The 143,449-nt window shown below is 44.1% G+C and overlaps 4 protein-coding genes, 1 long non-coding RNA gene, 1 other non-coding gene and 2 pseudogenes across 10 annotated transcripts; 6 read left to right on the top strand and 2 right to left on the bottom strand.

Moving 5' to 3' along the window:
* Positions 1–23,837: 23,837 nt before the first annotated feature.
* On the bottom strand, positions 23,838–23,942 carry LOC132236211 (U6 spliceosomal RNA). The gene has a single exon (XR_009453177.1). It is a non-coding gene; the product is annotated as a U6 spliceosomal RNA (small nuclear RNA).
* A 13,119-nt stretch (positions 23,943–37,061) lies between these two features.
* LOC132234994 (histone H3.3A-like) lies at positions 37,062–40,455 on the top strand (annotated as a pseudogene).
* An 81-nt stretch (positions 40,456–40,536) lies between these two features.
* On the bottom strand, positions 40,537–41,611 carry LOC132234182 (ornithine decarboxylase antizyme 2-like). The gene has a single exon (XM_059695222.1). It carries the CDS (start codon positions 41,318–41,320, stop codon positions 40,964–40,966), a length of 357 nt encoding a protein of 118 aa, XP_059551205.1. The 5' UTR covers positions 41,321–41,611; the 3' UTR covers positions 40,537–40,963.
* Positions 41,612–43,972: 2,361 nt separating this feature from the next.
* On the top strand, positions 43,973–74,749 carry LOC132235006 (zinc finger protein 14-like). Of its 3 annotated transcripts, none has more exons than XM_059696698.1 (4): positions 43,973–44,077; positions 56,220–56,342; positions 57,394–57,466; positions 72,418–74,749. In XM_059696698.1, exons 3-4 carry the CDS (start codon positions 57,456–57,458, stop codon positions 73,589–73,591), a joined length of 1,185 nt encoding a protein of 394 aa, XP_059552681.1. In that variant the 5' UTR covers positions 43,973–44,077; positions 56,220–56,342; positions 57,394–57,455; the 3' UTR covers positions 73,592–74,749. The 3 variants fall into 3 exon arrangements, with proteins under 3 accessions (XP_059552681.1, XP_059552680.1, XP_059552683.1); XM_059696697.1 differs by having other exon boundaries at positions 56,220–56,346; XM_059696700.1 differs by lacking the exon at positions 57,394–57,466 and having other exon boundaries at positions 56,220–56,346.
* On the top strand, positions 58,454–60,758 carry LOC132235007 (zinc finger protein 709-like). The gene has a single exon (XM_059696701.1). The coding sequence runs from the start codon at positions 58,457–58,459 to the stop codon at positions 59,822–59,824; it is 1,368 nt and encodes a 455-aa protein (XP_059552684.1). The 5' UTR covers positions 58,454–58,456; the 3' UTR covers positions 59,825–60,758.
* Positions 74,750–87,627: 12,878 nt separating the features above from the next.
* On the top strand, positions 87,628–107,355 carry LOC132235000 (zinc finger protein 709-like). Of its 3 annotated transcripts, none has more exons than XM_059696680.1 (4): positions 87,628–87,745; positions 102,894–103,020; positions 103,426–103,498; positions 104,317–107,355. In XM_059696680.1, the coding sequence occupies exons 1-4, from the start codon at positions 87,743–87,745 to the stop codon at positions 106,193–106,195; spliced, it is 2,082 nt and encodes a 693-aa protein (XP_059552663.1). In that variant the 5' UTR covers positions 87,628–87,742; the 3' UTR covers positions 106,196–107,355. The 3 variants fall into 3 exon arrangements, with proteins under 3 accessions (XP_059552663.1, XP_059552666.1, XP_059552665.1); XM_059696682.1 differs by having other exon boundaries at positions 87,730–87,745; positions 102,894–103,016; XM_059696683.1 differs by lacking the exon at positions 102,894–103,020 and having other exon boundaries at positions 87,634–87,745.
* A 19,126-nt stretch (positions 107,356–126,481) lies between these two features.
* Positions 126,482–128,611, top strand: LOC132235013 (uncharacterized). The gene is made up of 3 exons (XR_009452966.1): positions 126,482–126,603; positions 127,010–127,082; positions 128,537–128,611. It is a non-coding gene; the product is annotated as an uncharacterized LOC132235013 (long non-coding RNA).
* A 64-nt stretch (positions 128,612–128,675) lies between these two features.
* Positions 128,676–130,868, top strand: LOC132234527 (zinc finger protein 14-like; annotated as a pseudogene).
* The last annotated feature ends 12,581 nt before the right edge of the window (positions 130,869–143,449 follow it).

Below are 143,449 nucleotides of genomic sequence, written 5' to 3'. Positions count from 1 at the left end.
CCCCCACTCAGGTTCACCCTTGGCTGTGCCAGTACAGCACATATATTATCACAATTGAAGTAAAATTTTTAGGGAAATAGAGTGAGAACACAATCCACAGAGTGGATGAAAATTTTGCAAATCCTATATCTGATAAAGAACTTGTATCTAAAATATCTAAAGACCTCTTGCAACCTAATTCTTTTTTTTTTTAAGTAACATATTTTGCTCAAGAGCTTTTATTTTATTTATTTACATTTTTATTCATTTCAGAGAGGAAAGGAGAGGGAGAGAGAGATGGAAACATCAATGATGAGGCAGAATCATTCTGGATGCCCCGTACTGGGGATTGAGCCTTCAACCCGGGCATGTGCCCTCTCTGGAATCAAACCCGGGGCCCTTCAGTCCACAGGCCGATACTCTATCCACTGAGCCAAACCAGCTAGGGCACAACCGAATTCTTAAAAGTGAAATAAATCAATCTAAATATGGTCAAGTATCCCCATACACATTTTGCCAAAGAAGTTATGCAAATGGTCAAGAGCATGTGAGAAAATGCTAGATAGCATTAGTCATCAAGGAAAGGGAAATCAAAACAGTGAGACAGCACTTGGAATTTTAACACATTGCACAATTTAGATAATTGCTGTCACTGCAATGGAAAATGGTCAGAGATTCCCTATGCCTAGGCCTTTTCACCCCCCAGTCTCCACCTTCTCTCTGTCAGTCCTGCTCTACCCATCAGATTCTTCCCCTTCACACAAAACATCATACCCCAAACACTTCTGATTCTGAATCTACTTTTGACCCAGAAGACCACCAACCTTCACCCCCTTACACATCCCATCCCTCACCTGCAGTAGATTCCTGTGGGGAATCACTGGACTTGGCTGGAAAGTCTATAAGGAGGAATCTCCAAAAGGCCTGGGGCCTCTAGGGACACTGCAGACATATCTGTCCTCCCAAGATTACTTACCCTACTGATTGCATATCAAAGATAAACTTTAGCTCATACCACTGTTACAAAAAAAAAAAAAAAAAGCCTACAGAGGAAGGTGATTGAGGCTGTCTGGTTCCTTTAGCCAGGCAGTCCCTTAGCCCTCTCTTTCACAGTGTCAGAGTAATCATTCATCTGTCACTCAGGGTCTGCTGGCCAGCCCCTGCAAAGTGGTGCCCCATGTGAGGTCCAAGGAAGGCAACAAGATGCAGTGGGAACCTCAAAAATGAAGAGTAAGAAAAAGTTACTGCACAGTAAGTCATTGGAGCCTTGGATTTCCAAGTTCAAGGGTATGCTTTTCAGCTAAGGTTTCACAATAGGACAGCAGCTGTCCACCGAGTAATAGATTTCTTTGTTACTTAAACAGTTATTAAAAGCAAATGGTGCCCTAGCTGGTTTAGCTCAGTGGATGGAGCATCGGCCTGTGGACCAAAGGGTCCCAGGTTCGATTCCGGTCAAGGGCACATGCCCAGGGTTGCGGGCTCAATCCCCAGTAGGGGGCGTGTAGGAGGCAGCCGATCAGTGATTCTCTCTCATCATTGATGTTTCTATCTCTCCCTCTCTCTTCCTCTCTGAAATCAATAACAATATATTAAAAAAAAAAGCAAATGGTGCCTCGGTTACAAAAGAACAATTAAAGGGCCTGTTGCAGCCCTAACCGGTTTGGCTCAGTGGATAGAGCATTGGCCTGTGGACTGAAGGGTCCCGGGTTTGATTCCAGTCAAGGGCATGTACCTTGGTTGTGGGCACATCCCCAGTAGGGCGTGTGTTGGGGGCAGCTGATTGATGTTTCTCTCTCATCAATGTTTCTAACTCTCTATCCCTCCCCCTTCCCCTCTGTAAAAATCAATAAAATATCTTTAAAAAAAATAATCTACACTAATAAAAGAGAAACACGGTAATTGGCGTACGACCGCTACCCTTTTCATTGGCTAATCAGCGAGATATGCAAATTAACTGTCAGCCAAGATGGCAGCCGGCAGCCAGGCAGCTTGAAACTAACATGAGGCTTGCTTGCCTCAGTGACAGAGGAAACCAACGTTCCCCGCCTGCCGCTGCAGGCCTCTGAGCGGGCAGTTTAAGAAACATTGTGCCAAGGCCAGTTTGGCTCAGTGGATAGAGTGTCGGCCTGCGGACTGAAGGGTCCCGGGTTCGGTTCCGGTCAGGGGCATGTACCTGGGTTGCGGGCACTTCCCCAGTGGGGGATGTGCAGGAGGCTGCTGATCGATGTTTCTCTCTCATCGATGTTTCTAACTCTCTATCTCTCTCCCTTCCTCTCTGTAAAAAATCAATTATATATATATATATATATATATATATATATATATATATGAAACATTGTAACAAATACCGGGGGACTTTAGCCAGCAGATTCGCAACATTCAGCCACGGAGGCCTAAGAGCTGGAGCCAAGCATCAAGGTAAAGCTGGCCCAGAATTAAAAAAAAAAAAGAAAAAAAGGAGCGGTTGGGAACTTCAGTCACGCCCAGCCTGAAAACAGCCCTCAGCCCCTCACCCAGACTGGCCAGGCACCCCAGTGGGGACCCCCACCCTGATCCAGGACACCCTTCAGGGCAAACCAGCTGGCCCCACCCATGCACCAGGCCTCTACCCTATATAGTAAAAGGGTAATATGCCTCCCGGCACCGGGATCAGTGTGACAGGGGGCAGCGCCCAAACCCCCTGATCGCCCTGCAGCTCTGTGTGTGACAGAGGGCGGGGCTCCAACCCCCTGAGCAGCCCTGCTCTGTGCCTGATAGGGGGGAGCTCCCCAACACACCCCCCCCAACGGGCCCTGCTCTGTGTGTGATGGGGTAGAGCCATAACCTCCCCATCGGCCCTGCCCTGAGTGTGAGAGTGGCGGCGCCCCAACCCCCTGATCGGCCCTGCTCTGTGTGTGACGGGGGCAGCGCCCCAACCCCCTGATTGGCCCTACCCTGAGCGTGACTGAGGGTGGCATCACAACCTCCCAATCTGCCCTGCTCTGTGCATGATGGGGCAGCGCCCCAACTCCCCAATTGGCCCTGCTCTGAGCCTGACCAGGGGCTGCACCTAGGGATTGGGCCTGCCCTCTGCCACCCGGGAGCAGGCCTAAGCCAGCAGGTCGTTATCTCCCGAGGGGTCCCAGACTGCGAGAGGGCACAGGCCGGACTGAGGGACCTCCCCCTCCCCCCCGAGTGCACAAATTTTTGTGCACCAGGCCTCTAGTAATAAAATAAAGGGCTTTTTACAGACTGTTATAATTTATAATCCTTGGTTTCCTGATGCTGGCACATTGGACTTTGACTTATGGGAACAAATAAGTAGAAATGTGTTTATTTATTTATTTTAATATTTTTATTGATTTCAGAGAGGAAGGGAGAGGGGGAGAGAGAGAGAGATAGAAACATCAATTATGAGAGAGAATGACTGATCAGCTGTGGCAGGCATTTTGGGTGGTAAACATGGGAGGCATAGGTGAATATTACTAAGGTGTGTGTAAAGAACCTTTCCCCAGAAATAATCTCATATCACCATCCCCAAGCAATGGATGCTGGACTCATACTTTTGGCCCTTCCCCTATAGGAGAGCGAAAGATTGGCATTTTTCTGGACTATGAGTTGGGCGAGGTTTCATTTTATAATTTGAATAACTGATCATACTTGTATGGAATCACTGATACATTTATAGAAAAACTTAAGCCTCATTTCTCCAGTGCATCTTCTTCAGAATCTCTTGTAATCAGTATCATCAGAGTCTAGTGATGAAAAATTTGGATGAAATTTTGCATGAGCTTAGTTTCTTCCCTTGTTATTGAAGGTAATAGTTATAATAAAGATACTGATTTCAGTTTTGATGTTTGAATGTTGAAAGCCTTTAGGATGCCCCCTTCTCTCCTCTCTGACCTTACACCTGGGAAAGCTTTTGAGCAAGTCCCGGTACTCCATCCTTGGGTGCAGGAGGAACGTTCCAATCAAGCAAGCTTCCACCAACAGCACCCAGTAACCGCCAGGAACGCCATAAGCTAGTCCTTTTCCCCTGTGCTCTCAGTCATTTTGGGACTTACACTAATATCCACCCTACTCCCCCCCCCCCCCCCCAAACTCATCATGTGAGTAATAAACTTTTTCATACTCTTCTGGTATGTGGTGGTCATCATCAGTGTGAACATTTGAAACCAGTTTTGGATGGCTTCCACCTGGCTCTGCAAGCTGGTCACCACCATTGGCATGTGAGCAGGATTTTCCAGACATGAAGCACCCCACCAGGGCTTCCTCCTCTGGGTTTGTGTGGTAACACGCCCTGGCTCCATGGGCCAGGGTGTCCTTGCAGCTTTGTTCTGCATTTGCTGAGTTCTGTAGAGGCTGTGGTGTAGATTTGACTGACCCAAGTCCGGAGTTTCAGTAAGAAACACATTCTAGGTCAGCCAGTGGTGCCAGTAGTTGAGCATTGACCTATGAAACAGGAGTCAAGGTTTGATTCCTGGTCAGGGCACATGCCCTGGTTGCTGGCTCAATGCCCAGTAGGGGTTATGCAGACGCAGTCAATGGATCATTCTCTCGCATCATTGATGTTTCTATCTCTCCCTTCCTTTCTGAAATCAATGAAATTTATATATTTTTGAAAAGAAACACATATTTATTTATTATTATTTTTTATATAATTTTGGGGCAATTCTAATTATCTTGTTTTTGTTTCATGTTTTATAAAATGTTCATGTACAGGACAGAGCAAAAGCAGGTTGACAGTAGTGATACAAATATATACAGTAATAAATAACAAATAATACAAGAATAAAATTTTGCTTATTAACCACTAGAAACATACTTTTGTTTTATTTTTTATTTTTTTAAATTTTATTGATTTTTTTACAGAGAGTAAGGGAAAGAGATAGTCAGAAACATTGATGAGAGAGAAACATCGATCAGCCGCCTCCTGCACATCCCCCACCGGGGATGTGCCCGCAACCCAGGTACATGCCCTTGACCGGACTCGAACCTGGGACCTTTCAGTCCGCAGGCCGATGCTCTATCCAGTGAGCTAAACCGGTTTCGGCCATACTTTTGTTTTAAATCCTCACCTGATGATATGTTTATTGATATAGAGAGGAAGGGAGAGAGGGAAAGAGAAACATCTATGTGAGAGAGAAGCACCAATCAGTTGCTTCCTGTACTTGCCCTGACCGGATTGAACCTGAAACCTATGTGCCCTGAAAGGGAACCCAATCTGCTAGTTTTTTGGTGTAGGACACCACATTCCAACAAAATGAGCCACCCAGCCAGGGCTGTAAACCTACCTTTTCCAATCCCTGTATGACTTCAAAATGTCACACACTCATGTTTGACATTATGTGCAATTTCCAACCTTTGAGAACATGCTTCTGTTTGTATGCCTGTATGTGTATTGTTTACAATATTTGGAAATAAAGTTTTACTTTGCATATCTCCGTACTCTTTGTCTATCTCCAGATCTTGAGAAGATGCTCAGCAGAGCTTCCATTGAGATACAAGGGACCACTGTACTGATCAGAGTAGCCACACTGTGCGGTGGTGATCTCAGTTGCTGACTCTTGTAAAGTGTCATGGAGGCCAGCAGGATGCTGCTTCATTACCCACCCAGGGATCTAACTCCCTCAGTCATGTGTTGTCACAGCACCCGTCATTACAACTAGAGAAAGAGGGAGCACTGAAGGGCCACCCTGAGCATTGAAAGCCAATACCACGAAGAGATACACGCTTTTCTCATATTCCATTTTCTAAAAGTAATTGCAAGGCCCTACTTCTCTGCAAGGGGTGAAGAAGAATACATGTATTATGAGGTGAAGAGCTACTGTTTGCCATAATTCCTGAATCCAATTAGACATTAGTGCAATATACATCAACGATGAGTGCTAGAATGGAAACTCATGAAAACTTGTAAATAGAGTAACATAGACATTTATAATAGCTTGATTTAACCCTATAGCAGTTGTTGGGTAATATCCCCCAACAAAGAAGACATTTCAGTTAAGTAAAATAAGCCTAAAACATTCATTATTTGGTAGCAATGTAAAACTATTATTTTGAAATTCTGGTGATTAATTAGAAAAGGAATCATTGAGACTAATCTATCCTATCTAATAAAGAGGGAATATGCTAATTGACCCTCATGCTGTTGCAAAGATGGCAGTGCTCACAGCCAAAAAGGAGGGAATATGGTAATTGACTGTCCTGCCCTCAAAGTTGGCTGCAATCACAGGCAATAAAAAGGGAATATGCTAATTGACTGCCCCACCCTCAAATATGGCGGTGCCCACAGCCACAAGATGGCCTGCAGGGGAGGGTAGTTGGGGGTGACCAGGCCTGCAGGGGAAGGCAGTTGAGGGGGGACCAGGCCTGCATGGGAGGGCCGTTAGGGGTGACCAGGCCATCAGGAATGGGTAGTTATGGGTGACTGGGCTTGCAGGGGAGGGCAGTTGGGGAGGACCAGGCCTGCAGGGGTAGGAAGTTTGGGGCAACCGGGCCAGCAGGGGAAGGCAGTTAGGGGCGACCAGGCCGGCAGGGGAGTGCAGTTGGGGGCGACTGGGCTGGCAGGGGAGGGCAATCAGGGGTGATCGGGCTGGCAGGGGAGCAGTTATGCATCCATCAGGCTGGCAGGGGAGAGGTTAGGGGGTGATCAGGCAGGCAGGCAGGTGAGCAGTTGGGAGCCAGCAGTCCCGGATTGTGAGAGGGATGTCCGACTGCTGGTTTAGGTCTGATCCCTGAGTGGTCCCAGATCAGAGAGGGTGCAGGCTGGGCTGAGGGATACCCCATTCCACAAAGCACAAATTTCGTGGACCAGGACTCTAGTATATATAAAAGGCTAATATGCAAAGTGTCCCCACAAAAGTTCAACCTGGAGACCAGGAGTTCTATCACTTGCTATGATGTGCGCTGACCACCAGGGGCAGTGAGCAATGAAGAAAGGCCCTGATGGCCGTGATGGATGGCAGAGCCCAGCACAGCACAGGCACCCTTAGAGCAGTGGTTCTCAACCTTCCGGCCCTTTAAATACAGCTCCTCATGTTGTGACCCAACCATAACATTATGTTCGTTGCTACTTCCTGACCATAATGTTGCTACTGTTATGAATCGTAATGTAAATATCTGAAAAGCAGGATGGCCTTAGGCGACCCCTGTGAAAGGGTTGTTTGACCACCAAAGGGGTGACGACCCACAGGTTGAGAACCGCTGCCTTAGATGAACTTCATGCACTGGGCCTCTAGTATCTAAATACAATGGGATGAATGAGGGGCCTGGGGACACGTGGAGAGGTCCAGCTGGCTGGGGCTTTGGTCTCAAGCCTCTGAAATGGCGGCAGAGGGTCAGGGGAAGGGGGAGGGTTGCTGGAGGATCTGAGTGCTCAAAAGCGAGGGGGTGGGTGTGGCTGGCCCCAAATGCACTGGGCAGAGACTGAGTGGGGAAGCCACTCTCACATCTAGTTTCTGGGGCTGGAGACAGGAGGAGGCACCAGGGTGGGGGGGGGTCCTCTACCATTCAGCTTCAGGCTTATGTTCCATGTGGGTCCCCGCCAGAGTGGGCTGCTTGGCGATGGATGCGCGGGGCAGTGGATGCAGGTGGGCAGCTCACCTGCAGTGTGCATCTGCTTCTGGAACTCAGCGCTTCACCTGACCTGCGTCTGGCTCCTTGCCTGTCCCGGGCTCCTCTCTATCCCGCTGGGGTGCATGGGGTGAATTCCCCTCCTTGCGGGTCTCCTGCCTTGGCTCTGAAGGGCTGTGGGACTTGGAGCGGCTGCAACAGGCAGACCAGCCACCAGCGTCCCTCAGGCAGACCTGTGGCTATCATCCCCAGGAAACCGACTTTGGAGAAAAACAGGCAGGAATGTAGTTTTTAATGGTGAAAATGAAGAAATTATTTGTATTCAGGAGGAATCTTTCCTTCCCCTTTCACTTGCAGATGTGAATTAGAGAATGATGGGTGCTGTTTGTATGGAATTACTATATTTCCTATTGGATCCATTGGAGAGTGTATTTGATATAGACATTATGTACTTATTGAACACCAAATGAGAGGCAGAGAGAAGACACTGAATTGTAGGCCCAACCCCTTCAATGTTGTAGTCATGGAAAATAATGCAAGGCAGCATGAGAAATAGTGCAACCAAATATTAAGAGTAGTATGTTCCGTAGGAGTTTTCAAGGAGAAAGAAAAGACTTGTCTGGACAAGTTTTAGAGAGAACAAGTTTTGTTTGGCTGGGATCTTGAAAGATGAGTTGGATTCTGAAAAGATAAAAGAGTTTATTTGTGGGGCATTCCAGAAAGCTCATTCAGGCTAGAGGGAAAGGAGCATGAAATGGAAGTTGTGGAAGATAGATAAACAGCCATTCCACTTCTGTCAGCGCAGTGCACTCTACTACCTTACTTAGTAGGTCTTTGGATGTGAAATTGTACTTTGAAAATGCAGTTATATTAGTGCTGAGTTTCTTTTCAATAGCCTTTTCTTCATCAGCTAATCTTGAGAACTATAATAACCATAAAGGATGGTCTGAAATTAAACCACTTTAATTAGAAGCAGTTTATGGCAGATAGTCATGTCCCAGGCTAGGATCTCCCTGACAAAACTCAATCTTTCGCTTACCTACCCTGTCCATTGTGTTTTGCATCTAAGATAGAATACCTTGGCAATGTCAGGATGACTCCCCCTATTTCAGACCCCTCAGTGCATCAGGGCTGTGACTATAAATCCTCTCATTGTTATTGTTATCATGCTAATCATTAACTATTAACTACCCTGTACCCAGCTATGTAAAATATATATGTATGTCTATCATTTTGCTTTTCATCCTATCCCAGGGTTTCCCTGTTTTGCTTCCTCCCAGCTTCCTAATATATCCCTAATGGATTTCATGTAACTCACTTGGATCTTCTCTTTTGATTGTAATGTATAAAATAAGGTACCAAACTGCCATACTCCGGACATTATCTCAATTCACTGAGATTTTGCCTCCTGGCAACGGACTCAAAAAAATTCTCTATAGGTTTGAATGGAACCCAGTTTTCTGATAAATCTTATTATTGCTGGATTAAACAGTGTAACTGTGGTGGCAGCAACAATGGCACCCTGTGTCTGACATGTAGGGTCAGACCCAACCTGGGTTCAGCAACCTTGGTTCTTGGTTCTGGCTGGGTAAGAATACAGGGCAAGACCCAAAGAGTAAGAGAACATTGAATGGGTAAATTACAGAGGAAGGAGAAGTAAGTCTTAGAGGAAATGGGCTTAGGAAAGGAGTTATGGAGGTAACAGAAGGGCCCTTGGAGCTTGGGGGAGGAGGAGAAGGAGGGGAAGGGAAAGGTACAGGAGGGGAAGGGAAAGGGAGGGAGAGCGCACTGGGTCCTCCTTCCTAAAGGTTTTAAGGGTGGATGGAGATTTCAGAGGAGGTCACAGGGGAAGAGCTGAACGGAATATTCTGTAGCTTCCAGGTGTGTCCATTCAGGGATGTGGCCTCCACTGATGGATTGGCCGGCACCAGGGCAGGGTTCATTATTCAGTGCAGCTGGTCCTGATGTCAGCCCTGGCATTTTGCTGCTTATCTGGGCCTGGGGATAGAGGAGGAAACATCACCCTGGGGACAAGGCCCCACCCTACAATTGGTTGCCCATTGCTGGACACCTGGGCTTTCCACCCTGATGACCTCTGTGCCTGGCCCATCTCCTTGCTCTGGGTAGGTCTGGGGAACTGCCCACAAGACAACCACAAGTAAGGGGTGGCTCATGGCCTCAGAGTAGTGTGACTGCATCACCAGTGGGAACATATTTTTTCACGTGAAAAACATTTTCTAAAGTTAACCATTCTAAATGCACAGAAGTCACTTTTCGCGCTGGAAATGATGACTTGTTTCTGGTTTCAATGCTCTTTTTGGGAATCTGGCTGTGGTATGGGAGGATAACACCTCAAAGCATCCCTGGTACCTGAGCCTGTGCACCTTTCTGGCAAATGCACAGGTTATACTCCCGTTGTCAACAAAGATGAAAATAGAGCCAGATTCATTAGGTGCCTTTTAAGTGTGTGTGTTTGCGAGGAAGGACCACTGTTCCCTGGGGACTCTTAGTGCAAACATCCCTGGACAGGAGTTGTGGCCGCACTGGACTCAGACCTGTGCACCTCAGGCGCTAGGGGGCGATGTCGTGCAAAGAGTGCGTCCTATGATTAGCGTGGGGGCGGGCGGGCGGCGGGGCTATGCTCTGCTTCCACCCTGTTGTTGTTCACTTTACTTGAGCTGCACTGGGGTCGCATCTCCCTTGTTCTGTCCCCATCTGTCCATCTGCGATCTGTAAGGTGGTGGGAGCTGCGGGCGGACTCGGGGGGCCCAGGAACCAGAAATGGTGAGTGTGCGGCCGGCGCGGGGACGGGAGGAGGGGCGGGTGGAGCCGCCGTGGCGGGACCGTCTCTCCACGGTCAGGTCCGGAGCCTGCGGACCCGAGGCCCCTCGGGCTCGCAGGGCGGGGCCCAGCCGGGACCCGGGCGTCCAGGGTGTCCCCGCGGCAGGGCCTTGGGCTGCGGAGCGCGTCTGGGCAGCTCTGCACCCGCATCCCCGCGGCTCCGCAGTCGGTGCGGGGACCACGGGGAGGGTCATGGGGACAATGGTGACTCGGCCCCCGCGGTTCGTGCACGGGAGGAGCTGTGGTCTGTGGGGACCCCGGTCCCTCCTTTCTCCCCAGAAGGACCCGTTTTCTCCTGAGTTTTGATGTTTGTGGAGCAGGCTCTCAAGTCCACCCACCGTCCCCCAGGCCTAGCTCTGCAGCAAATGCCTGCATTTCCAGTCTCTCCCCCGAATCCTAAGCGCCATCTTCCCTTCTCTGAGTCACAGCGTCTTTATCAGCCATTTGTTTTGTGCTGCTTTTCAAACTGTTAAACACAAAATTCAACTGAGTGAATTGGAAGGTCTGACTGGCTTGATTCCCCATTCACGTGTTAACGAAAAGAACCATTCAAACCTGTAAAGAATTTTTGTGAGTTTATTTGAGCCAAACTGTCAACAATATCAGGGAAGCAGTATCTCAACGGGTTGGGATAATGCTCCAGGGAATGGCCGTTTCTCTTATATTTTAATACTTTGAAATCAAAGGAAGGGACTTACTTGGGTTACATGAAATCCATTGGTGATTGATTAGAGAGGCGGGAGAAAGCAAAGGGGGGGGGGGAGAAACCTGGGCTTGGATAAAGTGTAAAATGATAGACACATACTTAGGTGGGTGATGGGACAATTAACATGATAACGATGAAGGAATTTGTGGTATCTGTCCTGTTGCCTAGGCACTTTAAGTTGTGCCCCAAGGGGTCTGGAAAAAGGGAGGTTACAAGTTACCCAGACATTTCAAGGGTTTCTATAATAATAAAAGTGTAATATGCTAATTAGACCAGACATCTTTCCTGAGGACATTCTGCACGAAGCTAGGGCTGCAAGGGAACCCTGGTCCCAGGTGCCAGAGGGAAGCTGGTGCCCACAGCCGTGGAAGGAAGCCCTACTCTTGCACGAATTTCTTGCATTCGACCTCTTGTGTTATTATAGATGCAAAAAGACAGATGGATTCAGTTAAGGTAAAGGTTTGCCTTGTCATCAGTGAAGATACAGGCCTAGGATGTAACTACCCACCATAACTTCTTTTAGTTAAAGTTTAATTTCAGACCATCCTTTCTGGTTACCTTAGGTCTCTGACTTTGCAAGACCGCCACTGAGGCCTTCCCTGAGCTTGTCAGGTTAGCATGTGGCCACTGTGGCCCACACATGAATCGTGCAACATCCCATCTAGTAAATGGAATCTCACAGAAGCTGTTCAAAATGGAAGGCGTTTAAATAGGCAGAAAGGAAGTGGCTTTTAGAGGTTTTTAGTAAAAGAAATTGAACAGCAAGTTGCAGAGTGACTGGGTTAAAATTTTACTCCTGGGAGAGGTGAAACTGCAGTTACATACAGTCCTGCACCCCTGAACCTGGGGAGGACATCCTGAGGCAGTTTTGTTGTTTTCAGTTCGCTTCCAAACCTGCATGGTGTAGCCTGCTACACACCTAGGCCATATGGTGTAGCCTGTGGGTTCTAGGCAACAAACCTGTACAACACGCTACTGTACTGAATACTGTAGGCAATTGTAATGGAATGGTAGTAACCATTTATCAGAAGGTGCAGTAAAAATGCTGCGTGCAAGATAAATGGTACATCCGTGTGGGGCACTGACCTTGAATGGGCTACAGGATTGGAGGCTGCTCTGCAGGAGTCAGTGATTGGTGAGTGAATATGAAGACCTAGGACATTACTGTACCTGGCTGTAGACTTTATTACACTGTACACTTAGGCCAGGAAATTTGCAAAAAACAGATTCATCAAGCTGAGGAGGCAATGATGCAATCAAAAGGCACAGTCAACACCAGACCTCTGAGGCTGCTGCCCGCATAAACAGCATACTGCTTCACAGCAAAGTTTTCTTTCACGAAGCAGAAAGCACACAAAGATAAAGAGGATAGTATAGCAAATATATAAACCAGTTTCTCATCAAGTATTCTTTTTTTTTAATTTTGTTTTATTGCTTAAAGTATTACAAAGAGTATTACATATGTCTCCTTTTTTTTTCCCCCTTGACATTCCCCCGGCCTCCCCTACCCCCCAGTGTTTTGTGTCCATTGGTTATGCTTATATGCATGCATACAAGTCCTTCAGTTGATCTCTTACCCCCCCACCCGGCCCCTCAACCCTCCCTAACCTTCCCACTGTAGTTTGACAGTCTGTTCGATGCTGCTCTGCCTCTGTATCTATTTTTGTTCATCAGTTTATAATGGTCTTAATTATCCATAAATGAGTGCGATCATGTGGTATTTTTCTTTCATTGACTGGCTATTTCACTTAGCATAATGCTCTCCAGTTCCATCCATGCTGTTGCAAATGGTAAGAGTTTCTTCTTTTTTACAGCAGCATAGTATTCCATCGTGTAGTCAGGGGTCCTCACACTTTTTAAACAGGGGGCCAGTTCACTGTCCCTCAGACAGTTGGAGGGCCGGACTATAGTTTTTTAAAAAAACTATGAACAAATTCCTATGCACACTGCACATATCTTATTTTGAAGTAAAAAAAACAAATGTTTTCGGCAGGCCGCATGTGGCCTGCGGGCCGTAGTCTGAGGACCCCGGACTGTAGATGTACCACAGTTTTCTAATCCATTCATCTTCTGATGGGCACTTAGGCTGTTTCCAAATCTTAGCTATGTAAATTGTGCTGCTATGAACATAGGGGTGCATATGTCCTTTCTGATTGGTGTTTCTGGTTTCTTGGGATATATTCCTAGAAGTGGGATCACTGGGTCAAATGGGAGTTCCATTTTTAACTTTTTGAGGAAACTCCATACTGTCTTCCATAGTGGCTGCACCAGTCTGCATTCCCACCAGCAGTGCACGAGTGTCCCCTTTTCTCTGCATCCTCTCCAGCACTTGTCGTTTGTTGATTTGTTGATGATAGCCATTCTGACAGGTGTGAGATGATACCTCATTGTTGTTTTGATTTGCATCTCTCGGATGGTTAGTGACTTAGAGCATGTTTTCATATGTCTCTTGGCTTTCTGAATGTCCTCTTTTGAAAAGTGTCTATTTAGGTCCTTTGCCCATTTTTTGATTGGATTGTTTATCTTCCTTTTGTTAAGTTGTATGAGTTCCTTATAAATGTTGGAGATTAAACCCTTATCGGTGATAACTTTGCAAATATGTTCTCTCATGCAGTGGGCTTTCTTGTTGTTTTGTTGATGGTTTCTTTTTTTTTTAAAATATATTTTATTGATTTTTTTACAGAGAGGAAGGGAGAGAGATAGAGAGTTAGAAACATCGATGAGAGAGAAACATCGATCAGCTGCCTCCTGTACACCTTCTACTGGGGATGTGCCAGCAACCAAGGTACATGCCCTTAGCCGGAATTGAACCTGGGACCCTTCAGTCCGCAGGCCGATGCTCTATCCACTGAGCCAAACCGGTTAGGGCTGATGGTTTCTTTTGCTGTGCAGAAGCTTTTTATTTTGATGTAGTCCCATTTGTTTATTTTCTCTTTAGTTTCCAATGTCCTAGGACAGTGGTCGGCAAACTCATTAGTTAACAGAGCCAAATATCAACAGTACAACGATTGAAATTTCTTTTGAGAGCCAAATTTTTTAAACTTAAACTATATAGGTAGGTACATTGTTATTAACTTAATTAGGGTACTCCTAAGGCGTAGGAAGAGCCACACTCAAGGGGCCAAAGAGCCGAATGTGGCTCGCGAGCCACAGTTTGCCAACCATGGTTTTATGAGATGTATCGGTGAAGACATTGCTTCAGCATATGTCTGAGACTTTGTTGCCTTTGGATTCTTCTAGAATTTTTATGGTTTCTCGTCTTACATTTAAGTCCTTTATCCATTTTGAGTTTATTTTCGTGTATGGTGTAAGTTGGTGGTCTACTTTCATTTTTTTGCATGTATCTGTTCAGTTTTCCCAGCACCATTTATTGAAGAGACTGTCTTGACTCCATTGCATGTTCTTGCCTCCTTTGTCAAATAGTAATTGAGCATATTGGTTCGGGTCAATTTCTGGGTTCTCTATTCTATTCCATTGATCTATATGTCTGTTCTTGTGCCAGTACCAGGCAGTTTTGAGAACAGTAGCTTTGTAATACAGCTTGATATCTGGTATTGAGATCCCACCTACTTTTTCTTTCTCAGGATCACTGCAGCTATTTGGGGTCTTTTTTTATTCCAGATGAATTTTTTGGAACGTTCATTCTAGATCTGTGAAATATGCCATTGGTATTTTAATGGGAAGTGCGTTGAATTTCTAGATTGCTTTGGGTAGTATGGACATTTAATGATGTCGATTCTACCAATCCATGAACATGGGATGTTCTTCCATCTGTTTATGTCTTCCTCTAGCTCTTTTTTCAACATCCTATAGTTTTCTGAGTAGAGGTCTTTTACCTCTTTAGATAAGTTTATTCCTAGGTATCTTAATTTTTTGGTGTGATGGTAAATGGGACTACTTTTTTAGTCTCTCTTTCTGTAAGTTCATTATTGGTGTATAGAAATGCCATAGATTTCTTGGCATTAATTTTTTATCCTGCTACATTGCCGAATTCATTTATTAAGTCTAATCCTTTTTTGATGATGTCTTTAGGGTTTTTTACGTACAATATCATATCATCTGAGAATAAGGACAGTTTTACTTCTTCATTTCCAATTTGGATGCCTTTTATTTCTTCTTCTTGTCTAATTGCAATGGCTAATACTTCCAGTACTATGTTGAACAGGAGTGGTGAGAGTGGGCATCCCTGTCTTGTTCCTGTTCTTAGGGGAAATGGTTTTAGTTTTTGCCCATTGAGTATGATGTTGGCTGTGGGTTTGTCATATATGGCTTTTATTTATTTATTTTTTTAAATATATTTTATTGATTTTTCACAGAGAGGAAGGGAGAGAGATAGAGAGCCAGAAACATCGATGAGAGAGAAACATCGATCAGCTGCCTCCTGCACATCTCCCACTGGGGATGTACCCGCAACCCAGGTACATGCCCTTGACCGGAATCGAACCCGGGACCCTTCAGTCCGCAGGCCGACGCTCTATCCACTGAGCCAAACCGGTTTCGGCATATATGGCTTTTATTATGTTGAGGTATGATCCTTCTATTCCAACTTTGCTGAGAGTTTTTATCAAAAATGGGTGTTGGATTTTGTCAAATGCTTTTTCTGCATCAATTGATATGACTATGTGGTTTTTATCTCTCAGTTTGTTTATGTGATGTATTATGTTTACTGATTTGCGGATATTGTACCATCCTTGCATCCCTGGGATAAATCCTACTTGGTCATGGTGTATGATCTTTCTGATGTACTGCTGGATCCGATTTGCTAGGATTTTGTTGAGGATTTTGGCATCTATGTTCATGAGGGATATTGGCCTATAATTGTCTTTCATTGTGTTGTCTTTATCTGGTTTTGGTATTAGGGTGATGCTGGCTTCATAGAATGAGCTTGGAAGTGTTCCTTTCTCTTGAATTTTTTGTAGTAGTCTGAGGAGGATAGGTTTTAGTTCTTCCTTGAATGTTTGGTAAAACTCCCCTGTGAAGCCGTCTGGTCCTGGGCTTTTGTTTGCTGGAAGCTTTTTGATGACTTCTTCAATTTCTTCCATAGTTATTGTCCTAATGTAGATTCTTCCTGATTGAGTTTTGGAAGGTTGTATTTTTCTAGGAATATGTCCATTTCCTCCAGGTTGTCTAGTTTGTTGGAGTAGAGTTGTTCATAGTATTTTTTAACAATCCTTTGTATTTCTGAGTGGTCTGTTGTTATTTCTCCTCTTTCATTTCTGATTTTGTTTATTTGGGTTCTCTTTGCTTCTTGGTGAGCCTGGCTAGAGGTTCATCAATCTTGTTTATCCTTTCAAAGAACTAGCTCTTGGTTTTGTTGATCTTTTGTATTTTTTTTTGGTCTCTATGTTGTTTATCTCCGCTCTGATCTTTATTATTTCCTTCCTTCTGCTCACTCTGGACTTTTCTTGTTGCTCTCTTTCTAACTCTTTGAGTTGTAGGGTTAGGTAATTTATTATCATTGTTTCTTGTTTTTTGCAGTAGGCTTGTAGAGCTATGAACTTCCCTCTCAAGACTGCTTTCACTGTGTCCCATAGGTTTTGAATTGTTGTATTTTCATTGTCGTTTGTTGCCATGATGTTTTTTATTTCTTCATTGTTCTCTCTGGTAACCCAGTCATTGTTTAATAGCAGGCTATTTAGTCTCCATGTGTTTGATTTGTTTGGATTGTTTGTATTGTAGTTGATTTCTAGTTTTATGCCATTGTGATCTGAGAAGATGCTTGATATGATTTCTATCTTCTTGAATTTGAAGAGACTTTGCCTGTGACCCAATATATGGTCTATTTTTGAAAATGACCATGTGCACTTGAGAAGAATGTAAATTCTGTGGCTTTGGGGTGAAATGTTCTGAAGATGTCAATTAATTCCATCTGATCTAGTGAGTCATTTAGGATTGATGTTTCTTTTCTGATTTTTTGTTTAGAGGATTTGTCCAACGGTGATAGTGGTGTATTAAAGTCCCCTACTATGATTGTATTGCTGTCAATCTCTCCCTTGATCTCCTCCAGAAGTTCTTTTTATGTATTTGGGTGCTCCTATATTGGGTGCGTATATGTTTACCAGAGTTCTTTCTTTCTTTCTTTTTTTAAAAAATATATTTTATTGATCTTTTACAGAGAGGAAGGGAGAGGGACAGAGAGTCAGAAACCTCGATGAGAGAAACATCGATCAGCTGCCTCCGGCACTCCCCACAACTGGGGATGTGCCCGCAACCAAGGTACATGCCCTTGACCAGAATCGAACCAGGGACCCTTCAGTCTGCAGGCCAATGCTCTATCCACTGAGCCAAACCAGTTAGGGCTTCAGAGTTATTTCTTCTTGTTGGATTGCTCCCTTTAGTATTATGAAGTGGCCATCCTTATCTCTTTTTATGTCCTTCACTTTGAGATCTAATTTGTCAGATAAAAGTATTGCTACCCCAGCTTTTTTTTTTTCCATTCGCCTGAAAAACCTTTTTCCATTCCTTCACCATCAGTCTGTGTGTGTCTTTTTTCCCGAGGTGGGTTTCCTGTAGACAGCAGATATATCAGTCATGTTTTCTTATCCACTCAGTTACCCTATGTCTTTTAATTGGGGCATTTAATCCATTTACATTTAAATTTATTATTGATAGATACTTGTTTGTCGCTATTTTTATTCTTTACCCCCTGTGTTCCTTCTTCATTTCCTATATTTTCTTTTTACAGCAGACCCTTTAGCATTTCTTGCATTGCTGGTTTGGTGGTAGTAAACTTCCATAGTCCTTTTTTGTCTGTGAAGCTCCTGATTTCACCCTCAGTTTTGATTGATTGCCTTGCTGGGTACAGTATTCTTGGATTTAGCCCCTTCCTTTGCAGGACTTTGTATACCATTCCCTTCTTGCCTGAAGTGTTTCTGTTGATAAATCAGTCACTAGTCTGATGGGGGATCCTTTGTAGGTAACTTTCTGTCTCTCTCTGGCCGCTTTTAAGATTTTTGCTGCCAAAACCGGTTTGGCTCAGTGGATAGAGCGTCGGCCTGCGGACTGAAAGATCCCAGGTTCGATTCCGGTCAAGGGCTTGTACCTGGGTTGCGGGCATATCCCCAGTGGGAGATGTGCAGGAGGCAGCTGATTGATGTTTCTCTCTCATCGATGTTTCTAACTCTCTATCTCTCTCCCTTCCTCTCTGCAAAAAATCAATAAAATATATTTTTTAAAAAAAGATTTTTGCTTTGTCATTGGTGTTTGCCAATTTAATTATAATGTGCCTTGGCGTCGGTCTTTTGGGGTTCATTTTGTTTGGGACTCTGTGAGCTTCTTGGATTTGTGTGAGTTTTTTTCAACCTATATCAGGGAAGTTTTCTGTCATTATTTCTTCAAACAGGTTTTCTATTCCTTGCTCAGTTTCCTCTCCCTCTGGCACCCCTATTATGCAGATGTTGTTTTATTTTTTGTTGTCCCAAAGTTCTCTTAGGCTCTCCTCCTGCTTTTTAATTCTTTTTTCTAGAAGCTGCTCTGCTTGTGTATTTTTTCCTAGCTTGTCTTCTAGCTCACTGATGCGGTCCTCTGCTTCTTCTAGTCTACTGTTGATGCTTTCTATTGAGTTCTTTATAGCAGTGATGTCATTTTTCATTTCTTCTTGGTTCTTCTTCATTTCCTCTTGGTTCTTACACATATTGTTGAATTTGTCTTCCATTCTTTTCATCCACCTTATGACCATTTCTCTGAATTCTTTCTCTGACAGGTTGCTTGCCTCCATTGCCTCCATTTTGTTTACTTCCTTTTCTGGTGATGCCTGTTTTTCTTTCATATGCGGGCTGTTTCTTTGTCTCCCCATGATCTTTCTTTTCCAGGTGTTTGGTTATGTAGTTCTCTCTCTGCTGTGTTGATTTAATACAACACAAGAAGGCACAACGCACAAGGCAATGAACACAAATGTATTCACGATACTAATAACCCCAAATATAGGTGACTACCAGAGAAAAGAGAATTAGGGGTTAAGGGAGAAAGAAGAAGAGAAAAAGAAAAAATAGAAAAAGAAAAAAAAAGAGTGCAAAAATGAAATTGGGAAAAGGAAAAATAAGTAAGAGAGAAAAGAAAGAGAGTGAAATAGAAGAGGGGAAGGAACTATCTATATGGGGAGAAAACTCCAATAGAACAGCCACTAATTCCAACAAATTCCAGCAACAGATACCTAGAGGTGATTGCAAACTACAAACAACTAATATCAAGTGAGGCAAGGGAAAACAGAAGCAAAAAATAACCAAAAAAACCCCAACAAAATATAAAGAAAAAGCAAAACAATCTCACAATCAAGCATAAAAAACCCTCAATATAATCAACAACCAAGCAAACAACAACAAAACGACAGAGAGAGAAAAAATTTGGATAGTGAAGAAAGAGAAGAGAGAGGTGTATATGTACTTAGAGCAGGGGATTGGAAATTAGATATACAAGTAGGGTGAAATTTTAACCAGGTAAAAAGAAGGAATAGGGAAAATCTAAAGCAGGAATAGGGTAAGAGAAACAGGACAACAGAAGGGGAACAGTGAGGAAGGGAGTTGTGGCATAAAGGTAAAGTTGAGATAGAGTAAAATGATGCTAAAGGAAAGATGCAAATAGATTGTATAATACTAATCCAAAAATAAAATAAAGAGAAAATTGCCAGGGTCCAACCCCAGCGGGTCCAGGGGTCCCCAAAGGTGTGGACGGAGTCGGCGAAGAAGGAACGATACAGAGATAGCGTTCAGTTGATCATCATAGCCGGGTTCACTTGTCAGGGTCTCCAGCCAGGTTCTGTACAGGTACTCCAGTCAGGTTCAGTGTCCAGGTTCCAGTCAGGTTCTCCTGCCAATCTCTGTAGTCAGGTTCAGTCCAGGATCCCTTGCCATGTTCTCCCGCTAGGCTCTGTCTCTAGGCTCCAAGGCCAGTCCCTCTCCAGGATCCTCCAGCATGCTCTCTCCAGCGAAGTTCTTCTGTCTCTAGGCTCCGTGTAGGCTCTGTCTTCTTGACTCTGTTCTAAGTTCTGAGTTCTGAATTCTGTCTCATGATTTCTGTGTTCTGAGTTCTGAGTGTTTCTGTCTTGTTACAACTGTATTTATACCAGTTGATTCAATCCTATCAATCTCTATTACAAAGGTTAGGGCGTTTCTTATCTCCATTCCAGGGAGAAAAGATTATGTAGTTTAAGCATGATTGCTCGTAGTTAAAGGGATTAATTACCCGCCTGGCACTTAGTTGAGGGGTTTTATTCCCTCCCTAACTTCAGGGGAAAATCCCTACCTGTGGATTCAACCTTTCTCGGAGAGGTGACCTTGGTTAAAACACAGCGCCAAGAAGGTGAGCAAACATATTAAGAACCATATGCCATATATGCCAGGTCCCTTGAACAGCAAGGATGGACCGGCTCCCGGCAGAAAATAAAATGACACTTAAAAAAAAAAAAGGTAAAATGGTAGCAGTAATAATACTGGTTAAAAATGAAAATGTAGTAATTAAAAAGGTAAAATCACTTGAAAAAAGAAAAAAAATAGTTTCTTAAGTAAAAGCTGAAAAAAAAAATGTGCAGTAGTGAAGGTCCTTCATTTCCTCTACTCTTCTGTTTGGCACGCCTTAGTCCTGTCAGTTATTCAGGAGAGTGTTGAAGTTCCCTGTGATACACTGTTCCTCCGTGTTGTAAACCACAGTCCTGATTTTAAAGTAGGCTGTATTTGTTTCCCAGGCTGCCTTTATTTGTATTTATAGAAGAGTCTGTTTGTGGTTCAGCCCCTGGGCGGCAGTGTTTCTGGATTGACCTCCAAGGCTACAAGTCCTCTCTAGCCAGTATTTAGTTTTTGTTTTCTCTATTGCACTTAATACTGGTTTGGGAGAGTTGACTGCCCTTGAGCTGGTTCCTTGGTCGTTACTCCATGCTCTGATTCCCAGGTTCCACAAAAACAACTTTCCCCTGCAGTCTCTGTGAGTGACCCCAAATGGGTGATCCTATGTACTGGATTTAATAATCAAAAGCAAAGATTTAAGGAGAAAAAAACCACACACACAAAAACAAAAAGAGCCAGAGTGTGCAATTCTCCCAAAGTCTCTTCTGCACGTCCTCTCTCCCCTGGCACTAAGCAGCCAGCACATTGGCAAAATCTGAGGCTGCCTTTTTGCACCCAGTCCAGCTATGGGCTGATTTTTAGAGTTCCCTTCTGCCAGAAGCCCTGCGGAACCCCTTTCACACTCACGGATCATGCTGGTCCCAACTGCCGCGGACTTCCCCCGCACATGTGCGCACGTTCCTCTCTCTGATCTGAATTACAAACCACACTTTTATCTAGGCGAAATCTGACCTTTCCGTGAGGAGGAGCAGGGCTTGTCTGAGTCCAAGTATTCGTGCTGCTTGAGATCCAGTGTTCCTAGGTTCGTAGCTGGACCCTGGGTGCCGTGGTTGCAGGGTTTCTGGATATATACGCTTCCGATATCAGCCACTCAAGATGGCACAGTCTCCCCGGCTGAGCCGGCTGCTCCAGGAGAAATTTCAGCAGCAGTGGGGGCTGCCCGGTTAGAGGAGCTTGATCTGGCAGTCTCCAAAAGTCCTCTGGAGTATAGCTATTGCTCACCCACAAATTTACACTCTCGGTACGTCCACACACTCTCCTTTCGTTCTCTCACTCTTACACTGTGTTACAGTCTGCCTTCCCTTCATTAGCCATCTTCTCTCCTCATCAAGTATTCTATGTAGTTAACGGAACTGTATGTGCTGGACTTTCATAGAACTGGCAGCACAGGAAGCTTTTTTACACCAGTGTCATCATAAACATCTGAGTAATGCATTTCCCTATGACATTGTGATAGGTATGATATCCCTAGGTGATTTTAATATTTCAAATCCACAGTAATCTTTTCTTTTATAGAAAGGATTTTATTTTTCATTAAGTTCTAATTGACATTAGTTTAAGGTGTACCTGACATGATATTTGTCTATATTGTGAAATGATCATCACAATAAGTCTCATTAGCATCTCCTTTCCCCCCATTGACCTCTCTGCCGGGGCCCAGCCCCAGCGGTCCAGGGGTTCCCAAAGGTGTGGACAGAGTCAGCGAAGAATGAAGGACATGGAGACAGTGTTCAGATGATCAGCATAGTTGGGTTCTCTCTTTATTCTCCTGTTATATCTGTATACCATTTGATCCTATAAGCATGCCTCTATAGTTACATCATCATATGTTTTGGGTCCTCCCTTGATCTTCTACAGTTCCTCGTTTCATGTCTATAGTTTCTTATCTGACCTTTGCCAAAAATCCCATGTCCATTTAGTTCTGTTGATTTTAATCCTGTCCATTCTATTCCAAAGGATAGGGCTAGTTTATTATCTCCATTCCAAGGTCACTACTCTACTGTTCTGTTAAGCTACAAGGAAGTAACTGAAGGAGATTATCCTAAGTAAAGATTATGTAGCTTAAGGGTGATTGTTCGTAGTTAAGGTGATTAACTACCCGCCTGGCACTTAGTTAAGGGGTTTTACTGATTTATTTCCTTCCTTAGTCCTGTTAATCCCTAACTCCAAGGAAAAATCCCCACCCGGGGAAACAATCTTTCTTGGGGAGGTGGCCCTGGTTAGAACACATAGCGCTAAGAAGGGGAGCAAACATATTAAGAACAGTATGCCAGGTCCTTTGAAACATATGCTGTGCAGATGTTTCTTCCCTGCAGCGACTGTGTCAAGCAGCAAGGGTGGACTAGCTTCTGGCACCTCTCCCTGACTGCTCCTATCCCCAGCACATGCCCTCACCCCCTCCTGTCTGTGTCCATTGGTTATGCTTATATGCATGCATACAAGTCCTTCGGTTGATGTCTTATCTATCCACCACCCCTGCCATCTTGCTGAGGTTTGACGGTCTGTTTGATGCTTTTATGTCTAGAGATCTATTTTTGAGAGCTTGTTTGGAGGTTCTAGCAGGGGAGCGCAGCTACTCGTATACCCTTGACTGAAGACTGGTCCTCTCCTCGGGGGGTGGGGGGACCGGTTAGTCAAAGGTTGTCCTCTTTGACTAAGCGTGCAGCTTCGGGAGGGACGCACATGGATCGGTGAGGGAGGAGGGGGACACCCGCCTAGCCAGCCAGATCAGCCGAATCAACCCTGGCGATCAATGGGGTGACAGATGTTGCAGCCAGATCGCCCTCACATCCTAGAGATCTATTTTTGTTCATCAGTTTAAGTTGTTCATTATATTGCACAAATGAGTGAGCTCATGTGATATTTCTCTTTCTCTTATTGGCTTATTTGGCTTAGCATAATGCTCTTCAGGTTTATCCATTCTGATGCAAATGGTAAGAGTTCTATTTTTACAACAGCATAGTATTCCATTGTGTAGATGTACAACAGCTTTTTATTTATCATTTTTTTAAATTAATTTCAGAGAAGAAGGGAGAGGGAGAGAGAGATGGAAACATCAATGATGATAATCACTGATGGACTGGGCTGTGGGCTGCTTTGTGCGCCGTGGGGTCTCAGCAGTGTTGGCTATGATTCAGTGGGCTGTTGCTCCAGGGTGGTGGCAGGGCCTGTGTCCCACTTGGGGGAAGCTGAATGTTGCTTTGTTGGTGCCAGGTTTGTGGTGCCGCTTCTTTGTAAATAGCCAGTGTGTGTCACAGCACCTGCTACTTGGAGCGTCTGCCCGTGGGTGGTCAGTACGTGTCAAAGCGACTGGTCGGATGGTCCTAGGGACACTTAGCGTAGTGCCCTTTTATATGTATAGGTAGATTATGTGTGTTTACATGTCCTAAAAATCATGAGTAGAGGACTTTTTTCTTTTTTTTAATATGGAACGCTTCACGAATTTGCATGTCATCCTTGTGCAGGGGCCATGATAATCTTCTCTGTATCGTTCCAATTTTAGTATATTGCTGCCAAAGCGAGCACAATGAATAGAGGACTTTTGTAGAGGGCTAAGTTGCCCTATCCTGCTCATGCCTGAGCTCTAACTCTATCTTCTTATCTCCATGAAATGAGAGAGGAAAAAGAAGGTCAAACTGAGTTACTAACCAATATTATAAAAACAGCCCTAACTGGTTTGGCTCAGTGAATAGAGCATTGGCCTGTGGACTGAAAGGTCCCAGGTTCAATTCCGGTCAAGGGCATGTACCTTGGTTGCGGGCACATCCCCAGTAGGAGGTATGCAAGAGACAGCTGATCGATGTTTCTCTCTCATCAATGTTTTTTCTATTCCTCTCCCTTCCTCTCTGTAAAAAATCAATAAAATATATTTTAAAAAATATTATAAAAACAAATGATCATCCATATTACTCCATAAGAATGCTTTCATTCATTCAGGTGTATCTGACTCCTTATAATAATCTGGAGTACTTCAGGACAATATGGCCAATTACATTTTGTTCCAAGTTGAATTTCCACACACCTCCTGGTCTCTCCTGTTTGGTGATGAGAATAGAAAAGAAAGCTATCAAGCCTTTATTCCATTCATGGTCATTCAAACTTTATGCAGCTATGACAGTGTGTGTCATGTAGTGCTGCATCAAATGGTGGTTATAAAGGAGTTGAGTTTTCTCACAAGGAATCAATAAGCTTAAAATAGAAGTATTTTAATTTATTAAATTGAAGTTGTTCAGGGTGCTCTTTACTCTGATATTAGAGAGCAGTGAAGACTTGAAGTGATCACAATAAAATAATATCAATAAATTCCATGTGCTCATGAGGAAGTGAGTGTGGCAAATAGTCTTGCTAGTGTTACAATCAAGTTATAGACCCAACGTTGGGGACCACGTGTCTCCTGTGAACTACTTATGAAGTATGTATAGATAACTAATGCTGTCTATCTCACCCATGCCTATGTGGGATGTTTTAGGACTCAGTGGCCTTTGAGGATGTTAATGTGAAGTTCACCAAGGAGGAGTGGGCCTTCCTGGATCCGACCCAGAAGAAAATCTACACAGATGTGATGCTGGAAACCTTCTGGAACCTAGCATCAGTAGGTAGTTATCACAAATTCTATTTTTTCTTGTAATATATTTTTATTGATTTCAGAGAGGAAGGGAAAGGGAGATAGCAAAATCAATGATAAAAGAGAATCACTGATTTGCTAACTCCTGTATGCCTCACACTGGGGATCTAGCCATCAAACCAGGTCTACTGGGAAGTTGATCCCTGACTTCCTGGTTCATAGGTTGACCATCAACCATATAGCGACTCTGGCTGGCAACAATTTGTTACTTACTTAGTCAATTGGAAAACTAGTGTTGCTTGCTCATCAGTGCTGTTTCAAGAACTGAAATGTGGAAAGGGAAAACATTGGTAATTAAACTAGGAATGTTCACAGCTTATTGTGTACCTAAAATCTAATCATTTTCATATTCTTTAATACTTTATAATGTTTTTTTCTAGCATGTATTTTAGAAGAAAAATGTGAAGACCATGACAGTGAAGATCAGTATGAAAATGATGGGATGAATCTTAGGTAAGTCGCATTGCCATGAGAAAGCAATGTCCTGTAATAGCATCTTTTTTTTTTTTAATACAATCTTACAAATATTTATTTTACTTATTCATTTATTTAATATGTATTTATTTATTTCAGAGAAGTAGGGAGAGAGAGAGAGAAAGAGAGACAAACATCAATGATGAGAGAAAATTATTGATCGTCTGCCTCCTGCACGCCCCACACTTGGAATCAAGCCCACCACATCGGCATGTGCCCGGACCATGAGTCGAAATATAACATCTTGGTTCATATGTCAGTGTTCAACCACTGAGCCATGCCGGTGGTGCGAAATTATGTTTTTATTATTTTACAGTGTGGAGGTGAGAGGGAGAGATTGAAACATTGATTCGCTGCCTCCTGCACGCCCTGTACAGGGGATAATAAGTCTGCAACCTGGCCATATTCTCTTTTGGAGAGTAGAACTGGCAACTGCCCTGGCGGGTGGGTCCATGCTGAACCACTGAGCCACATGGACCCAGTCCACAAAACAATCTTAAAACCAGGTAATCCAATTATATCAGCCCAGTTTTAAATGTATTGATTCTTAGAATTATTTTTTTAAAAAAATACAGGCCCAAACCGGTTTTGCTCAGTAGATAGAGGTTCGGCCTGCAAACTAAAAGGTCCCAGGTTCGATTCCGGTCGAGGGCATGTGCCTTGGTTGTGGGCACATCCCCAGTTTGGGGTGTGCAGGAAGCAGCTGGCCAATGTTTCTCTCTCATAGATGTTTCTGACTCTCTGTCCCTCTCCCTTCCTCTCTGTAAAAAATCAATAAAATACATTTAAAAAAAATATGCAACTACCATTAATGAATATAAGTGTTTTTATAATATTTATGATCCATCCTACTTCAGAGGTTTTTGGGATATCCACTTTTAAAAATTGAAATGTACAGAAATGCCCCACATTCCTTGAAAATGGTAAAGATGTCATTATCATACTATCAATAAATATTAAATCATTAAGAGAGTATTAATAATATGCTTCTGATTTTTACAGCAGTCATATGGTAGAGAGACTCTGTAAAAGAAAAGATGGTACTCAATGCAGAGAAAACTTCAGCCAGATTCCAAATCTTAATGAAAAGAAAGAAACTCCTACTGAAATAAAGCAACCTAAATCCAGGTTGTGTAGGCAAATCTTCATGGGTTATTTATCCTTGAATAACCACCTGAGCTCTCACATTGTACCCAAACTATACCTCTGTCAGGAATATGAAGAAAGCCCTTATAAATGTAAGGAACCTACGAAAGCTTTCAAGCATCACCGATATATTCGGAGACATGAAGGCAGTACCAGTGGGAAAGCTTTCCACTATTCAACTTTCCTTAGAAATCATGAAAGAACGCATATTCCTCGGAAACTGTATGAATGTAAGCAATGTGGGAAAACCTTCAGTTATCGATACTCTCTTGTAAAACATAAAATAAGTCATGATGGAAAGAAGCCTCATGAATGTAAGGAATGTGGTAAAACATTCCTTTTTCGACATATTCTGCAATGTCATGAAAGAACTCATACTGGGGAAAAACCTTATGAATGTAACCATTGTGGTAAAGCTTTCGCTAGGCCAGCTTCCCTCCGATGTCATGAAAGAACTCATATTAAGGAAAAACCCTATGAATGTAAGCAATGTGGCAAAGCCTTCAGTTATCGCACCTCTCTTCGAAGACATAAAAAAAGTCGTGATGGAAAGAAGCTGCATGAATGTAAAGAATGTGGTAAAACATTCTGTGATCTATGTGCCCTCCGCGTTCATGAAAGTATTCATACTGGGGAAAAACCTTATGAATGTAACCATTGTGGTAAAACTTTTTCTTATCCAACTTACCTCCGACATTATGAAAGAACTCATAAGGAAAAACCCTATGAATGTAAGCAATGTGGAAAAACCTTCTGCAGTCTCAACTCTCTTGAAAGACATAAAAGAAGTCATGATGGAAAGAAGCCTCATGAATGTAAGGAATGTGGTAAAACATTCCTTTATCGATATTCTCTGCAAAGTCATGAAAGAATTCATACTGGGGAAAAACCTTATGAATGTAAGCAATGTGGGAAAGCCTTCAGTTATCTCAGCTCTCTTACAATACATAAAATAAGTCATGATGGAAAGAAGCACCATAAATGTAAGCAATGTGATAAAACATTCCTTTATCAATATTATCTCCAACGTCATGAAATAACTCATACTGCGGGAAAACCTTATGAATGTAAGCAATGTGGGAAAGCCTTCAGTTATCTCAGCTCTCTTCGAAGACATAAAAAAAGTCATGATTGAAAGAAGCCTCGTGAATGTAAAGAATGTGGTAAAACATTCCGTGATGGATGTGCCCTCCAAGCTCATGAAAGTATTCATACGGGGGAAAAACCTTACGAATGTAACCATTGTGGTAAAGCTTTCTCTCATCCAACTTTCCTGTGATATCATGAAAGAACTCATAGTAAGGAAAAACACTATGAATGATAGCAATGTGGGAAACTCTTTATTCATCCTCATTCCCTTCAAATTCACCTAAATTCTCAGTAGAGAGTAAGCATAATGAATGAAAGAATTCACACGGAAAATAAGCCTTATTGTGTAAAGATTGTACAAAAGCCTTTGACCATCCCAATTCTTTTTCTTTTTTTTATACTCACCTGAGGGTATTTTTCCCTTAAGAGAGTGGAAATTTCAGACAAAGAAAGAGCAATATTGATGTGAAAGAAACGCATTAATTGGTTGCCTCCTGTACACACCTAGAAATGAAAGCACACACAATGGAGAAAAGCTCTATGAATGTAAGGAATGTGTTAAAGCTGTCAATTCCTCCAATTCTCTTAGGAAGCATGGAAGAACACGTACTGGGGGAAAACCTTATGCAAGTAAACAATGTGGGAAAAGCTTCCGTTGTCTCACACATCTTGGATGACAAAAGTAGTCATGATAGAATCCTCATGACTAAGGAATGAAGTAAATCTCTTTGCCATGCGTTTTCTCTTAGATATGTGAAATGTATACTGGGAAGAAACCCTATGGATGCAAGCGATGTGGGATAACCTATAGTCATCCCAGATCCTTTCAAATTCACAAAAATGCTCATAGTGGAGAGAAATCATATGAATGCAAGGAATGTGGTAAAGCCTTTAGGTTCCCAACTAATTTTTACACACATTTGAAAACAAAATGTATTGATAAACACTGTTAATGTAAAGAGTAGCAAAAAGCCTTCATTTATCTCTCAGGTGTGCAATCATGAACTAGTATGATTATCCTTCTTGGGGATGGACCCTAGAAATGTAAGAGGGTTAGAAATCATTCATTTCTTCCAGTTTATTGTGAAGGATGAAGAAACTCTCTGAACAGAAGCCCTGTCATGTAAAGATTGTAGAAGTGCCTTTGGCCATCCTAGTTCTTTACAGAACCATGAAGGGCCTCAAGAGTAAGTGTATGAATGTGGGAGAGCCTTTCTTGGACAAGTGAAAATGCAACTGGAGAAATAGTGTGTATATATATATATATATATATATATATATATATATATATATAGACACACACACACACACATACATACATACACAGAAGGTGGGAAAGCCTTCAGCTGTCCCTTTTCCTTGGAAAGGTCATGAAGGAACTCAAAGTGGAAAATTGTATTGAATGTAAAAATGTAGGGAAACCTTCATGTTGCCTCATAGCCCTACAACACCATGTGACAATATACACCGTATAATCGACAACTAAAATAACTTACAATTGTTTTCTAAATTTTATTTTGTCCATCACCATTCATTCCCTCTATGCCCTTTTCCACCCTCCTTCATCCTCCACCACCCATGCAGTCACCACACTTGTCATGTCCATGAGTTTTCTTTTTTCCTTTTTGCTCAATCCCTCTACCTCCCCAGCCTCTGAGCTGAATTCCATTTTTCGCCCATGTCTTCTTTGCGAGACTAGGTTGGCAGAGTCTGTTCCCATGTTGGCTTGTGCTTAGCGTCAGACTTTTTTGCTTTGCTTATATTTTATCACATTTTTCTTGATTGCTATGAAAGGTCAAAATACAGTGAACCCCCCATCTTAAGAAAAGGCATGTAAGCAAAACCTCCCCTGATTGTAAAGACAAATTCTTGGCCTGCAGTCGAGTGAGTTAATTACACATTAAATGCCAGTTTGGGGAAAGGCAAAACCACTACTCGAGTGAATTGAGAGAATGCACTTTGTTATATTTTTATTAAGTGTTCCTTTCTTCACAGAAAAATAAAATTCTTTGCTGAAGCTCGGAAAGCAGACAGCCCTGTGATCTGTGAAGTCTGATGTTTCCAGTAATTCAGACGGGATGGGCTGGAGCCAAGAACAGCATTCTATGGGCCTGAGCATCCTTGGGGCTCCTGGGTTATTGGGACTCCTGCGTGCGTCAGGGAATGATGCTCTCACAGGGATGATTGGGTGGTGCTCTCACAGGGTGGTGCTCTCACTCTCACTGCAGTGTGCTGGCCCTGTTCTGGGCGCTTGGCTCTGCCCACTCAGATGCCACTGCAGCTCTGACCTCACCAGAGGAAGGGTGCTGAGCTCTCCTTTTCTGCTTAAAGCCACTGTCCTAGGCCCTCCTTCCTCTCTTGCTTCCCCATCCCTGACCGTCTGTTTGGGCTGACACATTCCTCTATCCCTCCTGCTGGTGAATCATGGAGCTCCCCAGAACTCTTCTTGTCCTCACCCCAAACCTCTGCATGGTGGTCAATAAGTTCTCACCTCCTTCCATGAGGTATTGGTAGGGAGGCCTGGAGACACAAGTCCTGACCCAAAGCCGAGCGCTGTCTATGGGGCCCTAAAGTCGGGAGTAAATATTGTCATGGAAGAAATGTGTGGGTGACAGCCACTGACCCTGTCTTTAACACACTATATCTGGAAGAGGAAAAAATGAATCAAAACAACTCTTTTAAAAAATATATATATTTTATTGATTTTTTTACAGAGAGTAAGGGAGAAGGAGAGGGATAGAGAGTTAGAAACATCGATGAAAGAGAAACATCGATTCAGCTGCTTCCTGCACACTCCCCACTGGGGATGTGCCCACAGCCAAGGTACATGCCCTTGACCAGAATTGAACTGGGACCCTTCAGTCCACAGGCCAATGCTTTATCCACTGAGCCAAACTGGTCAGGGCCAAAACAACCCTTTAGCTTGAATGTGGTTGAGCCTCAGACCCCAGTGCTGAGTGGAGGGCACTGGATTTCTTGCTGCAGGTCTGACTACCCTCATCTCTGAGTCCTGGGACCATCCCCCATTTCCCTCAGGGTCCACAACCATCCCAGTGGTACAAGCATGAAGGACGGACCTGGAAGAGCCCAGTGTTGCCAAGACTTAGGACAGACGCAGGGATAGCCTTGTTCTGTATGAGCCTCCCTGTCCAGCCTCCCCTTGTCTCTCCGTCCACACCCACCATGCCATCACAAGGAAGAAGAGAAAGAGAAAAAGTCAGGGTCTCAGGGCCATCCCAAGTGCAGCTATAGTTTTTGAAGGAAGGAACAGAGAAGACCCTCTGGCCTGTTCTGTGCCTATGATTCCAGATCCCCAGGAAGGGCAAGACAGGCTCACCCCACCGTGAACCAAGTGTGTTGCTGCCAAGAGGGATGTGCCAAGATCCTGTCCCAGGGGGTGCACCCTGTGCCCTGCTCTCACCACCCCAAGAGGAGAGAAACCAGTGAAGTCTTACTGGCTCCTTCCATTGGCAGTTTCTGCTCATTCTGTTTACATTTCACACAGAGAAAGACTATAATACAAGACTACAATCATATGCTTGAAATTCATTGTTAAATTTAAAGGGAGTTCATTTTTATGGAGACATGTAGTTGCAGTTATTCACTTACTAGAGGCCCGGTGCATAAAATTCGTTCACTGGGGTCGGGGGGGGGGGCAGGTGTCCCTCAGCCCAGCCTGCACCCTCTACAATCTGGGACCCCTTGGGGGATGTACAACTGCCCTACGGGATTAGGCCTAAACTGGCAGTCGGACATCCCTCTCACAATCTTGGACTGCTGGCTTCTAACCACTCACCTGCCTGCTTGCCCCTATCTGCTTCTGCCTGCCAGCCTCATCGCCCCCTAACCACTCCCCTGGCAGCCTGATTGACACTTAACTGCTCCCCTGCCTGCCCAACTGCCCTCCCCTGCCAGCCCTATCGTCCCTACTGCCCCCCCCTGCATGCCTGGTTGCCCCCAACTGCCCTCCGCTGCTGTCCATCTTGTGATGCCCTGGGAATGGCCATCATGTGGCAGCTATCTTTTGATGATGTAGGGGTGGCCATACTGTGAGGGCATGTCAATTTGCATATTACCGCTTTATTATATAGTATGTAAATGCCTTTTATTATGCAGTAATAGCTAAGTATTATTTTGAAACTAACAGGAATATCGTAAAATTCTGACTCCCTCCAATCCATATGATTCATGTTGCTTATCCACTTGCAACCATTTCTCATTTAGTGGACGCAGAGTCAAATACAAGGCACTGATTTCAAGTTTCGTTTCATTTCAACAGAATGCAGAGTCTTGGTTCAAAGGAAAGGACTTCCAAAAAGTTCTGGTCGTAAGCATTGCTTACAAAGAGCTTTCTTAGAGCCTTAATGGTGACCTGATCAAGTGCACACGGTTCCACATTGCTCTGCAAATCCAGCTACTGAGGGAAAACATTGTGCAAGGGCCCTTGCCAGAGCCTTTCAGGCCAACACACATGCTGAAGGGGAGTGGGGCGCTGGGCCAGGCCCGTCCCAGGTGCTGTTGGGAGCAGGAGGTGCAGCCACAATGCCTGACGCGGGAACCAGTGGTGGGTCCCACACAGGAGGATCTTCATGGTGCCCCAGGAATGGCAGCAGCTATGGGCGCCATCAGGTGGGTGTGTGGCTGCCACATGCGCCCGCCTCGGGGAAAGGCTCGGTGGCTCCACACCTGGTCCCGGGGCGTTCCTTCCTCTCTCTGGACAATCCGGATCCCCTTCCATTTCATCTGCTTCATGCTTCACTGCGTGTGCAGTCACTTCAGGCTCTGGCTGGAAGGTCACGGATGCAGGGGCAGGTCTGGAGGACACAGACCCTCCCCAAAGAAAGGGCCTAGCACCTGGAGCATCGCAGCAGCTCTGCAAAGGGCAATGGGGTGAGTGGGACACCTGGGGCAGGTGGTGGGTGAGCGCCCGCCAGAAGCTCTGGTCCTGGCCCGGCTGCTCCTGGCGCTGGCCTGGACTTAGAAACGTGGACCAGCACTGACTATGTCCACGCAGGACCGCAGCCCCTCAGCATTTGAGGCTGATTCCAACCCCACCGGGTGCTCAGGACAGAGGACCATGCGGGTCAGGTAACCGCCCAGCTGAGAGCACATTTTGGAAGTTTGCCAAAACTTACAAATTTTAACAAATACTTTCAGAGTAGCTTGAACACTGCACTGGAAGGAAATCCTATTAGTGTAACTAACGTACACGTAAGCCTGCTGCAAATGAAGTCATACACTCACAAAACTCACAGTATTAAAGAAGTTCTATAAGCGTTTGACATATTTGTTCATCATCAATACTCATTCTTTTTTTTGTCAGTTTCTTTAAATTGATGCTTTAGAGTGAGGAAGGCAGAGAGAAGAAGAGGGAAACATTGATGTGAGAGAGAAACACTGAAGGGTTGTCTTCCCTGTGCCCTGACTAGCAATGTACCCTGATAGGTATTGAATGAATAGGCTCTACACGCCTGTATATTCTTTTTTAAAATATATTTTATTGATTTTTTTACGGAGAGGAAGGGAGAAGGATAGAGAGTTAGAAACGTCGATGAGAGAGAAACATCGATCAGCTGCCTCCTGCACACTCCTACTGGGGATGTGCCCGCAACCAAGGTACATGCCCTTGACCGGAATCAAACCTCGGACCCTTGAGTCCGCAGGCTGACGCTCTATCTACTGAGCCAAACCGGTTAGGACCTTTTTTAATTTTTCAATTGCACTTGACATTCACTTATATTCACTATAATTTTAGTCAATAAGTATTTGCCATGTATTTGTACATAGTTACTGTTCACTAAAGAGTCCCCTTGTGTGTTATATTCATGTTTGTGTGTGTGTTGCTTTTGGCTGGGAATTGTGCTATAGAGTTCACATTAAGAAGAGAATATTTTAGTTTGTTTTTCTCCTATTTTGTCCTGCCAGTCAAGAATTTTCTCAAAACAGCCAGCCACTGCTTTAATTCCATTGATGTTGGGTGTAAGCTTTACAGATGTTCACAATTCAACATTAAAGATCCAGCATAGGTTGGCTTTTCCTGCAAGCCCATAGGTGTCCACCAGGCAACAAACGTAGACTGTCATGGTTGAGGCTGTTTTCTGAAGGGTACGCAATGTTCTCTAGATTGCATTTGCGTGAGGTCTAATTTGACTAGTAATCATCTTGTCCTGTTGGTTCTACTACTGACTGTGATTCAGATGCCACTGTGACAGCTGCAATGGTGCAGTGCCAAGGAGCCATGTGCCAGTTTGCTCTTGTACCACCCTCTGCAGTGAGGGCTCTGAGCCAGTCCTTCCATGTGAGAATCGGCACTTCCCTCATTGCAGGCAGACTCTGATGTGGGCTGTCGCTCAGAGCTGAGCCTAATCTCTCAACGTTTTCAGTTATCTTGGGTTGTATGTGATTAAAATTATGTGCATTTTTTCCAATAAATGCTTCTGTAACTTTAAAAATTTTTTTTTATTGATTTCAGAGAGCAAGGGTGAGGGAGAGAGAGATAGAAACATCAATGATGAGAATCACAGATCAGCTGCCTCCCCTGCTGGGGATCAAGTCTGGGACCCGGGCATGTGCCCTTGACCGGAATCAACTCGGGATCCTTCAGTTTGCAGGCTTACGCTCTATCCACTGAGCCCAACCATCTAGGACAATGCTTCTGTAATTTTTAATGAAATAGGAACTGTTTCTCAACCACTCTTATGCTAAGACATGTTATGGGTGTTTTTTTTTTATTTCCTGAGGATGTATTTAATTATCCCATAGTAATTATGTATTTTCAGATCAATTTGTCATTTTATCCATTTTATCATTATACATTCTGAGTCATAAGTGTTAAGTGTGTACAAATTTGGATATGGTTTCCTCATAGAAAACATATTTTTTATTATCGTTATACTTATATTGTCTGGCACAGACTAGTTTCTTATTCTTTCAAAGTATTAAAAACTTTCGTCATGTATTTTTTAGTCCCCTCCAGCCAAAGACCAACACAATCACATCTGTAGTAAAAGTGAAATGAGATGGAATGAATTGAAATAATAAGCATGATCAGAAACCATAAGTGTCTGGAATGTAACAGTAACAGCAGCCTTTAAATGATTTCTTGTTATATTTTGCCTTGTGAGAGACAATTTGATTTCCATCCAAGGAAGCAATACATTTTTCTGCATTGAATTCTGTGGCGGAATGAACTTCATCCTATCTTGCATAATGATAATCATTTTTCTTTAGAATGCAGAAAAAAATCATGCTAAACCAAAATTGTAAGAAGCACAAATCATATTAGTGAGAAAAGCAATGTTCGTTATTTTTAATCCTTTGAAACCCGTTTTTCTTGATCACATGTGCAAGCATGAATGCCTTTGCTTTTGTCTTGATTCATTGTGGTCATGGAGTAGCTCTGTGTGATGATGGATGTGTGACATTTTCTTTTCCACAGGGAGTATAAGGCCAGGAACCAGTTGTCGAACAGCATTTGCCTTTCTTGTTACCTAATATATATGAAATATTTACTTTGCTGTATTGGGTACATTTCCAAAAAGTACCTCAGTTAAGTATCTATATTACATATATATTAATTTAAAATCACGTACTTCCTAACAAGATATGTAACTGGTTAACTCCTTTATGGGTCAACTGAGGTTTATAAATTTGGGAATATTGTCAAAGAACACAAGCCTAGCAAGAAAACAAAGTTAGGATCTCTCTTCCAAGAAGCTGTTCTTGCTGACAGAATTTCACTGTATTCCCCCCCCCACACACACACACTTTTAAAAGAAAGTTGATTTGAGAGAGAAAGAGAGAAGCATCAATCTGTTGTTCCAGTTACTTATGTAATTATTGGTTGATTCTTGTGTGTGACCTGTGAACGAACCCACAAACTTGGCATATTGGGACAATGTTCTAATCAACTGAGTTGCCTGGCCAAGGAGAAAGTATGATCATGATGATAATGTCAACATCCTGCACGTGCCAGGCAATTTACATAGAAAACATGCCCAATTTAGCAAACCTGTCCAAGTCATGATATACAGGCATGAAAGAAAAAAGTTCTTGCATTGCTGGTGCTTAGTTTTTGTGGGAAAGGAGATAATCCTAATATATAAAAAGCCAGGGGCCGTCATGATGAAATAACCGGATGGACAACTGAACAGCACACTGCGTGGGGTGACCAGGCTGGCAGGGGTGGCTATTGGGGGTGACCAGGCCGGCAGGGGTGGCTGTTGGAGGCCACCAGGTCGGCAGGGGTGCAGTTAGGGGTGACCAGGCTGGCAGAGGGGGAAGTTATGGGCGATCAGGCCAGCAGGCAGAGGTGGTTAGGGGTGGTCAGGCTGTCGGGGCAGTCAGGGGCAATCAGGCAGGTGAGCAGTTAGGAGCCAGCAGTTCCAGATTGTGAGAGGGATGTCCTAGTGCTGGTGTAGGCCCAATCCGACATCCTTTGAGAGGTCCTGGATTGAAGAGCGTGCTGGCTGGAAAGAGGGGATCCCCCCTCCTGTGCACTAATTTCATGCACCAGTCCTCTAGTGGTTAAATAAAAAAGCTTTGATTTCTTAGAAAATGAAGTTGTTGCCAGGTGAGTGTGGCTCTATAGTTGAGCATGGTTTGATTGGTGGTCGGGCCACATGCCCAGGTTTGGGGCTCAATCCCCAGTAGGAAGTATGCAGGATGCAGCTGATGTATGTTCATTCTCATTGATGTTTCTATCTCACTCTGCCTCTCAAAAAAACAAAAAATAAATATCTTGAAAATAAAAGAAAAATGTTGATAATAAATGCAAACACTGACGAGAGTTAATTGGGAATGAGGGTGGATTACATATCTTCATTATGGATGGCAGGGGCCTCAGTAAATGGGGGTGTCATCATTGATCATCTTTCCTCCATGTAATACTTCTTAAAGAGTTGTGGATCTACTAGAGCAGTGATGGCGAACCTATGACACGCGTGTCAGAGGTGACACACGAACTCATTTTTTTGGTTGATTTTTCTTTTTAAAAAAAAATATATTTTATTGATTTTTTACAGAGAGGAAGGGAGAGAGATAGAGAATCAGAAACATCGATCAGCCGCCTCCTGCACACCTCTTACTGGGGATGTGCCTGCAACCCAGGTACATGCCCTTGACGGGGATCGAACCCGGGACCCTTCAGTCCGCAGGCCGACGCTCTATCCACTGAGCCAAACCGGCTTTGGCAAAATGGCATATTATTTTGCTGCTATTCAAATGGAGTGACACTTTTTTTGAGTTCCTCCCAGTTGAAGAAAGTTCTGGTCACCTGCACATCATGGGTTTTCTGTAATTAGAGTGATTCCTGTGCATGTCTAAAGTGATTCTGATTAAAACACCAGGAAGCCATTGCTGTTCAGAGGATAATGATGTAAAGAAAGTTTAAGGTGACCTGCAGGCAGAGTATCAGCAAAGCAAGTATATTTGATACCCTCAATGAGGGACATTTTCTGTGCCTTTGATAGGAGGAGTAGCAGAAAGTTCTTTGTTTCAGGAGAAGGCACCAAGCCGTCCGTGCTCATTTTTGCTGTTTCCAGGGATCATTTCCATGTTTACATTTCCAGGAGATGTTATGAAACGTAGGGGAAAAAGTGTTGCTTTATTTCTTTAAAGAGCAAAGGACGTCCAGACATGGTCCCTCTTCTGTCTTTCGGTGCTAATTTATGTTTTCTTAGCGGTGTACATATTTTATGATTTTGTGATCATTGGTATCTCCTATGATCCCCTGTCCCCATCATCCGCCCCCATGCAAATGAAGACAGGCAAGCAGAAATCTTGTCCCGATTTACATAACTCATAATGGTAGAATCTCCATTTTGAAGTCCTAATGTGTGCCGCATTGTCCAAAGTCAAAAACTTTCACTCAGAAGAGCGCTGCCAGCCTTGTATAATTCTGTGCCCTAGCAAATGCAGTGTCAGAGTTTCTAAACAGGATTTAAAAGACCACATGGCGACCCACTGCGTGCCATTCCGGAAAAGGTCCAGGGCTGGAGGAACCTGTAACAAATCCGTGTTCAGAGGGGATACAGTATAAACCGCCACCACAACTGTGTTCCTTTGGGTTGATGGAGTGTTTTCCGTCTTGATGGTGGTGTAACTGCATTCATGAAAACTCATAACTGCTCTTGAAACAGTATGTGCACATATTAAAAACAATATGAAACAATAAAAGTGTTAAACTTGTTCTGCATGTGTAACACTTTCTTCCACCACCTTGGCGTCCATCTGATAAAGAACTGAGAACACAGTCTGGAGAAGAACACAGGCCACAACAGGACATTGTTTGTTTAACTTTAAATCAGTTTATTGACACTGTAACACAGCACACTTGCCTTCCTAACACCCCCACCCCCTCACCCAGATTAGATCTCTCGCCCTTCGTCTCCCTTTAGAACAAGATGTACCTTGAAAACAGAAAAGGGCGGGCCACCTCTACAACCCCAGGCCCTGAGTCACCATTCCTCTTCCTCTCCGCTCTTTGTGACCCTAGGAAGGAGATGCTGGGGCCTAGGCCGTGCAGCCAGTAGCAAGAACTGGCCATGATCTGAGAATTGGACTTGAGTAGTGTTTTATAGGGGCCCAGGCACCCCAAAGAAAGCCCTGGTGGTGGGAGTGAACTTGAATGTCCCTCTGCAAAATGCACTGATAACATTTCACAGCTGAAGCCAGGTTAACCAAATGCCAGAATAACTCTAAGCTGTAAAGAAAGAGGGTCACGTGTTCGAGCCTCCATCGCTCTCCAACGCCTGCACCGCCTCCAGCTCGCCGAGCTCCAGCTGAAGGAGAAGGGGGGTAAGTGAAGAGGTCTCTGTACCATGGCTCCTTCCAAACAGACTGCCCTGAAGTCAACAGGGGACAAAGTGCCAAGGATGCAGCTGGTTACCAAAGCCGCTCAGAAGAGTGTGCCCTCCACCAGAGGGGTGAAGAAGCCTCATTGTTACAGGTCTGGTACTGTGGCACTTTGTGAAATTAGACGTTATCAGAAGTCCGCTGAGCTTCTGATTCGCAAACTTCCCTTCCAGCGTCTGCTGTGAGGACTTCAAGACAGACCTGCGCTTCCAAAGTGCAGCAATCGGTGCTTTGCAGGAGGCAAGTGAGGCCTATCTGGTTGGCCTCTTTGAAGACACCAACCTGTGCCAAACGTGTAACAATTATGCCGAAAGACATCCAGCTAGCACGCCACATACACGGAGAACGTGCTTAAGAATCCACTATGATGGAAAACATTTCATTCTTTAAAAAAATTTTTTTCCTTTTATTTGTAGTTCTAAACATTCGGTTGTTGTTTTTTTCCATGGGGTCAAAAGGTACCTAAGTATATGATTGCAAGTTGAAAATAGAGGACAGAAATCAGGTATTGGCAGTTTTTCCACTTTCATTTGTGTGTGAATTTTGTAAATATAAATGCGGGGACATGAAGCATTAATGCAAGTCAAATGTTTCAGTGAACAAGTTTCAGCAGTTCAACTTTATCACAATACTAGTGGCCCGGTGCATGAAATTTGTGCTCAGAGGGGGTGGGGTTCCCTCAGCCCAGCCTGCACCCTATCCGATTGGGGACCCCTTGGGGATGTCCAACTGCCGGTTTAGGCCCACAGGGATCGGGTCTAAACTGGAGGTCGGACATCCCTCTCGCAATCTGAGACCGCTGGCTCCTAACCATTCACCTGCCTGCCTGCCTGGTCACCCCTAACTGCCTCTGTCTGCCTGCCTGATCACCCCCAACTGCTCACCCCTGCCCGCCTGATCGCACCCCCAACTGCCCTTCCCTGCTGACCTGATCACCCCTAACTGCCTGCCTGATCACCCCTAACTGCCCTCCCCTGACAACCTGATTGCCCCCAACTGCTCACCCCTGCCTGCCTGATCACCCCCCCAACAGCCCTCCTCTGCTGACCTGATCTTGTTCCCAACTGCCCTCCCCTGCTGGCCTGATCTCCCCGCAACTGACCTCCTCTGCCACCAATTTTGGTTCTGATTGGTCGGTTTCTATACCAGTCAGCATCAAAAACTCCACCTCCTAGGCAGCCATTGGCTCCTCACAGTTGCCCCAGATTTGGTTCTGATTGCTCGGTTTCTATGTCACTAAGCGTCTCTGGGCCTATCAATGGGGCCTGATCAGAAAGGTGGGGCGGATCAGCAGCCCAGGTGGAGGCCTGGAGAGAAACGGAGGCAAGGCTGCTGGCCAGGACCAGAGAGAAAGAGAGAGGCAAGTGCTGACCAACAGCTGCCACAGAGGCTACAGATCAGACCCTACTTCTCTCTTCAGGCCTCTCTCTGGGCCTGATTCGCAGCCCCATCAGGAGTCAGTGCTGGGTCACCTCGCCTGCAGCCACAGCTGACTGCAGGACTGACTTCTGGTTAGTGGAGCCTCTGGTCTTTGTGGATGTGACCAACCAGGGTTTTTATATATTAGGAGAAATAAGCCTGTTAAATTTTTCTGGACAATGCCAGCATTTGGATGTTTTTAAAAACAAGTAAATTTCTTATTGATGGCAAATAAATGGTGTTTGTAGCATTTTTATCATACAGTAGATTCCACCCATTTACTATACGTTTCTAACTTAGTTGTCCTACATGCAAGTACATGTTTTTAATGTTGTCTGTTTTCTGTGCTGTTCCTGTAAGTTTGCTATTAAAATACATTAAACTGAAAAAAAATGAAAAGAAAAGAAAGGGGGTCAGACATACTTTCTCCAGGCAGGTGGGCGTCAAAACACAACACGGCTGCCCATGGGGATGCCCAGCCTGTACTCAGGAGCTCCTGGGGTGACAGGAAGCGAGGAAAGGAAATACACAAGTCTTAAAAACCAGAGAGAAAGCCCAGTAGCTGGGGGGCCTGAGCCTGACAGTGCTACCCACCAACCCTCCAGGTCTTGGCCCAGACCCAGGTAGTCCCTCCCCCTCTAGGCAATGTCCTCCCCGTAGGCTAGATAGAGCACATCGCACAACGCAGTTTAGAAAGCTTCGAAGGCCACTTCATAAACATCTTCATTTACTACTGGTGGTCACATGGGAATAATAGGTTTATACTGTTCCTTATGGAAAACAATTTCAACGAGTCAACACCAAGAATACAATAGGCAGCCCTCACCCTGAGCCCCTCAGCGCCCTTCCCTAGTCAGCGAGGAGCCCCCTCCTCAGTCCCAGGGCTGCCTAACCCCCTCTGTCCCCACTGTGGCTCTTGGGCACAGCATCCTCTGACCGTTAGTGCTCATGGGACAAGTTCCGGTCCAGCGGGTAAACCCTGAGCATCACATCTGGCTGAGAGGGTACACAGGGCTGGCCTGGCCGTACAACCTCAAAGCCCAAGAAGCTGAAGGTCTTCAGGAGTGGAGCTCTGTCTTCCCAGCCTTTCCGGATGCAGATGGAGACATAGTTCACTTTCATCTTCTCTTCCGCAAACTCCAGCTGTGCTGACAACCCGCCTTTGCTCCCATCAGCTAACACTCCACCTGGGATTTTTATAAACTGGCTCTGGCTGCACAGGACTGGTCCGCAGCCCAGGGAGAGACCTTCCCCTCGTGACCTCGTACTGGAAGTGGACGATGTGAGGTTGTCCATCGTTCGCGGGAGGTCCTGGTCACAGGGAGCTTCTGGTCCTTAGTTATTGGAGCTGAGAGAGAAGGATCCCTCCCGCCCCTCGCCCGGCGGGGATCTTCCTCAGTGGGTGACGGGCACCAGGAGCAGCATAAGGCCCCGGAACAATGTGCCTGCAGCACTGGAGCTGGGTAAGAATATGGGGCAAGACCCAAAGTGTAAAAGAACATTTAATGGTTAATTACAGAGGTAGGAGAAGTATGTCTTAGAGGAAATGGGCTTAGGAAAGGAGTTAAGGAGGTAAAGGAAAGCCCCCTTGGAGCTTGGGAGCACAAGCTAATGGTAACCTGCCTGGGGGAGGAGGAGAAGGAGGGTAAGGGAAAGGTATAGCTGTGCTCCAGGGAGGGAGAGCGCATGGGTCCTCCTTCCTAAAGGTTTTAAGGGTGGAGATTTCAGGGGAGGTCCCAGGGAAAGAGCTGAATGGAATATTCTGTAGCTTCCAGGTGTGTCCATTCAGGGATGTGACCTCCACTGATGGACAGGCCGGCACCAGGCCAGGGGTCACTATTCAATGCAGCGGGTCCTGATGTCAGCCCTGGCATTTTGCTGCTTATCTGGGCCTGGAGCCAGAGGAGGAAACGTCACCCTGGGGACAAGGCCCCACCCTACAATTGGTTGCCCATTGCTGGACACCTGGGCTTTCCACCCTGATGACCTCTGTACCTGGCCCATCTCCTTGCTCTGGGTAGGTCTGTGGAACTGCCCACAAGATAACCACAAGTAAGGGGTGGCTCATGGCCTCAGAGGAGTGTGACTGAATCACCTGTGGGAACATATTTTTTCATGTGAAAAACATTTTCTTAAAGTTAACCTTTCTAAAAAAAAAATAAATAAAGTTAACCTTTCTGAATATGCAGAAGTCACTTTTCACGCTGAAAATGATGGCTTGTTTCTGGTTTCAATGCTCTTGTTGGAAATCTGACTGTAGTTCTGGGAGGATAACACCCTAAGGCAGGGGTGGGCAACCCCTGGCACGCGTGCCAAACATGGCATGTTAGTAACTTTTGCTGGCACGCGAAACCTTCTCTTATAATCTTCCATTTACAATTTTTGTGAACATTTGAATGACTTAAATGTTAAATTTCAAGGAACTGGCAAGACACTTGATGTTATATTTGGTTACATAAAGGCTTTTGAAAAGAAACTGGAAGTCTTTAAGAGGGATGTGGATGGTGAGAGATTTAGATATTTCCCAAACCTCAAGAGGCACATCAAAGACCTCCCAAAAGATGACAGAACAGACTGTCAAAGCCTTCAAAAGCTGTTTTTAAACATCATCGAGTCAACTATTGAGCAGTTCTTCTCAAGATTTGCAAAATTCAGAGAACTGGAAGAGACAGCAAAATTCATGAGGTTTCCAGACAGCATGAAACTGAAGGAACTTAACCTCCAAATGTTTTCATGGATAGACATGGCTGACTTTGAAATGCAGTTGATTTAATTTCAGAGTAGCTCAATTTGGAAGCAGAAATTTATTGACCTTAGAGTTGACTTGGAAAACATTGGGGGAAAAAAGCGATTAGAGATAGGAGTACCAGAGAGAAATGTCAAAAACGAACCACTGAGGACTTGGAATGCCATTCCAGAAAATTTTTTCTGTTTAAAAAACTTTGCAACAGCGTTACTCCCCATGTTTTCATCCACATACGCTTGTGAATCTCTGTTCTCAGTGATGAATTTTGTTAAGTCTCATAATAGGAGTAGCCTGACGGATGAAAGTAGTAGCTCGTGCATATCTCTGAAGGGCACGAAATATAAACCTGATGTAAAATCTCTGTCATCAGTGATGCAGCGGCAAAAGTCCCACTGATAATACCAAACGGAGTCATAAAGTTTTCTGTCGGACTATCAGTGTACATGTATACATTAAAGAATAAATGTATTTTTCATCATCATATACTGTGTTTTAGTCGCTCGAATGAATTTTATTATTTCTTCAAGGTTCTTCACATACGTACACCTTAAGAGATATCAAGTAGGCGTAACATGTTCTCAAAAAATTAGGGTTGGCACGCAGAAGAATTTTGAGTCAGAGATTTTGCTGGTTTTGGCAGGCACTCACAAAAAGGTTGCCCACCCCTGCCCTAAGGCATCCCTGATCCCTCAGCCTGTGCGCCTTTTTGCAAATCCGCACATCAGACTCCCGGTGTCAACAAAGATGAAAATGGAGCCAGATTCATTAGGTGCCTTTTCAGTGTGTGTGTTTGCAAGGAAGGACCACTGTTCCCTGGGGACTCTCAGCGCTGCCTCTCAGTGCAAACGTCCCTGGACAGGAGATCTGGCTGCTTTGGGCTCAGGCCTGTGCACCTCAGGCGCTAGGGGGCGATGTCGTGCGAAGTGTCTGTCCTTTTGGGAGCCGCGCGCCAGGTGGGTGGGGCTATTGGGGGTCAGGTGGGCGGGGCTATTGGGGGTCAGGTGGGTGGGGCTATTGGGGGTCAGGTGGGCGGGGCTATTGGGGGTCAGGTGGGTGGGGCTATTGGGGGTCAGGTGGGCGGGGCCATTGGGGGTCAGGTGGGTGGGGCTATTGGGGGTCAGGTGGGTGGGGCTATTGGGGTCAGGTGGGTGGGGCTATTGGGGGTCAGGTGGGTGGGGCTACCCTCTGCTACTAGGCGGAAGTTCCCTCACATCGCTTCTTCCTTGCACTTCCGCCATTGGTCTATCTGCGATCTGTGAGGTGGTGGGAGCTGCAGGCGGACTCGGGAGGCCCAGGAACCAGAAATGGTGAGTGTGCGGCCGGGCGCGGGGACGGGAGGAGGGGCGGGTGGAGCCGCCGTGGCGGGGCCTTCTCTCCACGGTCAGGTCCGGAGCCTGCGGACCCGAGGCCTCTCGGGCTCGCAGGGCGGGGGCCCAGCCGGGACCCGGGCGTCCAGTGTGTCCTCGCGGCTCCGCAGTCGGTGCGGTGACCACGTGGAGGGTCATTGGAGGCAATGGGGACTCGGTCTCCGCGGTTCGTTCATGGGAGTGTTATAATGTACCCCGCGAATCACAGAAGGACGCCTCAAGAAGTCTAATTAAAGAGTCACATTTATTGCAATCCGGGACTCCTAAGAGGCATTTTGCTCTCCCAAATCTCTAAGTGATAAGATGGCCGCAACACCAGATTTATATAGGCAAAAATCACAAAGGTATTGATTACTTCCCAGGGTTTGCAATGAGGAACCTAGTTCGCAAAAAAGCAGTTTACAGAAGCAGAATTAATCATGTTAATTATAGTTTTGGGTCTCCGGATCAGTGAATTGACAGGAACACATTATCTAGAGCCCTGGGGTCTTGAGACCACTGAGTTACCAGGAACACATTATCGAGTCTGGAGCCATCCAGGCAATTTAGAGTAATTGTGCTGTCCTGGTCTTGGGACCACTGAGTTGACAGGGAAACATTATCTGGAACCCTCAGGTCTTGGGATAATTGTGCTGTCCTGGTTCCCAGGTACAGAGGAATGTGCTTTCTAAAACCAGTAAGATCACAATCAATGGGATATTCACATTACAGTCAATAAGGTATTCAATCGAATGGGATGATTTATACAATTCAGAAAATCAAAATAACTTTTCTATTGTTAAGCCAAACAGCAGGGTTAGAGTTAAACTACAGTTTCTACCTGAGATGATTGCTACCATACTTCAGGAGGAGCTGTGGTCTGTGGGGTCCCCGGTCCCTCCTTTCTCCCCAGAAGGACCCCGTTTTCTCCTGAGTTTTGATGTTTGTGGAGCAGGCTCTCAAGTCCACCCCCAGCCCCCCAGGCCTAGCTCTGCAGCAAATGCCTGCATTTCCAGGCTCTCCCCTGAATCCTAACCGCCATCTTCCTTCTCTGAGTCACAGCGTCTTTATCAGCTATTTGTTTTGTGGTGCTTTTCAAACCGTTAAAAACAAAATTCAGCTGAGTAAGTTGGAAGGTTAACTGGCTTGATTCCCATTCACGAATTGGGCCTCATCCCATCTAGGAAATAGAATCTCAGAGCAGCTGTTCACGATGGAAGGCTTTTACAACTGGCAGAAAGGAAGTGGCTTTGAGAGGTAGAGGGGATTGCTTCAGGCAGGGTCACCCTTGCTTAGGGGAAGGAACAGCAGGAGTCTTTTAGACCAGTGGTCGGCAAACTTAGGCTCACGAGCCACATGCGGCTTTTGGCCCCTTGAGTGTGGCTCTTCCACAAAATGCCACATGTGGGTTCGCAGGTACAGTGTGATTGAAACTTGGTGGCCCACGTGCAGAAATCGGTTTTCGGCCTGGGCGAGTCTATTTTGAAGAAGTGGCGTTAGAAGAAGTGGGGGATGTTGGTCGGTGGGGTGACGGGAGACGCGTGCGATCCATGCACGCGTTGAGTGAGTGAGTCAGTCAGCAGTCTCATTGTGCAGTGGTCAGTGCTAGTGATAGACGAAACAAGTATACAAGACGAGTGTGGATGGGAGAGTTGGAAGGGGTCAACCTCAGCGAGCGTACCTCAATCAGATTGAGGACGTTTTTAGCAAAGGCCAGTTTAGGAGTACCCTAATTAAGTTAATGACAATATACCTACCTATATAGTTTAAGTTTAAAAAATTTGGCTCTCAAAAGAAATTTCAGTTTTTGTACTGTTGATATTTGGCTCTGTTGACTAATGAGTTTGCCAACCACTGATGTAGGGCATGTGAGGCCTGTGTGATTTAATCAGTTTCTTTTTAACATTTCTTTCTACCGACTTCTAATAACTTCCACGGACATTCTTACAACTTTCAGAAACATTCTTATAACTTTCAGAAATAACCACCTTTAGAAACCACCTTTTTCATTCAAAATGCATAACCATGCCTCATAACTTTCATTAAGTATTTCTACTCTTAATATTCTTTCTTTTTTAAAATTTTTTTTCAATCTTTAATGTCTTTATTGGTTAAGGTATTACATATGTGTCCTCATCCCCCCATTAAACACCCCCCCCCACACACACACACTCATGCTCTCATCCCCTTGTTGTCTGTGTCCATTGGTTGGGCTTATGTGCATGCATACCAGTCCTTTGATTGATCTCTCCCCTTACCCCCACCCTCCTTTATTTTTTTTCCGAGGTTTGACAGTCTGATCTCTGCTTCTCTGTCTCTGGATCTGTCCTATTCATCAGTTTATGTTGTTCATTATATTCCACATATGAGTGAGATCATGTGGTATTTATCTTTCTCTGACTGGCTTATTTCACTTAGCATAATGCTCTCCAGTTCTATCCATGCTGTTGCAAATGGCAAGAATTTATTCTTTTTTACCACAGCGTAGTATTCCATTGTGTAGATCAGTGATGGCGAACCTATGACACGCGTGCTCATTTTTTTGTTTGATTTTTCTTTGTTAAATGGCATTTAAATATATAAAATAAATATCAAAAATATAAATCTTTGTTTTACTATGGTTGCAAATATCAAAACATTTCTATATGTGACATGGCACCAGAGTTAAGTTAGGGTTTTTTAAAATGCTAACATGCCGAGCTCAAAAGGTTAGCCATCACTGGTGTAGATGTACCACAGTTTTTTAAAAAAAAACTCAGTTTATTTATTTTTATTTTTATATATTTTATTGGTTTTTTACAGAGAGGAAGGGAGAGGGCTAGAGAGTTAGAAACATCAATGAGAGAGAAACATCGATCAGCTGCCTCTTGCACATCCCCCAGTGGGGATGTGCCCGCAACCAAGGTACATGCCCTTGACCGGAATTAAACCTGGGACCCTTCAGTCCTCAGGCCGATGCTCTATCCATTGAGCCAAATCGGTTAGGGCTGTACCACAGTTTTTATTTTTTATTTTATCTATTTTTTAAATATATTTTATTGATTTTTTACAGAGAAGAAGGGAGAGGGATAGAGAATTAGAAACATCGATGAGAGAGAAACATCGATCAGCTGCCTTCTGCACGCCCCCCAGTGGGGATGTGCCTGCAACCAAAGTACATGCCCTTGACCGGAATCGAACCTGGGACCCTTGAGTTCGCAGGCCGACGCTCTGTCCACTGAACCAAACCGGTTCGGCTGTACCACAGTTTTTAAATCCACTCATCTGCTGATGGGCGCTTAGGCTGTTTCCAAATCTTAGCTATGGTGAATTGTGCTGCTATGAACATAGGGGTGCATATATCCTTTCTGATTGGTGTTTCTAACTTCTTGGGATATATTCCTAGAAGTGGGATAACTGGGTCAAATGGGAGTTCCATTTTTAAGTTTTTTGAGGAAACTCCATACTGTTCTCCACAGTGGCTGCACCAGTCTGCATTCCCACCAGCAGTGCAAAAGGGTTCCTTTTTCTCCGCATCCTCTCCAACACTTGCTTGTTGATTTGTTGATGATAGCCATTCTGACAGGTGTGAGATGATACGGCATTGTTGTTTTGATTTGCATCCTTTGTCGAATATTAATTGAGCATAGTGGTTTGGGTCAATTTCTGGGTTCTCTATTCTATTCCATTGATCCATATGTCTATTCTTGTGCCAGTACCAAGCTGTTTTAAGAACTGGCTTTGTAATACAGCTTGATATCTGGTATTGAGATCCCACCTACTTTGTTCTTCTTTCTCAGGATTGCTGCAGCTATTTGAGGTCTTTTTTTATTCCAGATGAATTTTTGGAACGTTCATTCTAGATCTGTGAAATATGCCATTGGTATTTTAATGGGGATTGCATTGAATCTATAGATTGCTTTGGATAGTATGGACATTTCGATGATGTTGATTCTACCAATCCATGAACACGGTATGTTCTTCCATCTGTTTATGTCTCCCTCTATTTCTTTTTCCAGTGTCCTGTAGTTTTTCACTTATAGGTCTTTTACCTCCTTAGTTAAGTTTATTCCTCATTAGTTAATTTTTTTGGTGCGATGGTAAATGGGATTGCTTTTTTAGTTTCTCTTTCTGTAAGTTCACTGTTGGTGTAAAGAAATGCCATAGATTTCTTGGCATTAATTTTGTATTTTGCTACATTTCCAAATTCATTTATTAAGTCTAATAATTTTTTGATGGAGTCTTTAGGGTTTTCTATGTATAGTATCATGTCATCTGCGAATAAGGACAGTTTTACTTCTTCATTTCCAATTTGGATGCCTTTTATTTCTTCTTCTTGTCTGATCGCAGTGGCTAGTACTTCCAGTACTATGTTGAACAGGAGTGGTGAGAGTGGGCATCCCTGTCTTGTTCCTGTTCTTAGCGGAAATGGTGTTAGTTTTTGTCCATTGGGTATGATGTTGACTGTGGCTTTGTCATATATGGCTTTTATTATGTTGAGGTATGATCCTTCTATTCCTACCTTGCTGAGAGTTTTTATCAAAAAAGGGTGTTGGATTTTGTCAAATGCTTTTTCTGTGTCAATTGATATGACTATGATTTTTAAATTTTATTATTTTTTTATTTTTTTTTTATTTTTTGACTGTGATTTTTATCTCTCAATTTGTTTATGTGATGTATCACGTTTATTGATTTGCAGATATTATACCATCCTTGCATCCCTGGGATAAATCCTACTTGGTCATGGTGTATGATCTTTTTGATGTATTGCTGGATCCAATTTGCTAGAATTTTTTTGTTGAGTATTTTGGCATCTATGTTCATGAGGGATATTGGCCTATAATTCTCTTTCATTGTGTTGTCTTTATCTGGTTTTGGTATTAGGGTGATGCTGGCTTCATAGAATGAGCTTGGAAGTGTTCCTTACTCTTGAATTTTTTGTAGTAGTCTGAGGAGGATAGGTTTTAGTTCTTCCTTGAATGTTTGGTAAAACTCCCCTGTGAAGCCGTCTGGTCCTGGGCTTTTGTTTGCTGGAAGCTTTTTGATGACTGCTTCAATTTCTTGCATAGTTATTGGCTTATTGAGATTTTTAGAATCTTCCTGATTGAGTTTTGGAAGGTTGTATTTTTCTAGGAATGTGTCCATTTCCTCTAGGTTGTCTAGTTTGTTGGAGTAGAGTTGTCCATAGAATTTTTTAATACTCCTTTGAATTTCTGTGGGGTCTGTTATCTCTCCTCTTTCATTTCTGATTTTGTTTATTTGGGTCCTCTCTCTTTGCTTCTTGGTGAGCCTGGCTAGAGGTTCACCAATCTTGTTTATTTTTTCAAAGAAACAGCTCTTGGTTTCATTGATCTTTTTTTTGGTCCCTATGTCATTTATTTCTGCTCTGATCTTTATTATCTCCTTCCTTCTGCTTATGCTGGGCTTTTCTTGTTGCTCTCTTTCTAATTCTTTGAGTTGTAGAGTTAGATGATTTACTGTCATTTTTAAAAATATATATATTTTATTGATTTTTTACAGATAGGAAGGGAGAGAGATAGAGTTAGAAACATCGATGAGAGAGAAACATCGATCAGCTGCCTCCTGCACATCTCCTACTGGGTACATGCCCTTGACCGGAATCGAACCTGGGACCCTTGAGTTCGCAGGCCGATGCTCTAGCCACTGAGCAAAACCTGTTTCGGCCATTTTTTCTTGTTTTTTGAGGTAGGCCAGTAGAGCTATAAACTTCCCTCTCAGGACTGTTTTCATTGTGTCCCATAGATTTTGGATTGTTGTGTTTTCATTATCATTAGTTCCCAGAATGTTTTTAATTTCTTCTTTGATCTCATTGGTAACCTAATCATTATTTAGTAGCATGCTATTCAGCTTCCAAATGTTTGAATTTTTTGGATTGTTTTTATTGTAGTTTATTTCTAATATTATGCCATTGCGGTCTGAGAAGATGCTTGGTATGATTTCAGTCTTCTTGAATTTGGGGAGACTTTGCTTGTAACCCAATATGTGGTCTATTTTTGAAAATGTCCCATGCGCACTTGAGAAGAACGTATATTCCGTGGCTTTTGGGTGAAATGTTCTGAAGATGTCAATTAAGTCCATCTGATCTAGTGAGTCATTTAAGATTGCTGTTTCTTTGCTGATTTTTTGTCTAGAGCAGTGGTTCTCAACCTTGGCTGCACATTAGAATCACCTGGGAATCTTTTTAAAATCCTGATTTCTAGGCCTCATCCTCCAGAAATTCTGTTTCTTTGTTATGGGGTGAGGCCACAACATTAGTAACAAAGAAACAGAATTTCCAGAGGATGAGGCCCTGAAATCAGGATTTTAAAAAGGTTCCCAGGTGATTCTAATGTGCAGCCAAGATTGAGAAACACTGGTCTAGAGGATTTATCCAGTGATGCCAGTGGTGTTTTTAAGTCCCCTACTATGATTGTATTGTTGTTGATCTCTCCCTCAATATCTTCCAGGAGTGTTTTTTATGAATTTGGGTGCTCCTGCTTTGGGTCCATATATGTTTATCTGGGTTATATCCTCTTGTTGTATCGATCCCTTTAGTATTAAGAAGTGGCCTTCCTTATCTCTTGTTATGGCCTTCACTTTGAGGTCTATTTTGTCAGATATAAGTATTGCTACCCCAGCTTTTTTTTTTCCTTTCCATTTGCGTGAAAGATCTTTTTCCATCCCTTCACTTTCAGTCTGTGTGAGTCCCTTGTTCTGAGGTGGGTCTCTTGTAGACAACATATATATGGGTAATGTCTTTTTATCCATTGAGCCACTCGATGTCTTTTGATTAGAGCATTTAGTTCATTTATGTTTAAAGTTATTATTGAAAGGTTCTTGTTTGTAGTCATTTCTATTTTTGTGCCTGTGTTCTTTCTTATCTTTTTATTTCTTCTTTTTACAGCATTCCCTTTAGCATTTCTTGCATTGCTGGCTTGGTAGTGATAAACTCCCTTAACCTTTTTTTGTCTGCGAAGCTCCTGATTTCCCCTTCAATTTTGATTGATAGGTCTTGCTGGATAGAGTATTCTTGGATTCAGTCCTTTGCTTTGCAACACTTTGTATACCTCCTTTCATTCCCTTCTAGCTTGATGTGTTTCTGTTGAGAAATCATTTGATAATCTGATGGGGGATCCTTTGTAGGTAACTCTCTGTCTCTCTCTTGCAGCCTTTAAGACTCTCTCTTTGTTGTGAACATTTGCCATTATTGTTTTGACGTGTCTTAGTGTGGGTCTTTTGGGATTCATCTTGTTTGAGACTCTGTACTTGTGTAACTTTTTTCTTCCCCATATCTGGGAAGTTTTCTGTCATTATTTCTTCAAATAGATTTTCTAATCCTTGCTGCTCTTCTTGTCCTTCTGGCAGCCCTATTATGCGTATGTTACTTTGTTTCATGCTGTCCCAAAGCTCCCTTAGGCTCTCTTCCTGCTTTTTAATTTTTTTCTCCAGTTGCTGTTCAGATTGAGCTTGTTTCTCTACCTTATCTTCTAACTCAATAATTCGGTCCTCTACTGTTGAAACCTTCCATGGTGTTTTTGATTGTAGCTATATCACTTTTCATTTCTTCCTGATTCTTCCATAGGTTGTTGATTTTCCATCCATCCAGTGAATGAATAGTACAACCATTACTCTGAATTCTTTATCTGTCATATTGTATGCTTCAATTTCACTAATTTCCTTTCTTGGCGACTCCTCATTTTCTTTCCTCTGGGGATTGTGTCGTCTCGCCATTCTGACTGTCACCAGAAAGTTCAAACGTCGAGTTACGTGGGCCTGGGCCGTGTGCAGTGGGAGCTTCGCACCACCCTAGTGTCACTGAAGAGTTCCGACACTAAGATGTGTGGTTGTCGTGGGTTAGTGGGAACCAGGCTCACTCAGAGTCAGTGTTACCAGCGCTCAGTGTGGCCTCGTGTGTGCACCTAGAATCAGGGACCCTGCCTGCACCGCGCTGAAACAGAGACACCCCCTGGCATGTGTTGAAAATCAGAGCCCCCTAGCGTTGCCAGGAGTCAGAGTTCCCCAAGAATCCAGTATCAGAGTCTCTGTTGCTTCTCGCGGCCTCATGCTGAGAATCAGGGTCCCTGTGTATGCAGGCACCAAGAATTGGAATCACTGGCTCTTAGTGTGAATGCACTAAGAATCAGGGATCCCAGGCACACGTGATAAGAAACAGAGTCAAGTCACTGGTGCTTAGTGCTGCCTCCCGCCCAGAGAATCGGGGTCCTGGTCAGCTTGGGGGACTGGGTTGCACAGTAGCACTGTGTTGGCAGGAGGTTCACTCCTGTGCTGCAGAAAGCAGACTTCAGTGTGCACTTGCCCAGAATTGAAGTCAGGTGGCACTGCCACCTTGCATGGGCTTCGGGTTTTGTCACCCAATTGCATTGTGGGGAACAGAATCCCAGTGTCCGCAGGCTCCCAGGCTTAAATTCCTGTAGCGGCACTGCGCCCCTGTGAGGGGCCAGACTATCTGTTACTATGGTGCTGCCCCTGAGCCTGCGGGGAGGGGCATGGGCTCTGTTACTCACAGAAATCTGCCGTCGGAATGTCTGGATTCTTGGTGTCTGTGGGTCTGTAGCTGTGGTCGCAGGTCTCTGAACCCAGTGGCTGCAGGGTCCTGGTTTGCATCTGAGACCAGACTGGGTGGTGCTGAGGCCAGGATCCTAGTCTCAAGCAGCTCTGTTTCTCAAGATGGCGTGGTCTCTGTGCTTGCACTGGCTGCCCAAGAGTGTCCGTGCTAAGAGTGGGGCTCCGCCATCTAAGACTGCCCAGTTTGGCAGTCCCTTGGAAGACCTGCGGAATCTAACTGTCCCTAGCTCATACACACACACCACACACGTCCACACACTCCTCTATCGCTCCCTTGCTCTCTCACACTCCCTCCCTACCTTCCTGCCGGTCGCCATCTTCTCCACATTACATCTAATATTCTTTCTTTCTGTCACACCTTCAGCAACTTGTACAGACCTTTTCTTTCTTGTTTTTTTCTTTAAAATGCACGACCATGCCTATGCCTTCTCTTAGGAACCTTAATTTTCCAATGATAACCAAAAAGTAAACAGCCAGCATTTGTTAGATTAACATTTATGAACACACTTTAAGTGCACTTTTACCTTCAAGAAAATATACCTTCAACAAAGTACAAGAAACTTTGTGTAATAAAAGCTAAGAGCATGTGAATAAAACATGTCTAGCAATCAATGTTTCAGTTTTTTATGTTATTTTAAAATATTTAGATATTTATCATTTAACCCAGCAATACTTCAAAGTCTTTAAGTATGACTACTGGGGATGTGCCTGCAACCCAGGTACATGCCCTTGACCGGAATCGAACCTGGGACCCTTCAGTCCGCAGGCCGACACTCCATCCGCTGAGCCAAACCGGTTAGGGCAACATTTTAAAATATTATATTTTAAAGTTACCCTACTAAATATTCTGATGTAGTTTAAGAAGCACTCAGCAACCTCATTCTGCCAGGCTCAGGGACATTCTCCCCGCTTAAAAATAAAAGCCTCCACTCCTTCCTTCCTTCCTTCCTTTCTTCTTTCTTTTCTTTCTTCTTCTTTCCTTCCTTCCTTCCTTCCTTCCTCCCTCCCTCCCTCCCTCCCTCCCTCCCTCCCTCCCTCCCTCCCTTCCTTCCTTCCTTCCCTCCCTCCCTCCCTCCCTCCCTCCCTCCCTCCCTCCCTCCCTCCCTCCCTCCCTCCCTTTTTACCTCAGGTGGGAAAGATAATGGTTTGTTAATCATAGGCCGGCTTGGATTTAGCTGGCCTTTGTTTAAACTTCCCTGGGTTGTAACCTTCATACATTTTACATTTTCAAATTAGTTTTAGAATCTTAACATTTTAGCACAGCACAGGAAAATCATGAATCAGAGAAAGGCAAATTAAAATTACAATACAGACATGTAGACAGAAATCTCACTAACTAAGAGTTTCTGGTGGCCTGGGAAGAAGAGAAAGAATTCTTGGCAGCTGCTTGGAAATTCCTTCAATTCATTCTATAAGGTTTTTCCCACTACAAGTAGCTTGAGCCTCCAGTAAAGTGAAATATGAAGTCGCTTTCACTTTTGGCCATAATAGCAGGCGGCTTCAAGCAAAACATTTCTCATTATCTGAGTCATCCCGCTCACGGTGACGCTTGTCCCTCTCCACCTCAAACTCTATCTCCTGCTCATAATTAGGAGGTAAAACTTTATCAGGTGGCTCTTGACTGTGGTCACAGGAGCAATGGGAAGAGGAAGAGGTGGTGCAGAAGTGGCAGGTGGTGTTTTTAGAGATTCACACTCTACTATAGGCTGTAAAATCATGGCCACACCCTGTTTAGACATCCTTAAATTCTTCTGCGCTGGATCAAGGCAATCATGAATTAGAGACCATAGTGTGAATGTAGGAATAGGAATCTTCTCTGTACCTTCTGCTGTGTATTGGTCACGCAACTGCTTTCCAGCATTTTTCCAGGTTTGAAAGTTGATGGTTCCCTCAGCAGGAACCCAAGGACAAGTTTCATTAACAAAATTTAAGAAGTCAAGAATTTGACTATGCTTACCAGAGCATCCTTGAGCTTTGACCATAGTTTGAAGCATTTGAGAGTAGAGATCCCTTTCCTGAGACCCTGAATTTCCCATGTTTTACACCCAGCTATTTCAATCTGTTACTTACCTTACTTCTTGAGTTTGTTGCGTGTCCACTCCTCGGAGCCATCCCCTCACCTGACGTTTAAGAGTTTCCCTGTATTCAGGTCCCTGTTCAGGCACCACATATGAGTGTTCTCTCATAGCTGCAGCCAGTACGGCTAGAGAGTGGACGAGTCCTGAGTAGGGGTGACTGGGAATTGAGAAAAAGAGACAAACACAGGGGTAGTAGGGAAAGCTGAGACCAGGTGGGACACTGTTCTCGGATGGAGAGACAGTGACCCAGAGCTAGTGCAGTGTGTTTGTTATATACAGCATGATACCAGAAAGTTTTACTACAGTGTAAAACAAAGGAAATTATGTGAAATCATGCTTAAAGATCAAGCTGCAATATTCATTCTTGTGGAGTCTCATAATCGTCAGGCCTGACTGGACCCTGATAATTGCATCTGCACCTGGCACCTGGCACCTGGCTGAACCTAGATAATTACACCTGCCCCCTGGCACCTGAGCTAAAGGTCAGGACTGATGACATCCCTGCCTTTGGCAAGGTATGTCTGTAGGACAGTGATGGCGAACCTATGACACGCGTGTCAGAGGTGACATGCGAACTCATTTTTTTGGTTGATTTTTCTTTGTTAAATGGCATTTAAATATATAAAATAAATATAAAAAATATAAGTCTTTGTTTTACTATGGTTGCAAATATAAAAAAACTTCTATATGTGACACGGCACTAGAGTTAAGTTAGGGTTTTTCAAAATGCTGACATGCCGAGCTCAAAAGGTTCGCCATCACTGCTCTAGGACATGGCTTTGCTGATGCTGCTGGACTCAGACGTCCACCCACAGCTCAGGCACTCTGTACAATAGTCATTAAAACTTTATGCAGATATGACAGTATGCTTCATGGACTGCTATATCAAATGGTGGTTATAATGGAGATGAGTCTTCTCACAAGGAATCGATAGGCTTAAAATAGGAGTATTTTTTTTTAAATATATTTTATTGATTTTTTACAGAGAGGGAGGGAGAGAGAGAGAGAGAGTTAGAAACATCGATGGGAGAGAAACATCGATCAGCTGCCTCCTGCACATCTCCCACTGGGGATGTGCCTGCAACCCAGGTACATGCCCTTGACCAGAATCGAACCTGGGACCCCTCAGTCCGCAGGCTGATGCTCTATTCACTGAGCCAAACCGGTTTCGGCAAAATAGGAGTATTTTAATTTATGAATATAGAAGTTGTTCAAGGTGCTCTTTACCCTGACACTAGAGAACAATGAAGACTTGAAGTGATCACAATAAAATCATATCAATAAATTCCATGTGTTCATGAGGAAGTGAGTGTGGCAAATAAATAATAGTCTTATAATCAAGTCATAGATTGAATGTTGGGCGCCACGTGTCCTATGTGAACGTCTTATGAATTATGTATAGATTCCCCAGTGCTGTCTGTCTCACCCATGGTCCTATATGCGTATGTGGGATGCTTTAGGACTTGGTGGCCTTTGAGGATGTTAATGTGGAGTTCACCATGGAGGAGTGGGCTTTCCTGGATCCGACCCAGAAGAAACTCTACGCAGATGTGATGCTGGAAACCTTCTGGAACCTGGCATCAGTAGGTAGTTATCACAAATTCTTTTTTTAAATAATATTTTTATTTATTTTAGAGAGGAAGGAGAGGGAGAGAATGAGAGAAATATCAGTGATGAAAGAGAATAATGATTGGCTACCTCTTGTGCCCCTCACACTGGGGATCTAGCCTGAAAACTAGTCCTACTGGGATTTGACCTGTGACCCCCCATTTCATAGGTTGACCATCAACCACAGTGTGACTCTGCCCTGCAACAATTTATTACTTATTTAGTCAATTAGAAAACTAGTGTTGCTTGCTCATCAATGCTGTTTCAAGAACTAAAATATGGGAAGGGAATATATCCTATATAATAAAGAGGTAATATGCAAATTGGCCATCACTCCAACACAGAAGATGGCCGCCTCCATGTGGTCAAAGGTGGCCGCCCCTATGTGGACATAAGATGGCCACCACCAGATGGCTGGCAGGGGAGTGCAGTTTGGGCTGATCAGGCCTGCAGGGGAGGTCAGTTGGGGGAGACCAGGACAGCAGGGGTATGCAGTTGGGAGTAATTAGGCCTGCAGGGGAGGGCAGTTAGGGGTGACCAGGCCATTGGGAAGGCACTTAGGGGCAATCAGGCTCATAGGGGATGGCAGTCAGGGGCGACCAGGCTGACAAGGGAGGGAAGTTAGGGGTGACTAGGCCAGCAGGGGATAGCAGTTGGGGGTGACCAGGTCTGCAGGGGAGGGCAGTTGGGGGCAACCAGGCTGGCAGAGGAGCAGTTAGGTATCGATCAGGCTGGCAGGGGAGTGGTTAGGCGGTGATTAGGCTGGCAGGCAGAAGCGGTTAGGGGTTATCAGGCAGGAAGGCTGGTGAGCAGTTGGGAGCCAGCAGTCCTGGATTGTGAGACAGATGTCCCAGATTGGAGAGGGTGCAGGCTGGGCTGTGGGACACAACCCCACCACCCCCCGTGCACGAATTTGATGCACTGGGCCTCTAGTTGGTAAATAAATTAGGAATGATCACAGCTCATTGTGTACCTACAACTTAACCATTTCTTATATTCTTTAATACTTTATAATGCTTTTTCTAGCATGTATTTTAGAAGAAAAATGTGAAGGTCCTGACAGTGAAGATCAGTATGAAAATCATGGTATGAGTCTTAGGTGAGTCGCATTGACATGAGAAAGCATTAAGAGCATCTTTTTTTAAATAGGTTTTTATATACAGTGGGGCCTTGACTTACGAGTTTAATTCATTCCAAGACAGAGCTCGTTAAGGAGCTCATTAACTCAAATTACTCTATCAACTCAATGCAAAAAATCGGCCAAGAGACAGCTGGTATCTCAAAAAACTTGTTAGTCGGGACACTCGTAAGTCAAGGCCCCACTGTATTTATTTATATATTTAATATGTTTTTATTTATTTCAGAGATGTAGTTAGAGGGAGAAAGAGAGACAAACATCAATGACGAGAGATAATTATTCATGGCTGCCTCCTGTACACCCCACATTCAAAATTAAGCCCAGAACCTGGGCATGTGCCCTGACCGGAAATCCAACTGTGACCTCCTGGTTCAGAGGTCAGTGCTCAACCCCTGAACCACACCAGTGGTTCGAAAATATGTTTTTATTAATTTTAATGTATGGAGGTGAGGGGGAGAGATAGAAAGATTGAATGGCTGCCTCCTGCATGCCCTGTACTGGGGTTAATAAGTCTGCAGTCTAGCCTTGGTTTCTTTTGGGGAATTGAACTTGTAACCCCCTGGTGGGTGGGTTCATGCTCTACCACTTAGCCACAAAACAATCTTAAAAACAGGTAATCCAATTATATCATCCTAGTTTGAAATTTATTGAATCTTAGAATAATCTCATCAAAATGTTTTTTTCTGAAGTATGACCTAATGTTTATTGTATAAAAAATAATTACACTTGGAAACAATATACAGAAGTACCATCAATGAATATAAGTGTTTTCATAATATCTATGACCTAGACTATTTCAGAGGTTTTAGGATATCCACTTTTAAAAATCAGAATGTACAGAAACCTGGCACTTTCCTTAAAAACAGTAAAAATGTCATTGTCATACTACTAATAAATATTAAATTGTTAAGAGAGTATTAATAATATGTTTCTAATTTTTACAGCAGTCATATGGAAGAGAGACGTTGTACAAGGAAGGATGAAAGTCAATACAGAGAAAACTTAAGACAGGTACCAAATCATAATGAGAAGAAGGCAACTCCTACTGAGATAAAGCAACCTAAATCCAGGTTGTGTAGGCAAATCTTCATGCGTTATTTATCCTTGAATAACCACCTGAGCTCTCACATTGGACTCAAACTACACCTGTGTCAGGAATATGAAGAAAACCCTTTTAATTGTAAGGAATCTACGAAAGCTTTCAAGCATCACCAACATATTCAAAGCCATGAAGGCAGACCCAGTGGGAAAGCTTTCCACTATTCAGATTCCCTTAGAAATCATGAAAAAATGCATATTCCTAGGAAACCGAATCAGTGTAAGCAATATGGGAAAGTCTTTATTTGTCTCAGTTACTTTAAACTTCACAAAAACACTCATAGCAGAGAGAAACCATATCAAAGTAAGCAACGTGGCAAAGTTTTCAGTTCGCCTAAGTACTCTGGAGAAAATGAGAGAGCACACACTGCAGAAAAGCCCTATCAATGTCAGAAATCTGGGAAAGCTTTCAGTTCCACTTGTCTAAGAAATCATGAAAGAACACATACAGGCGAGAAACCTTATGAATATAAGGAATGTGAGGAAGCCTTCATTTCTCCCAGCTCTCTTGGAACACATAAAAGAATTCATGACAGAAAGAAGCCTCATGAATGTAAGGAATGTGGTAAAATTTTCTCTTATCCAAGTGACCTCCGATATCATGAAAGAACTCATACTAAGGAAAAACCCTATCAATGTGACCATTGTGATAAAGCTTTCTCTTATCGAAGTTCCCTCCGACATCATGAAAGAACTCATGAGGAAAAACCCTATGAATGTAAGCAATGTGGGAAATCTTTCAGACATTCCACTTTTCTTAGATATCATGAAAGAATGCACACTGGGGAGAAACCCTATGAATGTAAGCAGTGTGGGAAAGCCTTCAGTTCTCTCAGCTCTCTTGCAAAACATGAAAAAAATCATGATGGAAATAAGCCTCATGAATGTAAGGAATGTGGTAAAACTTTCTCTTATCCAAGTGACCTCCGATATCATGAAAGAATTCATAATAAGGAAAAACCATATAAATGTGACCATTGTGATAAAGCTTTCTCTTATCGAAGTTCCCTCCGACATCATGAAAGAACTCATAATAAGGAAAAACCCTATGAATGTAAGCAATGTGGGAAAGCCTTCAGTTTTCTCACCTCTCTTGGAAAACATGAAAAAAATCATGATGGAAAGAAACCTCATGAATGTAAGGAATGTGGTAAAACTTTCTCTTATCCAAGTGACCTCCGATATCATGAAAGAATTCATAATAAGGAAAAAACCCTATGAATCTAAGGAATGTGGTAAAGCTTTATCTTATCCAAGTTCCGTCCAATATCATGAAAGAACTCATAATAAGGAAAAACCCTATTAATGTAAGCCATAGGGGAAACCCTTTATTCATCCGAGTTACCTTAAAATCCACAAAAACACTTATAGTGGGGAGAAGTCATAATGAATGAAAGAACTCATAAGTGCTATATGTAAAGATTGTAGAAAAGCCTTTGATCATCCTATTTTTTTTTCTTTTTTTAACCCTCACCTGAGGACATTTTTCCTTTGAGAGTGGAAATTAGAGAAAAAGAGCAATATTGATGTGAGAGAAACACATCAATTGGTTGCCTCCTGCACACACTTAGACATGAAAGCACACACAGTGGAGAAAAGCTCTATGAATGTAAGGGATGCGGTAAAGCTTTTCGTTTATCCAAAACTCTTAGAAAGCATGGAAGAACACATACTGTGGAAAAACCTTATGATGTAAGCAATGTGGGAGAACCTTCAGCTTTGTTACACATCTTGGAAGACATTATTGAAGACATGATGGAAAGAAGCCTAATGAGCTGGCCTCGCCTGGAGCACGGCATTGCAGGAGGAGGCACTAGGGTGGGGGGGTGTCCTGTCCAGCCGGCTTCTGCCTTATTTTCTCAGGTGTGCTCCAGGGTGGGCTGCTGGGTGGTGGCTACTGAGGTGCCAGAGCCCATAGAGGTGCCCAGCCCACATGCAGAGCACATCTGCTCCCGGAACTGAGTGCTTCACCTGACGTGCACCTGGCTTCACAGTCCTGGCTCTGTGTGCATCCAGCTGGGGCACATGGGGCAAATCTCCCCTTCTTGCAGGTCTCCTGCCTCAGCTCTGAAGGGCTGTGGTACCTGGAGCACTGCAACAGGCAGGCCAGCCGCCAGCATCCCATTGACAGACCTGTGGCTATCATCACCGGGAAACCGACTTTTTTTGTGTTGTTAATGTTATTTTTTTATTAAATCTTTATTGTTCAGATTATTACATTTGTTCCTTCCCCCCCCCCGCGCCATAACTCCCCTCCAACCAGTTCCCACCCCACCCTCCGCCCTCACTCCCCACCCACTGTCCTCTTCCATAGGTGCACGATTTTAGTCCAGTCTCTTCCTGCATCCCCCTCACCCCTTTCCCCCCCAAGAATAGCCAGTCCACTCCCTTTCTATGCCCCTGATTCTATTATAATCACCAGTTCATTCTGTTCATAAGATTATTTATTCACTTGATTTTCAGATTCTCTTATTGATAGCTGTGTATTTGTTGTTCATAATTTGTATCTTTATCTTTTTCTTCTTCTTCCTCTTCTTAAAGGATACCTTTCAGCATTTCATATAATACTGGTTTGGTGGTGATGAACTCCTTTAGCTTTATCTTATCTGTGAAGCTCTTCATCTGACCTTCAGTTCTGAATGATAGCTTTGCTGGATAAAGTAATCTTGGTTGTAGGTTCTTGGCATTCATCACTTTGAATATTTCTTGCCATTCCCTTCTGGCCTGCAAAGTTTCTGTTGAGAAATCAGCTGACAGTCATATGGGTACTCCCTTGTAGGTAACTGACTGTCTTTCTCTTGCTGTTTTTAAGATTCTCTCTTTGTCTTTTGCTCTTGGCATTTTAATTATAATGTGTCTTGGTGTGGTCCTCTTTGGATTCCTTTTGTTTGGGGTTCTCTGCGTTTCCTGGACTTGTAAGTCTATTTCTTTCACCAGGTGGGGGAAGTTTTCTGTCATTTCTTCAAATAGGTTTTCAATGTCTTGCTCTCTCTCTTCTTCTGGCACCCCTATAATTCAGATGTTGGTACGCTTGAGGCCCTCCCAGAGGCTCCTTACACTATCTTCGTATTTTTGGATTCTTTTTTCATTTTGCTTTTCTGGTTGGGTGTTTTTTGCTTCTTCGTATTTCAAATCGTTGACTTGATTCTTGCAATTCTCTAGTCTGTTGTTGGGAGTCGGTATAATATTCTTTATTTCAGTCAGTGTATGCTTAATTTCTAGTTGGTCCTTTATCACAGAGGGTCTCATTAGATTTCTTGTAGATCTCATTAAGTTTATCGGCAGTTTCTAGAAAATTCTTGAAAAACCTTAAAAGTGTGGTTTTGAACTCTATATCCAGTAGTTTGCTTTCCTCCATTTCTGTCATTTGTGACCTGTTTCTTTGTCTCCGCATTTTATATGCTTCCCTGTGTTGATAAAGTCGTTTTCTGTGCTAAGTGTCCTCTAGGGCCCAGTGGCTCAGCCTCCCCAATTACCTGAGGAGGACACTCTTGGTGCACCCCCTTGTGGTCTTTGTGCACAGTCTTGTTGTAGTTAAGCCTTGATTGTTGTAGGTATCACTGGGAGGAATTGACCTCCAGGCCAATTGGCTGTGAGAATCAGCTGTGTCTGCAGTGGGAGAACTTCTGTGCTGGACACACCCCTCTGGGGCAAGACTTGCTTCAATGGGGCTTTGGTGCTCACTGAGTCTGCCCCCTGAGTGTGTCCTTTATGGTTCCACGGAGCTGCAAACTGGATGGTCCCACTCTGACCTCTGGGTTTCCTGGCTCCTGGATCTCTAGGGAGGTGCTAATCTAGCCTTTGCCTGAGGCTACCCAGCAAAAGCCTCCCTGCAGGGCTTGGGCAGGGCGGGTCCCACGGGATCAACAGGGCGGGGCTAGCAGTTATGGCTGCTCTCAGTCCTACCCTCAGAGGCTCTGCTTCTCAATGTCCCGGTAATCTATGCAACCCCCTCGGAGAGAAAGCTGCCCTCGAGTTCCTGTTGTGCCCAGATTTCAAAGTTCCCACGACCCCCAGGGAGCCAGTCAGTCCGATGCAAAAGCAAAGAGTCCTTTATTATGCAAGCCGGCCTGCGCTCCCCGTTCACCAGACCCACCGACACAGCGGAAAGTCCAGTGGCCAAGAGAGAGAGGCCTGATGGGACAGGGGGTTTTAAAGGGGGGTGGAGTGAGGGCACTGTGGGCCCCGCCGATTGGCCAGGCGCGAGTCGGTACAGGATGTGGTCATAGTGATGGCGTGCACTTCCCTTGATCATCATTGGTTAATCCAGAGAAATCCTGGGTGTGGCTAGCAGCGGCTTCTTCCCGTGAGGAAGCACATGGCACCATCCCAAAATGGAGGACCCAAGGCAAGATGGAGGGCGTACATGGCTCTGTCCCAAGATGGAGGACCCAAGGCAAGATGGAGGGCGCAGTCCTTGTCCGGCTCCTGCTGCTGCCGCTCGAACTCGCCACAAGGCAGGATGGCCCTCCCGCACAGCACCCGCAGCTGGCCTGCGGGCAGACCGGGACTCCAGCGCGTCTGGGCGGCACAGGCCCAGCAAACGGGGTGCGGCCGGTGGAGCGGCCCAGCTCTGGAGGAGCGGCATCCGCTCGGAGCAGGCCAGGCCCATGGGGCCGGTGCACCTCAGCATGGCGGCCTCCCCGAGCCAGGGCACGCGCCCCACTCCGCTGCCGCCGCCGCTGCCGCACTGGGCCCGGTCCGGAGGGCAGCGGGCGGGTGGCAGCCCGCGCCGGGCTCCTGCCATGGGCCGGGGAGCCAATGCCCCCCCCCCATGGGGCCTGGCGGCCGGCCCACGCAGGCCCCGGCCCCCCCGACCGGGCCCCGAGGGCCGCATGGACCCCCGGCCCCAGCGCAGGCAAGCGGGGAGCCGACCACGGGGGAAGGGAGGAAAGAGCCAGGCGGTGAGGCCTTCCGCTCCTATGACCTCCCCCGTGGTCGGTCGCCGCCCGGCCCCACCCCTCGGCCCGCCGCCGGCCACCACGCAGCTGGTCCGGACACTCGCTCCGGGGAGGCCAGGCCCTACGGCGGGCGCGGAGGGATCTCAGAGCCGGGCGGTCAGACTCCTCCCCCCGCACCGCCCGGAGAGGTGGGTGGTGCACCTTTCATTCCGACCGATGCTAGACAGTCCGGCTTCTCCCGTATGAGTCTGGGTCCCTAGAGACTCACCCGGAACTGGAGCTCAGAGCCTGAGACTCCCTCCTGATTGAAAACGACAACCTCGCCCTCAGCCACCAGCCCTCTCCGCATGCACCTCCGCACCTTAGCATTTTACTTTCGTGCTGCACCTCCTCTGAGTCTCGGCATGCTTTTCTCTTTCCTTCTAATTGTAGATTTTCCCCTCAGCCAGCCTTCCTGTGGTTCTGCATGATGTCCGTTCCGTCTTTTAGTGTATTTTTGAAGTGGTTGTTCAAGGCAGCAAACTCTGGTGTTTACCTATGCCTCCATCTTGGTTTCTAGGAAACCAACTTTGGAGAAAAACAATGGGTTGTTTTAAATTTAGGCAGGCATGGTAGGAATGAAAGAATTTTTGAGTCTCCTTCCTTAGATGGTTCCAAAGCAGATTACTAGAATACAGTGCCCTATTTTACAGTGTATGGAGCAATAGCATAATTGCAAAAAATCTTTTCTTAAAAATATTGCAACATTTTTAGTGGATTTAACTGAGTTACCCTGATGGCACAAAATAAAATGAGTGACCATGAAAAATGCAAAGTTGAGAGATATTAAAAACTCATTTTGATTAATAAATTAACGGAAATATTGTGATTTTATCACTGAATGAGGTCCATCAGGCAAGACTTGAAACACAATTCCAGCCCTGTGAGGGCTTAGATGGTAAATAGTTACCATGGAGCCCTAGCTGGTTTGGCTCTGGATGGAGCATTGGCATGTGGACTAAAGGATCCCAGGTCCAATTCCAGCCAAGAGCACATGCCTGCGTTGCAGGCTTGATCCCCTGCCTAGTAGTGGACTTGCAGGAGGCAGCCCATGAATGATTCTCTCTCATCATTGATGTTCCTATCTCTCTCCCTCTCTGAAATCAATTAAAAAATATATTTAAAAAATTACCATTGTTCAGTTAATCTTGAGTAAATAATGATGAAACAATTCCTAATATGACTAAAAATTTCTCCTTTTTTACCTGGAAGTAAATTTGAGACTCATATTTAAAGACAATGTGGCCCTGGCCAGGTTGGCTCAGAGGGTACCAGGTTTAATTCTGGTCAAGGGCACATGCCTGGGTTGTGGGCTCCAGTTGGGGTCGTGCAGAAGGCAGCAAATCACTAATTCTCATTATTGATTTTCTATCTGTCCCTCTCCCTTCATCTCTGAAATCAGTAAACATATTTTTTAAAAGCATATCTCTGAGAGAACGAAATATGCTTTAGACAATTTGATTGTTTCTAAATTTTTAAGTGTGGCATTCATCAACTGACAATATATGGAAATAAAATGAATAAGTAAATTGAGAGACAAAAATGCATGCAGTAAATTGTTCTTTTTTTATTATTTTTTTTCTTAAAACCTACTTCATTGATGCTAAGCTATCCCATAGTTCTTGGATCTGTAGCAACAGTTACATAGCTAAATCACTTTCAATCTGAGCAAGTTGCCTGCTTTGGTATTTTATGGATATGAATTCTACCATTCAGTAAAAAACTAAAAATGATCTGCCATGCCATAGGCCCAGACACTTCAATGACTTCAAAAATGTGAAGGCTTTTTAGTGGAGGTTAATAGTTTGCAAGCAGTGAAACCAACTCTGGCTAATGTAAGGAAGGCAGGCATTTCTTTGAAATGGGACAGATGAACACAGGCCTCTGAAAGGACCCAGTAGGGGCAGCTCAAGTCCTGTCAGGGTTGGCCCTGGAATTGATCTGCATTAACCAGGGTCTCCCTTGGCTTTACTGCCCACAGAGTTGAATTGCCCAGATCCCTTTAGTTCCATGACCAACCCAAGGCCCGAGGAGGGTGCAGAGTGTTGAAAGATGTTCCCATTGAGACTTAATGCAGAGGTAGATGGTGGGTCCCCAACGAAAATAGAGTTATTGTCACAAAAGAAGAGAGGAGATATGGTGTGGGCAAAAACAGGAGATATGTTCTACAGGTAGGAAATGGAATTATTTGTATTTGGAAGGCATCTGCCCTTTCACTTGCAGATGTGAATTAGAAAATGATGGGGTTCTATTCATATGAATTTATTATATTTCCTGTCAGATCCCTTAGATAGTGTATTTGATACAGACATTATGTATTTATTGAACATCAAATGGGAGATAGAAGACAGTATATTGTAGGCCCAAGCCCTTCAATGTAGTCATACAAAATAAGACAAGGTAGCATGAGAAATATTGCAACTAAATATTAAGGGTATTATGTTTCATAGGAGTTTTAAAGTAGAAAGAAAACACTTTTCTGGATAAGTTTTACAGAGAACAAGTTTTGTTTGGCTGGGATCCTGAAAGATGAGTTGAATTCTAAAAAGAAATGAGTCTATTTGTGGGGCACTCCAGAAAACTCATTCAGGCCAGAAGAAGAGCATGAAAGGGAAGTCGTGGAAGATAGATAAACAGCCATTCCACGTCAGTCAGCCCAGTGCACTATACTGCCTTACTTAGTAGGTCTTTGAATGTGGAATTGTACTTGGAAAATGCGGTTATATTAGCACTGAGTTTCTTTTCAAGAGCCTTTTCTTCATCAGCTAATCTTGAAAGGTCTGCTTCTTGATCATGTTCTAAAAACTGCCTCAGGTGCTCAAATTCAGAGAGCAATTCCAGCCTTTGGTTTTCCACCTTCTCTCTCAGTTCTAAGAGTTTTGTTTATTTTTTGCTTTGAATGCTTATTAATTTCTGAACATCTGCCACCTCTGCTTCTTCAGGGGCTCAATGTAACTGCTGAGCCTTTGCCTATGATGAGAGGCAGCCCCCTCCATGGGCCTCTCCTGGTGTCAGGGGGCTGAGTGCACAGGTGACACAACAGCTCTAGGTATTTCTCTCAGAAGCGGGTCAGGACCTTGTTGTACTTGTCCCACAAGCACTTCTCTTCCTGCCTCTTCTTGCCCCTGGTGGTCTGAAGGAGCTTGTTGATGTCCACCATCCTTCCAACCTGGCTGCTCCTCACATGCCTCTCTTCGCGTGGATGATGGCACACAGGGCAAGGGACCTGTCCTGTAGATCAGCCCAGGGCAGCTGGATGCAGGAGTGATAGACATTTTGCCCACTTTCAATGGTGACAGGGCCTCTCAGGTCATCCAGTCAGATGGGATAGTTGATTTCTTCTAGGAGTCCTGCCAGAGCTTCTTCAACTGCCAGTGGGCCCTGAATGAGGGGCTGGACTGAGGTGGGTTTCTTCAGGAAGCTGGGCTCTGCACTGAGAAGTTGATGCCCTGGAAATCTCAGTCCTCACTTTTCTGGTGGCCTATGAGTCCTGCTAGTCTCCTGACCTTTGAATTCCAGCTGCCAAGAGAAGCCCATTTCCCTACCTGCAGCCAGTCACAGCTCAGCTGGACAACTGCTCCTCCAGATTTGGAAGGTCAAAGAAAATGAAGGCAGCTAAGCAGCTTCTTGGTCAGAAAAACAGTCCTTACCTGAAATCATTAGTTGCTGTTTCTGAGAAAATATTTCTTCCTTCAATCCCTGAGTTTACTTCAAACAGATTTCTCTCTCCTAACCCCAATCTTCCATTCTCATGCTTTTGTCATCAAGCCCATCTACTTCCACCCACTGGGCACCACCATCCATGAAACCCAACTACTATCCATTCACCCACCTGGGGCTATGGAAAGGGCACCGGTTCTGGGACAGAGGGATGGACCACACCCATATTACAATGCAGCCTTGGTCACCTATGCATGTAGCCTGAAATAATTTATTTTACATCCTGAAGGGGTTCAGAACGTGCCACCTCACAATATTCCATTGAAACTCGAACGTTGGACTGGAATGTGTGGTGTTTTTCTGGACAGCATGATTCCCAGGTCCTTGTCCAGGTGGAGTCCAAAAATGAAACCATGGACAACAGATGGGATAGTAAAGGATGGAAATTTATTGAGCAACAAGCACAGACTCCCATGTGGGGAGGGGAGAGAATCCCACTATGTCCTTTTTTTCTACGGCTTATAAAGGCTGTATTTCTTTGTGCCTTGATATCCCCTCTGATTGGTCACTATCCCCTCTGACTTGTCACTGTAGCCACCCCAGAGCTCAAACCGCATGTGAGGTACCTGAGGTTCTCCTTTTCTCCCTTATTGTTTTCCTAGTCCCTTTGGGCTTTCCTCTCCCCTCTCTGAAGGAGGGGCTCCCTTCCCTTTATTCTGTAAGTGTATTTCTTCTGCAGCTCTGGGCTCCCTTATACTATGGCAATGTGTTCCTTCTGGCAGCTCCCTTATTCTGTGAATGTATACTTATTGCAGCCCAGTGCTTTCCCTATGGAACCCTTCATTTTAAAAAATTTCCTAAACCTGTATCATTTAATATCATCAACAACACGGTGACCCAGGTTTTCTGCCAGGAAGGGTGGTGGAGAGTCCGGAGGACCAGCAGGAATGGCGCGCCGATTCTAAATACTCAGCGACCTAACAGAACCAGGACCCGACACATAATTCCCGCTCATGAATCCCACCAGCACAGCCTTCCAGGGAGGGAGGGTCTGCTGTGATTCCCAGAAATGTAACTATGGGCGCAGGTTGATGAAACCGGCCCTCCCGTTTGCCCCCCCCCCCCGCCCCCTCAGGCACCTGAGTAGTTGCTCAGGAAGGGAAACGTGCCCACTCTCCGCAGGAGCCTTCCGTCTGGGGGCGCGGGAGACATCCTGAGCCAAAACCTGCTGCCGTGAGGAGAGATGCACTGGACGTGGGGTTAACGCTGTTGAAAGTGACCGGACTGCGAGAGCGCACATTAAAAAGCAGAAGAGCGATTAAATAATAAATAAAAGTGTCTCCAAACTTACCCAGACGTGGGGGGTGGGTGGGGGGTGGAGCACAGGCCTCCAGGGTGGGGGGTGATGGAGGGGGCCGTCTGAGGTGGGGCTGGCCAGGTGCTGAGCTGGAGAAAACAGCAGCTGCAGGCTGCCCTAGGGAACTGCTGAGCCCCAGGGGAGGAAACAGGGCTCAGGGAGGGATGGAGGGACTCTGAGCCCTGACAGGGATGCCTGTGGTCCAAGCCCTTCCCTGGGTCCGAGGGAACCAGGGCCCCTGTCACTGACCGAGGTCTGTCCCTCATGCGGGCTTTGGTGGGCAGAGCTGAGAAGACAGGCATCGCTGCCCAGGGTGGGACCTCCGCTTCTCACCCTCTGCTCCTCCAGCAATGCCTGCCGCTTCCTGGGGTCCCGGTCTCCCTGGCTGTGCTGAGAGCTGGACATGGAGGGTCTGGGGGTGATGCGATGGGCAGTGCAACTGGTCCTGGCATCTTGGGTCCAGGTGTTTTAGTTGGTGCACAGTAAGCCCTCTATTTATTGGACTCGATTTAATGGACATTGGTTTTTTTAAATAATATGTAATTTTTAAATTGATTTCAGAGAGGGAGAGAGAGATAGAAACATCAAAAATGAGAATCATTGATCAGCTGCTTCCTGCAGTCCCCCTACTGGGGATCGAGCTGCAATACTGGCGTGTGCCCTTGACCGGAATCAAACCCAGGACCTTTCAATCTGCAGGCTGATGCTCTATCCACTGAGCCAAATCGGCTAGGTCTGGACTTCAGATTTAACAGTCAAAATTTCTGGTCCTTTGTCATATGCGAAAATTAACACCCTGTTAATTTTAAAATGCTCTCAACCAAGATTTGTTTATAATTAAATCAACTGGCTATTTTTTTTTATTATTTCCCTGGGCGCCAGTGGATGCCATCAGGGCGAGCCGCTGGTGGTTACTGAAAATTCTTTGCCCTCACAGGCTGAGGTCCTGCCCAGTGCTTGCACCTGCTGCCAGCACCAGCCCCACTTGCACCTGCTGCCGGTGCCAGAGTTGCTGCATGCACTCACTGCCGGTGCCCAGCGCCAGCCCCAATTGCTCAGTGCCATCAGTGGGTGTGACAGGCAGTGCCGGCCCTGATTGCCCCTCAGGGCTTCTCCACCTCTCCCTGCTCCCGAGGGGCAATTGGGGCAGCAGCTGCCTCTTGCATCTCCTGGTGGTGCTGGCCCCACTCACACCCGCTGCTGGAGTTGGCCCCAATCACTCCGCGCCTTCATTGGGTGTGAGCCTGGCCAGCACCTTCAGTGCATTGGAGCAGTGGCAGCAGGAGTGGAGGTGCTGGCACACAGGGGGCCCCGGGGGCCAGGGGGTCGCAGCGGGAGGGGCCAGACAGGGGCGAGGAGGATGGGCTGAGACCCGCCTCTGTGCCTACCACAGCCTCACGGCCCGTAGTTCCTTTCAAGGTGCACGAATTTGTGCACTGGGCCCCTAGTATTGTAATAACTATGTATGGACTATATGTCCGACGCCCCCTCCCCTCCTTCACACCCTCTTCTATACATGTGTCCCCGAGAACCTTGAACAAACCCCCTGTCTCCATGTCTTCCTGACACCAAATCTCTCTGTTAGAACTGAAGGCGAGCTAGAATCATCTCTCGCCCCAGCCTCCCCTCATTCCAGGCAAGAGAGAGCAGCGCTTGTTCCCCTTCTTGTGGGGACAGGGGTCCTAACAGCCGTGGGAACTGGGGTTGGAGGGATTTCTTCCTCAGTACACTTCTATCACAAGCTCTCCACAGAATTCTCTGAAGACATAGCTCTCATAAGTGACTCCATTGAATCCTTACAAAGGCAGATAGACTCACTGGCAGCTGTGGCTCTGCAAAACCGCAGGGCCCTTGATCTCCTCACCGCCGAGAAGGGAGGTACATGTATTTTCCTCGGGGAAGAATGCTGTTATTTTGTCAATGAATCAGGAATAATAAAGGACCATATAAAAACACTAAGGGACAGAATTAGTCAGAGGCAGAGGGAGGAAGCTGGAGGGATGGCATTCTTCAGCTCCCTAGCTCCCTGGCTCCTCCCTCTCCTGGGGCCGCTAACATCCCTACTCCTAATCCTTCTCTTTGGCCCATGCCTCATAAAATGTCTTACTAGCTTCCTCCAAAACAGAATACAAGCCCTCACGAATGCGAAGGTTGGAGAACTGTACCTAGCCCTCAACACGGAGGCTCTCTCAACCGGCCCTTATGCTGAAACACCCATGTCTGCAAGTAAACAGCCCCAGCCTACACATACATGCAGGAATGCTGTGTAATCTGTTTTCTTTTTTTTTCTTTACCCCCCCCCCCCCCCCCCGCGACATCTGCCTAGCAACACAGAACATTCAGAGCCTCTCTATTCCCCCGATGCCCCTAGCCAGCAGGAAGCAGCCAGATGATCACGCCGTCCTCTTATCCCATCATAGAGAGTCCGGAATGTCTGGTGTTCGCTGGCACCCTGCCCCGGGGGCGAAAGGACCCCCTCCCTTTCTTGGGCCGGTGAGACGCTGACCTGTCCACACTGACGTCTGGAAACCACCCCACCCTGGTGAAAAATTCCTGCCGGACAAACGGCTCTTGGACAATGGCTAAACCACAGGACAGACCGCAGGTTTCACCTGACCCTGGAAAGCCCCGACTTCCACCAGTTTCGGCCAGCAACAATTGCCTCAGAAAAGTATAAAACCTTGCCCCTGCCCAGGTTGGGCGCGGCTTCTCCGGCTCCCCTCTCTGAGCCGGTGAACCCGTCCGTGTGCTCCCAATAAAGCCTGTTTAATCTGGTCTCTGTTTGGACTCACGGTTTTTCCTTGCGGCAGCGTAAAACCTAAGAGTGGGTACTAGACTTATTAAGGGGATCACTCTTTTAATTATATGAATGTCTAACCACTATGTGATATACCTGAAACTATTATAAACTAATACTGAATTTTATATATATAATTATATATATTATATATAGTATATATAATATATAATATAATATATAATTATGTAAAATAGCTAAAAAGAACCTAAAGTGAATGTAAAAGGTATTGGGGAAGACAGAGCCCAAATAAGAAAGAATACAGTTTATAGGGGACATCTAAACATAAATAAGATAGACATCAGCAGAACACCATTTTGTAAATGTTAAAAGAACGCTAACACTCTAGCTGGTTTGGCTCTGTGGATAGAGGGCTGGTGTGCTGACTGAAGGGTCCGGGATTCGATTCCCATCAAGGACACATGCCAGCGTTGCAGGCTCGAACTCCAGTGTGGGGCATGCAGGAGGCCAATGATTCTCTTTCATCATTGATGTTTCTCTCTCTCTCTCCCTCTCCCTTCCTCTCTGAAATCAATAAAAACATGTATATATAAAAAAAAGAGCTGAGACCAGTTTGGCTCAGTGGATAGAGCGTCGGCCTGCGGATAGAAGGGTCCCGGGTTCGATTCCGGTCAAGGGCATGTACCTGGGTTGCAGGCACATCCCCAGTGGGAGATGTGCAAGAGGCAGCTGATGGATGTTTCTCTCTCATCGATGTTTCTAACTCTCTATCCCTCTCCCTTCCTCTCTGTAAAATAATCAATAAAAAATATTAAAAAAAAACATGTAACCTTTTCCATTCAATCCCATCAATTAATTTGGACCAGACTGTTTGAATTCCAAAAATAAAATTGGACCGCAAAGGGTTAATGACTGTAATTGTTATCATAATATCTATGATCCAGCCTATTTCAGAGGTTTTAGGATATCCACTTTCAAATAATAAGAATGTACAGAAACCCTGAACTTTCTTTGAAAACAGTAAAAATGTCATTGTCATACTATTAATAAATATGAAATCATTAACAAAGTATTAATAATATGCTTCTGACTTTTACAGCAGTCATATGGTAGAGAGACTGTGTAAATGGAAATATGGTTGTCAATTCAGAGAAAACCTCAGCCAGATTCCAAATCATAATGAGAAGAAGGCAACTCCTACTGAAATAAAACAACCTAAATCCAGGTTGTGTAGGCAAATCTTCATGCATTATTTATCCTTGAATAACCACCTGAGCTCTCACATTGGATCCAAACTACACCTGTGTCAGGAATATGAAGAAAACCCTTATAAATGTATGGAACCTGAGAAAGCTTTCAAGCCTCACCAACATATTCAAAGACTTGAAGGCAGCCCCAGTGAGAAATCTTTCCACTATTCAACTTCCCATAGAAATCATGAAAGAACGCATATTGCTGGGAAACCGTTTGAGTGTAAGCAATGTGGGAAAGGCTTTAGTCATCTCAGTTACTTTAAACTTCACAAAAATACTCATACTGGAGAGAAACCATATCAAAGTAAGCAACGTGGCAAAGCTTTCAGTTCTCCCAAGTACTCTCAAGAAAATGAAAGCACACACTCGGGAGAAAAGCCCAATCAGTGTAAGAAATCTGGAAAAGCTTTCGGTTCCACTTCTCTTAGAAATTCTGAGAGAACTCATACTGGTGAGAAACCTTATAAATGTATGCAATGTGGTAAAGTTTTCTCTCATTCAGCTACTCTCCAAAAGCATAAAATCATTCATACTGGGGGAAAATCCTATAAATGTCAGTATTGTTATAAAGATTTATCTAATCGAACTTCCCTCCTACGTCATGAAAGAATTCATAATGGGGAAAAACCCTATAAATGTCAGCATTGTGGCAAAGCTTACTGTGATCGAGGTGCCCTCTGTCGTCATGAAAGAACTCATACTGGGGTAAAACCCTATGAATGTAAGCATTGTGGTAAAGGTTTCAATTATCCATCTTCTCTCCAAGAACATGAAAGAATTCATTCTGGGGAAAAACCCTATGAATGTAAGTATTGTGGAAAAGCCTACAGTTATCCACAGTCCTGTCAAAGGCATGAAAGTACACACACTGGCAAAAAGCCCCATGTATGTCAGAAATGTGGTAAGGCTTTCAGTTTTTCTGCATATCTTAGAGATCATGAAGCAGTACATACTGGGGAGAAACCTTATGACTGTAAGCAATGTGGGAGAGCTTTCAGGTATACCAGTTCTCTTCGATAGCATAAAAGAATGCATAATCGGGAGAACCCCGACAAATGTAAGGAATATGGAAACCATGAAAAATTTCATCCTTGGGGAAAACCCTATGAATGTATCCATTGCGGTAAAACTCTCTCTTCTCTAAGATCCCTCCAATATCATGAAAGAACACACACTGGAAAAAAGCCCCATGTATGTCAGAAATGTGGTAAGGCTTACAGCCATTCTGCAACTCTTAAAGATCATAAAACAATACATACTGGGGAGAAACGCTATGACTGTAAGCAATGTGGGAGAGCTTTTAGATATTCCAGTTCTCTTAGAAATCATAAAAGAATGCATACTGGGGAGAAACTCTACAAATGTAAGGAATGTGAGAAAGCCTTCTATTCTGCCAGATGTCTCAGTGGCCATAAAGTATCTCATCATGGAAAAAAGCCTCATGAATGTAAGGAATGTGGTAAAACTTTCCTTTATCCCTATTTGCTTAGAAATCATGAAAAACGTCATGCTTAGGGAAAACCCTATGAATGTAACCATTGTGATAAAGCTTTCTCTTATCCAAGTTCCCTCTAACATCATGAAATAACTCATAATAAGGAAAAACCCTATGACTGTAAACCATGGGCCAAACTCTTTATTCATCCCAGTTCCCTTCAAAATCACAAAAACACTAATAGTGGAGAGATATCAAAATGCATGAAAGAACTCACACTGAAAATAAGCCCTATTGTTTAAAGATTGTAGAAAAGCCTCTGACCATCCTAGTTTATTTCCTTTTTTTTTTTTAATACTCACCTGAGGATATTTTTTCATTGAGAGAGTGGAAGTCAGAGAGAAAGACAGTTCCAGGATACACTCTGGTTACCCAGACTCATACAGGGAAAAACTGGACTGTCTGGCATTGGGTCAGAACGTGAGGGCTACTTTCTCTGAGTTGCTCCCAGTGATCATTGTTCCTGTGGGGGTGGGGAGGGGGCGGCGCGGGATGTGGAGATGCGGGGACCTCTCCGGTGTAGAGCTGACTGGCAGCTATTGCTGTTTGCTCCGCCCTTGTGATTCCCTGAGTACTCACGCCACCCAAGTTACAACCCCACCCAAGCTGTGCGCTGTGGCTTTTGCCTATGAATTGCCTGTCTTTTCTCAGCCTGGAACCTATCAAAGGGCAGCTGGGTGAGAGGGAACCTATCAAAGGGCAGCTGGGTCAGAGGGCACCTATCAAAGGGCAGCTGGGTCATAGGGAACCTATCAAAGGGCAGCTGGGTGAGAGGGAACCTATCAAAGGGCAGCTGGGTCAGAGGGCACCTATCAAAGGGCAGCTGGGTCAGAGAGCACCGAAGCTTACAAAGGAAGGCCTAAGGCTCGTCAGCAGCCTGCATTGCCACAGCTGGGCCTCATCCAGGCACCTCCAGACCCCAAAGAGGGGGAGTCTGCAGAGGTCTCCAGCTCCTGCTGGGCGGCCTCAGGCAGTGGCTGACTGCACCTCCGTGAAGATCCAAGTCCCAGTGTACCCCATGGTCAGTGTGAGACCATACCAGATTACAACTATTCACATCCATAAGCGACACACTCAGGGGCAGCCTGAGTGAGCACCAAAGCCCCACTGAAGCAGTCCTGCCCCATTAGGGTGTCTGCTGCATAGCGGTTCTTCCATTGCAGATACAGCTGGTCCTCACAGCCAATTGGCCAGGAGGTCAATTGCTCCCAGTGATAGCAATAGCAATCAAGGCTTAACTACAACAAGACTGTGAACCCATCCCACAAAGGAGTGCACCAAGAGTGTCCACCTCAGGTCATTGGGGAGGCTGAGCCACTGGACCCTATAGGACACCTACCACACAAGGCCACTATCAACACAAGGAAGCAGCCAAAATGCAGAAAGAAAGAAATGTCACAAAATAATGGAGGAAGGTAAACTACTGGGTATATAGTTCAAAACCATGGTTATAAGATTACTCAAGAATCTTCTAGAAACCTCTGAGAAACTGTGTTCTATTATAGTTTCTATGCATTCTAGAGTCATTGTGTCTAGTTTCTCTACCATATTATAGATGAAGGAAATGATCCTCACTTGAGGTAGTAATAGCTATCATGTTCTCTCCAAGTTCCAGGCACTGTTTTTAAAAATTGGCATATATATATCTTAGTCAGTGTAGCTCAGTGGTTGAATGTCAACCTACATACCAGGAGGTCACAGTTGGACTCCTCCTCAGGGCATATGCCCTCTTTGGCGTCTTGATCCCCAGGATGCATCCGATCAATCATTCTCTCTTATCATTGATGTTTCTATGTCTCTCTTCCTCTCCCTATTTGAAATCTACAAAAATATATTTAAAAGATATAAGAGAGCCCTAGCCAGTTTAACAGAAAAGTGCCTTTCGGTGACCCAAAGAGGTTTACTCCATTTTCTTGTCAATAAATGTTTCTGTAATATTTCAATTGCAGTTAGCATTCAATATTATTTTAATCAATAAATATTTGTTTTCTATTTGTAAGTTTGTAAAGTGCACTGTAGAGTCCAATGTGAGTTATTTTCATCTACATCCTTGTCACTGCTTTTGGCTGGGTTTGGACTATGAAGTTTGCATTAAGAGGAGAATACCTGTGATAGGACAGTAAGATCTAGAATCAGAGATGACCCTTCCTGACTGTTAGGTCAATGTGAGGAATGTTGTGAACTACATTTTGCACAATCTGGTGCTTCTATGGTTCTGTGTTAGAAATCACCGAGGCCTCACTTCCATGAAACTTGAATGCAGAGGTGAAATAGGATTAGATTGGTTTTGAATCCTCTTGTATAAAGGAGATGGCCACAAGCATAGAGCTTTTGTGTACATTTGCTTTGAGTTTGTTTTCCTCAGTCTTTGCCCAGCCAGCCAAGAATATCCTCAAAACCACCAGCGACTGCTTCACTTCCCTTGATGTTGGGTGTAAGCTTTACAGATGTTCACAATTCAACATTAAAGACCCAGCATAGGTTGGCTTTTCCTGCAAGCCCATAGGTGTCCACCAGACAGCAAACATAGACTATCATGGTTGAGGCTGTTTTCTGAAAGGTATGCACTGTTCTCTAGATTGCATGTGCATGAGGTCTACTTTGACGAGTAATCATCCTATCCTGTTGGTTCTACTACTGACTGTGATTCAGATCCCACTGTGACAGCTGCAGTGGTGCAGTGCCACGGAGCCCCGTGACAGTTTGTTCTTGTACCACCCTCTGCAGTGAGGGCTCTGAGCCAGTCCTTCCATGTGAGAATCGGCACTTTCCTCATTGCAGGCGGACTCTTCATGGTGCTGTCACTCAGAGATGAGCCTAATCTCTCAGTGTTTTCAGTTATCTTGGGTCGTGTGTGATTAAGATTATGTGCACTTTTTCTCTCTAATCAATGCTTCTGTACATTTTAAAGAAATATGAACTGTTTTCCAATCACTCTTATGCTGGTAGCTACTGCATTTTAAGGTTTCCTGAGATATGTTTAAATGTCCCAATGTAATTATGTATTTTCGGATCAACATCTAATCTTTTTCATTTAATCATACAATCTGAGTTACAGTTATCACGTGTGTATAAATTCAGACATGTTTTCTCAGGGAAAATATTTTTTTATATTTATTTGATACAGACTGCTTTCTTATTCGTTCAAAATATTAAAAACTTCCATCCTGGTTTTTTGTTTGTTTGTTTTTACTTTGTTATTGTATTTTGCCTTGTGATAGATCATTTGTTTGCTATTCAGGGAAGCCAGACATTTTTCTGCATTGGATTCTGTGATATTCTTTAGAAACCTGTTCTCATCAGGAATACAGACATGAATGCCTTTTTTGTGTGTGTCTTGATTCATTGTGGTCATGGAGTAGCTCTGTGTGATGATGGACATGTGTGACCTTTTCTTTTCAACCATGTATGTCTAGGGCTGGCAGGGAGTGCAAGGCCTGCAACTCCTCTGGAACAGCTTTTGCCTTCCTTGTTATCTGAACACTGAAATATTTCCTAGAGTGTATTGGGTGCATTTCCAAAAAGTTTATATATATATTTTAATTATTTACTCCTTGAAAAGTTATCTCCTCTATGGGTCAACTGAAGTTCATAAATTTAGGAATATTGTCAAAGAATACAAACCAAGCAAGAAGACAAAGTCAGGGTCTCTTCCAAAGAAGCTGTTCTTAGTGATAGAGTATGACTTACTTTTACAGTTTATTTTATTTTATTTTTTTAATTTTTTTAATATATTTTATTGATTTTTTACAGAGAGGAAGAGAGAGAGAGATAGAGAGTTAGAAACATCAATGAGAGAGAAACATCGATCAGCTGCCTCCTGCACATCCCCCACTGGGGAAGTGCCCACAACCCAGGTACATGCCCTTGACTGGAATCGAACCCGGGACCTTTCAGTCCGCAAGCCGACGCTCTATCCACGGAGCCAAACCGGTTTCGGCTTTTACAGTTTATTTTTAAGTATATTTTTATTGATTTCAGAGAGGAAGGGAGAGAGTGAGAGAGATAGAAACATCAATGATGAGAGAGAATCATTGATTGGCTGCGAACTGCCCACCCCCTATTGGGGATCAAGCCTGCAACCAGGGCATTTGCCCTTAACTGGAATCTTACCCGGGACCCTTTAATTGGCAGGCCAACGCTCTCTCTACTGATCCAAACCAGCTAGAACTCTCTTACTTTTTTCTTTTTTAATATAATTGATTTGAGAAAGAGAGAGACAGAAATATCAATCCTATTTATTTATATTCATTGGTTTATTTTTGTATGTGATCTGGGATTTATCCTACTATCGGCATATTGGGATGATGCTCTAATCATTCGAGCTTCCCGGCCAGGTTGAAAAACAACATGGTGATCCACTACATGACATTTTGGAAAAGGCAAAGGATTGGTCTGGCTGGTGTTGCTCAATGGTTAGGTGTCAACCTATAAACCAGGAGGCCATGGTTCAATTTCCGGTCAGGACACACACCTGGGTTGCAGACTTGATTTCCAGTAGGGGGTGTGCAGGAGGCAGCTAATCAATGATTGTCATCATTGAGGTTTCTATATCTCCATTTCCCTTCTCTTAAGTCAAAAAAATGTTTCAATAAGAAAAGAATAGGTAAAGGTTTAGAGGGGCAGTTCTCAACCTGTGGGTCGCGACCCCTTTGGGGCTTGAATGACCCTTTCACAGGGGTCGCCTAACACTATTGGAAAACACATATACTTACATACTGTTTTTGTGATTAACCACTACGCTTTACTTGTGTTCAATTTGTAACAATGAAATTGGGGGTCACCACAACATGAGGAACTGTATTAAGGGGTCGTGGCATTAGGATTGTTGAGAACCACTGGTTTAGAGGAATCTCGAACAAATCCTGTATAAACAGCCACCATAATTGTGTTCCTTTGGGTTAATGGAGAGTTTTCTGTCTTGGTGGTGGTGTAACTGCATTCTGAAAACACATAACTACTCTAAAACTGTTTTCAAATATTAAGAACAATATAAAATACCAACAGTGGTCCTAGCTGGTTTGGCTCAGTGGTGAGAACATTGACCAGTGACTGAGGGGTCCTGGGTTTGATTTTGGTGAAGGGCACATGCCTGAAGTAGTCTCAATCCTCATAGTTGACATGCAGGAGGCAGTTAATCAGTGATTCTTATCATTGATGTTTCTGTCTGTCCCTCTCCCATCCTCTCTGAAATCAAAAAGTATCCTATATAATAAAGAGGTAATATTGAAATTAACCCTCATGCCTCCTAGGCAGAGCTTTTGATGCTGACTGGCATAGAAACCCATCAATCAGGATCAAATCTGGGTGAACTGCAAGGAGGCATTGGCTCCCTAGGAAGCAGAGCTTTTGATGCTGATTGATATAGAAACTGACCAATCATAACCTAATCTGGGTCAACTGGGAAGGCAGACCTAAGGTGGGGGCTGAGGAGGGGTTTCAAAGGGAACAGCTGTTTGGTGTAAGGTGTAAGAAATCATTTCAGTTTTTCAATGACCGGTTTGACAGTATAGTGCATATGGCTGGCTATCAGTCCAGATATAGGGATTATGTGTTTTTGTCTGCCAAGAGCATCTCCTCTGGCTGAAAAAGGCCCCCTACCCCCCATTTAAGCGTTCCTATCCTATATAACCTATCTATACTAATAAAAGGGTAATATTCTAATTACAATGGGTCAACCGACCATCTTCTGGAGATCCGACTTCCTTCCGGACAAAGCCATGGTGGTTGGGGCCGAGACAGAGTCAGTTAGGGGTGATCAGGCCGGCAGGGGAGGGCAGGTGGGCGTGACATCAGGCTCCCAGGGGAGGCCATTTGGGGGCAACCAGGCTGGCAGGAGAGGGCAATTAGGGGCGGTCAGGCAGGCAGGCAGAGAGGTTAAGGGTGATCAGGCAGGCTGACAGTGTGGTTAGGGGAAATCAGGCAGAGGCAGTTATAGCCAATCATGCAAACAGGCAGCTGAGTGATTAGGAGCGAGTGGTCCCAGATTGTGAGAGGGTGAAAGGTGGGCAGAGGGGAATACCCCCACCCCCACGCTTTTCATATACCAGGCCACTAGTCTGGGCTGAGGGAACCCACCTCCGTGCACAAATTTTGTACACCAGGCCACTAGTATATCTATAAATACATACATACAAACAAAAGTTTTCTGCTGGGAGAATGTTAAACAGTCCAAAACTTAGGGCAGTAATTGTGCAACACTTCCTTCCCCCACCTTGGGGTTCTTATAAAGAACAGAGGTCTGGGGGAGGACACAACAGGATACAATTTCAGGAAACACCCTCTGGGGCAACCTGTGCCCTCATTCACACAACTGCTGAGACAGTGATAGGACTCTTGGCAGCCACCTTTGAGGTGATGCCAGGGTTCTGGAGTGCTATTCAGGAAATGCTATGAACTGAAATGGGGAATCCACCTGGTCAACACAAGTGAGGTCAGCCTGGGAATGTCCTAATTCTATGGTCGGCAAATTGTGGCTCGGGAGCCACATGGGCTATTTGGCCCCTTGAGTGTGGCTCTTCCACAAAACACCGACTTCTGAGCATAGGCCACAAAGTTTCAATCACACTGTACATGCGCACCCACACGTATTTTGTGGAAGAGCCACACTCAAGGGGCCAGAGAGCCGCATGTGGCTCAGGAGCTGCAGTTTCTGACCACTGTCCTAATCTAATCCTGGGCATCAGCAGATCATGAGCCTGTTTCCAGTTATTAAGTTTCCCATAGTTAATTAAGCTTCTCAAGCCAACTCTGCCTGCTCTCTGGGAAACATGTTTAAATGCAACATCAGTCCGACTCTGGAAATTTTCTGTTGCCACCTCAGGTGACTGTGGTGAAACAGTGATAGAACCCAGAGTCCATGTCACGAGGAGCAGGCCCCTCACACACAGAGATCCCCACTGTTGCGTGACCATCACTCCTGTACCAAGAAGCATGTTGCACAGGAATCTCAAACCCCCAACAATGTGAAAAGGAGATGCCCTGCCTGTCCTAGCTCTAGGAGTCCCTCAGGAGCCGGGCCGTCCCTAGAGCGCCTTCCCTGATCCTGCGGGCCATCAACCCTGTGGTTTGAGAAGCGAAAAGGCTGACCACACCCGGCCCCCTCTCCTCAGTGCTGCCTCTAGAGTGAGCGTGGAGCCCATCCAAGTCTGGTGCCTACTCTTCTGGAACAGGACTCCCCCTGCAGAATGTCAGCCCCATGGACTGTGGGAAATAACATCCCAGACAGGAACTCAGCACCCCTGTGGGATCCCCCCTCACCTCACTTGGCTCCCAGAATGCAGTGCAGCACCACACCTAATAAGGGGCTGAGAATGCCGAGTATTTTGCCTCTTCCCTGAAGTGAGCAGGCACAGGAGGTGGCTCTTGGTCCCATTGTTTGAACCACGCCCCTGTTCTTGCAGGAAGAGTGAGAAATGAGCTCAAACTCCTCCATGGTCTTACAACAGCTTCCCGTGTTTTCCTGGGTCCCCAAGGCCACCTGTCTGTGGTTCAAGGCCCCCAGGCTACCACCCATCCCCATCAAGGGACATTCAGTGAGGGGCAGAGATGAAAGGCTGGGTGAGGACAGGCTCAGGGGGCTGACCCAGGGAGGCCTGTGCACAGGGGAGACCTCAGGGAGGTGGGGGGCACCTTGTCCAAGAACCTGCAGCTGAGGAGTTGGCAGCTGAGCGAGGACATGTGACTCTTTGTTATCCTCCCTGAGCTTCCAGTGGGGAAGCAAAGTGAGGAAGGGCCCGTGCTTTGTCTCAATTGAGATGATCCTGTAATCTTTAAGGTTTATTCTATTAACGGTATGTTACATTAATTCATTGTCAGATGCAAACCAACCCTTCTTTCCTGGGTTAAATCTCACTTGGTCATGGTGTATAGGTCATGTTATATATTGCTCAGTTCATTTTGTTCGTATTTTGGTAAGGCTTTTGCATGTATATAAAAAGTGTTCTCTGATCCTAGTTGGGTTGGCTCAGTAGTTAGTGTGTCTGCCTGTGGACTGAAGGGTCCCGGTTTCGATTATTTTTCTTTTTTTGAAGTATATTTTATTGATTTTAGAGAGGAAGGGAAAGGGAGATAGAATCATCAATGATGAGAGAGAATCATTGATTGGCTGCCTCCTGTACACCCCCCTACTGGGGATTGAGATTGCAACCCAGGCGTGTGCCCTGGGTCGGAATCAAACCTGGGACCTTTCAGTCCACAGGCCGACACTCTATCCATTGACCAAACCCAGCTAGGACCCAGGTTTGATTCTAATCAAGGACACATGTCTGGATTGTGGGCTCAGTTCCCAGTTGAGGGTGTACAAGAGATAGCCGATCAATTATTCTCTCTCATCATTGATGTTTCTATCTCTCTCTCCCTCTCCCTTCTTCTCTGAAATGAATTTAAAAAAACTGGTCTCTGTGTATTGTATTATAATGTACTAGAGGCCCAGTGCATGGAGTTCATGCAAGGGTCTTGACCCTTGCAGCCCCAGCTACGTCTGGAAGGTCGGTTTTCCACCCAGTCTAATTAGCTTATTATGCTTTTATTATAGATTATCTAGAGAAAAATTACTATGTACTAAAGGCCCGGTGCACAAAATTTGTGAACCCGGAGGGGGGGGGGTGTCCCTCAGCCCGACCTGCGCCCTCTCACAATCTGGGAGCCCTCAGGGGATGTCTCCCTGCTGTGGAGGTGGGAGAGGCTCCCGCCACCGCTGCTGGGCTCACCAGCCATGAGCCCAGCTTCTGGCTGAACAGCACTCTACCTGTGGGAGCACACTGACCACCAGGGAGCAGCTTCTGCATTGAGTGTCTCCCCCTGGTTATCAGTGCATGTCATAAAGACCGGCTGTTCCCCTGTTTGGTCGATTTGCATATTAGCCTTTTATTATATAGGATAGTGTATATCTATATGCATCTGTGTATGTATATATGATGTAGAATGTGGTGTATTTAGTATATTTTTATAATGTTGGTAATATATAGTACAGTAGTATATCTTAGCATATATTTTGGATCATTAGAAAAGTTATATAATTAACATATAATTTATTTTACAGGGTGTCGTATAGCGTAATTTTACAGAATAGTATTGCAGTCTTCTCAGCCTACAGTGTAGTGGGTGTCATTTCTATGTCTGTGCACAGAAATATTAACAACCCTATTACATCTTCCCATGAAGCACAGGGACACCTCGCTGTCTTGATACTACAACCTCGGGTTCCCTCACCCCCAGTTTTTCTCTCTATTCTGAGTGCACCTGAAGTGTCAGTGTGTTTCAGAAACTTGCACTAATTTTTCTGGCTATGATGGAAATGAAGCCCTGCGGTTTCATTTGTCCCCCGTGCAGAGATGTGTGGCATTCCCTTCTTTTTGAGTAATTATGAGTAAAGTTATTCCAGAGTGCTTTATCCCAAAGGGTGATCTTTGATTAGGAGTTGTTGCTCTTGGTGCCAGACAGCCAGACCATTGGCAATGGCCTAAAAGTTGTAAAAATGTACAGATGGGGTCCTGTGGCATGATTGCCTGGAGGTGACTAATCTTGCTGTTCATTGGGTCCCATTTCAGAGCAGGGATGGCCGGGTTAGGGTCAGTCACAGCAGCTCTCCAGGGATCTCTTCACCATCTCGTCTGCTGGTGGCACAGAATCATGGACATGATAATTAGAGCAGGATTTGTTTTTAAATGAACGAGAGAGGAAAAGCATATTTCAAAACATCTGTGGAGAGAGAACAGTATATTTTACATGGTGTCCTTTTGCATGAACACTGAAAAGATTGAAAAGAAATAAACTCTATTGCTCTCTATAAGGAAACTAGCCCCCTTTGTTCAAGGATAAGCTAGAAGTGTTTCCTCAGGCACACTTCTCCATCTCAGCTTTAGTTTTTGACACTTGATCTTAAAATAAACAATTGATGATGGAAAATGTTGTATTACCCATACTGTACTTCTGATTTATGGGTTAACACTCAACCACTGAGCCATGCCAGCTGGGCCACTCCTGAGTTTTAAGTGGCAGTTTTTTAAAAAATATATGCATATTTTATTCGTTTTTTACAGAGAGGAAAGGAGAGGGAGAGAGAGTTAGAAACATCCATGAGAGAGAAACATCGATCAGCTGCCTCCTGCACACCCCCCGCTTGGGATGTGCCCACAACCAAGGCACATGCCCTTGACCGGAATCGAACCTGGGACCCTTCAGTCCACAGGCTGACGCTCCATCCACTGAGCCTAACTGGTCAGGGTTAAGTGGCAGTTTTAATAAATAAAGGAACTCCCATACCAGGGTGGTCTTGGGTGGACAGAGAGGAGTAGACCTTCACCCTGCCCACCAGATAATTCAAAGTTTACCTAATCGCCTTCACTGGGTCATGTACACAGTTCAGGTGGGGTCAGCAACACATTGGTCTCTCAAAGCTGTGTCCTTTACATGGCTTTAGTTCTCCATCCGTGGGCAGAACATATATCCCAAGGACAGGGGTGGGAGGAAGGAATCTCATTGCCCAGCTCATGGGTTGACCAGCAGTCACGTTATCTCAGTGACCCTCCCACAGAGCAGCTGCTTGAACCTTGTGTAACTCTTTCCATTAGAGCCATATGCCAAGGCTACGGGGAAAATCTCTCTGTACATACAAGGAACTCCTTGTGCCTTTTCATGGAGCTCTTTGACTGAAAAGACCATCTTGTAAGGTGAATCTTGCGACCTCATGGTTTCCATGGTGCAGGTGGATGCAGCAACAGTAGTCTATTCTGGCCCTTGCGTTTGCCATGATGGAGATCACAGGAACCACCTCCTCTTACTAAACACAACCCAGTAATTCCAGCACCTTAGAGAGCAGCATGAAGTGGCCTCAGCAAAGCAACCAGCTTTGATGTGAGAAGTGGAGCATTCTCTACCCAGATGGGGCCACAGCTGGAACTATAAGATTCCCACAGGTGCAAGTACCAGCAGGGTGTGGAAGGGCAGGGATGGGATGTAATTTCTGCAGCAGCAGGTTCCTGAAGTTCAGCGGTGTGAGAGAAGAGACCAAACATGTGCATCTTCCCCAGTGAACTCGAATTCTTAGTAGGTAGTCATCTATTTGAGGTTGAGATGAGAGAGGAAAAACAAAACAAAAAACCAGAGGTATTCCAGACTAGCAAATCAGAATGATTTCTAGAAAAAATGCCCCGAGACTATTGTTTTTGAGATAGCTGTGAAAAGGAAGGTGTAAAAAGGTGATGAAATGCAAATACATTCTCCATCCCAGTTCTGCATGGTGAATGCCCACAGACCTTTCTTCCTGCTGTGTGTGGTGACTGATGCCGCTCCTCCCCGTGTGGGCCTCCTGGTAAGCTGAGTCCTGGGTGAAACGTGTGCCCTCCTTTCCTCTCTCCACTGAGGTCACCTGTGGTTCTGTGGCTCTGCCCTCAGGCTGCCTGTGTCAGGTGGCCTCCAGGTTCTTCTGTGTCCCAGGCTCGATGGGGTTATTGCTGCAGTTTGGGTGGAAATGTTTGAGCATTTCCTCAGGGACTGGAGAGAGGCAATGGTCAGAGCCAGGAAGCTGAGCATACTCTATGGAGAGGCTGCCTGGCAGGGAGTGCTTCCATCATGGTTAGAATGAATGTTATGCTAGTATCACAGACTCAGCAATCGGGGGGATTATTATTGAGATGTGGGGATGAAAAGAGTCCACATGCTCACCTGCCAAGTTCAGGGAAGGCCTGTGTGTGATGGCCTTGCAAATTAAAAGACCTAAAATAACCACAAGAGATGGTCTGAAATGAAAATATTTTAACTAGGGCAGTTTATGATAGGTAGTCATGTTCCAGAGTAGAATCTCCGTAACAAACGCAATCTTTCCTTTCCCTATGCTTGTCCATTGTCTTTCCCATATATGATTACATATCTTGGCATTGTCAGGGTAACTCCCCCTATTTCAGACCTTTCAGTGCTCAACCAATGCAGAAGAAACGAGACCATATCTCCTCGCATTGTTATTATGTTAATCATTAACTATTACCTACTTTGTACCCACCTATGTAAAATATATATGTATGTCTATCATTTTACTTTTCATCGTACCCCCCGGGTACCCTGCTTTACTTCCTCCCAGCTCCCTAATCTATCACCAGTGGATTTCATGTAACCCACTTGAGTCTTCTCTTTTGATTGTAATGTATAAAATAAAGCACCAAACTGCCATACTCCGGCCATTATCTCAATTCATTGACACTTTGCTTCCTGAATTGAACTCATAAAAATACTCTATAGTATTTACATTTATGGGAACCAATTTTCAGTTAAATTTCATTATTGCTGGATTAAACCGTGTAACTGTGGTGGCAGCAGGAATGGCACCAGGTGTCTGATTGCGCTCAGACCAAATGTGAGTTCAGCAGCCTGGGTATTTGGGTTTTGGTAGAAAAGAATTCAGAGCAAGACCCAAATTATAAGAGAACATTTACTGTTAAATTACAGGGGTGTGAGAAGTAATTCGTGGAAGAAATGGGCTTAGAAAATGAGTTAAGGAGGTAAGGAAGCGCCCTTGGAGCTTGGGAGTGCAAGCTAATGGTAACCTGCCTTGGGGAGGAGGAGAAGGGAGGGGGGGGAGGGAAAGGTACAGGTGTGCTCCAGGGAGGGAGAGCACACTGGATCCTCCTTCCTAAAGGCTTTAAGGGTGGAGATTTCAGGGGAGGTCCCAGGGGAAGAGCTGAATGGAATATTCTGTAGTTTCCAGGTGTGTCCATTCAGGGATGTGGCCTCCACTGATGGATTGGCCTGCACCAGGACAGGGGTCATTATTCAATGCAGCTGGTCCTGATGTCAGCCCTGGCATTTTGCTGCTTATCTGGGCCTGGGGCTAAATACAGTGAGACATAGATGTTTTCTCTAGGGAGGAAGATCAGGGGGTCCAAACCGCAGGGCCAGAGATCTGCTAGAGGAGGAAAAGTCACCCTGGGGACAAGCCCCCACCCTACAATTGGTTGCCCCTTGCTGGACACCTGACCTTCCCACCCTGGTGACCTCTGTGCCTGGCCCATCTCCTTGCTCTGGGTAGGTCTATGGAACTGCCCACAAAACAACCACAAGTAAGGGGTGGCTCATGGCCTCAGAGGAGCGTGACTGAATCACCAGTGGGAACACATTTTTTCATGTGAAACACATTTTCTAAAGTTAACCATTCTAAACGTGCAAAAGTCACTTTTCATGCTGGAAATGATGGTTTGTTTCTGGTTTCAATGCTCTTTATGGGAATTTGACTGTAGTTCTGGAACGATAACACTCTAAGGCATCCCTGCTACCTGAGCCTGTGCACCTTTTGGGAAAATCTACACGTCAGACTCCAGCTGTCAACAAAGATGAAAATGGAGCCAGAGTCATTAGGTGCCTTTTCAGTGTGTGTGTTTGCAAGGAAGGACCACTGTTCCCTGGGGACTCTCAGCGCTGCCTCTCAGTGCAAACATCCCTGGACAGGAGATCTTGCCGCTTTGGGCTCAGGCCTGTGCACCTCAGGGGCTAGGGGGCGAAGTCGTGCAAAGTGTGTGTCCTATGAGTAGAGGTGGGAGCGGGCAGGAAGGACTACGTTCTGCCACTACGGCTGTTCCTTTGCTTCAGCTGCATTGGGATCTCATCTCCCTTGTTCTGTCCTCATCTGCGATCTGTAAGGCGTTGGGAGCTGCAGGCGGACTCGGGAGGCCCAGGAACCAGAAATGGTGAGTGTGCGGCCGGCGCGGGGACGGGAGGAGGGGCGGGTGGAGCCGCCGTGGCGGGACCGTCTCCCCACGGTCAGGTCCGGAGCCTGCGGACCCGAGGCGCCGGGGGCTCCGCTGAAACTGCAGGCCCCTCGGGCTCGCAGGGCGGGGCCCAGCCGGGACCCGGGCGTCCAGGGTGTCCCCGCGGCAGGGCCTTGGGCTGCGGAGCGCGTCTGGGCAGCTCTGCACCCTCATCCCCGCGGCTCCGCAGTCGGTGCGGGGACCACGGGGAGGGTCATGGGGACAATGGTGACTCGGTCCCCGCGGTTCGTGCATGGGAGGAGCGTAATCTGTGGGGCCCCCTGTCCCTCCTTTCTCCCCAGAAGGACCCCGTTTTCTCCTGAGTTTTGATGTTTGTGGAGCAGGCTCTCAAGTCCACCCCCTGTCCCCCAGGCCTAGCTCTGCAGCAAATGCCTGCATTTCCAGTCTCTCCCCCGAATCCTAACCGCCATCTTCCCTTCTCTGAGTCACAGCATCTTTATCAGCTATTTGTTTTGTGGTGCTTTTGAAACGGTTAAAAACAAAATTCAGCTGAATAATTTGGAAGGTCTAACTGGCTTGATTCCCCATTCCCTAATTGGGCCGCATGCCATCTAGTAAATAGAATCTGAGGGTCTGTACAATAGGCATAAAAGAAGTGGCTTTGAGAGGTTATTAGTAAAAGAAAAGAGGGGATTGCTTCAGGCAGGGTCACCCTTCCTTAGGGGAAGGAACAGCAGGAGTCTGTTAGACAGATGAGTGTGGAACAGCAAGTTGCAGAGTGACTGGGTTAAAATTTTAGTCCTGGGAGAGGTGAAACTGCAGTTACCTACAGTCCTGCACCGCTGAACCTGGGGAGGACATCTTGAGGCAGTTTTGTTGTTTTCAGTTCTCTTACAAACCTGCATGGTGTACCCTGCTACACACCTAGGCCATATGGTGTAGCCTGTGGGTTCTAGGCAACAAACCTGTACAACATGCTACTGTACTGAATGCTGTAGGCAATTGTAATGCAATGGTAGGAAGCATTTATGAAAAGGTGCAGTAAAAATGTGGTGTGCAAGGTAGAAAATGGTACATCCGTGTGGGGCACTGACCCTGAATGGGCTGCAGGACTGGAGGCTGCTCTGCAGGCGTCAGTTATTGGTGAGTGAATATGAAGGCCTAGGCTGTTACTGTGCACGACTCTAGACTTTATTACACTGTACACTTAGGCCAGGAAATTTACAAAAAATCAGATTCAATCAAGCCCAGGAGGCAATGATGCAATCAAAAGGCACAGTCAACACAAGACCTGTGAGGCTGCTGCCCGCATAAACAGCATACTGCCTCACAGCAAAGTTTTCTTTAAGTAGAAAGCACACAAAGATAAAGAGGATAGCATAGCAAATGCATAAACCAGTTTCTCACCATCAAGTATTCTATGTAGTGACCCTAACTGTGTGTGCTGGACTTTCATAGGACTGGCAGCACAGGGAGCTTGTTTACACCAGTGTCATCATAAACATCTGAGTAATGCATTTCCCTATGACATTGTGATGGGTATGACATCACTAGGTGAGTGCAGTTTTTCAAATCCGCTGTAATCTTTTTTCTAGAAGGGATTTTATTATTATTTATTTCTTTTTAAAAAGTAGTTTATTGATTTTAGAATAGAAGGGAGAGGGAGAGCTAGATAGAAGTATCAATGATAAGAGAGAATCATGGATTGGCTGCCTCCTGCATGCCTCACATTGGGGATTGAGGCCACAACCCGGGCATGTGCCCTGACTGGGAATCGAATCCTGACCTCCTGATTAATAGGTTGACACTCAACCACTGAGCCACGTGGGCTGGGCTCCTTGTTAAATTTTTATATGGAAGATCTATCCAGTGAAGTCAGTGGGGTGTTGAAGTCTCATTCTATGACTGTATTATTGTCAATATCTTTTTTAAGTCCTCCAGAAGTATTTTTATGTTTTTAGGTGCTCCTATATTGGGTGCATATATGTTTAACAGGGTTATATGCCCTTTTCGGACCGATCCCTTTGGTATTGTGCAGTGACATTTGTTGTCTCTTGTGATGGCCTTCATTTTTAAGTATTTTGTCGGATAGGATTATTGCTACTCCAGCATTTTTCTTTTCCATTCGCATGGAAAAATTTATTCCATTCCTTCACTCTCATCCTGTGTGTGTCTTTTGTTCTGAGGTGGGTCTCTTGTAGATAGCATGTAGTTGTGTCATGTTTTTGTATCCATTCAGCTACCCTATGTCTTTTGATTGGGGCATTTAATCCATTTACCTTTGGGGTTATTATTGCTAGGTAGCTATTTATTGCCATTTTCATTCTGTATGCATAGGTTTCTCTCTCTGTTTCTTCTCATTTACAGGAGTCTCTTTAGCAATTTTTTAAAATTTAAATTCTTTATTGTTTAAAATATTATATATATCTCCTTTTCCCCTCATTGAACTTTTCCTCGCTACTCCCACCCCCAGCACATGCCCCCACCCTCCTCCTTTTTGTGTCCATTACCTATGCTTCTATGCATGCATACAAGCCCTTTGCTTGATCTTTTATGCCCCACCCACCTTTCCTCTGAGGTTTGCCGGTCTGTTTGATGCTTCTATGTCTATGGATCTATTTTTGTTCGTCAGTTTATGTTTTTCATTATATTCCACAAATGAGTGAGATCATGTGAAATTTATCTTTCTCCAAATGGCTTATTTTGCTTAGTATCATGCTCTCCAGGTCCATCCATGCTGTTGCAAATGGTAAGAATTCTTTCATTTTTACAGCAGCGTAGTATTTCATCATATAGATGTGCCACTTTTTTTAATCCACCCATTTGCTGATGGGCACTTAGGCTGTTTCAAATTCTTAGCTATTGTAAATTTTGCTGCTATGAACATAGAAGTGCATATATTCTTTCTGATTGGTGTTTCTGATTTTTTGGTACATATTCCTAGAAGTGCAATTACTGGGTCAAACAGTTCTATTTTTAATATTTTGAGGAAACTCCATCTTGTTTTCCACAGTCGTTGCACCAGTCTGCATTCCCACCAGCAGTGCCCCAGAGTTCCTTTTGTCTACATCCTAGCCAGCACTGTCATTTGTTGATTTGTTGATGATAGCCATTCTCACAGGTGTGAGATGGTACCTCATTGTCGTTTTGATTTTCATCTCTCAGATGATTAGTCACTTTGATCATGGTTTCATATGTTTCTGGGCCTTCTGTAGGTCTACTTTGGAAAAGTGTCTGTTTAGGCCTTTTGCCCTTTTAGCATTTCTAGTAATGCTGGCTTGATGGTGATGTACAACTTAGCCTTTTTTTTTTTTTTTTTTTTTTGGTCTGGTAATCTCTTTATTTGACCATCTGTTTTGAATGATAGCCTTGCTGGATATGGTATTCTTGGTTTTAGATCCTTGATTTTCATTACCTTGAGTACTTCATGCCATTCCCTTCTGAGGGGGTATAGTTTCTGATGAGAAATCAGGTGTCTGCTTCATGGGAACTGTTAACTCCTTTTTAGTTAACAGTTTACTTTTGCTGCCTTTAAGATTCTCTCTTTGTCTTTAATTTTTGGCATTTTAATTATGAGGTGTCTGTGTCACATCTGTTTGGGTTCTTTTTCTTTGGGGTGCCCGGTGCCTCTTGAACTTGTGTGACTTTTTCCTTTACCAGGTGAGGGAAGTTTTCTGCCATTATGTCTTCAAACAAGCTCCCTATCCATTTCTCCCTTTCTGCCCTTTTGGCACACCTGGTATTTTACTATTGTTACCTTTCATGTTGTACCACAGCTCCCTTAAGGTATTATTCTGTTTGTTTGTTTTTATTGGTTTTTCTTTTTGGTTCTCTGATTGAGTGATATTTTCAATTCTGTCTTCTAATTCACTGATTTGATCCTCAGTTTCTCCTAATCTGCAGTGTAGTCCTTCCAATGTGTAGTTTATTAGTGTTATGTAATTATTTATTTCCAACTGTTCTTTTTTCATAGTTGCTATATCTTTTTTCATGCTGTTGATCATCTTTAACATCATACTCTGAACTTTGTTACAGATAAATTTCTTATCTCTGCTTCACTTCTCTCTTTTTTCTTGAGAATTCACTTATTTCATTTGAGGGTTGTTTCTTTGTCTCCTCATTTTGGCTATCTGTTTGGGTTTGTGACTATGTACCAGGTAGATCAGTGGTCAGCAAACTGCAGTTCACAAGCCACATGCACTCTTTGGCCCCTTGAGTGTGGCTCTTCCATAAAATACCATGTGCAGGCGCGAATGTACAGTGCGATTGAAACTTCATTGCCCATGTGCAGAAGTCAGTATTTTGTGGAAGAGCCACACTCAAGGGGCCAAAGAGCTGCATGTGGCTTTCGAGCCACAGTTTGCCAACCACTGAGGTAGATCCTCTATGCCTCTGAAACTCTAGTGCAGGACAGTATCAAACACTGTTTCTAACTAATTAGATCAGGCAAAGACTCAAAGTCTCCAGAGACTGCCTCTACCTACACACTGATATGATTCTGACTTGAATTGTTCCCCCAGGCAATGGTCCTGAGTTGTGGGGAGAGTATTTTTCAACAGGGTGGGGCAATGTCTTCTGCCTGGAGGCAAATTGTTATTTTTTTTTAGTCTCCCAAGTGGCCTCAGGGCAAGGTGTTTTCCAATAAGGTCAACTGCCTTCCCCGCAGGCAAGGCAAATGTCTATGTGGGAAAGATGCCCTCTACTGTGTGAGGAAATGACTCAGCCCAGGAAACTGGGGGTGTATGCCTTGTGAGCTCTACCTTCTGAGTCCCCAGTCCTGGCTTCTGCTCACAGAGCGTCAGTGCACTGCACTCTCCGTCTGCCAGAGCACAAGGTGGATGGTTCCACTGAGAATTTTGTGTGTTACCACTTCAGAGTGTGGCTTAATTTTCAGCCACCACTCCCTGACAGACAGCAACTCTGTTGATTTTCACAGTCAGATATTATGTGGGTACCCTCCTCAGTTGTGCTCTCTGCTGGGGTGCCCAACTTGGGGATTAGATCCCAGAGTTCTCTGTGGCCCCCCCGCCTCCCCCTCCCCCTCCACAGCTGAGATATGTCTCCAGAACTTCAGTTGCTGTCTTTGAGTGCCTCGCCAGTCCTTTGCACTTCTGCCCCACCTACCAGTCTCTATGGGGTCTCCACTTTTGGTCCTCAGGTATCGGGGTTCTCTCCAGCAAATCTTCCATTGATTATTCAGGAAGTTTTTCTATATATTAGTTGCTCTTCAAGTTTGTCCTGGGACCATGTCTGTGCAACATCAACTTACTAGTACTCTGTCGCCATTTTTAATCTTACCAATTTGTATTTCTTAATTCCTTCTCCATTTCACCCATCCCCCAAACCTATTCCCTTCTGGCAACCATCAGTCTGATCTCTGAGTCTTTCTATTTTGTTTGTTCATTGATTTTTTCTTTAGATTTCACATATAATTGGAATCATATGGTAATTATCTTTCTGTCTGACTTATTTCACTGAGTTTAACCTCTAAGTCCATCCATGCTGTTGCAAAAGGTAAGGTTTCATTTTTTATTATGGCCAAGTAATATTCCATTGTATATATGTACCACTTCTTCTTTATCCACTTGTCTATTGATAGACTCTTGGGTTGCTTCCATATGTCGGCTATTATAAATAATGCTGCAATGAACATATATTCATTTGAATTAGTGTTTTGGGTTTCTTCAGATATACACCAAGAATTAGAATTGCTGGGTCATAAGGCAGTTCCATTTTTAATTTTTTGGGGAACCTCCATACTGTTTTTATATAGTAGTTGCAGCAATCTTCATTCTCACCAATAGTGCATAAAGTTTCCCTTTTCTCCACATCCTTACCAGCACTGGTTGTTTGTTGATTTATTGATGATAGCCATTCTGACAGGTGTGAGTTCATAGCTTATTGTGTTGCTTTCCTTGTATTCCTCAACCAAGGATTTGTTTATTGATGAGAGAGAAAGAGAGAGAAAGAAAGAGAGAAAGAGAGAAATTGGTTGACTACTGTACCATCAACTGGGGATCCAACCCACAACCAGGATATGTTCCCTGGCTAGAATTGAACCTGCACTCTTTGGGGAATTATGCTCCAACCAATGGAAAAAGTTGTCATTCCAATTTGTATTTTTCTGATGAATAGTGACACTGAACATCTTTTCATATGTCTGTTGGCCATCTGTAATGTACGTCCTCTTTGGAGATTCAGGTCCTCTGTCCATCTTTTTATTTTATTTTTAAAAAAATATATTTTATTGATTTTTTACAGAGAGGAAGGGAGAGGGATAAAGAGTTAGAAACATCGATGAAAGAGAAACATTGATCAGATGCTTCCTGCACACCTCCTACTGGGGATGTGCCCGCAACCAAGGTACATGCCCTTGACCGGAATCGAACCTGGGACCTTTCAGTTTGCAGGCCAATGCTCTAGCCACTGAGCCAAACCAGTTAGGGCTGCCCATCTTTTTAATTGGATTGTTTGTTTTGTTGGTGTTGACTTATATGAATTCTTTATAACTTTTGGATATTAACCCCTTGTCAGATTTACTAGAGGCCCGGTGCACAAAATGTGTGCATGGTGGGGGGGGGTCCCCTCGGCTCAGCCTGCACCCTCTCTAATCCGGGACCCCTCAGAGGATATCCTACTGCTGGTTTAGACCGGATCCTGGGTATCGGGCCTAAACCAGCAGTCATACATCCCTCTCATAATCCGGGACCACTGGCTCTGAAATGCTCTCCTTCCTGCCTGCCTGCCTCATCGCCCCTAACTGCCACCCTGCTGACTTCGTCACCCCAACAGCCCCCCCTATACCCCCAGTCAACCTGGTCGCCCCAAACTGCCCCTCCCTGATGGCCTGGCTGCCCCTTACTGTCCCCTCTGCCTGCTTGGTCGCCCCCAAGTGCCCCCTCCTGCGGGCCTGGTTTCCCCTAACTGCCCGCCACTGGCCTGTTCGCCCCTCACTGCCCCCCTCTGCCAACCTGGTCATCACTCACTGCCCCACCCCTACCACCGGGTTGCCCACAACTGCCCTCCCTGTGGACCTGGTCGCTCCGCACAGCCTGCTGCTCAGTTGTTTTGGTTGCCCCTCACTAACGCCCTGGCTGGCCTGATCACCCCACGCAGCCTGCTGCTCGGTCGTTTGGTCTCCCCTCACTAACCCCCTGCAGGTCTGGTTGCCCCACGCAGCCTGCTGCTCAGTTGTTTGGTCGCCCCTCACTAACCCCCCTGCCAGCCTGGTCGCCCCATGCAGTCTCAGGTTTTCAGTTAATAAAAATGTATGCAATCATTGCAACTTAAAACGAAGTATAAAAATATTTTCAAGTATCCCCAATACAAGTGCCTCTCAGAGAAATAACACATTTTATTGTTACATTGCATATATTAAATTATTGTTCGGCTTGTTTCTTCCCAGTGTGGGTAGGAATATTATAAGGTCTATTATTTTGAGTGAGTCAAATGGATTTTTAGAGCTTACACTTGAAGTGTTGAAGTATGATTAATAGTTTATAAAACAAATTCTTGCCATGGGAACAATAATTCATTAGCATCTTTTTTTGAAATGCAATAATAGATACTTGTGGATTTTCTTGTTGAGCTAGCAAAGTGCCTTACCATTTTAATCCCTTCTTTGCACATGAACACTGGGTTTAAGCCTGTTTGCTGATTGTTCCAACACAGTCTTTGTGTCGCCTGAAACATCAGTGGTGGCCCAGAGCAACCTCAGGGGGGAGCAGGGGTCCGAGGCCAGGCGCTTTAAGCTAAGGAAGCCGCCCACGCCCTTGAGCCTGCCGAGGGAAGTACTTGAAGGCCCACTGACCCTCCTGGGGAGCCTCTCCCTGCAGGTGTCCTACCTGCTCACACCCACCATGGAGGGAGTCTTTACAGTGAGAGAAGCTACCGCCCTGGAGAGCTGGGGAAGCAAGTGCACCTGCGGGAGGGGGTGATGCCCCTTCTTAGGTTTTAGCTGTGGTCCCCCTGGGCCTGATTCTAGGCATCGGTTGAAGTTTTGTATCCGGGGTGTGGGTGCAGATTGAGAAAATCTGGGAAAGTCAGGAGTGTGTGTCCTGGGTTAGGGACTGTGACATTGGGAGTGCATTTGGGTCAGAACCTTACACTGTATCCAGCTGAGCAACCCTCACTGTGAGCTGAAGCCTGAGAAAGGGAGCACGTCTGTTGGTGGAGGCATGGTGGGAACAACACCTCATGTTAGACCCATGGGGTTGAACCGGATCTGGGTTCAGCAACATAGGTGCTTGAATTCTGGCTGGGAATGAATTCAGAGCCAAGACTCAAACTATAAGAGAACATTTATTTGGGAAATCACAGAGGTAGAAGAAGTAATTTTTAGAAGGCATGGGTTTAGGAAACAAGTTACAGAGGTAATAGAAGGGCCCTTGGCTCTTAGAAGTGAGAAAGGTAGCTGTTACATGCCTGGGGGGATGGGTGGGTGAGGAGAGGTTGGGACATGCTCCCAGGAAGGAGAGCGAGCTGGGTTCTCTGTCCTAAGGTTTTAAGGCTGGAGATTTTAAGGGAAGTCCCGGGGAAAATCTCAGTAGAATATTCAGCAGCTTTCCAGATGTGTCCCTTCAGGGTCTGAGTCTTCACTGATTGATTGGTTGTAGCCTGGGCCTAGGTCATCATTCAATGCAGCTGGTCCTCAGGTCAGCCCTGGCATCGCTTTTCTGGTTTTGCTGCTTTTCTGGGCCTGCAGCTAAAATGGAAGTGTGGCCTAGGGGTTATTTGTAGGGGGAACAGGTCCAGGGTCCAAACTGCATGGCCAGCGATATGCTACGGGATGAAAGGTCTCCTGGGGATGAGGTCTCAGCCTTCAGTTGTCGGTTGCTGGGCATGACCCTCTGCCCTGGCCCATTCCCCTTGCTCTGCTCATGTCTGTCTAACTGCCCAGCACATTTCCATTATTCCCCAGGGAGAGGAGGCATTGGAGCTCCCAGACTTCATTCCTGGGGTGGCTGCCCAGGTGTCCCTCCTCTGCTTCCCCAGGGACTGTAACACTCCAGGGGTTCTGTCTCGGCCGGGAAAGTGAAGAATGTGGAACCTTCTGAAAGTGGCTTTCCTCTGTCCTGTGGGAAGCAGGCTGCTCATCTGAGCTGAATCCAATGGATGTGTTTCTTTCCTTCAGAGCCTTTATGCATCACCTGGGGAAGCCCTTTCACTCTCGTTTCCCTGAGAATGAAAATGTCAGTTGTTTGCAAGAGAGCCCTATCCGGTTTGGCTCAGTGGATGGAGCGTCGGCCTGCGGGCTGGGGGGTTCCAGGTTCGATTCCAGTCTGGGGCATGTGCCTTGGCTGCGGGTCGATGTTTCTCTCTCATCGGTGTCTCTGATTCTCTATCCCTCTCCCTTCCTCTCTGTAAAAAATGAATAAAATATATTTAAAAAAGAATTACAAGAGAGAAAGATACAAGATGAAAAAAGCAAGGACATTTGTGAAAGCAAATAATTTGTGTTTTTTTCCCCCTTTTATGCAAGACAAACTCTAGATGTAGAATGAATATATTTAGGATTTCAGGCACTTCTTCTTCTTCTTTTTTTTTAATCTTCATCCGAGGGATGAGGGATGTGACACACCAGCATCACTCTCATCCACACCTCTGCAGGTGAACATAACACTTGCACTTGCTGCCAGGAACAGCACATCCCAACATTACCAGCTGCGTGGGTCTGTCTTCTGTTTCTCAGCCTTGCTCACCTGTGGCTGCCAGGCAGATGGTGCTGGAACTGTGCTGCCCCATGTGGCATTGCTGAGCCTGTTGTGCCTCACTTCTATGTACCAGAGTGGGCAGTGTCATGCATCTCAAGGCAATTGGCAGGCAGAGTATGGTATTGGGACCTCTTGAAAGTGGTCCTGGAATCATTTGCTCTGGCTCTGCCAGTTAAATAAATGTGTGACCGTCAAGGGGAGAAAAAAATAGGAGACATATATAATACTCTTTGTAACACTTTAAGCAATAAAACAATTAAAAATAAATAAATAGATAGAGAGATAGATAGATAGATAAATGTGTGACCAACTATAGCAGGCTAATTTTTAAGTTGATGATATTGTATGGCCCATGAGTGATGTTATAACTATCCAGATGGCCCTTGGCAAAAAGAAGGCTCCCAACCCGAGCTCTGTAGAAAAAATAATGAGAGCTCAACCAGGAGCTCGTCTTATTCCTTCCTCTCCCTGGACCTAAGACAAGAGAGGTTTTTCTATTTTGTCATTGCTCTACTGCAGTGGTCGGCAAACCGCGACTCGCGAGCCACATGTGGCTCTTTGGCCCCTTGAGTGTGGCTTTTCCACAAAATACCACGTGCGGGCGTGCACGTACAGTGCGATTGAAACTTCGTGGCCTGTGCACAAAAGTCCATTTCGGCCTGGGCGAGTCTATTTTGAAGAAATGGCGGGTGTCGGTCGGTCGGGCGAGGGGAGACGCGGCGCAGGCGGGCCGTGGGATACGCAGCGTGGGGGAGGCGCACGCGATTCATGGACGAGGTGAGTGAGCCAGTCAGTCAGCAGTCTCATTGTGCAGTGGTTAGTGCTAGTCGTGTCAGCAAATCGCGCGCGGGTGGCAAAAGTACCTACTCGAAGCATAAAGTTACCTGTGTTTTTCCAACCAGCTGCAAATCCTACAGGTATTTTTGTCATCAATTTAAGAATTGTAATTCTTTTGTGTTGGCGGCTTTATTATTATAAAATGAAACATTTTTTTAGGTGCCCTGTTTGAGATGGCTACAAAGAAGAAGCAAAGAAAAACAGAAGACGAAAACCGTGAATTTAAAGTTGAATGTACCTACCTATATAGTTTAAGTTTAAAAAATGTGGCTCTCAAAAGAAATTTCAATCGTGTACTGTTGATATTTGGCTCTGTTGACTAATGAGTTTGCCGACCACTGCTTTACTGAATAGATCATTGGTTTTTCTGGCATTGCAAGTGGTGAGTGGGAACCTTTTCTCTGTCCCCTACACATAGACATCAGTGGGTATGATGTCTCTCTGGGAGCAGCATTAGGGGAATTATGCTGTTGGGCGGGTCCTATGCCTGGGATAGACTGTCCTGCTGCTGCTGGAACTCACAGGACAGCTCAGAAATGAGACCAGTTGGGAGAAGAGCCTCTAGAGTAGCATCAGGTTCTTGGAGAAAATCACTTTTGTAAGTTTTATATTTTCAGATTGAAAAATTTTTTAACCTATTGGGATGACATTGGCTAGGAAAATTATATAAGACTCAAGTGTACAATTTTATAACACCTCATGTGTACATTGTATTGTGTGTTCCCCACCCAAAGTCTCCTTCCATCACCATTTAATCCTCCCCTTTCCCCCCTTCTACCTCTGCACACCCCCTTTTCCCCTGGTAATCCCCATGCTGTTGTCAGAGTCTGTGTTGCTTAATCCCCCCCCCCCCCCGTTTTCATCCAGTCTCCCTTCTGACAGCTGTCAGTCTGTTCTCTATATCTGAGTCTTTTTATACTTTGTTAGCTTTTTTTCTTCCTTAGATTCCACAGGTAAATGAAATCAAGTGATATTTGTGTTTTTCTTGCTGGTTTATTCACTTCGCATAATGCTCTCCGGGTCCATCCGTGCTGTCACAGAGGGTAAGATTTCCTTCACCTTTATGGCTGAGTAATACTCAGTTGAGTTGGACCATGGCTTTTTTATCCACTCGCCTACTGATGGGCACTTGAGCTTCTTCCAAATCCGGGCTGTTGTAAATAATGCTGCAATGCACGCAGGGGGCCTATTTTCTTTTGAATTAGTGCTTTGAATTTCTTCAGTATAATCCCAGAAGTGAAGTCACTGGGTCAGGAGCCAGTTGTATTTTTAAGTTTAGAGGAAACTCCGTGGTGACACTTGTCATTTGGGCGTTTATTGATGATAGCCATTCTGACCGGTGTGAGGTGATTTTTCAGTGTGGTTTTAATTTGCATTTTTCATATGTGTATTGGCCATCTGTATGTTCTCTTTGGGGAAGTATTTATCCATGTCCTTTGCCCTTTTTTAAAAAAATACATAAGCTATTTTCTTTGTTGTTTTTTATTTCATGTTTTTAAATCCGCACCGGCAGGTACGTTTTTTACTGATTTTGGAGAGATAGCTAGGGTGGGAGAGAGCGAGAGAGAAAAAAAAAACATCTATTGGATGACTCCTATTCACACCTCAATTGGGAATCAAACACAAAACTGGGGCATGTACCCTAATCGGGAACTAAACCCACCACCTTTTTAAAATTATTTTTTTGGTGTTGGGTTGTATAAATTCTTTATAAATTTTGGGTAATAACCCCTTTACCAGGGGTGTCATTGGTGAATATGTTCTCCCACTGAGTTGTTTGCCTTTTTATTTTCTTGATGGTTTTCTTTTCGTTTGATGCAGTCTCATTTGTTTATTTTTTCTTTTTTTTCTTTTTCCCATGGAGACATATCAGAAGAAGTATTGCTAGGAGAAATGTCCACTATTTTATTGCCAGTTTTTTCGGCTAGGATTTTTATGGTTTTGAGTCTCACATTTAAGTCTTTTATTCTTGTGTATGGTGTAAGTTGCTGTTCTAGTTTCTTCTTCTTCTTCTTCTTCTTCTTCTTCTTCTTCTTCTTCTTCTTCTCCTTCTCCTTCTCCTTCTCCTTCTCCTTCTCCTTCTCCTTCTTCTCCTCCTCCTCCTCCTCCTCCTCCTCCTCCTCCTCCTCCTCCTCCTCCTTCTTCTTTTGCATTTTCTTAGCATCATTTATTGAATATACTATCTTTACTTTATTGTGTATTCTTGCCTCCTTTGTCAAATATTCCATGACCATAAAGGCATGGGTTTATTTCTGGGCTCTCTGTTCCGTTCCAATGATTTGTATGCTGTTGTTATGCCTGGACCATACTGTTTTGATTACTATAGCCTTGTAGTACCGTTGGATATTAGATAGTTTGATTCATCCACATTTGTTCTTCCTCAAGATTGCTGTTGCTATTCAGGGTGTTTTGTCGTTCCATATAAAATTGTTGAATATTTGTACTAGTTATGTGAAATACACCATTGGTATCTCGATAGGAATTGCATTAAATCTATAGATTGCTTTGCATAGTATGGACATTTTAATGATTTTCATTTTTCCTATCCATAAACACCATATATGCTGCTGCTTATAGTTTACATTATAATTACAGTTTACATTTAATTCTATTTTATATTAGTTTCAGGTGTGGAACATAGTGTTTAGACAAATTTTACAGTTCTCTGCCTGATATTTTCAGTACCCCCAAGACCCCTTATGTATATTGGAATCATGTGCCACTTCAACATGAAAATATTGCAGATTTCAATAAAGGGCCTTGCACATGCCAAGTCTTAAATTGTTCCTCAAGGTCCAGGCCCCTGTTAGAGTGTCACAATTCTGCCGGAAAGACTTCTTTTGAGTGTGATCTTATGATTTCAATATATGTGTCTATGTGTCCTAAAAATCAGTATGAAGTAACCCTCAGGCTCAAGAGTAGGACTTTTGTAAAGGGCTAAGTTGCCCTGTCTTGCTCATGCCTGAGCTCTAACTCTAACGTCCTATCTCCATGAAATGAGAGAGGCAAAAGAAGGTCAAACTGAGTTACTAACAAATAATATAAAAATAAATGATCATTCATTCTCCTCCACAAGAATATTTTCATTCATTCAGGTGCATCTGACTACTTCTAAGAATCTGGAGTACTTCAGGACAATATGGCCAAGTACATTTTCTTCCAAGTTGAATTTCCACACACTGCCTGTTGGTGATGAGAATAGAAGAGAAAGCTACCAGGCCCTTGTTGTATTCATAGTTATGAGTCTTCTCTCTTGGCCGAGACCATCACGGCTAGAGAGTGGATAAGTCCTGAGTAGAGGCGACTGGGTGTTGAGAAAAAGAAAGAGACAGTAGGGAGAGCTGAGACCAGGTGGGACACTATTCTCGGATGGAGAGACAGTGAGTGACTCGAGATAGTGCAGCATGTTTATTATATACAGCAGGGATACCAGAAAGTGTTACTACAGTTTAAGACAAAGGAAATTATGTGAAGTCATGGTAAATGATCAAGCTGCAATTCTTCATTCTTGTGGCTTCTCATAATCCTCAGGCCTCACTGGACCCTGATAATTGCATCCCCACCTGGCGCCTGGCCGAACATAGATATTACACCCACCCCCTGGCGCCTGAGCTAAAGGTCAGGACTGATGACATCCCTGCCCTTGGCGAGGTATGTCTCCAGGACATGGCTTTGCTGATTCAGCTGATGACCCTTGGCTCGGGCGCTCCCTACAATAGTCATTAAAACTTTAGGCAGACATGACAGTATGCTTCATGGACTGCTGCATCAAATGGTGGTTATAATGGAGATGAGTCTTCTCACAAGGAATCGATGCGCTTAAAATAGAAGTATTTTAATTTATTAATATAGAAGTTGTTCAAGGTGCTCTTTACCCTGACATTAGAGAACAATGAAGACTTGAAGTGATCACAATAAAATAATATCAATAAATTTCATGTGTTCATGAGGGAGGGAGTGTGGCAAATAAATAATGGTCTTACAATCAAGTGGTAGACTGAACGTTGGGGACCACATGTCCTATGTGAACTTCTTTTTAAAAAAAAAAATATTTTATTGATTTTGTACAGAGAGGAAGGGAGAGGGATAGAGTCAGAAACAGCCCTAACCAGTTTGGCTCAGTGGATAGAGCATCGGCCTGCAGACTCAAGGGTCCCAGGTTCAATTCTGGTCAAGGGCATGTACCTGGGTTGTGGGCATATCCCCAGTAGGGGGTGTGCAAGAGGTAGCTGATGGATGTTTCTCTCTCATCGATGTTTCTATCTCTCTATCCCTCTCCCTTCCTCTCTGTAAATATCAATAATATATATATATATTTTAAAAAAGAGTCAGAAACTTTGATGAGAGAAAAGTATTGATTAGCTGCCTCCTGCACACCCCCTACTGGGGATGTTCCTGCAACCAAGGTACATGCCCTTGACCGGAATCGAACCTGGGACCCTTCACTCTGCAGGCCGACGCTCTATCCATTGAGCCAAACACTTTAGGGCCTATGTGAACTTCTTATGAATTATGTATAGATCCCCAGTGCTGTCTGTCTCACCCATTCTCCTACATGCATATGTGGGATGTTTTAGGACTCAGTGGCCTTTGAGGATGTTAATGTGGAGTTCACCATGGAGGAGTGGGCTTTCCTGGATCCGACCCAGAAGAAACTCTACACAGATGTGATGCTGAAAACCTTCTGGAACCTGGCATCAGTAGGTAGTTATAGCAAATTCTTTTTTAAAAAAATATATTTTTATTGATTTTAGAGAGGAAGGAGCGGGAGATAGAAAAATCAATGATAAGAGAGAATCACTGACTTGCTACCTCCTGTGCACCTCACACTGGGGATCTAGCCTGCAAACTGGGACTACTGGGAATTGACCTGTGACCTCCCAGTTCATAGATTGACCGTCAACCACATAGCGACTCTGGCCTACAACAACTTGTTACTTATTTAGTGAATTAGAAAACTAGTGTTGCTTGCTCATCAATGCTGTTTCAAGAACTGAAATATCGAAAGGGAATACATTGGTAATTAAATTAGGAATGATCACAGCTCATTGTGTATCTAAAACCTAACCATTTTTTATATTATTTAATAATTTATAATGCTTTTTCTAGCATGTATTTTAGAAGAAAAATGTGAAGGCCATCTCAGTGAAGATCAGTATGAAAATCATGAGATGAATCTTAGGTGAGTCGCATTGACATGAGAAAGCATTAAGAGCACCTTTGTGTTTTTTTACACATGTTTTTACATATTTATTTATATATTTAATTTTTAAAATTTATTTCAGAGAGGTAGGGAGAGGGAGAAAGAGAGACAGACATCTATGATGAGAGAGAATTATTGAAGGCTGCCTCCTGTACGTCCCACACTCATAATCAAGCCAAGAACCTGGACATGTGCCCTGACTGGGAATCGAACTGTGACCTCCTGGTTCAGAGGTCGGCGCTCAACCACTGAGCCACGCTGATGGTGTGAAAATATATTTTTATTGATTTTAATATATGGAGATGAGAGGGAGAAATAGAAATATCGATTGGCTACCTCCTGCATGCCCTGTACTGGGATTAATAAGTCTGAAGTTTGGCCATGGTTTCTTTTGGGGCATTGAACTGGCAACTACTTGGTGGGTGGGTCCATGCTGAACCACTGAGCAACAAAACATTCTTAAAAACAGGTAATCCAATTGTATCAGCCCAGTTTCAAATTTATTGACTCTTAGAATAATCTCATCAAAATGTTTTTTCTGAAATATGACCTACTATTTAGTGTATAAACAATAAACACACTTGGAAACAATATGTAGAAGTACCATTAATGAATATAAGTGTTTTTATAATATCTATGATTCAGCTTATTTCAAAGGTTTTAGGATATCCACTTTCAAAAATCAGAAGGTACAGAAACCTGGCACTTTCCTTGAAAACAGTAAAAATGTCATTGTCATGCTATTAATAAATATTAAATCGTTAACACTATTAATAATATGGTTCTGATTTTTACAGCAGTCATATGGTAGAGAGACTCTGTACAAGGAAGGATGGTTGTCAATGCAGAGAAAACTTCAGCCAGATTCCAAATCATAATGAGAAGAAGGCAACTCCTACTGAAATAAAACAACCTAAATCCAGGTTGTGTAGGCAAATCTTCATGCGTTATTTATCCTTGAATAACCACCTGAGCTCTCACATTGGACCCAAACTATACCTGTGTCAGGAATATGAAGAAAACTCTTATAAATGTATGGAACCTGAGAAAGCTTTCAAGCCTCACCAACATATTCAAAGACATGAAGGCAGTCCCAGTGGGAAAGCTTTTCACTATTCAGCTTCCCTTAGAAATCATGAAAGAATGCATATTCCTGGGAAACTGTATGAGTGTAAGCAATGTGGGAAAGGCTTTAGTCATCTCAGTTACTTTAAACTTCACAAAAATACTCATAGTGGAGAGAAACCATATCAGAGTAAGCAATTTGGCAAAGCTTTCAGTTCTTCCAAGTACTCTGGAGAAAATGAAAGAACACACACTGCAGAAAAGCCCTATCAATGTAAGAAATCTGGCAAAGCTTTCAGTTCCACTTCTCTTAGAAATCCTGAAAGAACACATCCTGGTGAGAAACCTGATGAATATAAGGAATGTGGGAAAATCTTCAGTTGGCTCAGCTCTCTTGAAACACATAAAAGAAGTCATGACAGAAAGAAGCCTCATGAATGTAAGGAATGTGGTAAAACATTTTCTTATCCCTCTTTCCTTAGAATTCATGAAATAATTCATACCCAGGAAAAACCCTATGAATGTAAGCTTTGTGGTAAAGTTTTCTCTTATTCAACTTCCCTCCAATATCATAAAATAACTCATAGTGGGGGGAAACCCTATGAATGTAACCAATGTGGGAAAGCCTTCAGTTTTCCCAGCTCTCTTGCAAGACATAAAAGAAGGCATGACGGAAAGAAGCCTCATGGATGTAAAGAATGTGGTAAAACATTCTGTCATGCCTATGCCCTGAGAAAACATGAAAGAACTCATATTGGGACAAAACCCTATGAATGTAATCAATGTGGTAAAGTTTTCAATATCCAATCTTCCCTCCGACGTCATGAAAGAATTCATACTGGGGAAAAACTCTATAAATGTGAGCATTGTGGCAAAACTTTCTTTGATCTAGGTGACCTCCAACGTCATGAAAGAATTCATACTGGGGTAAAACCCTATGAATGTGAGCATTGCGGTAAAGGTTTCTCTTATCCAGATTCCCTCCGAGATCATGAAAGAACTCATACTGGGGAAAAACCATATGAATGTAAGCAATGTGGAAAAGCCTTCAGGTATCCAAAGTCCTGTCGAAGTCATGAAAGAATACATACTGGGAAAAAGCCCTATGTATGTCAGCAATGTGGTAAACATTTTAGTTTTTCCACATCTCTTAGAAATCATGAAAAAATGCATTCTGGGGAGAAACCCTATGAATGTAAGCAATGTAGGAAAACTTTCAGATATTCCGCTTCTCTTCGAAATCATGAAAGAATGCACACTGGGGAGAAACCCTATGAATGTAAGGAATGTGAGAAAGCCTTTTTTTCTACCAAATGTCTTAGAGAACATGAAAAAACTCATTATGGAAAGAAGCCTCATGAATGCAAGGAATGTGGTAAAACGTTCCTTTATCCCTCTTTCCTTAGAAATCATGAAAGAATGCATACTGGGGAAAAACCCTATGAGTGTAACCATTGTGGTAAAGCTTTCTCTTATTCAACTTCCCTCCGATGTCATGAAAGAACTCATAATAAGGAAAAACCCTATGAATGTAAGCAATGTGGGGATGACTTTCTTCATTCCAGTTCCCTTCAAATTCACAAAAATACCCATAGTGTAGAGAAATCATAATGAATGAAGGAACTCACACTGAAAATAAGCCCTATTGTGTAAAGATTGTAGACAAGCCTTTGACCATCCTAATTCTTTTTCTTTTTTTTTTTTTATCCTCACCTGAGGATATTTTTCCTTTGAGAGAGTGGAAATTAGAGAAAAAGACAGAGCAATATTGATGTGACAGAAACACATCAATTGGTTGCCTTCTGCACACACCCAGACATTTAAGCACACACAGTGGAGAAAAACTCTATGAATGAAAGGATTGTTGTAAAGCTTTCACTTTCTCCAAGTCTCTTAGAAAGCATGGAAGAACACATACTTGGGGGAAACCTTATGATGTAAGCAATTTGGGAAACCTTCAGTTGTATCACACATCTTGGAAGACATAAAAGAAGACATGATGGAAATAAGCCTCATGAGAGGGGCTGACCTGGGCCCTGGGGTTGTAGGAGGAGACACCAGGGTGGGATGGAGTACCCATCCAGCCAGCTTCCACCTTATTTTCCCAGGTCTCCACTGGGGTCAGCTGCTGTGTGGTGGCTGCTGGGATGCCCGGGCCCAGGGAGGTGGCCAATCTATGTGGAGTGCGCAACTGCTTTGGGAACTGAGCCCTTCACCTGACCTGCACCTGGCCTCTCAGTCCTGGTTCCATGCGCATCCTGGCCACTGAGCTCCACTCTATCCTGCCTGGACACATGGGGCGAATCTACCCTTCTTGTGGGTCCCCTGCCTTGGCTCTGAAGGGTTGTGGGACCTGGAGCAGCTACAACAGGCAGGCCAGCCACCAATGTCCCATGGGCAGACCTGTGGCTCTCATCCCCAGGGAACTGACTTTGGAGAACAATGGGATGTTTTGAATTTAGGCAGGCATGGTAGGAATGCAAGGATTTTTTGAGTCTCCTTTCTTAGATGGATCCAAAGCAGATTACTAGAATTCAGTGCCCTATTTTACAGTGTACGAAGTGATAGCATAATTGCAAAAAATCTTTTCTTAAGTATATTGCAACATTTTTAGGGGAAACATATTTATGCCTAGATTTAACTGAGTTACCCTGCTGGCACAAAGTAAAATGAGTGACCTCGAAAAATGCAAAGTTGAGACATTAAAGACTAATTTGGATTAATAAATTAATAGAAATATTACTGTGATCATATCACTATATGAGGTCCATGATGCAGTGGGATCATGTGCTAATCATTCGCTGAACATTGTTGACCAGCAGTGACTCTTAGATTTAAATATGAAGACTATCGTTGTAGATATGTGGGCCGCGCCAGCACAGCCAAGGGTGATCCTGAGTGGGGGTGATGAAAGGATTGAGAAAAGACAGACAAGAGAATGAAAGCTGGGTCTCGGTGGGATGTTGCTCTCTGCTGAGGAGACAGCGGCAGCACCCACAAGCCGTGTCTTTATTTTATAGCAGATGCCACGAGGCAAAGTAGGGGCGTGATCAAGTTGTTTACAGCATTCTCGTGAGTTCCAACCATACTCAACTACATGCACCTGAACTCTAGCACAAGGCACATGGGGCCACATGTTCGGACCATAGGTTCAAGCTTACAACCATAGCTGTTGGCTATAATTATGCTGGGAGTGCTCTGCCCTCCAGCTCGGACTTGCACGTGGACACAAGAGGACTGTGCCCTTTCATTAGTCCAAGGCTTGAACCTGTCCAAAGCACTGTAGCCGTGCCCCATAGATATGTAATACTATTTACGTTGGTAAAATTGCTTCAGTGTTTTCTCCAACATTTGGCCTATTCACTAAAATGTTGTTAAAAATAACAGTGACCCAGGCAGCATGGTCTGTGGTTGAGCATCGACCTATGAACCAGGAAGTCACGGTTCGACTTCCAGTTGGGACATATGCCCACGTTGCAAGCTTTATCCCCAGTGTGCAACGTGCAGGAGGCAGCCAGTAAATGATTCTCATCATTGATGTATCTATTGCTCTTTCTGTCTCCCTTCCTCTGTGAAATAAAATATATATATTATTTAAAAATAAGTGAATTAATTGTTGTGGCAGAATGCATGGGAGAACGATCAGCCAGCACTCTGAGGGGAGGAAAGTTTAACCTTTATTTTGCAGATCTGCTAGTCTAAGGGAATTCTGGATCCAAGGCCTGAAATGAACTCATGGGGAGGCTCTGACCTATATATATCTCCTCCTGTGGCGGCTCCTGAAAGCCCCTTGCAGCTCTGCCCAAGTCAGTCTTGGCAGGGCCTTGGGGCATGCTCTGCAGCTCCGCCCAAGTCAGTCAGAGTGGGGAAGTGAGACTATGGTTTTAACCAGATACTGAACTAGGTTGCAAGGACCCCCGCCCCCACCCCATTTTCCTTTTCAGTTAGAATGAGTGTTATGCTAGTATCATAGACTCACCAATCAGGGGGATTATTATTGAGATGTGAGGATGAAAAGAGGCCACATGCTAACCTGACAAGTTCAGGGAAGGCCTGTGTGTGATGGTCTTGAAAATTCAGAGAGCTAGAATAACCACAAAGGATGGTCTGAAATTAAACTATTTTAACTAGAAGCAGTTTATGGGAGATAGTCATGTTCCAGGCTAGCATCTCCCTTACCTATGTCTGTCCATTGTCTTTTGCATATAAGATTGCATACCTTGGCAATGTCAGGGTGAATCCCCCTATTTCAGACCCCTCAGTGCACAACCAATGCCGCAGGGCTGAGTCCATAACTCCTCTCATTGTTATTGTTATCACGTTAACTACTAGCTATTAATTACCCTGTACCCAGCTATGTAAAATATATATGTATGCCTATCATTTTACTTTTCGTTCTATCCCAGGGGCTTACCTGCTTTGCTTCCTCTCAGCTCCCTAATCTATCCGCAATGGATTTCATGTGACCCACTTGGGTATTCTCTTTTGATTGCAATGTATAAAATAAGGCACCAAACTGCCATTCTACGGACATTATCCCAATTCATTAGATTTTGCCTCCTGGCAATGATCTCATAAAAATTCTCTACAGGTTTGAATGATTCTTACATTGATGGAACCCAGTTTTCTGATAAATCTCATTATTGCTGGATTAAACAGTGTAACTGTGCTGCCAGCAGCAATGGCACCAAGTGTCTGACAGGTGGGGTCAGACCCAACCTGGGTTCAGCAACCTTGGTACTTAGTTCTGGCTGGGTAAGTAAGACCCAAAGAGTAAGAGAACATTTACTGGGTAAATTACAGAGGTAGGAGAAGTAAGTCTTAGAGGAAATGGGCTTAGGAAAGGAGTTAAGGAGGTCAAAGAAGCGCCCTTGGAGCTTGGGAGCACAAGCTAATGGTAACCTGCCTGGGGGAGGAGGGGAAGGAGGGGAAGGGAAAGGTACAGGTGTGCTCCAGGGAGGGAGAGCACACTGGGTCCTCCTTCCTAAAGGTTTTAAGGGTGGAGATTTCAGGGGAGGTCCCAGGGGAAGAGCTGAATGGAATAGTCTGTAGTTTCCAGGTGTGTTCATTCAGGGATGTGGCCTCCACTGATGGATTGGCCGGCACCAGGACAGGGGTCATTATTCAGTGCAGCTGGTCCTGATGTCAGCCCTGGCATTTTGCTGCTTATCTGGGCCTGGAGCTGAAATACAATGAGGCATAGATGTTTTCTCTAGGGAGGAAGATCAGGGGGTCCAAACTGCAGGGCCAGAGATCTGCTAGAGGAGGAAAAGTCACCCTGGGGACCAGACCCCACCCTACAATTGGTTGCCCATTTCTGGACACCTGGGCTCTCCTCCCTGGTGACCTCTGTGCCTGGCCCATCTCCTTGCTCTGGGTAGGTCTGTGGAACTGCCCACAAGACAACCACAAGTAAAGGGTGGCTCATGGCCTCAGAGGAGTGTGACTGAATCACCAGTGGGAACACATCTTTTCATGTGAAAAACATTTTCTAAAGTTAACCATTCTAAATGCACAGAAGTCACTTTTCACGCTGGAAATGATGGCTTGTTTCTGGTTTCAATGCTGTTTTTGGGAATCTGGCTGTAGTTCTGGAAGGATACCACCCTAAGGCATCCCTGTTACCTGAGCCTGTGCACCTTTTTGGAAAATCCACACGTCAGACACCAGCTGTCAACAAAGATGAAAATGGAGCCAGACTCATTAGGTGCCTTTTCAGTGTGTGTGTTTGCAAGGAAGGACCACTGATCCCTGGGGGACTCTCAGCGCTGCCTCTCAGTGCAAACTTCCCTGGACAGGAGATCTGGCTGCTTTAGGCTCAGTCCTGTGCACCTCAGGCGCTAGGAGGTGATGTCGTGAGAAGTGTCTGTCCTTTTGGGAGCTGGGCGCCAGGTGGGTTGGGCTATTGGGAGCGAGTAGGAGCACCTATAGCTGCAACCGCGCGGAAGGCCTGCTGGCTCCGGCTGAGATCCGGCCTGCCCCTCTCACAGTCCGGGAACCCTCAGTGGATGTCCTACTGACGGCCACAGTCTGTCAGCAGAGGCTCGGAGCAGGCGTCGTGTGTGTGTGTGTGTGTGTGTGTGTGTGTGTGTGTGTGTGTGTGTCTGCTGGGGGCCTGCCCCCAGCCACACCATGGAGGCTTGGAGCAGGTGCCCCTCTGTGTTGATCTCTTAGGCTCCTGGCCTCCACTGTGTGTTGTTCTCTCCCTTGAGCTGTGGCCAGGGTGGGGTGCTGGCTGCAGACTGCGATTTCCTGCTCATGGATCACCAGATCGCCGGATCGCCTCAGAGACCTGGGGGCAGGCCCTGCTGGGTGCTGCCTGGGGGGGTGGGCACTTTTCTGCTCTCGGATAGCCATGGCATCCCAGCTGGGGGCGGGGCTTAGGTGGCACACGGGGGTCCTGGCTGGGGCTGGGGGGGTACACGCCCCGGATGGCAGCTCTAGCTGTCCTGCCCTGCCTGCACAATGCAAGTTAGCTGCCATCTTTGTTGGTGGTTAATTTGCATATCGCACTGATTAGCCAATGGGAGGCATAGCAAAGGTAAGGTCAATTACCATCTTTGTCTATTATTAGATAGGATACCAGTGCTTTGGTTGACCTCTTACGCCTCTCCCACCTTGGGTGGGCCCAACCTCCCTTCTTTCTGAGGTTGCACTCTTTGTTCAGTGTTTCTTAGTCTCTGGATCTATTTTTGTTCATCAGTTTATGTTCATTATATCCCACATATGAGTGCGATCATGTGATATTCATCTTTCTCCAACTGGCTTATTTCGCTTAGCACAATGTTCTCCAGGTCCTTCTATGCCGTTGCAAATGGTAAAACTTCCTTTTTTTTTTTTTTTTTATAGAAGCGTAGTATTTCATTGTGTAGATGTACCACAGTTTTTTAATCCACTCATCTGCTGATGGGCACTTAGGCTATTTCCTAATCATGCACCATTTTCTTTTTTAAAATTCTCACCTGAGGATATTTTTCCATTGATTTTTGGAGAGTGGGGAAGAGAAAGGGAAAGACGGAGCGAAATATTCATGTGGGAGAAAAGCATTGACTAGGTGCCTCCTGCATGTGCCCTGACCAGGGCCTAGCCCCGGGGGGGGGGGGGGGGGCGGTGCTTGCATCCAAGGTGTGTGCCCTTGTCCAGAATCGAACCTGGGACCTTTAGTCCACAGGCTGATGCTCTATTAACTGAGTGATACTGGCTAGGGCTTAATTTCTTTTTTCAGTAAGTTGACACAATATATTAGTTTCAAGTGTCAACATAGTGATTACTGGTAGACATGTACATAACTTACAAAGTCTAATACCCATGAGATACCACACATAGTTAATAGAATATTATTGGCTATATTTCCTGTGCTATACTTTACATGCCCCTCACTATTTTGTAATTACCAATTTGTATTTCCTTTTTTAAAAAATATATTTCATTGATTTTTTCACAGAGAGGAAGGGAGAGGGATAGAGAGTTAGAAACATTGATGAGGGAGAAACATCGATCAGCTGCCACCTGCACACTCCCCACTGGGTATGTGCCCGCAACCAAGGTACATGCCCTTGACCAGAATAGAACCTGGGACCCTTGAGTCTGTAGGCCGATGCTCTATCCACTGAGCCAAACGAGTTAGGGCTGTAGTTCCTTTTTTTAAAAAAATAATTCTTTATTGTCCAAAGTATTATATATGTCGCCTTTTCTCCCCCATTGACCCTCTCTATCCTTTTCCCATCACGGCGACCCCCCTGCCCCTTCCCCCACTCCCCCACTCCAGGTCTTCAGCTTTCTATTGTCTGTGTCCATTGGTTATGCATATATGCATTCAAGGCCTTTGGTTTATTACCATCCTCCCCCGTCCTCCCTCTGAGAATCCACACTCTGTTCCATGTGTCTGGATCTACTCCTTTCATTATTTTTTGTTGTTGTTGTTACTCAGATTCCACATATGAGTGAGATCATTTGATACTTGCCTTTCTCTGACTGACTTATTTCCCTTAGCATGATACTCTCCAGGTCCCTCCATGCTGTCTCAAAGGATAAGAGATTCTTCTTTTTTACTGCTGCAAAGTATTCCAAGGTATAAATGTACCACAGCTTTCTTATCCATTCATCTACTGATGGGCACTTGGGCTGTTTCCAGATCTTAGCTATTGTAAATTGTGCTACTATGAATATAGGGGTGCATACATTGTTTCTGATTGGTGTTTCAGGTTTTCTTAGGATATATCCCTAGAAGTGGGATCACTGGATCAAATGGCATATCTATATTTAATTTTTTGAGGAAACTCCATACTGTTTTCCATAATGGCTGCACCAATCTGCATTCCCACCAGCAGTGTACTAGGGTTCCCTTTTCTCCACATTCTCACCATCACTTGTCATTTGTTGATGGTTGCCATTCTAGCATGTGTCAGATGGTACCTCCTTGCCGTGTTGATTTGCATTTCTCAGATGATTAATGACTTTGAGCATTTTTTCATATGTCTCTTGGTCATCTGTTTGTCCTCTTTGGAGAAGTGTCTATTTAGGTCCTTTGCCCATTTTTAAATTGGATTGTTTGTCTTTCTTCGGTTAAGCTGTATGACTTCCTTATGTATTTTGGATATTAACCCTTTACCAGATGTATAAAGTTGCAAATGATAAAAGTTCCTTCTTTTGCTAAATATGTTTTCCCATACAGTGGGCTCTCTTTTTGTTTTATTGATACTTTCTTTTGCTGTGCAGAAGCTTTTTATTTTAATGTAATACCATTTGTTTATTTTCTCCTTGTTTCCTTTTCCTAGGAGATGATCTAAAAACATTTTGCTAGGAGAGATGTCTGAGATTTTGCTACCTATGGTTTCTTCTAGGATTTTTATGGTTCCATGACTTACATTTAAGTATTTTACCTATTTTGAGTTTATTCTTGTGCACAATGTAGGTTAGTGGTGTAATTTCATTGTCTTGTTTGTGTCTGTTCAATTTTCCCAACACCATTTATTGAAGAGATTCTCTTGATTGTATTGTATGCTCTTGCCTTCTTTGTCAAATATTGAGTGTAATGGCTTGGTTTGATTTCTGGGTTCTCTGTTCTGTTCTATTGATCTATATGCCCATTCTTGTGTCAGTACCAGGCTGTTTTTGTTCTGAGGTGGGACTCTTGTAGACAGCATATAGTTGGATCATGTTTTTGTATCCATTCAGCTGCCCTATGCCTTTTGATTGGAGCATTTAATCCATTTACATTTAGAGTTATTATGGCTAGGTAGTTATTTATTGCCATTTTAATTCTGTATGCCTAGGTTTCTCTATTTCTTTTTCCCATTACAGCATCTCTTTAGCATTTCTTTTTTAAATTAATTTACATTCTTTAGTGTTTAAGTTATTACATATATCTCCTTTTTCCCCCATTGATCTCTCCCCAGGGCTACTATCCCAAGCACGTTCTCTCATCCCCTCCTGTCTGTGTCCATTGGTTATGCTGATATGTATGCATGAAAGTCCTTTGGTTGATGTCTTATCCACCTCCCTCCCCTGCCATCTCTCTGAGGTTTGACAATCTGTTGGCTGCTTATGTTTATAGATCTATTTTTAAAATATTTTATTGCTTTTTATACAGAGGAAGAGAGAGGGATAGAGCTGCTTCGTGCACATCTCCTACTGGGGATGTGCCTGCAGCCAAGGTACATGCCCTTGACTGGAATCGAACCTTGGACTTTTCAGTCCGCAGGCCGACGCTCTATCCACTGAGCCAAACCAGCTATGGCTATAGATCTATTTTTTTTCATCAGTTTATGTTGTTCATTATATTCCACAGATGAGTAAGATCCTGTGATATTTATCTTTCTCTTACTGGCTTATTTCACTTAGCATAATGCTCCCCAGGTTCATCCATGCTGATGCAATTGATAGGAGTTCTTTTTTACAGCAACATAGTATTCTATTGTGTAGATATACGGCAGTTTTTTACTTACTATTTATTATTATTATTTTTTAAATATTATTTTTAATATGTTTTTTCTATTTTTAAAAATAAATCTTTATTCATATTATTACAGATATTCCTCTTTTTGTTTTTTACCCCCATAGCTCCCCTCCACCTGGTTCCCACCCCACCCCATGACCTTACCTCCCGCCACTGTCCTCATCCATAGGTGTAAGATTTTTGTCCAATCTCTTCCCGCACCCCTCATACCCCCTTCCCCCCGAGAACTGTCAGTCCATTCCCTTTCTGTGCCCCTGCTTCTATTATATTCACCAGTTTATTCTGTTCATCAGATTTTTTTTTACTTAATTTTTAGATTCACTTGTTGATAGATATGTATTGGTTGTCACTTTGTTGTTCATAATTTTTATCTTTACACTTTTCTTCTTCTTCCTCTTCTTAAAGAGTACCCTTTAGCATTTCACATAATCCTGGTTTGGTGGTGATGAACTCCTTTAGCTTTTTCTTGCCTGTGAAGCTCTTTATCTGACCATCAATTCTACATGATAGCTTTGCTGGGTAGAATAATCTTGGTTGTAGGTTCTTGGTATTCATCACTTTGAATATGTCTTGCCACTCCCTTCTGGCCTGCATGGTTTCTGTTGAGAAATCAGCTGATAGTCATATGGGTACTCCCTTGTAGGTAACTGACTGTTTTTCTCTTGCTGCCTTTAAGACTCTCTCTTTGTCTTTTGCCCTTGGCATTTTAATTATGATGTGTCTTGGTGTGGTCCTCTTTGGATTCCTCTTATTTGGGGTTCTCTTCACTTCGTGGACTTGTAAGTCTATTTCTTTCATCAGGTTGGGGAAGTTTTCTGTCATTATTTCTTCTAATAGGCTTTCAATATCTTGCTCTCTCTCTTCTTCTGGCACCCTTATAATTCAGATGTTGGTATGCTTGAAGTTGTCCCAGAGGCTCCTTACACTATCTTTATCCTTTTGGATTTTTTTTTTTTGCTCTTTGCTTTTAAGGATGGGTGTTTTTTGCTTCCTCGTATTTCAAATCTTTGAATTGATTCTTGGGATCCTCTAGTCTGCTGTTGGATCTCTGTAAGTTATTCTTTATTTCAGTCAGTGTATGCTTAATTTCTGACTGGTCTTTTTACATTTTTTTGGCATTCTCATTAAGATCCTTGAAGGTCTCACTAAATTCCTTGGAGGTTTGTAGAAGATTCTTTTTATTTTTTTAAATATATTTTATTGATTTTTTTACAGAGAGGAAGGGAGAGGGATAGAGAGTTAGAAACATCAATGAGAGAGAAACATCAATCAGCTGCTTTCTGCACACCCCCAACTGGGGATGTGCCCGCAACCAAGGTCCATGCCCTTGACCGGAATCAAACCTGGGACCTTTCAGATCACAGGCCGACGCTCTATCCACTGAGCGTGTAGAAGATTCTTTTTTTTTTTTTTAATATATTTTATTGATTTTTTACAGAGAGGAAGGGAGAGAGATAGAGAGTTAGAAACATCGATGAGAGAGAAACATCGATCAGCTGCCTCCTGCACATCCCCCACTGGGGAAGTGCTCGCAACCCAGGTACATGCCCTTGACCGGAATCGAACCTGGGACCTTTCAGTCCACAGGCAGACGCTCTATCCACCGAGCCAAACCGGTTTCGGCATGTGTAGAAGATTCTTGAGTAGCCTTATAACTGTGGTTTTGAACTCTATATCCAGTAGTTTGCTTTCCTCCTTTTTTTTCATTTGTGGCCTATTTCTTTGTGTCCGCATTTTGGCTGCTTTCCTGTGTATAGAGTGGCTTTGTGTGGTAGGTGTCCTATTTGGCTCAGTGACTCAGCCTCCCCAATCACCTGAGGTGGACACTCTTGGTGTACCCCTTTGTGGGCTGGGTGCACAGTCTTGTTGTAGTTAAGCCTTGATTGCTATTGGTGTCACTGGGAGGAAATGACCTCCAGGCCAATTGACTGCAAGAACCTGCTGTGTCTATAGTGGAAGAACTTCTGTGCAGGAGACAACCTTATGGGGCAGGACTTGCTTCAGTGGGGCTTTGGTGCTCACTGAGTCTGCCTCTTGAATGTGTCCCTTATGGATGTGAGGAGCTGAAATCTGGTATCTGACCACTGGGTACACTGGCTCCTGGATCTCCAAGGAGGTGCAGATTCAGCTGCTGTGTGAGTCCACCCAGCAGGAGCTACAGCGAGATCTGTTTTCTCCTCTTTGTTTGGGGTTTGGAAGTTTTGGAGCTCTCTGACCCAGCTGCAGTTTGTTAGGTTAGGCTGTGAAAGGACAGGCAATTCATTTCCGCCGCTGTGCACAGCTTGGGTGGGGTTGTAAATTGGGTGGGGCGGGGTCTCAGAGAATCACCAGGGCGGAGCAAACAGCCATGGCTGTCCATCAGCTGTCTCCCCGTCTCTGCGTCCGGGAGTCCTGTGCCCCCTCAGTAACAATGATCCCTGCAAGCATCTCTGTGAGAAAGCCACCCTCGCTTTCCAACCTGATGCCAGATAGCCCAGTTTCTCCCCATAGGAGTCTGGGTCCCCAGATTCTCACTGGAAACGAGTTCAGTGCAGTCGAGAGCTTGTATCTCCCTTTTGATTGAAAAAAAACCGGGCACCCAGGTGTCACCGTTTCAAGCGCTTCCGTACCTCTGGTCTTGGTGACTCCGCGCCTCCTACCCAGTCTCAATGCGCTTTTTTCTTTCCTTCTAGTTGTAGAACTTCCACTCAGTCAGCTTTCCCCTGGTTCTGGATGATGGTGTTTTGTCTTTTTTTTAATATATGTAATAAAGATTAACTTTTATTATTATTATTATTATTATTATTATTATTATTAGTAGTAGTAGTAGTAGTAGTAACAAAAAACAGCAAAGGCCAGTGGTAATGTCTATTAATTTGCTTGGGTTACCATAACAAAATATCAACAGCCTGGGTGTTTTCAACAACAGAAAATGTATTTTCTCACAGTTCTGGAGGCTGAAAGTCCAAGATCAAGGTGTGGCAAGTTTGGTTTTGATGAGGCCTCTCCTTGGCTTGTAGATGGATGCCTTCTCACTGTGCCTTGGCATAGTCTTCCTGCTGTGTGTGCACATCCCTGGTGTTTCTTTGGATGTCCAAATTTCCTCTTCCAAATTCACCGGCAGCCACGCCCTCCCCACACCGGCCCAGTCCAGGTGCTCGGACTCAGACCCCGTTTTGTCTTTTAGTTGTAGTTTTAATGTGGTTGTGGGGGGCAGCATGTACAGGTATATACCTTATGCCGCCATCTTGGTTCTCCTGTTTTTAATATATTTTTTATTAATTTCAGAGAGGAAGGGAGAGAGAGAGATAGAAACATCAATGATGATAGAGAATCACTGATTGGCTGCCTCCTGCATGCCCCCTGCATGTGCCCTTGACTGGAATTGAACCTGGGACCTTTCAGTCCGCAGGCCGATGCTCTATCCACTGAGTCAAACCAGCTAGGGATACCACAGTTTTTTAATCCACTCATCTACTGATGGGCACTTAGGCTGTTTTCAACTCTTAGCGATTGTAAATTATGCTGCTATGAACATAGGCGTGCATATATTCTTTCTGATTGGTGTTTCTGATTCCTTGGGATATATTCCTAGAAGTGGGATTACTAGGTCAAATGGGAGCTCCATTTTTAAATTTTTGAGGAAACTCCATACTGTTTTCCACAGTGGCTTTCCCACCAGCAGTATGCATTCCCACCAACAGGGCACGAGGGTTCCTTTTTCTCCACATCCTTGCCAGCACTTGTCATTTGTTGACTTTTTGATGGTAGCCATTCTTTCAGGTGTGAGATGGTACCTCATTGTCATCTCTCAGATGATCAGTGACTTTGAGCATGTTTCCATATGTCTCTTGTTCTTCTGTATGTCCACTTTTGAAAAATGTCTATTTAGGTCCTTTGCTCCCTTTAGCATTTCTTGTAAGTTGGCTTGGTGGTGATTTACACCTTTAGCCTTCTTTTTTGTCTGGAAAGCTCTTTATTTGACCATCAATTTTGAATGATAGCCTTGCTGGATATAGTAATCTTGGTTTCAGATCCTTGCTTTCCATTATGTTGAGCACTTCATGGCTTTCCTTTCTGGCCTGAAGAGTTTCTGATGAGAAATTTGGTGTCAGCCTTATGGGAACGCCTTTGTAGTTAACAGTTTGCTTTCCTCTTGCTGCCTTTAAGATTCTGTCTTTGTCTTTAATTTTTGGCATTTTGATTATGTGTTTTAGCCTGGGCATGTTTGGGTTCTTCTTGTTTGAGATTCTCTGTGCCTCCTGGACTTATGTGACTTTTTCCTTTACCAGGTGAGGGAAGTTTTCTGCCATTATTTCTTCAAACATGTTCTTTATCCATTTCTCCGACCTTTCCGGGAGATGGGGCCGAGGCTGAGTGGTAGGTGGAAGTTGTGAAGGGCTCGCCCATGGACATGCGTGGGTGTTGGTCATTGGGCTGGACTTCACTGGTGCTCACTCTTGAGATGGGGGCCGGCCCAGGCAGTATGTCCATGAAGCACTTCTGGGATTTTCCTGAGCCCTCATCCATAGACCCAGAGAGCAATAGGTAAGGCATGCAGAGCAGCCACAGGGTCCAAAGGGAGAGTTCCAGGGGCAGGCAGCAGCTAATCCGTGGTCATTCTGGCTGCACCCCCACCACCTGAGCATCAGGACTGCAGTCTGTTCACTGGAGATTGTACCTGCTGGAGGCGGGAGAGGCTCGCACGCCGCACCTGTGTTCCCCAGCAGTGAGCCTGGCTTCTGGCGCACTGACTACCAGGAGGCAGCTCCTGTGTTGAGTGTCTACTCCCTGGTGGTCAGTGTGCATCATATCGACTGGCCGTTCTGGTCATTCCGCCATAATGGTCGCTGGGCTTTTATTATATAGATACTATCTATTGCAGGGGTCCTCAAACTACGGCCTGCGGGCCACATGCAAATACAAATATTGTATTTGTTCCCATTTTGTTTTTTTACTTCAAAATAAGATATGTGCAGTGTGTATAGGAATTTGTTAATAGTTTTTTTTAGACTATAGTCCGGCCCTCCAACGGTCTGAGGGACAGTGAACTGGCCCCCTGTTTAAAAAGTTTGAGGACCCCTGAACTATTGTATGTTCTTGCCTCCTTTGTCTAGTAGTCCTTCATTTTAAAGGCATGGGTTTATTTCTGAGTTCTCTGTTCCGTTTCACTGATTTATACGCTGTTTTTAAGCCAGGACCATGTTGTTTTGATTACTATGGCCTTGTAGTACAGTTGAATATTACATAGTGTGATTCATCCACATTTGTTCTTCTTTCTCAATATTACTGTTGGTATTCAGTAATATTGTTTTGTGGTTCCATATAAAATTTTTGAATATTTGTTCTAGTTATGTGAAATGCACCATTGGTATCTTGATAGGAATTGCAATGAATCTATAGATTGCTTTGGGTAGTAAGAACATTTTAGTGATATTAATTTTTCCCAACCATAAATAACATTAGTGTACATTCCAGTTACAGTTTACATTTAATTTTCTTTTGTATATTTCAGGTGTAGAACATACTGTTTAGGTAAATTTTACAGAGTTTCACACCTGATATTTTCAGTACCCCATGGCCTCTTATGTATCGTGTCATCATGTACTATTTTAACATGAAAATATACTAGTAGCATATTTTAATAAAGGGGCTTATACATGCCAAGTTTTAAATTGTTCCTCAGGTCCAGGCTCTGGTTACAATGTTAAATTCTGTCAAAGACTTTTTTGCATGAGATCTTATGATTTCACTAGAGGCCCAGTGCACATGCACCGGTAGGGTCCCTCAGCCTGGCCTGTGGGGATTGGACCAAAACCGGCTCTACAACATCCCCCAAGGGAACCTGGATTGTGAGAGTGCCGGAAGCCAGTCCATCCTTGATGCTTGACATAGTCGCTGCAGGGAAGAAACATCTGCACAGCATATGTTTCAAGGGACCTGGCGTATATGGCATACTGTTCTTAATATGTTTGCTCCCCCTCTTAGCGCTATGTGTTTTAAACAAGACCACCTCCCCAAGAAAGGTTGTTTCCCCAGGTGAGGATTCTTTCCCTGGAGTTAGGGATTAACAGGACTAAGGAAGAGAATAAATTAGTGAAACCCCCTAGTGTTACAGAAATACCATGTACTACTTATGAAGAACTTGGACTAAGACTGTTGGCAATAAATTTGGGCCCACATCCCCAGGGGTCTGCCCACCAGGGAAAGCACCAAAGCCTATACTCCTGGAGACTCACTGACATAGGACAGTCGCAGGGAAGGCAAGCAGTGAGGCTGGGAGGACATAACCTTTACTGGGTAGGATAATCTCCTTCAGTCACTTCCTTGTAGTTTATCAGTAGAGTAGTGACCTTGGAATAGCCCTTATAATGGAACACAGAGATTAACCTAGACAGGATTAAACTCAACAGAACTAGATTAACAAACACCCTAACCTTTGGAATAGAATGGATAGGATTAAAATCAACTGGTATAAATACAGATGTAACATGAAAAATAAAGACTGAACCTGGCTAGAGAGCCTGGCTAGAACCTGGCTAGACTGCTGATCAACTGAATGCTGTCTCCCTGTCATTCCTTCTTCACCTACTATGTCCACACCTTTGGGAACCCCTGGACCTGCTGGGGTTGGACCCCAACATGAGAGTGCCATTCATAGGCTTTTATATATAGTAGAGGCCCAGTGCACAAATTTGTGCACATTGAAGGGAAATTAATTATAATAAATATTTTAATATTACTGTTTGCCCACTCTCCATAATCGAAGTATCAATCAAATTCACAAACAACAATGACAGATCAAAACATATACGTACGATTGGCACCAGCAAGAGTTTTATATGTATAGATAAACTTGCTTAATTAGACCTGCTTTCTGAGTTAACTAAACTTTTTCCAGCCCAGTAAAGCACCCCAACAACTTCTCTTTCAGGTAATTGTCAGTAACACAGCAGTAAATATCAACATGAAGCACATTATTATTGTAGGTCATGCAGGGAGAAAAAGGGTTAAACATTGAACTATATTCTGCGCAGTGAGAAAACCTGAAGTCATTTCTAGGTCCACCATTTCTTACTTCTTTTCAGTCAGGTTAAGTTTCTAAACGTTATAAATCTCCATTTTCTAGCTAATGAAAAGAAAATAGGATTCTACCAAGTGTCCTATCTACCTAGTCCAGGACTTCTCTGAGGATCAAATGAGATGAGGCACGTGAAAATGCTTCACAGATATTTGGTTAAAGTGTAAAATGTTTGCACCTGGCTATAAACAAGTGTTTCCTCAGCTGAAGAAATTCCAAGGATACTCGTCTCTAGGGAGAAGAAGCTGGGCCTTGCTTCATGACAAAATTACCTGGTGACCACCACCATTTCTGGGCTGGGTTGTGGGCTGCATTTTGCACCATGGGATCTCGGCAGCATTGGCTGTGATTTGGTAGGGTTTCACACTGGAGTGGTGCCAGGGACTGTGTCCCAGTTGGGGAAAGCGAGTGTTGCTTTCTTGGCGCCAGGTCCATATTGCCATTTATCGTTAAATGCCCGGTCATTAGGGAGAGGAAGCTGAGCGTTGTTATGTGAGGTCATTACCCAGCACCACAGCCACTGTTTCCAGGATGGGCTGGACTGTGGGCTGAAATGTGCGCCATAGGGTGTCGGCAGTGTTGGCTATGTTTCAGTGGGCTGTCGCTCCAGCGTGGTGGTGGGCTCTGTGTTTGACTTGGGGTAAGCCGAGTGGTTTTTATTAATTAAATCTTTATTGTTCAGATTATTACAGTTGTTCCTCTTTTTTCCCCCCATAGCTCCCCTCCACCCGGTTCCCACCCCCCCTCCGCCCTCACCCCCCCCCCACTGTCCTCATCCATAGGTGCACGATTTTTGTGCAGTCTCCTCCGCATCCCCCACACCCCTTTTCCCCCCAAGAATAGTCAGTCCATTCCCTTTCTATGCCCCTGATTCTATTATAATCACCAGTTCATTCTGTTCATCAGATTATTTATTCACTTGATTTTTAGATTCACTTGTTGATAGATGTGTATTTGTTGTTCATAATTTGTATCTGTACCTTTTTCATCTTCTTCCTCTTCTTAAAGGATACCTTTCAGCATTTCATATAATACTGGTTTGGTGGTGATGAACTCCTTTAGCTTTTTCTTATCTGTGAAGCTCTTTATCTGACCTTCAATTCTGAATGATAGCTTTGCTGGGTAAAGTAATCTTGGTTGTAGGTTCTTGCTATTCATCTCTTTGAGTATTTCTTGCCACTCCCTTCTGGCCCGCAAAGTTTCTGTTGAGAAATCAGCTGACAGTCATATGGGTACTCTCTTGTAGGTAACTAACTGTTTTTCTCTTGCTGCTTTTAAGATTCTCTCTTTGTCTTTTGCCCTTGGCATTTTAATTATGATGTGTCTTGGTGTGGTCCTCTTTGGATTCCTCTTATTTCGGGTTCTCTTTGCTTCCTGGACCTGTAAGTCTATTTCTTTCATCAGGTAGGGGAAGTTTTCTGTCATTATTTCTTCAAATAGGTTTTCAATATCTTGCTGTCTCTCTTCTTCTGGCACCCCTATAATTTGGATGTTGTTACTTGAAGCTATCCCAGAGGCTCCTTACACTATCTTCATATTTTTGGATTCTTTTTTCATTTTGCTTTTCCGGTGGGTGTTTTTTGCTTCTTCGTATTTCAAATCTCTGACTTGATTCTGTTGGAACTCTGCATAATATAATTATTTCAGTCAGTGTATGCTTACTTTCTAGTTGGTCCTTTTTCATAAACTCGAGGGTCTCACTACATTTATTGGCGGTCTCACCAGACTTTTTGAGGGTCTTACTAAATTTATCGGCGGTTTCTAGAAAGTTCTTGAAAAACTTTAAAAGTGTGGTTTTGAACTCTATATCCAGTCATTTGCTTTCCTCCATTTCTGTCATTTGTGACCTGTTTCTTTGTCTCCGCATTTTTTATGCTTCCCTGTGTTGGTAGAGTGGCTTTGTGTGCTAGGTGTTCTGTAGGGCCCAGTGGCTCAGCCTCCCCAATTACCTGAGGTGGACACTCTTGGTGCACCCCTTTGTGGGCTTTGTGTACAGTCTTGTTGTAGTTAAGCCTTGATTGTTGTAGGTATCACTGGGAGGAATTGACCTCTAGGTCAATTGGCTGTGAGAGTCAGCTGTGTCTACAGTGGGAGAACTTCTGTGCTGAAGACACCCTTCTGGGGCAAGACTTGCTTCAGTGGGGCTTTGGTGCTCACTGAGTCTGCCCCTGAGTGTGTCCCTTATGGATCTGAGGAGTTGTAATTGGATGGTCCCACTCTGACCACTAGGTACACTGGCTCTTGGATCTAAGGAGGTGCTAATTTAGCCTCTGCCTGAGGCTACCCAGCAGGAGCTACGAAAAGATCTGCAGATTCCCCTTCCTTGTTTGGGGTTTGGAGGTGCCCAAATGAGGCCCAGGTGTGAAGCAATGCAAGCTGCTGTGGGGCCTTGGGCCTTCTCTTGGAACTTCTGGGTCTGTCTGGCCCAGCTGCAATTTGTTAGGTAATTTTCAGATTGAAAAGGGCCAGGGCATTCATATGCAAAAGCCTCTGCTGCAACTTGGGTGGGGTGGGGTCTCAGGGAATCAACAGAGTGAAGCAAGCAGCTATGGCTGATCCTCAGCCCTGCCCTAAGGGGCCCTGCATCTCAGTGTCCCGTGGTAATCACTGCAAGCACCTTTGAGAGAAAGCTGCCTTTGAGTCCGAGTTCTGCCCGCTGCCAGACACTCCAGTTTCTCCCTGTATGAGCCTGGGTCCCCAGAGACTCACCCGGAACTGGAGTTCAGAGCAGTCGGGGGCTTGTGACTCCCTCCCGATTCAAAAAGACAGCCGCGTGCTCAGTTTCCTGCTCTTGCTGCATGCACCTCTGTACCTCTGCACTTCAGCAGCTCCTCTGAGTCAGGGGCACACTCAGGGGCAGACTCAGTGAGCACCAAAGCCCCACTGAAGCAAGTCTTGCCCCAGAAGGGTGTCTTCAGCACAGAAGTTCTCCCACTGTAGACACAGCTGACTCAGTGTGCTTCTCTCTTTCCTTCTAGTTGTAGAGTTTCCACTCAGCCAGCCTTCCTGTGGTTCTGGATGATGACCGTTTTGTATTTTAGTTGTATTTTTGAATTTGTTGTGGGAGGCAGCAATTTCTGGTGTTTACCTATGCCACCATCTTGGTTTCTCTCCCAAGTGTTTCTTTGTCAGCGCCAAGTCCATGGTGCCATTCTTTGTATATAGCCAGTGCCCGTCACAGCACCACCTGCATCAAGCGTCTGCCCCCAGATGGTCAGTGTGTGTCATAGCAAGGATTTGAGGTACACTTAGCATATTACCTTTCTAGACTAATAAAAGAAAAACATGCAAATTGGTGTCACTCGCTACACCCACCAGCCAGTCAGAGAGACTATGCAAATTAACCCAACAAAAATGGTGGTTAATTTGCATACCCAGGCACAGAGCGAAGACTGAAGGCTCCAGCCGAAGCGAAGACTGAAGAGGCTTGGCCTCAGCGGAGAAGCCAAGCCTTGCTGCGGCTGGACTAAAGGCCTGGGTCCCGGGTGCCAGAGAAAAACCGGTGCCAGCAGCCAGGGGAAGAAAGGCCCATTGTGCAAATCTTCGTACAACGGGCTTCTAGTTTATATATATAGAAAGATTTTATTTGTCTATATGTCCTAAAAATCATGAGTTGAGGACTTTTGTAGAGGGCTAAGTTGTTGTGTCTTGCTCAAGCCTGAACTCTAACTCTAACATCCTATTCCCATGAAATGAGAGAGGCAAAAGAAGGTCAAACTAACAAATATTACTACAACAAATGATCATTCAAAATCCTCAAGAATATTTTCACTCATTTAGGTGTATCTGACTACTTCTACTACAGGCAGTGTTAGGGTTACTTCGGACTTGAAGTATGTAGTTTCGTGGTTACATGGCCATCTCCCATTGATTTATAAAAAAGAAGTCCCGTCATTTCGATGTATGTACATGTGCTTTCTGTTTGTATTATTTACTGTATTTACCTGAAGTAAAGGTCAGGAATTGTTATCTTTCTTTTAAATTTTTTTACTGTTTCACTTCCTGACTGCTGTGTATGTGCTCTATGTGAGTGATGTAGGTTCTTATGCAGTTGGGTTCCAACTTACGGTGAAAATTGCATTACGTCATGCCATAGGAACGGATCTCCGATGTAACTGAGGACCTACTGTCACTCTGAAGTACTTCAGGACAATATGGCCAAGTACATTTTGTTCCAAGTTGAATTTCCCCACACACCTCCTGGCCTCTCCTGATTGGTGATAAGAATAGAAGAGAAAGCTACCAGGTCTTTATTGTATTCACAGTCATTAAAACTTTATGCAAATATGACAGTATGTTTCATGGTCTGCTGCATCAAATGGTGGTTATAATGGAGATGAGTTTTCTAACAAAGAATCCATGGGCTTAATAGAAGTATTTTATTAATATAGAAGTTGTTCAAGGTGCTCTTTACCCTGACATTAGAGAGCAATGAAGACTTGAAGTGACCACAGTAAAATCATATCAGTAAAATCCATGTGTTCATGAGGAACTGAATGTGGCAAATAAAGTCTTTTTAAAAAATATATATTTCATTGATTTTTTTTTACAGAGAGGAAGGGAGAGGGATAGAGAGTTAGAAACATCAATGAGAGAGAAATATTGATCAGCTGCCTCCTGGACACCCCCCACTAGGGATGTACCTGCAACCAAAGGTCATACCCTTGACTAGAATCAAACCAGGGACCCTTCAGTCAGCAGGCCAATGCTCTATCCACTGAGCCAAACCAGTTAGGGCCAAGTAAATAGTCTTGATAGTCTTACAATCTAGTCTTAGACTGAATGTTGAGGACCATGTGTCCTCTGCAAACTTCTTATGAAGTATGTATGGCTCCGCAGTGCTGTCTCACCCATACATATGTGGGATGTTTTAGGACTCAGTGACCTTTGAGGATGTTAATGTGAAGTTCACCAAGGAGGAGTGGGCTTTCCTGGATCCGACCCAGAAGAAACTCTACACAGATGTGTTGCTAGAAACCTTCTGGAACCTGGCATCAGTAGGTAGTTATCACAAATTTTTTATTTTCTTGTAATATATTTTTGTTGATTTCAGAGAGGAAGGGAGAGGGAGAGAGAGAGAAAAAATCAGTAATGAGAGAGAATCACTGATTTTCTACCTATTGCATGCCTCACATTGGGGATATAGCCTGCAAACCGGGCTTACTGGGAATATGATCCTTGACCTCCTGGTTCATAGGTTGACTACATAGCGACTCTGGCCACAACAATTTGTTACTTATTTAGTCACTTGGAAAACTAGTGTTGCTTGCTCATCAATGCTATTTCAGGAACTGAAATGTGGAAAGGGGAATACATTGGTAATTAAACTAGGAATGATCATAGCTCATTGTGTACCTAAAATCTAATGATTTTAATGTCCTTTAATAGTTTATAATACTTTTTCTAGTGTGTATTTTAGAAGAAAAATGTGAAGACCATGATGGTGAAGATCAGTATGAAAATCATGGGATGAATCTTAGGTGAGATGCATTGACATGAGAAAGCATTATCCTGCAAGAGCATCTTTTTTGTTGTTGTTGTTAATATGTTTTTATATATATTTATTTCATTTACTTATTTAATTATTTAATAGTTATTTATTTATTTCAGATATTTAGGGAGAAAGAGAAAGAGAGACAAACATCAATGATGAGAGAGAGTTATTGATCGGCTGCCTCCTGCACACCACACACTCAGAATCAAGCCCACAACCCGGGCATGTGCCCAGACCGGGAATTGAGCTGTGACCTCCTAGTTCAGAGCCTGTCACTGAACCATGAGCCATGCTGGTGGTGCGAAAGTATGTTTTTATTGATTTTGGATTGTGAAGGGGAGAGGAAGACATAGAAACATTGATTGGCTGCCTCCTTTATTCCCTGTACAGGGGTTAATAAGTCTGCAACCTGGCCATATTCCCTTTCAGAGAGTTTAACTGACAACCCCCTGGTTAGTGGGTCCATGCTGAGTCACTGAGCCACATGGGCCCGGTCCATAAAACAATCTGAAAAAAAAGGTAATCCAATTATATCAGCCCAGTTTTAAATTTTTTGGTTATTAGAATAATCTCATCAAAAACAATATACAGAAATACCATTAATGAATACAGGCAGTCTTTGTGTTAAGTCAGACTCGAAGTATGCCGTTTCATGGATATGTCGCCATCTCCCATTTATTTATAAAAAATTTCTGTCATTTCGATGTATGTACATATGTGCTTTGTGTTTTTTATTATTTACTAGAGGCCCGGTGCACAACATTTGTGCATGGAAGTGGGCGGGTACCCTCAGCCCAGCCTGCACCCTTTCCAATCCATGACTCCTCGGGGGATATCAGACTGCTGGTTTAGGCCCGATCCCAGAGATTGGGTCTAAACCAGCAGTCGGACATCCCTCTCACAATCCTGGACCACTGGCTCCTAATAGCTCACCTGCCTGCCTGGTTGCCCCTAACTACCAACCCCCCCACCCCCAGCCTGATCACCCCTCACTGCCTCTGCATGCCAGCCTGATCACTGCTAACTGCCCCCCCGCCAGCCTGGTAACCCCCAATTGCCCCCCCACACCTGCCTCAGTCACCCCTAACTGCCCCTCTCTCCCCACTGGCCTGGTCACCTATTACTGCCCCCCTGCCAGCCTGGTCGTCCCTAACAGCCTCCCCCAGATGGCCTGGTCACCCTTAACTGCCCCCCCTTGCTGGCATGGTGGCCCCCAAATGCCCCCAGATCTCCGATGTAACCTGAGGATCTACTGTATAAGTTTTTTCATAATATTTATGATCCAGCCTATTTCAGAGGTTTTAGGATAACCACGTTCAAAAATCAGAATGTACAGAAACACTCCACTTTCCTTGAAAATGGTAAAAATGTCATTATCATACTATTAATAAATATTAAATTGTTAACAGAGTATTAATAATATGCTTCTGATTTTTACAGCAGTCATGTGGTAGAGAGACTCTGTACAAGGAAGGATGGTGGTCAATGCAGAGAAAACTTCAGCCACACTCCAAATGAAAAGAAGGAAACTCCTACTGAAATAAAACAACCTAAAGCCACATTGTGTAGGCAAATCTTCATGGATTATTTATCCTTGAATAACTACCTGAGCTCTCACATTGGACCCAAACTATACCTGTGTCAGGAATATGAAAAAAAACCTTATAAATGTATGGAACCTGAGAAAGCTTTCAGGCATCACCAACATATTCAAAGACATGAAGGCAGTCCCAGTGGGAAAGCTTTTCACTATTCAACTTCCCTTAGAAATCATGAAGGAACGGATATCGCTGGGAAACCATATGAGTGTAAGCAATGTGGGAAAGGCTTTAGTAGTCTTATTTACTTTAAACTTCACAAAAACACTCATAGTGGAGAGAAACCACATCAAAGTAAGCAATGTGGCAAAGCTTTCAGTTCTCCCAAGTACTCTGGAGAAAATGAAAGAACACACACTGCAGAAAAACCCTATCAATGTAAGAAATCTGGCAAAGCTTTCCGTTCCAATTCTCTTAGAAATCCTGAAAGAACTCATACTGGTGAGAAATCTTGTGAATGTAAGCAATGTGGGAAAGCTTTCCGTTCTCTCAGCTTTCTTGTAAGTCATAAAAGAAGTCATGCCGCAAAGAAGCCTCATGAATGTAAGGCATGTGGTAAAACATTTCCTTATCCTTCTTTACTTAGAAGTCATGAAATAATTCATACGCAGGAAAAGCCCTATGAATGTAAGCTTTGTAGTAAAGTTTTCTCTCTTTCAAGTTCCCTTCGAAAAGAATTCATACTGGTGAAAAACCTTACGAATGTCAGCAATGTGGTAAGCATTTTAGTTTTTACACATCTCTTAGAAATCATAAAATAATGCATGCTGGGGAGAAACCATATGACTGTAAGGACTGTGGGAAAGCTTTCAGGTATTCCAGTTCCCTTCGATATCATGAAAGAATGCATACTGGGGAGAAGCCCTAGGAATCTAAGCAATGTGGGAAAACCTTCCGTTGTCTCAAACATCTTCGAACACATACAAGAAGTCATGATGGAAAAAAGCCTCATGAATGCAAGCAATGTGGTAAAACTTTCTGTGATGCATATTCCCTCCGACGTCATGAGAGTATTCATACTGGGGAAAAACCTTATGAATGTAATCATTGTGGTAAAGCTTTCTCTGATCTAACTTACCTCCGATGTCATGAAAGAACTCATGAGGAAAAACTCCATGAATGTAAGCAATGTGGGAAAACCTTCAGTTATCAATGCTATCTTGCAAGACATAAAATAACTCATATTGCAAAGAAGCCTCATGAGTGTAAGGAATGTGGTAAAACTTTCTGTGATCCATATTCCCTCCGACGTCATGAGAGTAGGCATACTGGGAAAAAACCTTATGAATGTAACCATTGTGGTAAAGATTTCTCTGATCCAACTTACCTCCGACGTCATGAAAGAACTCATGAGGAAAAACTCCATGAATGTAAGCAATGTGGGAAAACCTTCAGTTCTCGAGGCTCTCTTGCAAAACATAAAAGAAGTCATGATGGAAAGGAGCCTCATGAATGTAAGGAATGTGGTAAAACATTCCTTTTTCAATATTATCTCTGACGTCATGAAGTAACTCATACTGGAGAAAAACCCTATGAATGTAAGCAATGTGGGAAAGCCTTCAGTTGTCTGAGCTCTGTTGCAAAGCATAAAAGAAGTCATCACGGAAAAAAGCCTCATGAATGTAAAGAATGTGGTAAAACTTTCCGTGATCGATCATACCTCCAACTTCATGAAAGTATTCATACTGGGGGAAAACCTTATGAATGTAACCATTGTGGTAAAGCTTTTGTTCAGCCAGCTTCCCTCCGATGTCATGAAAGAACTCATACTAAGGAAAAACCCTATGAATGTAAGCTATGTGGCAAAGCCTTCAGTTATTGCACCTCCTTTCGAAGACATAAAAGAAGTCATGATGGAAAGAAGCCTCATGAATGTAAAGAATGTGGTAAAGCATTCCGTGATCCATGTGCCCTCCGTGTTCATGAAAGTATTCATACGGGGGGAAAACCTTACGAATGTAACCATTGTGGTAAAGTTTTCTCTCATCCAACTCTCCTGCGAAATCATGAAAGAACTCATAGTAAGGAAAAACCCTATGAATGATAGCAATGTGGGAAAGCGTTTATTCATCCCAGTTCTCTTCTAATTCACCTAAATACTCATAGTGGAGAGAAAGCATAATGAATGAAAGAACGCAAATGAAAAATAAGTTCTATCTTGTAAAGATTTTAGAAAAGCCTTTGACCATCCTCATCCTTTTTTTTAATCTTGTGGATATTTTTCCATTAAGAGTGGAAATCAGAGAACGACAGAGAGTGATATTGATGTGAGGGAAACATATCAATTGGTTGCCTCCTGCATGCGCCCAGACATGAAAACACACACAGTGGAGAAAAGCTCTATGAATGTAAGGAATTTGGTCAAACTTGTAGTTTCTCCAAGTCTCTTAGTAAGCATGGATGAACACACTATGGGAAAACCTATAAATGTAAGCAATGTGGGAAAACCTTCAGTGGCATCACACATCTTTTTGGAAGACAAAAGAAGTCATGAGAGAAAGAGTCCTCATGGATAAGGAATGAAGTAAACCTCTTTGCCATGCCTTTTCTTTTATATCAGTGGTTCTCAACCTGTGGGTCATGACTCCTTTGGTGGTTGAACGACCCTTTCATAGGGGTCAACTAAGACCATCGGAAAACACATATATAATTACATACTGTTTACAGTAGCAAAATTACAGTTAAGAAGTAGCTACAAAAATAATTTTATGGTTGGGGGTCACCACAACATGAGGAACTGTATTAAAGGGTCGCAGCATTAGGAAGGTTGAGAACCACTGTCTTAGATACATGAAATGTATACTGGGAAGCAACCCTATGATTGCAAGCAATGTGGGATAACCTATAGTCATCCCAGATCCTTTCAAATTCACAGAAATTCTCATAGTGGAGAGAAGCCATGTCAATGTAAGGAATATGGTAAAGCCTTCTGGTTCCCTACTAGTTTTTACAGACATGTGAAAAAAAAGTATTGATAAACACTGTTAATGTAAGGAATAGCAAAGAGCCTTCATTTATCTCTCAGCTCTGCCATCATGTATGATTATCCATATTGGGGATGGACTCTAGAAATGTTAGAGGGTTAGAAAGCATTCATTTCTTCCAGTTTATTGTAAAGGATGAAAGAACCCACTGAAGAGAAGGCTGTCATGTAAAGATTGTAGAAGAGCCTTTGGCCATCCTAGTTCTTTACAAAATCATGAAGGGACTCACACCCAAGATTAAGTGTATGAACATAAGGAATGTGGGAGAGCCTTTCTTGGACATGTGAGAATGCACCTGGAAAAATAGTGTATACATATAGAGAAGGTGGGAAAGCCTTCAGCTGTCCCTTTTCCTCAGAAAGGTAATATAAAAACTTGAAGTGAAGAATTCTATTGAATGTAAAAATGTAGGAAAACCTTCATGTTGCCTCATATCCCTACAATACCATTTGAGAATGTATACTGTATAATTGACAACTAAAAAAAACTTAAAAATTTTAACAAATACTTTTAGAGTAGCTTGAAAACTGCACTGGAAGGAAATCCTATTAGTGTAACTAGCTGGTACATGTAAGCCTGTTGCAAATTAAGTCATATATACCCCCCAAAACACGCAGCATTAAAGAAGTCCTATAGCCCTAGCCCGTTTTGCATAGTGGATAGAGCATTAGCCTGTGGACTGAAGGGTCCCAGGTTCGATTCCGGTCAAGGGCACATGCCCGAGTTGTGGGCTTGATCCTTGGTTGGGGGCGTGCAGGAGGTAGCCAATCAATGAATGATTCTCTCTCATCATTGATGTTTCTATCACTCTCTCCATCTCCTTTCTTCTCTGAAATAAATAAAAATATATTAAAAAAAAAAAGAAGTCCTATAAACTTTTGACCTATTTGGTCATTCTCAGTATTGATTCTTTTTTTTCTTTAAATTTATGCTTTAGAGTGAGGAAGACAGAGAAGTAGAGGGAAACATCAATGTGAGAGAGAAACATTGATGGGTTGTCTTCCCTGTGCCCTGACAGGTATTGAATGAATGGGCCCTACACAACTGTATATTCTTTTTTAATTATTTTTTTGTAAAAATATATTTTATTGATTTTTTTACAGAGAGAAAGGGAGAGGGATAGAGAGTTAGAAATATCGATGAGAGAGAAGCATCTATCAGCTGCCTCCTGCACACTCCCCACTGGGTATGTGCCTGCAACCAAGGTACATGCCCTTGACTGGAATCGAACCTGGGACCTTTGAGTCCACAGGCCAACGCTCTATCCACTGAGCCAAACCGGTTAGGGCTCTTTTTAAATTTTTAATTGCACTTGATATTCACTATTATTTTAGTCAATAAGTATTTACCATATTTTTGTACATATTTACTGTTCATTATAGAGTCTGCATGTGTATTATTTTCATTTGTGTGTGTTGCTTTTGGCTGGGAATTGTATATGGAATTCACATTAAGAGGAGAATAGCCGTAACTGGTTTGGCTCAGTGGATAGTGCTTCGGCCTGCGGACTGAAGGGTCCCAGGTTCTATTCCGGTCAAGGGCTTGTACTTTGGTTGCAGGCATATCCACAGTGGCGGGTGTGCAGGAGGCAGCTGATCGATGTTTCTCATTGATGTTTCTAACTCTCTATCCTTCTCCCTTCCTCTCTGTATAAAAATGAATAAAATATATATTTTTTAAAAAGAGAGGATATTTTTTAGTTTGTTTTTCTCAATCCTTGCTCTGCCAGCCAATAATATCCTCAAAACTGCCAGCCACTGCTTTACTTCCATTGATGTCGGGTGGAAGCTTTACAGATGTTCACAATTCAACATTAAAGATCCACATCAGCCGAAACCGGTTTGGCTCAGTGGATAGAGCGTCGGCCTGCGGACTGAGGGGTCCCAGGTTCGATTCCGGTCAAGGGCATGTACCTGGGTTGCGGGCACATCCCCAGTGGGAGATGTGCAGGAAACGGCTGATCGATGTTTCTCTCCCATCGATGTTTCTGACTCTCTATCTCTCTCCCTTCCTCTCTGTAAAAAATCAATAAAATATATATTTAAAAAAAATCCACATCAGTTGGCTTTTCCTGCAAGCCCTTAAGTGTCCACCAGGCAATAAACATAGACTGTCATGGTTGGGGCTGTTTTCTGAAGGGTACGCACTGTTCTCTAGATTGCATTTGCATGAGGTCTAATTTGACGAGTAATCATCTTGTCCTGTTGTTTCTACTACTGACTGTGATTCAGATCCCACTGTGACAGCTGCAGTGGTGCAGTGCCACGGAGCCCCGTGACAGATTGTTCTTGTACCACCCTCTGCAGTGAGGGCTCTGAGCCAGTCCTTCCATGTGAGGATCAGCCCTTTCCTCATTGCAGGCGGACTCTGATGTGTGCTCTCACTCAGAGATGAGCCTAATCTCTCAGTGTTTTCATTTATCTTTGGTGTTTGTGATTAAAATTATGTCCATGTTTTTTTCTAATAAATGCGTCTGTAATTTTAAATTTTTTTTATTGATTTCAGGGAGCAAGGGAGGGAGAGAGAAAGAGAGAGAGAGAGAAACATCAATGATGAGAATCATTCATGAGATGCCTCCTGAACGCCCCTTGCTGGGGATCGAGCCTGGAACCTGGGCATGTGCCCTTGACAGGAATCAACCCAGGATCCTTCAGTTCACGGCTTACACTCTATCCACTGAGCCAAACCATCTAGGGCCGTGCCTCTGTAATTTTTAATGAAATATTAACTGTTTCCCAACCACTCTTATGCTAAGACATGTTATGGTGTTTTGTTACTTCCTGAGGATATAACAATAACAACAGCCTTAAAAGGATTTCTTGTTATATTTGGCCTTGTAATAGACAATATGATTTCTATTCAAGGTATAAGGTTATATTTTTAAACTGAGATTTACTTGTTTATTAGCTTTGCCTATAATGCTGTAAATTTTTCTATTAGAACTGTTATGGCTGTGTCCCCTAGATATGGGGTCATAGTCTTCTCATTTTCATTTGCCTTAAAGTACCTTTTGATTTTTTCCTTGATACCTTTGTTAACCCTTCATTGTTTAGCCTTCATGTGTTTGTGGTTTTCGGGGTTTTTTTCTTGTAATTGATTTCTACTTTTATCCCATTGTCATTTTGAACATTCTTGATATGATTTCAAATTTTGTAAATTTATGGAGACTTATTTTGTGGCCCGAGAGGTGGTGTGTCCTGGAATATGTTCCATATGCACGTGAAAAGAATGTATATTCTGTAGTTTGGGGTGAAATGTTCTATGTAAATCAGTTAAAACTATCGGATCTAATGTGTCATTAGAGACCTCTGTTTCCCTGTTGATTTTCTGTCTGGGTGATTTATCCATTGATTTAAATGGAATGTTAAAGTACCTTACTAATACTGTCTTACTGTCAGTATCTCAAATTATGCCCTTCCCCCCGCCAATACTCCTTTTCTATAGTTTTTAGGTGCTTCTATGTTAAATGCAATAAAGTTTCCAAGGGTTATATTGTCTTGTTTATTGATCACTTTATCATTATGAAATGTCATTCTTTGTCTCTTGTTATAACTTTTGTGGTAAAATCTATTTTGTCTGAGGTAAGTATTACTGGACCAGCTTTTCTTTCATCTCCAGTTGCATAAAATATCCTTTTCCATCTTTTTACTTTTAGGTAGCCTGTGTTTCTTTCAATCTCAAGTGGGTCTCTTGTAGGCAGCATATATATGTTTTGTTAAAAATCCATTTAACCATCCCATGTCTTTTATTGGAACATTAAAAACATTTACCTTTAAAGTAATTATTGATAGGAATGTCGTTATTACCATTTTGTTATTCATTATTTTTTTATTTTTTTAAAAGAAGTCCTTTTACTTTTCTTGTAAAACTGGTTTAATGGCACTTGACATCTTTAGCCTTTACTTGTCTGGGAAAGTCTTTATCTGTTTTTTTTAAATTGTGAATTATAATGTCACTGGGTAGCGTAATCTTGGTTGTAGGTCCTTTCTTATCATTACTAGGAATATTCCATGCCGGCCCTAGCCAGTGTGGCTATGTTGGTTGGACATTGTCCTGCACACGGGAAAGTTGCCAGTTTGAGTCCTTGTCAGGGTACATACCCATGTTGCTGGTTCCATCCCTGGTCGGGATGGGTGTGGGAGGCAACTAATTCATGTTTTTCTCCCCCATTGATCTCTCTCTCTCTCTCTCTCTCTCTCCCTCTCTCTCTCTCTCTCTCTCGCTCTCTTTCTCTTATCAATAAAAATATTCCAGGCCAAATCCTTCTGCCCTGCAAAGTTCCCATTAAGAATTCAGCTGACACTTTTATGGGATTTCCCTTGTATGTAACCAGCTGGTTTTCTCTTACTGCCTCTGAGATGGTCTTTGTCTTTGATCTTTGGCAATTTAAATATGATGTGTCTTAAAATAGGCCTTTGGTTCATCTTGTTTGGGACTGTCTGTACTTCCTGGACTTGTGTCTATTTTCTTTTGCCAGATTATGGAAATTTTCAGTAATTATTTTTTCAAAAAGGTTCCAATTCTTTGCTTTCTTTCTTCTCTTCTGCTATCCCTATTACACAAATGTTGTTATGCCTCTTAACAACAGAGCTCCCTTAAACTATTTTCACTTTTCAAAAATTGATTTTGGAGAGAAAAAGAAAAGATTGATCTGTTATTTCACTCATCTATGCATTCATTGATTGCCTCTTGCATGTGTCATGACTGGGAATCTCACCTGCAACCTTGGGGTAGCGGGACAACTCTCTAACTAGCTGAGCTCCTTGACGAGGGCTGTATGCACATTTTTCTAATAAAGGAACGCTTTTCCTGTTTTATTAAAATATTGTATTGCCCTAGTTGGTTTGGCTCAGTGGATAGAGCATCGGCCTGCAGACTGAATAGTCCCGGGTTCAATTCTGGTCAAGGATACATGCATGGGTTGCGGGCTCAATCCCTCGTGAGGGGCGTGCTGGAGGCAGCTGTTCAAAGATTCTCTCTCATCATTGATATTTCTATCTCTCTCCTTCTCCCTTCATCTCTGAAATCAATAAAAATATATTAAAAAGAATATTTTATTAACTTTTACTAAGACATATAATGCTAAGTGTTATTGTGTTTTCACATATGAAGAGAATATACAAAATATTCCCTTCTAATATGACCTTTCAGATAGACATTGTTGCTACCTTTATTTAATTATACATTTTGAATCATTATTATCATTATTATTCAATATCTTTTTCTTCAACCAAATTTTATTTTTTATTTTTCTAGATGATTTTTTTTGAATCATATATGAGCGTCTATTCCAATATTGCCGGCAGTATGGGAGAGCAGCAGGTCATCTACAAAACTCTGCTCTGCAGCCCCTCATAAGATAGCTGCTTATGTAGGGTAAGACATAGATTACACAGGGAAATATGGATTATATGTAAGGTATGGGGAAGCAGGGATTACAGGCATGGGGAAGTAGGAGGCTGGGGTCGGACCCCATTGTTTGGGCAAAAAGGTTGTTAATCTTTCCATGGGAATGGACCACATTCCAAGGTTGACTCCCAGGTCCAAGGTTGACTCCCAGGTCCCAGGGGCATGCAACTCCCAGCCAGGTCAGTATGACCTTTCTTGAACCAACACAAGGCAATCCTGATTAACAGAGCATTAGTAATATTTCCCATAACCATACCTAGCCCCCAATATTCTATTCCTGCCCCTAACATTTCCCCACTGCTATTTCTTTCATCTCATCTCTATGAGGTTAGTTTTAGATGAAAAGTCTCATCCTGCTGGACTGCATCTGCTTCTGCTTGAAAGCAGTTCCCAGGGATGGAATACACCAAATGCAGGATCTTGGCTATGTTTTCTATCAACTGAGAACTGTCAGAAACATTCCTTTAAAGCCCTCATAACCATGTTTATGCTGCAATAGCAAGTAATCTATCGCTGCCCGATTTTCTAGAACTGCCTCCCTGACCTGGCTCAGCTCTGGATTTCTCCCAGGTATAGCCCTGGAGGTGGCATTCAGGGCTTTTACCGTGCTACAAGCCAGTCGGGTCACTTCTACATTGAGGGAGCCTACCATGACCAGCATAACAAAAATGGTCAAAGCAATGTATGCAGCAAGTTCTAGATGATTTTGAGGGCAAATTAATTAAAGCTGGGGGCAGTGAAACAAGGAAGGGACTAGGAAAGAAGCAGCAGGAGAGAGCCTGGGCAGGGCTGCGTTGGCTCACTGGAAAGCCAGTGGAAAGGGGCCCTTGGCACAGGATCAGGGGGTGAGCCTTGGATGACCAGCCGCTGCCCATGGCTCCCCTGGTTACAAGTCTCATGGGAACCTTAGAATTTAGGAGATGCTTTCGTGCAAGGGAAGAACAGGAGGGAGTGAAAGGCAGACGCATGCACCCGGGAGGGGGAGGGCGCTACCACATCTTTATTTACTCATCCCTCGGTGCACCATTAGAGTGTTTCCATATCTTGGTGATTGTAAATAATGCTGCAGTGAACATGGGGGTGCATATATCTTCTCAAGACACGGTTTTCTTTTCTTTTTGTCAAATTAATACACAGAAGTGGAATTGTTGAATCATATGGTATCTCCATTTAAAAATTTTTAACAATAACATCCATACTTTTTTTCATCATGGCTTTATCAATTTACATTCGCACCAACAGTGCACAAGAATTCTGTTATCTCTACATTCTCACCCACATTTGTTATTTCATGGTTGTGGATCTTTATTAAAGTTTTAATAATGTTTGGCACTTTTCAGAGTCTTTATTTTCTACTTTTATTAAATTTACTCCCATTTGTTCCATTTGATTCTATCACAAATAGCTTTCTTTTATTAATTTTGTTATCAGATTGTTCATTGCAGTGTATAGAAACACAGTTTATTTTTATATACTGATCTTGTATCATACCAATTTGGTGTACTAAATCATTAGTTCTAATAGCTATTTTTAGTGGGCTCCTTAGAGTTTTCTGTATTAAAGATAAGTCATAGCAAATGAAGGTAGTTTTACTACTTTCCATTCAATCTGGATACATTTTATTTTTTTTATTGTCTATACTAGAGGCCTGGTGCATGAAAATACATGCACGGGTGGGGTCCCTAGGCCTAATGGGCAATCAGAGCTGATCAGAGCCAGGCCAGTCGGGGCCCAAAGGCCCTGGCGGGGTCAGGAGAGGAGGTGACTGTCTCTGGGATGGGAGGGGAAGGATCAGAAGGCAGACACTGATGCTGCCCTGGGTGCCCTGCCACCCTGCAGTTCCCCACCTACCCCCCTCCTCCTTCCCTCAGTGATGTGCCACCACCAGGGCCTGCTGGCCAGGGGAGGGCCAGGGGGAAGGCCCAGGGGCGGTTTCGATCCCCAGTTTGGAACATGCAGGAGGCAGACAATCAATGATTCTCTATCATCATTGATGTTTCTATCTCTATTTCCCTCTCCGAAATCAATCAAATATATATTTTTAAAATGTAAGGTTTTTAGAGGAAGAAAGGTAGGGCAAGGGAGCTATTGACAGGGGGGCATTTGAGATCTTGCTCACATTTCAGATAAGATAACATAAGGTGGTCCTCAGGGGGTGACAGGTGAGGAGTGGCAGTGGGTGGAGCAGGGCACGGTGGGCTGAGGAATGCGCTGTAATGACTGGGAATGTCTGTGGCAGTGACACCGAGTGTGCGCTGTAATGACTGGGAATGTCTGTGGCAGTGACACCGAGTGTGCGCTGTAATGACTGGGAATGTCTGTGGCAGTGACACCGAGTGTGCGCTGTAATGACTGGGAATGTCTGCGGCAGTGACACCGAGTGTGCGCTGTAATGACTGGGAATGTCTGTGGCAGTGACACCGAGTGTGCGCTGTAATGACTGGGAATGTCTGTGGCAGTGACACTGAGTGTGTGTTGGGGCCATCGCTGGGATCATTCATCCCCAAGAGGTTTTGATTGCAGACGGGAGGAGAAACATGGAGATCAGTGGGCCTTTCTTAGCCTAGAACAGTGGTTGGCAAACTGTGGCTCACGAGCCACATGCGGCTCTTTGGCCCCTTGAGGCAGCCCCTACCTGGACTTTTCCAGACAAGTCTGATTCCCGGGGTATTTTGCTAGAATCTCTGTTTAGTCATTTAGACCCTACCTTGTAGAAGCAAGTGCTTTCTCAAGGATGCTTACCTTGCTGATTGTATCTAGAGGTTAATTTTAGCTCAAGCTGTATGACAATAAAGGCCAAAGGAAGCAGGTGAATGGGGCTACCTGGCGGCCATAGCCAAGTAGTGCCTTAGCCCTCTCTTTCACAGAAATGTGTGTCAGAGTAATCATTCATCCATCACTCACGGGCTGCTGGACAACCATGCCAAAGTGGTCCTCCCATGAGGAGCCAGGAATACAACGAAATATGACGGAACCTACGAAAACTAAGCTAAGAAAATGAACATGACTGCGCAGTAAGTCATTGGAGCCCGCTTGGGATTTCCAAGTTTGAGGGAATTTTCAGCTAAGGAATTCAGGATCTCTGTTATGATTCTTAAGAATGTCAGTATGTTTTCTATTAGAAAAATAAACCTATTTCTAAAAGTAAGAAAAAAAGGTTTTTCCTGTATTTGCCTAGGAAGCAAAGGTTTTATATATATTATTAAAATAATTATGTTATGGCAATCAGAAACTTGATTACTTTAATACTGTTTAGTAATAATAATAATAATAGTAATACTTCTATGTAATAAAGAGCTAATATGCAAATGGTTATCACACCATCACACCGTCACAATCCATCACCAAGAGGCTATCCGTGCAACAGGTGCATGTAGTGGGTGGGGCTGCATGCATGTGGAACTGTGGAGGCGGGTCCCGGAGGCTACGGCTCTGCAAGGTGAGACCGGGGGTCCCCATGAGGCCGTGCCCCTCACCCCAGTGGGCCTTAACCGATGTGGGGCTGGCCAAGTCTTGGTGTCACTCAATGGGAGTGGGGCCGGCCGGACACTTCTATTATATAGAAATGGCAAATAGCAATATTAAAATATTTCCTCTAATTAATTCCCTTTTAATGTGGATGAATTTCGTGCTCCGGGCCACCAGTTTTATATAATGTATTTGACTACCTTCCCAGGGTTTGAAGTTTAAGAATTACTTTCTCTCCATAAATGAGTTTCATATTTAAGGCATATGGAAAATTCTGTCAAATAAGGAAATAATAATTATATTCTATTTACATATGCATATTAAGTAGATTCTAATATACTTTCATTTGTAACTAATTGTTATAAGTTATAAAGTTATAACTAGACTTAACACAGTAAATAAATGAGTCTTTAATAAAAATGAGAGTAATTTTAGGGAGAAAAATTATTTCAACAGGAAATTATTAGAAACTGTTCTAACTTTTGTCCAATAATCCTAAATTTTATAACACAGTGTGTCTCCACCAGATTACAAGCCCTACTTTAAACCTAGGGAATACCACCTCTAGGCACCATTGCCACCTCATTCTGTGCCCAGGTCTCATCGTCCCTCTGGCAGAGAGCAAGGATCTCTTGGCTCTGAGAAAGACCTTCAACCTGCCTCAGTAGGAAGTAATTACCGAAGAAATCCGGCTTCTCCTTTCCCTAAAAGAATTCCCTAAAAGATCCTTGAGGGGGATATAGTAGGCAGTTAGACAGACATGAGCTGAGCAAAGACAATAGTCCAACTAGAGAAGAGATAGACTCTGAGACATACTTCTCACCACTCCAACTGCTCTGAAGCTAGGAATAGAGGAATCTGTGTAGAACTAACCTTTAATCATAACTAATTAGAAGGAATTTATAGTTTTCATGTAATAAAAGGTATAAAGACAAAGGGAAAAGAATGTGAAGTAGACAAACTGAAAGGGTATGTGTAAGCTACAGAAAGTAAGTGTAAGTTACAAAATGTATGTATAAGTTACAAAAAATATATCTATATCTATCTATCTATCTATCTATCTATCTATCTATCTATCTATCTACCTACCTACCTATCTATCTATCTATCTATCTATCTATCTATCTATCTATCTATCAAGAGCTAGGGGCTGTCACATCCGAATCAACTGAATGGACGACCGAACAGGCTGAGTGGGGCGACAAGGCTGGCAGGGAGAGTTAGTGAGGGACGAACAAATGACTGAGCAGCAGGCTGAGTGGGGCGACAAGGCTGGCAGGGAGGGTTAGTGAGGGACGAACAAATGACTGAGCAGCAGGCTGCGTGGAGTGACTAGGCTGGCAGGTGGGTTAGTGAGGGATGACCGAACGTTGAACGGTAGGCTACCAGTGGGCAACCAGGCCAGCTGGGGGGGCAGTGAGGGGTGACCAAATGACTGAACATCAGGCTGCATGGGGTGACCAGGCTGGCAAGGAGGGCAGTGAGGGGCAACCAGGCCAGCAGTGGAGGAAAGTTGGAGGCGACCAGGCCAGTGAGGGGCAACCAGGTCGGTGGGGGGGGGGGGAGCAACTGGGGGCAACCACGTTGGCAGGGGGGCACTTAGAGGCAACCATGCTGGCAGTGGGGGTAGTGAGGGGTGACCAGGGTGGCTGCGGGGGGAGGAAGTTGAGGACAATCAGGCCGGCAGGGGGGCAGTTGGTTGTGACTAGGCCAGCCGGGCATGAGCAGTTGGGGGCAACTAGGCAGGCAGGGGTGGCAGTTGGGGGCAACCAAGTCAGCAGGGGGGGCATTAAGGGACAACCAGACTGCTGGGTGGGGGGCAGTGAGGGTGACCAGGCCGGGAGAGGGGGGCTGTTGGGGGTGACCAGGCCAGCAGGGAGGCAGTAAGGGGTGACCATGCTTGTGGGGGTGGCAGTTAGGGGTGACAAGGCCAGAGAGGGGGCAGTTGGGAGAGACCAAGTTTGCAGGGGGGGCAGTTGGGGGTGAACAGGCCACCAGGGGGGGGCAGTTAGGGGCCATCATGTCGGCAGGCAGAGGCGGATAGGGGTGATCTGGTTGGCGGGGGGCGCAGTTAGGGGTGATCAAGCATGAAGGCAGGTGAGCAGTTAGAAACAAGCAGTCCTGGATTGTGAGAAGGATGTCCGACTGCCGATCCCAAGGATCAGACCTAAACTGGCAGTTGGACATCCCCTGAGGGGTCCCAGATTGGAGAGGGTGTAGGCTGGGCTGAGGGGACCCCTCTCCCATGCATGAATTTCATGCACCGGGCCTCTAGTATCCTATATAATAAAAGCTTAATATGCAAATACACCGAACAGTGGAACGCCGGGTTGCTATGATGCACACTGATCACCAGGGGGCAGACACTGAACACAGGAGCTGCCCCCAGCCCGCAGGCCCCAGGCAAGCCAAGGTGGGTGCCAGTGGGGACCCCTGATTGCCCTGCTGGTCACCTTGCAGACGGAGGCAACCGCTGGTGGCAGTGGGGAGCAGGGCTGGCAAGCGGGTGGTGCTAGGCTGGCCAAGGCGGGTGCCAGCAGGGGCCCCTCCAATCGCCCTGCCGGTCGCCCCACAGATCGGCCCTGATCGCCAGCCAGGACTAGGTACCCTACCCCTGCACAAATTTTGTGCCCTGGGCCTCTAGTATAAATTATAAAAGGTATGTATAAGTTACAAAGCGTCTATAGAAGTAAAAAATAAAGTTGAGGAAGTAAAAATTGTGGGAAGGGATATAAAGAAAGAAATATCACAGGAAAAAAGGAAATTAGAGTAGGAATACTTTGTGAAAGTTATAAGAATGTTTATAAAGGTCATAGAATGTTTATAAAAAAAATCTTTAAAAGAAAAAAAAATCTTAAAAGGAATTAGAAATATACTAAATAATAAATCTAATA

Source organism: Myotis daubentonii, chromosome 5 (assembly GCF_963259705.1).
Source record: "Myotis daubentonii chromosome 5, mMyoDau2.1, whole genome shotgun sequence".
Classification (NCBI taxonomy): Eukaryota; Metazoa; Chordata; class Mammalia; order Chiroptera; family Vespertilionidae; genus Myotis; species Myotis daubentonii.
Note: the sequence above shows the minus strand (reverse complement) of the source record. Positions and strands in the feature narration are given on the sequence as shown.

Coding starts and splice junctions, on each gene's coding strand:
- LOC132234182 (XM_059695222.1), bottom strand. CDS start 41,320: ATGGACAACCTCACATCGTCCACTTCCAGTACGAGGTCACGAGGGGAA.
- LOC132235006 (XM_059696697.1), top strand. Junction 56,347..57,393: donor CTGGAACCTGGCATCAGTAG/GTAGTTATCACA, acceptor TGCTTTTTCTAG/CATGTATTTTAGAAGAAAAA. Junction 57,467..72,417: donor AATCATGGTATGAGTCTTAG/GTGAGTCGCATT, acceptor TGACTTTTACAG/CAGTCATATGGTAGAGAGAC.
- LOC132235000 (XM_059696680.1), top strand. Junction 103,021..103,425: donor CTGGAACCTGGCATCAGTAG/GTAGTTATAGCA, acceptor TGCTTTTTCTAG/CATGTATTTTAGAAGAAAAA. Junction 103,499..104,316: donor AATCATGAGATGAATCTTAG/GTGAGTCGCATT, acceptor TGATTTTTACAG/CAGTCATATGGTAGAGAGAC.
- LOC132235007 (XM_059696701.1), top strand. CDS start 58,457: ATGGAAGAGAGACGTTGTACAAGGAAGGATGAAAGTCAATACAGAGAA.